Source organism: Triticum aestivum, chromosome 7B, assembly GCF_018294505.1.
Source record: "Triticum aestivum cultivar Chinese Spring chromosome 7B, IWGSC CS RefSeq v2.1, whole genome shotgun sequence".
Taxonomy (NCBI): domain Eukaryota; kingdom Viridiplantae; phylum Streptophyta; class Magnoliopsida; order Poales; family Poaceae; genus Triticum; species Triticum aestivum.
The window spans coordinates 528,174,410-528,318,588 of NC_057813.1; the positions used below are offsets into that span (position 1 = coordinate 528,174,410).

General features: G+C 45.4%; 1 protein-coding gene across 1 annotated transcript; it reads right to left on the reverse strand.

Annotated features, from left to right (window-relative positions):
* Positions 1-7,841: 7,841 nt before the first annotated feature.
* On the reverse strand, positions 7,842-11,282 carry LOC123161975 (CASP-like protein 1E1). The gene is made up of 2 exons (XM_044579778.1): positions 10,878-11,282; positions 7,842-8,458 (listed from the first exon to the last, which is right to left on the reverse strand). Exons 1-2 carry the CDS (start codon positions 11,144-11,146, stop codon positions 8,131-8,133), a joined length of 597 nt encoding a protein of 198 aa, XP_044435713.1. The 5' UTR covers positions 11,147-11,282; the 3' UTR covers positions 7,842-8,130.
* Positions 11,283-144,179: the final 132,897 nt, after the last annotated feature.

The following is a 144,179-nucleotide window of genomic DNA, read 5'->3' on the forward strand; positions in this document are numbered from 1 at the left end:
CCATGTACTCCTACATGGCCTCTCACCGCTACCTTTACCAAATCGTGTTCACACACTTAGCTCACACACAGTAGGACATGTTCACACGCCTCTGATTCATCCCCGATGAATCAGACCTGACTCAACTCTAAGCAGTAGCAGGCATGACAAACAAGCATGAATGAGTAGGCACATCAGGGCTCAAACAACTCCTACTCATGCTAGTGGGTTTCATCTATTTACTGTGGCAATGACAGGTCATGCAAAGGATAAAGGGTTCAGCTACCGCAGCAAGTAACAGATGAATCGTTGTTGTCCTAATGCAGTAAAAGAGAGCAGGAGCGAGAGAGTGGGATTTTATCGGAATGAACAAGGGGGTTTTGCTTGCCTGGCACTTCTGAAGATAACATTGAGTCTTCATCAGTGTCAACGATCACATCATCGGTATCACGTCTATCGGGAGGGGACAAATACCGGCAACAAAGAAGAACACAATCAATGCAATGCACAAAATGATGCATGCTATGACATGGCAATATGAATGTGTTTTGAGCTAATGCAACTAGCAACAGATTAAATGAAGTTGGTTTGAATACAAGATTCAAATTCAAACTCCATATGTGATTATTCAAATGCCATTTAATTCATTTGTCCTAAACAGTAGTGATAAGTTGTTCTAACATGCATGAAAATGGTACAGATGGATTCCTTGAATTTTTCTGATAATTTTTCATATATAATTTATTTAATTTGGAGTTACGGTTGAATTTCTATGATTTATTGAAGTTTTAGCTATTTTCTGGAATTTCCTGAATATTTTTAAATCCAGAAAATACTTATTGCGTCAGCCCCACGTCACTGTGACGTCAGCAGAGTCAACTGGGCGCCCCAGGTCAAACCTGACCAGTGGGGCCCACTGGTCAGTGACTAGTGCTGGTTAGTGACAATGACAGGTGGGACCAGGTCAACAGCCACGTCAGCTTGGTCAAAGCTGACGTGTGGGCCCATGGTGGTTAGATTAAAACTTAACAGAAAAAGATAAGGATTAAATAAGGGCGTGGGGCCCATACGTCAGCGGCTCTGGGGAGGTTATCTGGCCGTGATTAGTGCTAATCACGCGGCCACGTCGGCTAGTGACGCCGGCGACCATGGCGACGGCGGGACCTCGCCGGAGTTTCTCGGGATGGCGCTACAGCCCGCGGCTGGTCGCGCTGAGGGCACCAAGAGGGAGCCCGTGCTCCCGCGCATCTAGTGGCGCATGCAGCTGGGCACAGGGAGGCCGGGGTTCGCCGGAAACGGGCTCCTGGCGGCGGCCGGAGTTCGGCCATGTGCGGGGTTGGGGCTGCGGCGCGCTAGGGGAGAAGCTGATGGTCCAGACGGCATCCGCGGGCCACCAGAAGCGCGCTGGTGCCACGGGTTCGAGCAGAGGGGCTCAGGTCAGGAGAGCTACGCGGCCATGGCGGACGGCGGTGCTCGGGAATGTGGGCGGGGGTGCTACGGCACGGAAACGAGCAAAACGAAGGAGGGGAAACGGAGTGGAGCTCACAGCGAGTTCGTCGGCGGTCTCGTTGGGCTCGGGGACGGGTTGTGGACGACATATCGGCGACGGAGATCGGCGGTGCCCGAGGTTGAAGATGATGTCGATGGCGGCGATACGGCGCGTCCCCGGTTGCTTGGCTCGTCGAGGAGGCGTAGAAGGCGAAGGTGGGGCTCTCGGGCACGTCAGAGGGGTGAGGGGAAGGCGGTGGCCGCGGCAGCAGCAAGCGGCGGCGACGGCTCCGCTCGGTGAGGAGAACAGAGGAGGGGGGGAGTGTTCCGGGGAGAGGATGGAGACGCGGGAGAGTGAGGAAGAGAGGCAGGGAGGTGCGTGGCGTCTCCGGGCGTCGAGGAGGAAGCAGGAGGTGGCCAGGGGGAAGCAGGAGGTGGCCGAGGCCTCTCGGGCGCGCGCCACGCCTCGCCTCTGTTCGTCCTCCTGGCAGAGGAGGAAGATGACAAGGGGGAGGAGGTGGGCTGGGCCGGCCAGATGGAGCTGGGCCAGGTAAGTGGCGCCAGGTAAGTGGCCCAGGTGGCCTTCTCTCCCTCTCTCTGTTTTTCCTATTTCTGTTCTGTTTTATTTAATTGGCACTGAATTTTAATTCAAACAGAATTTGAAAACAGTGCCAAAACTCCCCTGGATATTTTTAAGTCACTTAATGGACTTCTCCACACATAACAAAAATATCTCAGGTCATTTGAAAATATATTCATTATATATTATGAATATAACTCCAAATTCAAATAAAATATTGATTTAAAATCAGAGTCCAATAATTCCTTAGAAATGTCCCAAAATTTTGGTTTGATTTATAACTCTTGCCAAAATTGTCAGAGCTATTTCTAGGGCATTTTGGATTTACTGATTGCAATTTTAGGGTTTCTTGCCCCTCTTTATTTAGAGTTTTTGAGGCTTCCAAAATTCCTCAGTTCAAGTTTCAGAAATTTAAATATGATGCCTGGATGAAGATGCAACTATTTACAAACAATATTCTAGGGCTGTGACATATATTTATAAAAAGTATTCGCGAAATTGAAAAGGTGTGTTTCCATTTTTTAAATAATCATAAAATTCTAAAAAAATGAGTTTTCTAAATGTCTCTAAATTGCTTAAAAGTGCTAATGTGTTTTCAAGAGAAATATTCATGAATTTTATAAAACCCATAAATAGAAAAAAGATGCAAACTAAAAATCCAAATAAAAAATAAATAATAAAGACGTGAATAAAATAAAATAATTGAAACCGGGAGAAAACAATTAACACCAACACAGAAAACAAAAAAACGTGTGAAACGAAGGGCCGAAGGGAACCATGCCCAAAAGCGGAAAGTGGTGCGTTCTCGGGCGAGACCTCTTATACGACAATTTTTAAAAAATATTCATAAATTTTCTAAAAGAACAAAAAGTTGGCCAACTGGCGCTCACGTGAGTGAATGCGTGGGCACGCCCAATAAAACATGTGCGGATGAGTGTGCCACTGACTCCTTGACCCACTCCCAGTAACAAGTGCGGTACTCCCTCCGTCCGTATGTATAAGTCATTCGCGTAGTTCTAGGTCATCGATTTGAGGAATTAAATATGTGTTATATGTCATGAAAAGTATACCACTAGATGTCCACGCGGATGTAGTTTCTAAATATATATTTTTTGTCACATATAATACATATTTAGATAGTTAAATTATCGACCTAGAACTATGCGAATGACTTATACACCGGGACGGAGGTAGTATTCTTTTAGATGAACAAGTGCAGTAATTGATCGTTGACTGGTGACCTCGTTCACTGTTGACTTGAAAATAGTTCATAAAAAATGAAAAGATGTTCCACAATTTGAAATATTTTACAAAATGATTTTTGTAGATTTGAAATATTATCAAAAATTTGAAAAATCTCATGAAAATAAAAAAGATCACTTTTTTAAATCATGAATTTGAAAACGTGAACAAAAAATTGATGAATTTGGTAATTATTCACAAATTTAAAAAGAAATGATATTTGAAAGAAAATCATAAAGTTGGAAAAAGTTTCACAAATTTGAATTCATTCGTGATTTTCCAAAAAGTTGAAGAAAGTTTTTGTACAATAAACAAATAAATGAAGAAAATGAAAATAGAATGATAAATGAAAAACTAAATTTAAAATAAAAAAGACAAAAACCATGAAAAGATTCTCGTAAACTCACACCAGAAAAACCGGCGAGAACCTTCTAGAAAGTTCTCAAAACCAGTCGAGGGGAGATAATGGGGCGACGATCCACCTAGACTTGCGAACGAGCGGGGGATTTGCCCGTCGTACCATTTGCACTCTATTTACTGTCTTAAGTGCCGAATAGAATCTGGGCGTTCCGGCGCCTATGCATGAGAATAGCATTCGCGAGAACAGCACACGCGTGAGTCAAGGATCCTATTTATCACGTGGGCCAATACATGGCGAGCAAATGCACACCACTCCACTCCCACCCAACCGCTCTCATATGGGCCGGTCCATATTTAGTTCTTTAACGCCCTTTTCTCCCACCAGTTTTGAGAAGGTTCTAGACCCTTCCTTCAACACATTTTTCTATGTTTTTTCATTTGGTTTTCCTTTTTACTATTTTTTTATTTTCTTATTTTCTTTTTGAAACATATTTGTTGAAATTTGTGTATAAATTTTCAAATCCAGGAACAAATTTTTTAACTCATGAACTTTTTATGATTTTTGGAAACGTTGTTTTTGCATTTTTCAAATAATTTTTTGAATTCATGATTTTTTTTGAATCGATAAACTGTTTTTGAAAATCATGAATACGTTTTAATCAACAAAGCGATTTTTTGAAATTTACAAAAATTTGTTTTGAACCAACGAACAATATCTAAAATTTGAGAACACTTTTTGAAATTCATGAATATTAATTAATATTCGTGAACACTTTTACAATTCAGGATCATTTTAAAAATATGAGTTGGGCGATTGCTTGTCGGCTGCCGAGCGCAACGAGAGGACTGAAGCGGGTTAGCCAGCAGCACGCTAAAATGATGGAGACGTGGACTGATGCACCGTAGGCAAAGCTGAGGAGATCGATTCAAGGGTGTGTTGAACATCAACCATGGTAGAAGCGAGCGCAGGTTAGTCTCCTACATCATATTCTGCGGGTCCCAATCCCCATCCGTGACCTTTTGTACGCAAGTACCACTAGCCATGGGAAGCGTGCACGCACGCACAGAGAGAGAGGGAAGGGAAAGTGTTTGAATTTTTTTTTGCAAAATTAAAAAAATGGTTATAAAATCCGAAAAATATTCACGAATTTAGATAAAAATAATTAATTCAAAGACATTTGCCAATTTCAAAAAATTATCATCGATTCAAAAAATCTTCACAATTGCTAAATATTTCAGGAATTTCAAAAATTGTCCCCCATTTAAAAAATTAGCAATTCAAAAAAAATTAACGGATTGAAAAAATGTTTGGTTATTTAGAAAGTTGTTCCCAAATTTCAATAAATGTTCATCGAGGTCAAAAATATTCACAAATTTCATAAATTCTTCTAAAACTATGAAAAATGTTGGCATTTTTCTTATTTTTTTCCTGAAATTCAAATTATGTTCATGGATCCAAAATATGTTTGAGAGTTTTGAAAATTGTTCTCAGTTTTTAAAAAATAATTCTTAAAATAATGAAAGAAAAGATAACAAAAAAATCAAAAGTAAAGAAAACATAGAAGAAGAAAAATTGATTCAAGGAAGGTTCTAGAAACCGCCCCAATACGGGTGGGGGAAAAGCCCATGGAAAAACTAAATATGGGCAGGCCCATGTGCAAGCGATCGAGAGGAAGGGTGAGTGTTTGCTCACTACTCTTTGACCCACCTGATAAATTGGATCCCTGCGCTGTCACCACTTATCTAACCTATCGTAAAGCAGCCGATATTGAACAAATCGAGGCAACGATTTCAGGTGACTAGCCCTTTTATCTTCTTCTGGTTAATGAGTTTTGTATTGTGATTCGCTGTTGCCTCAGCCCAAGAATTGTCGTGGGCTTCTTGTAGTTTGTGTTCAAATGGTTGGCTTGTGCTTGTTGTACAAATCGACTGAAACAAGTTCAACAAATTGACGGACCCAAAAATAAAAGCCAGACAACTTCACATAGTTTTGTTAATTACAAGCATAGTGTTACGAACTTATGATCGGAGCAACAATTTAAGATAGTAAAACTAAAGCACTTTCCAGCCCTCGCAACCAATAAGGAGGGGTTTGGTAGCCTGCCCGACTTCCTCATTTTGGGAAAATGGCTGAGTTGGGCCTGGCTAAGTGGATACAACATACAGGGTAAAAGTCGTGTTGTGCAACTCGTTTAGTCTCCTGCATTCTCCCAGACCCGCCGAGAAAAACACTCACATGACTGTTTAGTAACAAGCAGTTGTTCACCAAATGTAATGTGATGTTGTTTGGTTCCATGTGCACAGATGATTAATCTTACCTCTTATTCACGTGGTGATCTTACCTCACCCGGGAGAAGGTGTGCTGAAGGAAGAAGAGAAGGCATGCTTGAGGTACTCAAAATTCCAAATGGTTGATCGGGTGCTCAAAATTTGCCGGCATTCCTCTATAAAACCTCCAAACATTACCATGAAATTGAAGATTTACAGTCCATGGAATTAGGAACCAATCTTCTGTATGGAACAATAACACCGAATTGCATCTTTTTCGTCTAGATCTTATTTCGAATCGAAGCACCGTTTTGTAGACTAGAAGGCATCATGTAACGGGGATTAAGGGAGGTGACTGAAACAGAACATGTGCATATCCACTTATAGGCTCGCACCACCAGAGCCACCACGTGCGCTTGAGTTGCATCGCTCGGGCTTGGCTCTTGAAAAACTATTGATTCAAGTGTTCCTCTAGAGCCAGGCCTAGAGGTGATTTAAGCATCATGCCATATATACCCAACAATGTTTAGACGCAACTAAACAACCCATAAATCAGCAAAAATCGCATCCAGGTGGCCTAGTTGGGTTTGATGTAGGCTACCAAATGACTCCCAAGCGATTTTGGTCATCGAATCTCGTCGCTTGTTGTTTTTTGCCATCAGAACACCATGCAATCTCATTTTACCCGATAATTGGGCCTACTCTCCTAGAGAGGAGTTATTCAGATGGGAAAAATAGAGTATTTCGGTTTACTGGGCCATTGTGTGCCCGTATGTAGCCCGTCTTAGCATCAGATAAGCATGGAGGCTTTCTCTGCCAAGTGCCCGTGCAAGAAACGGCCATCTTGCGATGAATTGAGAGTTTTGCCCTCTACTCTGTGGGCCCGCTAGGGTTGGAGCACAAGCGAGTTGCATTGTTGCTACAGTTACGGGATGAAAGTCATGGATTATAGTTATAGGCTGATGGTGGCCTTATCATATTGGGTCACGTTGGGCCCCTCCGCTGGAAATCAGGGGGGCGAGTTTAGCCTGGGGTGGACATGCATGTCCGTAAGAGCAGTATGTAGCTTGTAGTCCGTAAGTTTAGGATTTTTGCCCTTTGCTCCGCTTCCTTGCCTCCTCGCACAAGAGATCACCTGCAGCCTTCTCCCCAACTCGTGCTTCCTCAATGACCCTACCGCCCCGTCCTACATGACCCCATTCGCCAAAGACATTCAACTTGAGGGCGCGGCGGGAGGAGGCCGGATGAAGTGAACTGCAAGGAGTGTCGCGCGCCTCACTCTATCACCCTGGCTTGCGTATTTTCTCACTCTCGTGTCGTCATCTTCTCCCATCACCCCATTCCTGGTGTCATGGGTGGTTATGGTGCTGATCATGCCAAACAATTGAGGTCTACTAGTATCACTGCGGTCCGTCCTGGAGTAGAAACCATGAAACCCGATGAGCTACAAAAAGCCCAATGCCAAGACTTGCACAAGCACAAAATCTCCGGTTCTCCTTTTCTATAATGGAATTTGTAGTGTTGTTCTTAGGGTTAAAGCAGGCAAAACAATCTTAAAATTGTAATGTGATATGTTGCCGTGAAATTTGAGTAATTCGTTGAAATTGTAGGGCGATGCAGTTTTATGATATAGAGTGGCTTATTGATAGTGTTTAGTTTGCTATAAATTTATACACTGTATAAACATAGAATGTATGATTTCCATAGAATGTGATATAAAACTCGTCGTTCAATATATATATACTTGTGGTGTTTTACTTGGTGTGAACTTTACTGGATGAGTTTTGGTTGAGTTGGGGAAGAAATCAGCCACAAAAATATGTAAACATATATTTACATAAATATACCTATCATCCTATTGGAGAAATGGATGGGTGCAACAACGTGCCATTCTCATACCACAGGTGCAATGGACCAAATCAGCTCAAAAAGTTACCAATCCATCCATATTAGTTCATGCCAAATCAGCTGAAAAGATGACCAATACGTCGATATTAGTACATAACAAGTAAAATCCTCCATACATTTGTATCAATAGCTAACATTACAGTGCCAAAATGCATCGACACAACAATGCGCGCCGTTAAATCAAACCAACGCGTCTAAAGCCGAGACCGTTAGTTCACACGGAAATCAGGTATACCATCTGCATGCATCGATCGGGCATCTCCGATGCGTGCACGATGGATCAGCAGCGGCTGAGCTAGTTACTACTAGTAGGAGGAGTTTTTGTGGACGTCTAGGATGGCGAACATGAGGTGCACGAGGTTGGCGAAGGCGGCGATGAGGGAGACGATGACGGCGGCCATGGCGCGCTCGCAAAAGCTGCTGTAGACGTGGCACACCTTGCCCCAGCGCACGTGGGAGTTGCCGCGCTCGCCCAGGATGCCGAACTCCGCCGACGCGCCCACCGCCGAGAACAGGAGCGCCTGCACCACCAGGTCGCCGACCATCAGCGGCACCACCGCGCTCCGGCTGCGGCACGCCGCCAGCGCCACCGCCGAGAAGACGCACGCCATCGCGTTCGCCACCACGAAGTACCTGCACGCATGTAATGTTTGCTGGTTAGTAAACATTGGATCAATGGGTCATCACAGTAACAATATTATTACAAAGTTTAAGGAGAATATATCGAATTTCGCTGCCCAAGTGTTAGCGCCGTGCATACAGTTGGAACGCTGCCGATGTACACAGGCGTAGAGCGGTTCAGGTGATGACACGTATTGAATGTGCCTGTCCGGTCCGGACGTCTAGCTGTTCATGATGTTGAATGTGCGTACTGTATCAGGGATCTACGTCATTTTCGTGCTTAAATTCCTTTGTAGTAGTCCTTAATAGCTATGTATGTTTCCCCTAAATTAGTTGCACACAATGTGTACGAACAACATCTCTAACAATTAGCAGGAAAGATGAACTTCCCGGAATTAATCCATGAGTACTAACTACTAATTAAGCAACGTCAACCTAGCCTATTAAGCAATCCTTTTATCGACAAAAGAACACAACATATGTATACTGCTGCTGTTTCATTTTCATGAACTCTGATGAAACAAGCGGACACGTCTCTGGCCGAAAAGAATCGATCTCAACAAGCATGATCTCGACAATCCTTTCGGAAATCTCTATCTGTATCCCATATATCTCCGCCTTTTGTAAAAGGCCAAATCGCTTGGTGGCTGCTGGCTTGGGCCGGAGCACATCCATCAGGATGAGCACGTCTGCCCCACCGTGGATGTGACGGATGAGCTGGGACTTAATGCATGCACCCATCTGATTATCCATCCATCTCTTTCCGCAATAAATGCCGCGCGGATCGGCCGATCGGTCGGGCCAGCCAGCCACGTACGCGGTCCACTGAAGATTCATGCGTTTCTGGGCGTGGACGAAGAGGAAATCGTTTTGCAGTTTCTTCCCGACCACCACCAGAAAGATCGACGTGCCCATTACTTGCACCGTGTTCTTGATGGGCACAAAAGCTATCGGCCCTTAGGCCTCGAGCGAATTGGTCTTGTTACCCATTAATTAGTTCATAGTTACTCTAGTTTGTTGCGGCATCCTTGTCTATGGTGCACTGCAAAGGTTCTTTCTAGGTAGGAGAAAGAGAATGTCTTGTTTGCACGTGGAAACTAAAGGTTCGATCGAGCAGTGAGCGGTAGGAATCAGCTGGACGGACACGCACGACACTGCATTTCTTGCGGACCATCGATCCTTCTCACCGGAGAATCCGTACGGAAATATGGAGGAGATGGTGAAAGTGCGTGCAAGCACATTTGCCTAAGTAATGAAAAGGAAATTGCTGTGTCTGGAGCGGCAAACGCTGCTAGCTATAGAGGTGCTTTCGGCAGAAATGGCATGTATTTGTTGGCCTTGACTGGACTACAGTAATACTCCAGTGCAGCAAACTTTCCTAATTAATGAAAATGACAATATATAATTGGTTGGTTGCATGTGCTTGGCTGGCCCATTTCGCAAACGTACGCGGCATCGATCTTGTATCTTTGTGCCAGATAGATACAATGCAGACGTACTACTGCTGCAGACGTACTTGCATCATGAACGTCTGATCGATATCCACCGAACATGACTCCTTCTCGCCGGCGGACCCTTCGGGCACATACACTGCTAAATCCACCTACTTCAGGCTATGCATGGGTAGCGCGAGGGCTCCGTTCGGTGCTTGCATTTGGAAGAGCTGGGACTTGCTCAAATGCAAAATCTTCGTGTGGTTGATAGTTCAGCATCGGATCTGGACTTCGGATAGAAGTGCTAGGCACGGCCTGCAGGACTCTTCCTCCGCCTGCTACACGTGCCTCCAAGAGGAGGACAATGCGGAACATATCCTTATCCAATGTGTCTACGCTAGAGAGGTCTGGCACTACATCTTCGATGCTCTTAGGGTGCATGGCGTCATCCCGGAGCCGAGCGATTGTCTGCTGGACTGGTGGTTGGCAAGGAGAGCTCCTTTTTCGAAGGGCGCCAAGCGTGGTTTCGACACGATCGTCATTGCCACCACCTGGGCTCTCTGGAAGCAACGCAACGCTCGTGTATTTCACCGGACCCAGCAGCAGAAGACGGCGCTGGACCTGGCCCTTGCCATTTTAGGGGAACTCAAAGAGTGGAGGTCGGCGGGATTGGGAGGTAGAGGTTTTGCTACGTTTTGTGAGAGTGTAGGCATAGGGTAATTCCGAGAGTGCGTTAGGGTGTGCGTCCTTGATGGATCTTCCATCATCAACTCCTTGTACTTGACTCTTTCTTCTCTTCTATAAAAGCATGGTACGCCTTTAGCGTACTCTCGAAAAAAAAAATCCACCGAACAAACAGATTAAAGGAAGCAGAAAGAAATCAACAAATCCAGGAGAGCTGTTCACCGGAGAACGATAGCGTCGTGTGAATGTGTAATTAATTGTAGTGCTGGTGGCCAGGAAGAGGAAAGAACCAAAGTACGGGGGCGAGCGCTTACACGAAGGCGGAGGAGTAGGACCACTTGGCCGTGACGGGGACCTGCAGCGGCGGCAGCGTGTCGGCGATGGTGACCTGCACGGTGGCCGTCTGCCGGTCCAGGCCCATCACCACGGCGGCGACCAGCGTCGCCGCCAGGATGAACACGCGCAGTGCCACGCCGCACCCGTCCACCGCCGGCTTGCTAGGCGCCGCCGCCCCCATGTAGCTCCTCCGGCTGCCGGACAGGCTGCCCGCGCCGCTGAACCCGGGCTTCACCCGCGACTCCATTGCCGGACGCCGGTCTCTTGGGTAGCTAAGCGGGTAGAACGGTGCGGTCGTGGTGTGGCACGGAGAGCGTGCGTCACTGACTCGCTACCTGAGAGAAGGAGCAGGCTAGGCGTGGTTGGCTCTATGCAAGAATGCGTTGGACGGGGATCGGTACTTATGGTTGGGAGTAGGTTGGGGTCACCGCGATGAGCATGGCTACCGCTCACCGTCTTAACGGGTAACGAACTGAAGTCGACTGGGATTTTTGCCGCCCAATAAGTGGAGTCAGCTCAAATTTTCGCAAAAAATAATAATGATAATAATAAGTGGAGTCAGCTCAAATTTTCTCAAGTCTCGGTTAATTCAAACAGTATTTGATATTTTACATCTAGATGCAATATATTACTACTTCACATCTAAATTTCTAGCCGGTGGATTCAAGCACCAGGACTTGTGTTTTTGCTTTGAGATTTGCTAATTAACATCTACATGAACTCTAAGTTGTCTACCACATGATTTATTTGTCAAGATTCATGTGTGTTGCATGTGTACCTGTTTCAACGTGCTTGCTGGGCCGTTGTTTGGGTAAGAGGAATATAGAGATCGCAATCTACGTAAGCCAAGGAAACTGCCTAACCGTAAATAATCTTGTTTGGCTCGTCCAACAACCCCGTGGATAGGGGAAACTCGTTTCCCAAAAACCCATAATTCCGGGTTTGTGGGAAAACTAGTATTACTCGTTTTTCCACAAACGCGATTAGCATATACAGATGCAACTGCCTTTCTCCGCCCCCGCCTATTCCTCAACAACCTCAGATGGCGCCAATTCTGCTTTTTGCGTCTCAACTCACGCCCTTTTCACTGCCTATAAAAGACAGACTTTGTTTCCCGCATGTTATACACCCAGATCGCAAAGGGCTGGCTGTGATCCCCGTGACAGGCACTGGATGGGAGACGTTGACCTTGGATCTGAAGTTGGTCATCTTCAATAAGGCTCCACATCTCCTTCAGGCTTTCCGTGCATCGTCTTCCCACCTTCAATCAGTCTTCCCATCTTCAATCAGGTTCCATGGCTTCACCATCCTACACAGCAGTACGAATTTGTGTTTGTAAATATTTCATGGTACTGTTGATTGAATTAATCTATTTGGTAGTGAACCCTATTTTGCATAAAACCTCTGATAATTTCATATGGGCAATTCCTAGGACATAGTAGATCCAACAACCTAGTAATCTGTTAATCTAAATGATAACACGCACTGTTGAAGGAAAAATTAGAGGCAACTCTGATTAGGGAGTACCGTAAATATGAACATGTGGCACATAAGAGAATCAGATTGCACTATGAATGCCTATATACATACTAAAATGATCTAACACCGAACCACAATTAGATTATCGATGACTATATATATCACGTGCAGTAGTTAATTTTTCATGACAAGGATGCAGTTTAAAGCACACTGTAAGGATAATTTTCCATAAGTATCAATCATATTTATCCAGAATATATAGTGTGCAGTAAGAGCTAAGCAGTAAGCAGATGAAGATTAGAATACCTTGTGATGTCATCTGATGTTGATAGCAGTACGTGGGGCAAGCGAGACCAGATTTAATAGAAAATTAAAGATCTTGGCAGCAACCTAGGAAAATAACCGATAAGGGATGTGAACATCCCGTTAGACAAACAAGCGACAAAAATTCAAGTGTCCAGTCATAGCATGAACAAAGGATTAGTGGCATGCTCATTTTCTTCCACTTCGTAGATTTATTCCTTTTGAATCAAATGACTCATCTTCCATTATTGCTTCTTGTATCCTCTCTGTAGAAAAATATGGATGATGAGAAGGAAAAGAAAATTAAGAAGGAAAACACAGATAAAGCTAAGCGCCATGTATGGAAATCTTCAGAGGACAAAATACTGCTGAATATATTAAAAGATCAAAGCCTACATGGAGGAAAAGAAGGAACAGGTTACACAAAGAAAGCATGGCGTGATATCTTAGAACAATTCAATGATTCAAGGGTAGAAAAACTTGAATTACAACAACTGAAAAATCGTCATAAGTACTACAGGAGTTGCTAGAGCACCATGGACAGACTTCTAAAACTCACGGGATTTGGTTGGGATGACGATGACAAAATGATAAAAGCTCCAGAAGATATTTGGGTAGAACTAATTAAGGTAAGTTTGTTCGAGTAGAATTCATATAAAGTTTCCATATCCTATTATTAACAAAAACATTAAACAACTTGCAGAAGGATAAGGCTATCCAAGAATATCGAGATAAGGTGTGGCCTAGTTGGATAGATCTTCAAGCCATATGTGCTAGTTCAACAGCATCTGGAGCTGGTGTTGTATCTAGCAAAGGAAATGATGGTACATGTACGACCAAATCTTCACAAATTGATCTCAATACGGAAGTTGAAGTACATGACATCGATTCTGATGAAATCAATGCTTCCCCTGGTGTCTTCACCAAGAAGTCAACTACCATTGAGCCAGAAAAAAAGAAGTCCCCTGGAAGTGGATCCAAGGAAACTGCAAGAGGACAAAAACGGACAGCCGATGATGCCATAATAGCAATTGATCGCCTTGCAGATGCATCACTTAGCATTGCTGAAGCAAAGAAAACAGTAGCACAACAAACTAAAGCTTACTCGGTTAAATCTTGTATGGCAATACTAAATAGCATGAGTAATCTAGATCCCAAAGAGAAACTAAAAGCGGTAAAGGCATTTACAGATGGTGATAAACGGGCCATTTTCATTGAGATGGATGAAGAGACGCGGAAGCTCTGGATTCTTGATCCTTAGAATTTTTGTAATAAACCTTTGAGCATAGTATTTTATTTCAGTTGTTGTTGCACTTTACAAGATTCAGAAAACAATTTCACTTATATTTTGTCAGTTTGTGTGAAGTAATAAATATTGTTTTCAGTTTGGTATTGTTCATTGTCCGGTTCAGCACTATTACATTTTAAAACAATTATCCAGAGATGATATGGTCAACTGTGCAAATCGTGCAGGGATCTATGAACATTTCGGATGTGCCAGATGATGAACTTTCTGATTCCGAGCAAGTGCTTATTAATAACATTTCTGCAGTGTCCTTGTTTCGTGATGTGTTGTTCACAAGGTTATTCAGAACGCCCCACAACACTTCTATATTAACTGGTGCTCAGAAAACGATAGAGTTTTTAGAGGGACATCCAGTTAGATTTTATGAACAATTTCGTCTTGAGAAGCACACATTCTACTTGTTGCGGGATGCTTTGTGTGAGAGGAAGTTACTCAAGGATACAAATCGAATGACAGTGGACGAACAACTACTCATGTTTCTACATACAATTGGTCACAATGTTAGAAACCGCGTCATCCAAGATAGATATCAGCATTCTGGCGAACCAATCAGCCGACACTTCAACAAAGTTTTAGACGCCATAAATGGTTTGTGTGATGTTTGCATAACAGATTCAAGCAATCAAGTCTCATCAAAAATATTGGGTGACGCAAGATTCTACCCATATTTCAAGGTATGTTTGCTATTAGAAGCAGATACTCTTTTACATATGATTTTCATAAATAGAAGGACAACACCATTTAAACTTTATTTTTTGACTAACAAAAAATCCCAACAGAACTGCCTAGGAGCAATTGATGGGACACATATTGAGGCAAAAGTCAGGCTTGATAAGCAAACTCCTTATAGAAATAGACATGGTTATCCGTCTCAAAATGTAATGGCAGTAGTGTCATTTGACATGACATTCTCTTATGTCGCTGCTGGATGGGAGGGTTCTGCATCGGATCAAGCTGTTCTAAGATGGGCTGTGACTAGTGGGGGTTTAGTTGTTCCTGAAGGTGAATTACAATTATTTGTGTATCTACAATATATATAAAGATGCTGAGTTTGATATGAAATTAATGTGCAGGTAAATTTTACCTTGTTGATTCAGGCTACGCAAATACTCCAAGATTTATTGCCCCGTATCATGGAGATCGCTATCATATTGCTTCTTTTCGTGGAAGTAATCGGCGATATACTGGTGAGAAGGACTTGTTCAACCATCTACATGCACAGTTGCGGAATGTTGTTGAATGAACTTTTGGTGTTCTAAAAGCTCGTTTTCCAATTCTAAGTAGGAAAGGAGGAATTCCTTATCAACTCAAGTGAAAATTGTTATGGCTTGTTGCATTATCCACAACTTCATAAGGAAGGTTAATCATCCTGATGAGTTATTCGAGCTTTATGAGCATGGGGAAACAGAACAAAATACTGACCATGGTGATCAACAAGTTCATGGGCAAGCAAGAGAAGATGATAGAGTTGCTGGTGAGAGAGTTCGTGCTGCCATCGCCCGAGAGTTGTGGACTAAACATCAACAACATAGTGCTCAACCAGAAGATGATTAAATACTGTAATATTTGTTTTCCATCTTCAATTGCAGATATATCTGCATAATTATTGTTGCAACTTTTAATTCTTTATATGGACACGAACTTCCCATTCTTTTATAGGCTCATATGCTCTATCTCTCTCTCTCACCCTCTGCCTCTCCCTCTCTCTATCTGGAGCTACAAGATGAAATGTTATTGTCTACCAATCTTTTCAGCAAGCAACTAATAAACTACTTCAAATTGGTGCATTTTTATGTGACATTCAAGTGTTCCCCTTGTACCTACGCACCAGATTCTTTGATGGACCAAGTAGATATGTAGCTAATTGCTAAGTCATGTCAGTTATGAAGTAGTATACTCTCTGCAAGTGCGTGATGTAGACCATGAAAACATGCTAAGAAACCAAAAAGGGAGATAACTGTAGCTTATCTCGTCAAGTGCATGATGTAGTTCATGTTAATTTACTAGTACAAAACTTGAAAATAATACTCAAACATACCTGCTCCTCTGAATCCCCATCCGCTACAGCTGCCTGCTGCCCCCGGCGCCGCCGATACAGGCTGATGTCGGTGTAGCCTGCAGGGCCGGCGTTGAGGGGAGGCAGGCCTATGCGTTGACCTGAAGCAGGACCGCTCGCTAGGTAGAGCTTGTGCGGGGTCGACGGCCGACAAAACGGAGTACGCCTGGGGACCTACCCGTCCAGGGGAGGGGAGGCGAGCAGCAACCAACACCCAGGGGGCGGAGGCGCGCAGTAGTAGGCGTCCGTGCACGGTGGCGTGTACCTGGCGACCTGGGAGTCCAGCAGCAACCGGTGTCCAGGACGGCGGAGGCGCGCCGTACCCGGCGTCCGCACGCGGATTCTTCCACGGGCGAGACGAGGGAGCAGCGGTGTGAGCCAGCGGAGGAGGAATCGGAGGGCAGCAGCAGCTCAACGAGCTTGGATGGATGAGGCCATGGTGTGCGATTTGGGGAAAGTGAGTCACTCACGGGAGGAGAATAGAATAGGAGCAGCTAGTGGTTGTGGGCATCCAAACAAGGAACTGGGCCGACCAGTTTTCCAAATTTCCATACCAAACGTAGTTATTTATAAACCGGTTATTCGTAAAAACTGACGTAAAACGGGTTTTCCTAGAAATCGGCTAAAAACTCATTTTCTATAATCCTATCGCTAATCTTCACTATCCGGTCCACGAAGAAGCAACCTTGTCTATCCCACCGTGGCCGTTGCCCACAAAGGACTTGCCTCACTAGGGGTAGATCTTCACGAAGTAGGCGATCTCCTTGCCCTTATAAACTCCTTGGTTGAACTCCACAATTTTGTCGGAGGCTCCCAAGTGACACCTAGCCAATCTAGAAGACACCACTCTTCAAGAAGTAACAAATGGTGTGTTGATGATGAACTCCTTGCTCTTCTGCTTCAAATGATAGTCTCTCCAACACTCAACTCTCTCTCACAGGATTTGGATTTGGTGGAAAGAAGATTTGAGTGGAAAGAAACTTGGGGAAGGCTAGAGATCAAGATTTATGTGGTAGGAATGGAAGATCTTGACCTCAACACAAGTGTAGGTGGTTCTCTCTCAGAAAATGTATGCTGGAAGTGTAGGTACGTTCTGATGGCTCTCTCCACGAGTGAAGAGTGGGTGGAGGGGTATATATAGCCTCCACACAAAATCTAACCGTTACAGACAACTTACCAAACTTGGTGGGACTGAATCCTGAAACTCGATCGGACCGATTTAGGAAATAATGTGACCGTTAGGATTTTCGGTGGGGCCAACATGTCATCTCGGTGGGACCGATATGGTTAGGGTTAGGGCATAACATAATCTCGGTGAGACCGATTACACAAACTCGGTGAGACCGATTTGGTAATAGACACACAGAGGGTTGGTCAGGCAAACTCGGTGGGACCGATTCGCTCATCTCGGTTAGACCAAGACGTTACGAAGGGGAAATAGGGAGTTTGCATTGCAATCTTGGTGGGACTGATCGCTCATCTTGGTTTGACCAAAACATTACGAAGGGAAGCAGAGAGATTGCAATCCCATCTCGGTGAGACCGAGATCCCTATCGGTGAGACCGAAAAGACTAGGGTTTGTGGCTATGGCTATGACATCTGAACTCGGGGGCGTTGGATAGATGGTTTCGGTGGGGCCGAGTTTGACTTTTGATTTGGGTCATATGTGGATGTGAGAAAGTAGTTGAGGGCTTTGGAGCATATCACTAAGCATTTTGAGCAAGAAACTCATTAAGCAACACCTCATCCCTCCTTGATAGTATTGGCTTTTCCTATAGACTCAATGTGATCTTGGATCACTAAAATATAAAATTTAAAGTCTTGTGCTTTGAGCTTGAGCCAATCCTTTTGTTCTTAGCATTTTGAGGGATCCACTTTTCTCATCCATGCCATGCCAATCATTGAGCTTTCCTGAAATATTTATCTTGAAATAGCATTAGCTCAATGAGCTATATGTTGTTAGGAATTACCAAAACCACCCAGGGATAGTTGCACTTTCAATCTCCCCCTTTTTGGTAATTGATGACAACATATAGATCAAAGCTTCGACAAATGATAATAAGATTTGAAAGACATCATCGCTTTGAGAAGTATGTGATAAGTAAGAGCTCCCCCTAAAGTTGCGCACTATTTTAAAAATTTGCTTTGGACTGCAAATGCACAATGAGTTAGGATCATGGGTCACTCTTCCATGTCACATACATCTTGGTGGAGCGCTCAAAATGAGAATAATTAAACACATGCACTCATCACCAAGCAAAGTAAATGATCATATAAGGATATATAGGATAATGTCATCCAACAAGCATAAAGGTAGCATATGATCAAACACATGATCATCCAAGTATCTCACGAAGGCATAATGTATCAAGCAAACACACATATAAAGAAGTTCAACCACCAAAAGCAAGAGAGATAAAAGGCAACACTCTCTCTCGAAGCCTATGATCTATACATTATTCTCCCCCTTTGGCAACAAGTTACCAAAAAAGTTCAAAAATGCATAGTACTAATCGATTCTCAGGCTTGATCTTCATGTGGTGGTGTAGAGATGACTCCAAGGACAAAAGCATCAGCTGATGTAGCTGGAGCTGGTGGAGTGGGTGCTGGAGCTGGGGGCACTGAGGCTGTGGCAGCTGGCGCAGATGATGTGGCTCTGGTGTCTGGAACAGGAACTGCAGTAGATCTCTGACCTCTGAGCACTCTAGCAAATGCATCTGTGGTAGACTTGCCCTTCTTCTCCTCCACTTCCTCCCGAAGTTGCTCAACTGCAGTTTGGATTTCTGTGACCTTCACATCAAGTGCATAAAACTTCTGCTCTATGATTCTCTCCAAGCTCTCCTGGTTTTGAGTCAGGGTGGCCAAGCCCTTCTCAATCCTCAAGGTGGAGGCAATCAAGTAGCCAAGTTGGTCTTGCTTGTTCTTCAGAAACACTTGAGATGCCTCTTCTGCAGTTGGCATCTTTGCAGCTTTCTCCGCCCTTGCTTTCTCTCTCTTTTCATGTGCTTGCACAGATGATGGTTCCTCCTCATTCATCTCAACAGTGTTGTCTTCAAATTCAGGATATAGGGGTAGATGCTCCTTGTCCAAAAGATATGTGCCTGTGCCCATCTTTGAGTTGATGAGCTCCTGAATGTGTGGAGCATACCCACAACTCCTCTCCTGATCAGCTGCAGTTCTCTTGATTGTTTCCACAATCAGGCTCATGACTTTGAGTTTCTGAGGTATATCAAACAAGTGCAGCAAGTTGATAGCATGACCTCTGATCATTTTGTGATCTCCTGACTTGGGAAGCAATGTGTGCCTAAGAATCCAATTGATAGTAGGCAGACCAGACAACAAGAAATGCACAGATCCAAGATTGTGAGTTTCCAAAGCCTTTTCTGGGATCTCTCTGTACATGTGAGCCATAGAGTTGTGGTCTTTCTTATTCTCTACATATACATCCAAGTCATCTTCAGATTCCTTAGGGGCATTGATCAGCTCAGCCCATTCCTCAACTGTGGATTGGTACCTAGTACCCTCAGACATCCAGACAATCCTCCCATCTGGGAAGAAATGAGCTGTGGAGTAAAACTGCATGATGAGCTCATCATTCCACTTGGTGAGCTTCTGGGCAACAAAGTCATCTACTCCACAAGACTTGAAGCTATCATACACTCCTGGATAGTGAGCTTCATTCTTCTTGATGTATTCCCAGTTGATCCATCTCATGTCACACACAATGGACTTTTTGTCAAGCAAAATGGTTTCATAGAAATCATGTTGCTCATTTGTGTGGAATCTGTAGTCAACTGATGTCCTTCTCCTCACAGCATAAGGGTCTGATTATCTCCACAATCTCAGTCCAGCATCCTTTCTGATATGCATTTCCTCAGCAACTGGATGAGCATCATTGTGATCAGGAATCTTGGGCTTCGATTTTCTCAAAACAAGAGAATCATCATCTTCTTGAGCAGCTTCAGGCACTGGGGCCTTGTTCTTCTCAGATGCATGAATATTTCTGGTGTTCCTCTTGGGTTTAGGCTTTGGTGCTGGAGCAGCAGCCTTGGGAGCAGCTTTGGGCTTAGATGGAGCAGCCCCTGACTTGATTGCATCTCCCATTAGCTTCTGAGCTTTAGGAGATGGTGCAACATCCTCTTCCTCTTCTTCTTTCTCATCAGAAGAGTGCTTCTCAAATTCTGCCATTGGATCAACTTTGTTGCACCATCTCCCTCTCTTTCTTTCCTTCTTCTTTCCTTCTGCAGCAACCCTTTTGGGTTCAGATCCCAAAGTCTCTTGAGTGGATGCTCTGACCTTCGACATAGGAACTCTCTTGGCAGGAACCTTTGTTTTCATTCCTGGCTTAGTGGTTGCAGCTGTGCCATACTCCTTTTTCAGCACCTTCTTCTTAGAAGTGGCCTCATCCTCAATAGCCACATAGTCCTCATCTTCAGAATATGAGGTTTTCTTCTTCCTTGCCCTGGTGGCAGCTTTTGACAAATTGTTGGGTGTGCTCCTGCTGCCATCATCATAACTGCTTCAGGGACTAGTGCCCTCACTCATCTGAACTTGCTCCTCTGTCTTGTTTTGACTGTCACTTTGATCAGACATATTGCAAACTCTGACAGCAGACCCTGTGAATAGATGTAGATGAGGTAGAGTGGATGAGAATCACAAAGCACAAAGGTTTTTTTTGCAAAATAATTGAATCAAAAACTTAGTTTTAGTTTTTCACAGAAAGCATTTTGGAGCTACCGATTTGTAAACTCGGTGATACCGAAGCAGCTTCTGGAACCTAAACTAGTGAACTTGGTCAGATCGAGTCACAGTTCAGTGGCACCGAGACTGCTAGGGTTTCACAAAGAATCGATCTCGGTCAGACCGAGAATCACATGTGCAATGGCCTAAGCCAAATCGGTGAGACCGATTTCTACAACTCGGTCGGTCCGAAATGAATTCGGTGGAAACCTAACCCTAAATTTTCAATCCAAATCTAATCTATGGAGTGATTTCGCTGGATAGAAAGATTTCAAACGTGACAAGATTCATGGCAATGCAATGTGCTAGGAATCAGAGTGGGGATAGCATAAAGTTTCAAGTCCATACCCTAGTTCAGTGATGAACTTGCTACAGCAGCAACGGTGGGGCAGAATGGCGTTGACGGCGACGGAGACCAGCGGTGGGAGGTCGCTAGCAACGAGGAGGACGATCCGGAGACTCGAGAAGGCAGAGCAGGCTATGCGCGGGCGAAGGGGTTTCAGAAAAATTTCCAAACTTTGACCCGGGGGTATATATAGCCTGACCCTGTTGGTGTGACCGAGTGGAACAACTCGGTGGCACCGAGATGCAAAACTGCAAGCAGTTACTGCAACTCGGTGTGACCGAAAGGTTCTAATCGGTTGCACCGAGGTTGAAAACCTAGATCAACTTAGTGATCTCGATATGACCAAAAAGGAAGAATCGGTCAGACCGAAATGCACAAAGAGGTTTTAGAAGTTTAAGTCTATGACGAATCAGGGACTCCGAGTGCTCCTCACACAGAGTGGTTCGAATCTGACTTGATCAAACTTTGTGATGTAGCATGAATAGAGTTTGAGACAAGAAGAGCATAGATAGCTAGAGAAGGTTCTTAGGCATTCTTGTCCATCCACTTGGCAAAGAGAAAAGAAACCAAACAATCAAAACTACAAGTGGATGTCCTCGAATGAGAAAAATATGCAACCAACATGCTCACACAATAAAATGGCAAGTGAAATATGTGGCAAAGCATGCACAACCAATTCTAGCATCTATCAAGCAATTGGCGATGACTAGGTCATCTATATATGAGCATATTGACTTAGGAGTCAAATGAGAACATTTGATCATAGGTCATACTCACTGTTTAAGCACAAGTGGGGTTACCACTTTTACATAAAGCATTGTTGTGTTCACACCATTAGAGTTGCTTTAGCTCAATTCTTAGAGTAAAGCTCCCCCTAGATGTGAGATCCCCCCTAAGAGGGATGAACTAACCTTGGGTTTTGTCGATGATGACTTCATGTAGGTGTTGAAGATGTGGATGCTCATGTTGATGTAGATCATTTGGAGCAATCCATTGGAGTGAGTTGCACTTTCAATACCTACACGGGTTAGTCCCACAAGGAACAAACAAGGATATCCATAGACATAGAGTGATGCGTACACAAGATGATGTCCATGAAAGCATTAGGTTACCTTGTCCCTTGTCTTACCAACAAGAGGATTTGTGACTCCTTGAACTAGTGCAAGATGTGGAAGTTTATTGCACTTGTCCTTGCCAAAATGATAAGAGTGAAGTATGTTGGCGGAGTCACCCTCAAGAACTCTCTAGTTCTTCTTCTTTGGGATCCACATCATCTTGATGCGAATCCTTGGAGTTGTAGTTGTACTCGATGAAGTAGAACTTGATGTAGTCTTGGGAACCCACTTGACCATGGCCTTAGGAGCTTCTTCAAATGCATCAATCTCCTCTTGAAGCTTGTCCTTGCCTTTTTGCTTGTGGTCTTGTGGTGGAAGATGATCTTGAGCTTCTGTCCCTTTGAAAGAAGCAGGATCATACTTCTCTTGTTGAGGAACAAACTTCGTCTTGGGGTATTGATCTTCTTCCCACTCAAATCCATTGGCATTGAACTTTCATTCAAAACCAACACCTTGATTCTTCCGGTGCCTTCCTTGCTTGCGTACAATTTCCTTGAATTGCTTACTTCCGGTAAGACTCTTATAAACACCTTTCTCTATAATTCCCTTCAATAAGCTATTTTCTTGCTCAAGTGGAACTTGGCTAAGAGAATCATTAGTGGAATCAAGAGAACTACTAGAAGCAACAACATTGGATTTAGCATGATTATTGTTACTACTAGAAGAAGAATCTTTCTTGTTCTTGTTACAAGACTTGACTTGTGGCATGTAAGTAGATAAGAGTAAACGCTTGGCAATGTAAGAAGAACTTTTCTTGCGGAGATCATCATTGATTTGCCTTTAAAAACTCATGCTCTTGCTCAAGGTTGAGCTTTTCAAAGCGTAACTTCTCATGAGTGTTTAAAAGTTCTCGATGATCTTCCAAGATAGTTTCATGAGCTAACTTAAGAGTGTTTAGTTCTTTAGTTAGGCGCTCAATCTTTTCCTCATCATTGTCATTCGGTTTATCTTGTTTAGCATGATTAATTGACGTTTTATCATAGTATTCATCACTAGAGTTGTCAACAAGTAAATCATCATCACCTAACAAGTCATCTTCATCACTATTGAAATCAACATACTCGGGGTGTGATACATTTGGGCCTTTAGCCATGAAGCATCTTCCAAGTCCTTCATTTGGTGAATCAAATATGTCGTAGGAGTTTGTTGACACAAGTGCTAGACCGGCAACACCTTCATCTTGAGTATATTCGGAGTCGGAGTGATAGCTTCTCTCAGAGTGATTGTCGGAGTCGGAGCCGGATACCCATTCACCAACATGAGCTTGATGTCTTCGTTTTGTGTAGCTCCTTGATGACTTGTCCTTCCTTTCCGATCCTTGCTTCTCCGGGATATTCTTCGTTCATAACGATCATCTCTACTCCTTCTTTCTCTTGATGGTGATTCTTCTCTTCTACTCCTTCTTTTTGGATAGTCTTCTCTTCTTTCGTAGGGAGCCGTACACTCATTGGAATAGTGTCCGGGTCTTCCACAATTGTAGCAATTACGCTCACGACTAGAAGAACTTTTGTCATTGTAGGACCTTGCTTTGGAGCTTCTTTCATTGCTTCTATTCTTGTAGAACTTGTTGAAGTTCTTCACCATTAGGCTCAATTCTTCATTGAAGGTTTGTTTCTCACTTGATGATGTGGGAGCTTCACATGAGGCTTTGTAAGCACCACTTGACTTGTTGTGGAGCTCCTGCTTATTCTTGAGTGACATCTCATGAGCAACAATTCTTCCAATGACTTCCGTTGGCTTGAGATCTTTGTAATTGGGCATCATTTGGATCACTGTGCACATGGTATCATATTTTCCATCCAAGGCTCTTAGGATCTTCTTGATGATGAATTTGTCGGTCATCTCTTCACTTCCTAAGCCGGCAATCTCATTTGTGATGAGAGCAGGCCTAGAGTACATCTTAGTGACACCTTAAGCATCCTTCATTTTGGACTTGTCAAGTTGACTTTGAAGCACATCCAATTTGGATTCCTTGACGGAGTCGGTACCTTCGTGCATGTCAATCAAAGTATCCCAAATTTCCTTTGCATTCTCAAGACGGCTGATTTTGTTGAATTCTTCGGGGCATAATCCGTTTAAGAGGATATCACAAGCTTGAGCATTGTATTGCATCATCTTCAATTCTTCCGCGGTATCTTCACGGTTCGGTTCTCTCCCATCAAAGAATTCACCTTGCAAGTCAATACACACAATAGCCCAAACATCGGGGCTATGTCCAAGAATATGCATTTTCATCTTATGCTTCCAACTAGCAAAATTAGTACCATCAAAGTAAGGACCTCTACGGTGGTAATTTCCCTCGCTAGACTCATACTCGCCGAGGTTGTGAAACCAAGGCTATGACCACCAAAAGCTATGGAAATCAAAGCAAATGGAGACCAAAGCTCTGATACCACTTGTAGGATCAAAAGTATGTCTAGAGGGGGGGGGGGTGATTAGACTACTTGACCAAATAAAAATCTAGCCTTTTCCCAATTTTAGTTCTTGGCAGATTTTAGCAACTTAGCACAAGTCAAGCAATCAACCTACACATGCAATTCTAAGAGTATAGCAGCGGAATGTAAAACAATTGCATATGAAGGTAAAGGGAGGAGTTTAAGGGAGCAAACGCATTGTTGACATGAAGATTTTTTAGCCGTGGTTCCGATAGGTGGTGCTATCGTACATCCACGTTGATGGAGACTTCAACCCACGAAGGCAAACGGTTGCGCGACTCCATGGAGGGCTCCACCCACGAAGGGTCCACGAAGAAGCAACCTTGTCTATCCCACCATGGTCGTCACCCATGAAGGACTTGCCTCACTAGGGGTAGATCTTCACGAAGTAGGCGATCTCCTTGCCCTTAGAAACTCCTTGGTTCAACTCCACAATCTTGTCGGAGGCTCCCAAGTGACACCTAGCCAATCTAGGAGACACCACTCTCCAAGAAGTAACAAATGATGTGTTGATGATAAACTCCTTGCTCTTGTGCTTCAAATGATAGTCTCCCCAACACTCAACTCTCTCTCACAGGATTTGGATTTGGTGGAAAGAAGATTTGAGTGGAGAGCAACTTGGGGAAGGCTAGAGATCTAGATTTATGTGGTAGGAATAGAAGATCTTGACCTCAACACAAGTGTAGGTGGTTCTCTCTCAGAAAATGTATGTTGGAAGAGTAGGTATGTTCTGATGGATCTCTCCACGAGTGAAGAGTGGGTGGAGGGGTATATATAGCCTCCACACAAAATCTAACTGTTACACACAACTTACTAAACTCGGTGGGACCGAATCCTGAAACTCGGTCGGACCGATTTAGGAAATAATGTGACCGTTAGGATTTTCGGTGGGACCAACATGTCATCTCGGTGGGACCGATATGGTTAGGGTTAGGGCATAATGTAATCTCAGTGAGACCGATTACACAAACTCGGTGAGATTGATTTTGATAATAGACACACAGAGGGTTGGTCAGGCAAACTCGGTGGGACCGATTCGCTCATCTCGGTTAGACCAAAACGTTACGAAGGGGAAACAAGGAGTTTGCATTGAAATCTCGGTGGGACCGATCGCTCATCTCGGTTTGACCAAAACATTACGAAGGGAAAGAGAAAGATTGCAATCCCATCTCGGTGAGACCGAGATCCCTATCGGTAAGACCGAAAAGACTAGGGTCTGTGGCTATGGCTATGACATATGAACTCGGTGGCGCCGGATAGATGGTTTCGGTGGGGCCGAGTTTGACTTTTGATTTGGGTCATATGTGGATGTGAGAAAGTAGTTGAGGGCTTTGGAGCATATCACTAAGCATTTTGAGCAAGAAACTCATTAAGCAACACCTCATCCCTCCTTGATAGTATTGGCTTTTCCTATAGACTCAATGTGATCTTGGATCACTAAAACATAAAATGTAGAGTCTTGTGCTTTGAGCTTGAGCCAATCCTTTTGTTCTTAGCATTTTGAGGGATCCACTTTTATCATCCATGCCATGCCAATCAGTGAGCTTTCCTGAAATATTTATCTTGAAATAGCATTAGCTCAATGAGCTATATGTTGTTAGGAATTACCAAAACCACCCAGGGATAGTTGCACTTTCACATTTACAAGTAAATTCTTGACTCGAATTTGGGCCCATGGTTTGTTTCATTCTAGTTGTAAGCCCATCCTTGACTCAGAGCTGGGCCTATGCTTTTCTTCATCCCAGTTGCAAGTCCACCCTCGACTCGCAACTTGGCTCGCATTTGTAGTTGTCCCAGTTGCAAGTCTACTCATGACTCACGACTCGTATCATAGTTTTGTGTAGCTGTCCTAGTTGCAAGTCCACCCTCAATTTGCAACTTGTATTGTAATTTTGTGTAGTTGTCCTAGTTACAAGTATACACATGACTCACTACTAGGCCCGTAGTTTGTTTCATGTCAGTTTCAAGCCCGGCCTTGACTCTCGTAACTTGGCATGTGTTCTGTTTTTATCCTAGTTGCAGATCCATCCTTGACTCGCAACTGGGCCCATAGTTTATTTCATCCCATTCATAAATCAACCCTTGACTTGTAATTGGGTTCATGTTTGTAGTTGTCCCAGTTCCAAGTCCTTCCTTGACTCGCAACTCGTGTCGTAGTTTTGTGCAGTGGCCCAGTTACAAGCATACCCTCAACTCGCAACTCGGCCCCTAGAGTTTGTTCATCATGGTTGCAAGCTCACATTTGACTCGCAACTGAAGCACATGTTTTGTTTTTCATCCCGATTGCAAGTCCACCATTTACTCACAACTAGGCCCATAATTTGTTTCATCCCAGTTGCAGATCGACACTTGACTCGCAATTGGGATCATAGTTTCATAGTTGTCCCAGTTGCAAGTCCGCCCGACTCGTAAATGAGCTCGTAGTTGTCCCAGTAGAATGCTTACCCTCGAATCAGAACTTGGCATGTGTTTTATTTTTCATCCCAGTTGCAAGTCCAAGCTCGACTCACAACTGGGCTCGTAGTTTGTTATTGTCCTAATTGCAAGTTAATCCTCGACTCCTAAATGTTATAGTAGTTTTGTGTAGTTGTCCTAGTTGCAAGTCCACCCTTGACTCCCAACTCGACCCATGGTTTATTTTTATCCTAGTTGCAAGTGCACCTTCGAATCAAAATTCGGCTCATAGTTTTATAGTTTTCCTAGTTGCAAGTCCACAAAATCACAACTCGGCCTGTAGTTTGGTTGTTGTCCTAGCTGCAGGTCAACCTATGATTTGCAATTGGGACCATAGTTTGTTTTTCATCCCGGTTGCAAATCCACCCTTGACTCGCAACAAGGCTTGCAGTTGTGTCCCAGTTGCAAGTCCACCCTTGACAATTTCTTTGTGTACTTATCCCAGTTGCAACTCGATCCTCGACTCGCAACCGGGATTGTAGTTTGTTTTCATCCCAGTTTCAAGTCTACCCTCGACTTGAAACTAGTCTCATATTTTTGCGTAGTTGTACTAGTTCCAAGTCAAGTTCACCCTCGACTTGCAATTTGGACCATAGTTTGTTTCATCCTAGATGCAAGTCCACCCTCGATTTGCAACTAGGCTCGTAGTTTCGTAGTTCTCCCAGTTGCAAGTCTACCCTTGAGTCGCAATTGGGACCGTAATTTTGTGGCATCCTAGTTGCAAGTCCACCCTCCGACTCGGAACTAGGCCCGTAGTTTGCATCCCAGTTGTAAGTCCACGCTTAACTCGCAACCAGGACCATAGTTTTCATTTATGTCCTAGTTGCAAGTTCACGCTCCGACTAGCAACTATGCATTTAGTTTTTTTTCATCCCAGTTGCAAGTCCACCCTCGACTCAAAACTAGTCTCATAATTTTGTGTAGTTGTACCAGTTGCAAGTCCACCCTCGACTTGCAACTAAGGCAGTAGTTTGTTTCATCCCAATTGCAAGTTCATCCTGAACTCGCAACCAAGCTCGTAATTTCGTAGTTGTCCTAGTTGCAAGTACACACTTGACTCGCAACTCGGGCCATAGTGTTGTTGTCATCTAAGTTGCAAGTCCATCCTTCGACTCACAACTGGGTCCATGATTTTTTTTCATCCTAGTTGCAAGTCCACTCTCGACTCACAACTAGGATTGTAGTTTGTTTTTCATCCTAGTTGCAAGTTCAGCCTCGACTCGCAACTAGGTTCGTAGTTATCCTAGTTTCGAGTCCACCCTTGACTCACAACTAGTGTATAGTTTTGTGTAGGTGTCCCAGTTGCAAGTCCACCCTCGACTCGCAAGTGGAATTGTAGTTTGTTTTCCATACCAGCTCCAAGTCCACCCTCATATCGCAACTAATCGCATAGTTTTGTGTGGTTATATCGGTTGCAAGTCCATCCTCGACTTGCAATTTGGATCGTTGTTTTGTTTTCATCCCAATAGCAAGCCCCGCTATCAACTTGCAAATGGGCTCAAAGTTTTTCTTGTGGCCTCAGTTTGCAAGTCCATCTCGGCTTACAACTAGCATTGACCCCTTTTTGTTCTCCGCTCCTAGTCGCAAGTCCAGCCTCTACTTACAATCAGGCATTATTTTCATCTGTTTTGTTTGCCTTAGATACAGTCTACCTTCTACTTGCAATCATGCTTTTTTGATCTTTTTTGGTTGCCTTAGTTACAATCCCACCCTCATTTTTGCGAGTGGTTGTTTTTTTATTCTTCACGTTCAGTTGCAAGTCCACCACCGACTTGCAATTGGGATGCAACTTTTATTTTGGGCAATTACAATTCACACCAACTTGCAACTGGGTTGCCAAACAAATTTTTATCCTAGGTAAAATTCCATCTTCAGTATGCAAAATGTGAGCCCACACCCTGACAGTTACTACTTCACATTTTTTTTTGTGCTTTTAGCTACTCAACATTCTTCATTATATTTTGGGCCCAACCCATTTTTTCAAATGTCCCGGTTGTAAGCCAACTTCAATCCATTCTTGATATTTCTGAAAGATATGCAACCAAGTCGGAGGGACCCAAGTTTTTATGTGTATGTTTTTGAAAAAACCCACCATTTATATGAGTTTTAGTGGCGAGCCCATTGAGTTAGTTCCCCACCTTTTTTCTAAATATCATAGTAGTATACAATTTTCCAGAATGTCCCCATTTTCATATTTTTTTGTAGTGTTTTAAAAAACAAAATTTTAAAAAGTGTTTGGGATTTCAAAATTTGTTCATTTTTCCAAATATTGTTCACACTTTTTCATTTATTTTGCATTTTATAAAATATACGGCATTTCAAAATTGTTCACAACTTTCATTCAAATGTTCAGAAAAACAATAAATAAATAAATCTAACAGTGTAGTAAGTTATTAAATACTCACGCTCACAATTAGACAACAATAGAAATTAGTTCGAGTGGCTATTAGGATTTGTTTAGCATTGGGAGGTTGCAAGTTTGAAACCTCTTTAAGGTGCTGCTTTTTTAGAATTTTTATACGTGCACGCTGTAATTAAGTGACTACCAGTTGACCCAACTTAGATTGTAGCAACACTAAAAAAATGTGGTGGCACGGACATCATACTTAAATGTGAGGTATTATCTCACATCTAGATGTGATATAGGCGAACCCTGATTCAAAAAAGCATGGTTTAGTTTGGTATAAAATGTAACTTGCGTTTTTAGTTCAACTAGTATGCATGCGCATGTAACGCACGTCCCTGCCAAAAGCCAATCTTTCCTTGTATATTCATTCTTTACTTTAAGTAGATCTAATAATCTATTAACATTTGGGTAATCTATAATGAATTGAGTTACTCATGCGCTCTAGCGGCCTAGGAGGGCGAGTGGAACCCTAGTTCCCACACGCCAACGTGAGGCCACAATGGCTCCGTCTGTGTTGTGGCGCCATCCTCGTGTTAGATAGAGCGACATCGCGAGCGAGAATGGCAGTTCAAAAGAGCGACCCTTCAAGATTTGCCATGGCTACGCTGTTTTGTGACATCTTCGGCCTCGATCCGTCGTCTTGTGACTGGATTTGCGGCAGGGACTGCTTGACCACTTGGCTATGGTAGCCCCGGCGGTGGGTGCGGGAAGCGGGCGAGGATGCTGAAGCAGTTTACTCATGCTCACCTACTTACCTAAAATTCAGATATATCTAATGTGATTCTTTACCAGTAAAGAAGGCATGCTAAATACAAAGACGAAATTGAGTTAAGAAGTAACACCATAGAGAAATATACTTAGAGACTACAATTCCTATACTTAGGAAGTCATGACGGCATTCTGCTCACTAGATCATGTTCATAACTTTAATCCCTCTCAAAAAAGGAGAAAATAGGCCATTTTATTTTCCCAAACCTTTCGAGTAATACAAAGGAATCATCTACTGAACCGATGGTTATACATCATACCATGTCAAAGCTCACCTTGGCTCCTTGGTCGTAAGCCCATGGGTATCGCTCCACTTATTTATGAGGTGTGTATACAAGAAAAAATTGGAAAGTGGGGGAGGTTCTAAAGCACAATGCATAGATCTTCGAGATCAAACCTCCTACCATCATCACTGCCAACACGTTTGCATATTCTTCATGCTTTGGATGTTTCTCCATGAGGTGCAACTTCATGAGCAGGTTGCTGAAGATATTGTTTCGAAGCACACGACCAGTGGGCAATACTCGTCGGCCTCTGCATACAAGGCATAGTTCCCAGGACTAACTCGCTCACCTATGGAGCAATCGTGTGGAATGTTTGGGCACCGCCGAAAGTCAAGTTCTTTGCTTAGTTGGTCATGCAAGAGAGCATCTGGACCGCTGGCGGATTGGCCAAGCGGGGACAGGCGAATTGTGGCCTTTGTTTGCTTTGCAAGACGGTGCAACAATCGGGTGGCCACCTATTTTTCAAGTGTCGGATCACTATCCGGCTATGGCGCTTGGTGATGGACAAGCTTCATATTGAGAGCTTGGACACATCTTTATGACATCTGGAGAGCTCTGTCAGTGATTGGTGGATCAAACACTCCGAGGAAGGCACCACTCATAGGAAGACCATTGTCACAACCCTAGAATTTGCTTATAATTAGTGGCTTTGCATCCATGCATCATGTCTAAATTCTAAAAGTTGAACTGAGGAAATTTGAAAGCCTCAAAAATTTAATTAAAGGAAGGTCAAAGAACCCTCAAAATTGCATTCAATGAACCCAAAATGCTCTTCATTGATGTTTGATATTTTTGGCAATGGTCTTGATCCAAACCAAAAATAATGAATGTTTTTAAAGAATAATTTTGGGCACTGATTTAAATCATATTGTATTTTGAATTTGAATTTATATTCATATAACTAGAATATATCTTCAAATGCTCCTCAAATATTTTATGGGCATGTGGCTAGGTCCATGTCTGCAACATAAAATATTTCAGAAAGTTTTGGCATCAGTTTGAATTCTATTTGAATTTAAACAGTGGCAAATAAATAAATAAAAGAAAACAAAACAGAAAAATAAATACAGCAGAAACTCACCTAACTTACCTGACCCAGTGGAGAAGGCAGCCCAGCCCACCAGGGGCATGCATGTCTTCTTCCTGTGCCAGCGCACGAAGCAGCTCAGTGGCGAGCGCCGCCGTCGCGCTTGGCCACCTCCTGCTTGGTTGGCTCCCTCCCCGATCTTCTGGACGACGCCACGCACTCCCCCTCGCCCCCCTGCACCTCTTCCCTCTCTTCCAGGACCCCCTTCCCCTCCTCTACTATCTTCCTGCAGCGCCACCGTCGCCGCCACTCGCTGCTGCCGTGGCCAGTGCCACTGCCTTGCCCCGCTGCCGTGTCTAGGAGTTCCCGCTCGACAGCCTCGACCTCTCTGTCGTCTGGCGCAACGCCAGATGCCTCAAAGCACCATCCCCGACCCTTCTTCCTCGTCGGGTCGCCGGAGATCCCCTTCGCCGCGCCGCCTGCTCCGGACCGTCTCCGAGCTCGCCGACCTGCTCGTCCGACTCGCCATGAGCCTCTGACCCCAGCCATCCTCTCTTCTTCCTCGTACGCCGCCGTAGCTACCAGACCGCCTATGCCCGAATTTGCCGCCACCTGAGCTCGTCGCCGACGCAGCTCCGGTGACCAAATGGTCACCCCGGCGAGTCCAATCTGCTCCTTGGAACGCGTTGCGCCCCGCTAGCCGGTGGCCTCGCTCGTTTGCGCACCACAACGCTAACCCCGCAGCTACCCGAGCTCTGGCCACCGCCCAGCTCGCTACCGTCATGGCCACCGGCCACCCCAGCTCGCCTCGCATGCTCCAGCAAATGCGCCTCACCGTGCCGCGTCCGTAGAGCCCAGTCATGCAAGCTCTCATTGCTGGAGATGGACAGACGAGGAGCGTTGCCGCGTTCACCTTAGCACCGGTGGCTAAACGCCGTTTAGGTGACGTGGCGGATTAGGTTAGCCACTAACCCCGCGGTTAGTTTAACAAAGTGACACTGACAGCCAGGCCCCACTACCTATTTAACCCTGGTCAGTTTTTGTTTAGATTAAACTAACCCCACAGGCCCCACGGGTCAGTTTGACCGGGCCATGTCACATGTTGACCAACCCCACACATCAGTGTTGACTTGCTGACGTGGCTGTTGACCCGGTCCCACCTGTCTGTGAGCCAGCACTATGACACTGGCCAGTGGGACCCACTAGTCAGGTTTGACCCTGGTCAGGCTTAGTTGACTCGCTGACATCATGCTTACTCAATGCTAACGCAGTTAATCATTTTTTGGATTAAAAATAATCCAGAAAATTCTAGAAAATAGTATAAACTTCAAAAAATTCATAGTAATTCAACCATACCTTAGAATGAAATAATTTATATATGGAAAATGATCAGAAAAATCCAATCTATCCATTTGTACCATTTTCATGCATGTTAGAATAACTCATGACCACTGTGTAGGACAAATCAAATGAATGACATTTGAATGTTAACATATGGAGTTTGAATTTGAACCTGGGGTTCGAACCAACTTCATTTAACCTGTTGCTAGTTGCGTTAGCTCAATCACAACATATTGACATGTCATGATCATGCATCATATTGTTGCATTGCATTGATGGTGTTCTTTGTTGTTTGGTGGTTTTTGTTCCCTCTCGGTAGACGTGGTTCCGATGATGAGATCGATGACACCGATGAAGAACTATACTATCTTCAGAAGTGCCAGGCAAGCAAAAACCCCTTGTTCATTCTGATACAACCCCACTCTCTCGCTCCTGCTCTCTTTTACTGCATTAGGACAACAACGATTCATCTGTTACATGTTGTGGTAGTTGAACCCCTTTTCCTCTGCATGTCCTGTCATTGCCACAGTAAATAGATGAAACCCACTAGCATGAGTAGGAGTTGTTTGAGCCCTGATGTGCCTACTCATTCATGCTTGTTTGTCATGCTTGCTACTGCTTAGAGTTGAGTTAGGTCTGATTCATCAGGATGAATTGGGATGGTGATGAATATGTCCTACTGTATGTGAGCTAAGTGTGTGAACACGATTTGGTAAAGGTACCGATGAGAGGCCATGTAGGAGTACATGGTGATTGTTTCATTGGAACCATCCTTAGGAGCTGAGATTTGCGTATGTGATTTAAGATCAGCTACTACCACGCATTGGGCCCGAAACCAATGGACCCTCTCGACTTATTAACCGCCCTTGTCCTCTGTCTGGGAGTTGCAAGTAGTTTCTGGTGTTTGTAGTATGCTGGAGGCCGTGCGCAGCGCTGACCCGAGGGTGGGCTGTGATGCGGTAGGCACGTGGCCCGGTGTATCGAGTCACCCGTTTGGTGACCCGAGAACCCTGCACACATCATTCGGGGTCGTATGTGGAAACCTCGGCTGGACTCCCTATGGATGGAACCTGAATAGGCGATAAACCTGCACTAGGGACTTGTGTGGTTTGTCAGGTCATGGCCGACACCCTCGCTGGGCTTCCGCTTGAAGGTTGCCGAGTACATGTTGTGTAAATGGCGACAAGTGGTGAGAGCATGTGTGAAGAAGTACACCCCTGCAGGGTTAACATCATCTATTCGAATAGCCGTGTCCGCGGTAAAGGACCACTTGGTTGCTTATACAGTTCATAGACAAGTGAAAGTGGATACTCTAAAATGCACAAGATAAGCGTGAGCACTATGGATGGTGTTCTCATAGGGAGATGGGAGCGGATCCATAGTGGTGTATTGATATGGTGAATATGTGGACTCGTGTGTGCCACCACAAAAGAGTTACTTGCAGCCGTAGATCAGGATAGCCACCGAGTCAAATCTGGCTTGTTGTAGTTAAACTCCACCACCCCTTTGTTGATATTGATGCATATGTAGCTAGTTCTGATGTAAGTCTTGCTAACTACATTTGTACCCATGTTTGCTTAATTTATGTTTTTGCAGAGAGACTTCAGTCTCACTAGTAGTTCTGCATGGACTTCGACATTTAGGTTGATTACCTCAGCTACGATCTTGTAACCTTGGGAGTATCTTGTAGATAGTCAGGCTTCTCAACCCTTTTCATTTGTAGTTGTTTGTACTCAGACATGTTATGCTTTCGTTGTTTGTATGCTCTGAATGTTGGGTCATGAGACCCATGTTTGTAATACTTGACTCCTCGGAGCCTATTGAATAAATGCTTTGAGTCGTAGAGTTTTGTTGTGATGCCATGTTGTATTTGCACATATCGACCATATTGTGTGTATGCTATTGAAATGCTTGGTATGTGTGAGATCCGACAACCTAGTTGTTTATTCTTGGTAGCCTCTCTTACCGGGAAATATCTCCTAGTGCTTCCACTGAGCCATGGTAGCTTGCTACTGCTCCAGAACACTTTGGCTGGCCGGCATGTGTCCTTCTTCGTTCTTGTGTCTGTCCCTTCAGGGAAATGTCACACGTTGTTCCTTTAAGTCCTTGTAGCTTGCTACGACTTGGGTTCATATGTTGCTGATCGACACGTTCGTTGTTGGGTCACATATGCATGTCCCTGTAAGTTAGCGCCACCTTGGGTTTACGACTAGTCATGTCGGCCAAGGTTGTTTGTCATATGGATGCTAGCAGCACTATCATATACGTGAGCCAAAAGGCGCAAACGGTCCCGGTCCAGGTAAGGTGGCACTCGTGGGGATACCGTGCGTGAGGCCGCAAAGTGATACGATATGTTACATGCTAGATTGGTGTGACTTAGGATCGGGGTCCTGACAGCTCCAAACACTATCAACATGAAGTAAGTAGGGTGAATCTCGGGTTCAAGAACCCAGGAATAGAATGCCTACTAACTAAAGGGCATCACGGGATGCTTTCGAGAATGACTGCCAGAATCATCACACTGGGAACATAAAACATGGCTAGATTACTAGGTGATCCTCTAAGACACCTAGGGTCATAATAATAACTCCAACATATATGTCGAGGCAATAGAATACCTCAACACACCAATTAGTGTGCTTAATCTGGCCCAAAAGGACATCGGGAACATGGAGGAAAGATTTGCAAGTGCATCGGACTATTTAGAAACCTTTGTGATGGTCCTCAAGGTTCATGGTATACGTTCTTCCAATACCATGAACCATTATGGCAGAAGTTCTTTTGAACCAAAAGATCACAACAAAAGTGCTCCCGATGAGCTCCTCATTCTATGTTGTGACTCTGCCAGTTCCACCTTTCTGCATGGGTTATCCGGAAGAAATGTTGAGCTTTGTTCGACATACTAATCTATGCATCCACAACTTAGAAAGTTATATGTTCCTTGACTTGTCCCTCATTAGTTATATTTTGACCTCCATCTATCAATTAATAGTAAGGAGTAGTTGTGCAATCGTGTTCATCGATGCCTATTATTCTTGTGGTCCGTCAAGCCATTCTATTCCAGAATGACGAGAAACAAACTCCAGAACCTCATCCATATCCAGGATTGGGTCAAAGCAGTTGTAATCCGCAAATCAAAATGCCAACCCAACTTCTGATTTTGTTCTACCCTCGAGTATTACCCCCTTTATGTCAGGATTTTCATGAGAATTGCACCAGCTCTTATGAATTCTTGACACAGTGATACTTCTTGCCATCATTATTCATTCCTTGGTTCTCGTGTTATTGTAACCGGAATGCCGACAAGTGAATCATGATGTGTGAAATCAATACTCCTAGCAACTCCGTTGCTTGGTAGTTAAGGGACAATGATTTTGTTATTAGCACATTAGTTACTGAATCATCATTCTAAGATTGATTGTGCTACCTAGTCCTTATTTCCGGTGCACTCTTCGATCAATGAGTTAGGATTGTGTCAATCCCTCGCTCTTTTGATCATATCGTCTTGCCCTGAACAGCAAGATTTTTCTCGAGCTTAGTAACATATCGGTGGTTTGTGATTTTCCGAATATCTACTCGGAAGTATCACCAGGTTGTCACCTGACCGCTATGTTGAGTTTGTGATCAAGTTGGTTTTCTTGTAAACCACCTTTTCTCCAAGAATCTGTGTCGGATACCCTAAGCTAGTTGGTTAAGCTAAACAACAATTTGGAGAGTTGGAAGATAAAAGCTTGTCCGACTCACTTCATTCCAAAGGGATATCCTTGTGTGTGTGTGTGTGTGTGTGTTGAAGAAAGATGATATCTTCATTGATTGATCCTCGCGGTCAATTGTTGGATCTATTGTCTTACCCAAATATTTGATTTGCGTATGGGCTATCGTCAAATCAAATCAGAACCAATGATGTTCGAATGTTGTCTTACTCGTGGTTGTTTCCTCGAGCATACACCATTATATATTTTGTCCTGACCAATGCTATCACCATGTTTACTTAATTGTGAAACTCCATCTATATGGAAGCCTGGATGGTTTGTTATTGAGCTCATTGACAACACTTTCATTTTTTTTCCATGATTCATGTTGAACATCTAAGTTAGTATTGGAAACTTGTGTAAGCACTTTCTTCATGTCCGGTTCATGAAGCATGTGTCTGGATGAAAGAAGTGACTTCCTCTAATACACCTGCATTTGGTGCCAGTTGCCGCCGTGAATTCGAGAAGGTTTATTTTTGCTTCCTCTGGAATCATCCCAAGTCAGCCATGCACGTGCAAAGTATTATGTGGTCTAGTAGACTGATCATCTTTGATCCATATGAATTTCGTAGCACACCAAGCCACTAATTGACTTGTTCATGGAAAAGTAGTTCCTTCATAAGAGCTAATTCGGACTTATGTTAGGACTTCGATATCCTCGTTGATGGTTCCCAACCAGAACTCGGTAGTGTTTTGTTGTAAGACTACTACGTGGTCATGCTTGTCTGGGACAGCGTGTTCACATGTTTGTAGCAGAACCCGCTCATGTTTTGGAGCTTGCTATCGTAGTTTATTCCCGAGAATCTCGCAACGTCATTTCGTCAATTTGTGTTGCAAACTTCCATTCTTCTTTCTAGACTTGATGAGTCTGGAAATCCTGACACCAACCAGATCTGAATCTCAGGCAGATATGATGGTTGGAATGTTTCCCGAGAACTATAATATTGGTCTCTCTATAACCCGGTAAAGTGGATGTCGTGGCCAACACACCCAGCCGGAAGACCTATTATTGCTGTATCTCGATTGAGGAAGTTGGCCACCTACCCATAAGGATCTCATAGGGTTTACACCAGTAGTTGTTCCCTATGGATTCTTGTGCTCCCGAAGTCCGACCTTTTACTTGATGGTCTAGATACCAAACCATATCGATAAATGGGTTACACTAGCACATCAAGGAGAACATTAGAAGCGAAGTGCTAAATTTCTATAGGTCGATCATCCAGATTTTTTTCCCTTGTCCTCGCTAAGGTGAAATCTGAGAAGGTGTTATCTTCCTTTGCATTTGCATCATCCATCACTATTCATCATGGTAGTATGTTGTGTTGCAGAAATCATCCTTTCTCGATGATAAGCAGAAATCATCCACCGTGTTATCTTCAACAAGGTAGTCCACATCATCCATTCGAGTCTGGATATGCCATTCCTTTAAACTCCGCCAAACAATTGTTGGTGAATTGCCTTAGGCTGGTACAGAGAGTTTCAATGATCTAAGTATCAAAAGTAATTGTTTTTTCAAGTTAAGGGAATAATCCTACGAGTCACCTCCTCGAAGGTGCCCCGTTATGGAATTACAACAATTTATATCCTCACTACTCCGAAAATAGTGCACCATCTTACCCAAGCGTGGAATTGTTGCCTACCAAGTGAACCTTCATCGTGTGTTTCACTCCATCCCTCTAGATGTATGTTTAGTGTCTCAACTCAAGAGATGTTCCTATGTCTCACTCCATGATTTGATCTTGAGTGTTGCTCGATCTTTGAGGAGATCGATTCCTATAGAGTTTCCTTCTGTCGACATTAGGTTGGATGGAGATCTTGAAAGCAAGGACGTCAAGATCGTTTTTAAGCAATAAGTCAACATCTTTGAGAAGGGCAATTGGATCGTGAAGTTTGTGCTAGCTTTGTGTCCCCTCTGTCCTCTTAACTCACGTCTTGAATCTCGGGACGAGATTCTTGTTTCGTGGGGGTGAGTTGTCACAACCCTAGAATTTGCTTGTAATTAGTGGCTTTGCATCCATGCATCATGTCTAAATTCTAAAAGTTGAACCGAGGAAATTTGAAAGCCTCAAAAATTTAATTAAAGGAAGGGCAAAGAACCCTAAAAATTGCATTCAATGAACCCAAAATGCTCTTCATTGATGTTTGATATTTTTGGCAATGGTCTTGATGCAAACCAAAAATAATGAACATTTTTAAAAAATATTTATGGGCACTGATTTTAAATCATATTGTATTTTGAATTTGAATTTATATTCATATAACTAGAATATATCTTCAAATGCTCCTGAAATATTTTATGGGCATGTGGCTAGGTCCATGTCTGCAACATAAAATATTTCAGATAGTTTTGGCATGAGTTTGAATTCTATTTGAATTTAAACAGTGGCAAATAAATAAATAAAAGAAAACAAAACAGAAAAAATAAAACACAGCAGAAACTCACCTGACTTACCTGACGCGATGGAGAAGGCGGCCCAGCCCACCATGTGCATGCATGTCTTCTTCCCGTGCCAGCGCACCAAGCAGCTCGGTGGCGAGCGCCGCCGTCGTTCTTGGCCACTTCCTGCCTGGTTGCCTCCCTCCCCGATCTTCTGGACGGCGTCACGCACTCCCCCTTGACCCCCTGCACTTCTCCCCTCTCTTGAAGGACCCCTTCCCCTCCTCTGCTATCTTCCCGCAGCACCACCATCGCCGCCGCTCGCTGCTGCCGCGGCCAGTGCCACTGCCTCGCCCCGCTGCCGTGTCTAGGAGTTCCCGCTCGACGGCCTCGACCTCTCCATCATCTCGCGCAACGCCGGACGCCTCGAAGCACCGTCCCCGACCCTTCTTCCTCCTTGGGTCGCTAGAGATCTCCTTCGCTGCACCGCCCGCTCCGGACCGTCTCTGAGCTTGCCGACCTGCTCGTCCGACTCGCCATGAGCCTCTAACCCCGACCATCCCTCTCTTCTTCCTCGTAGGCCGCCATAGCTATCGGACCGCCTATGCCCGAATGCGCCACCGCCTAAGCTCGTCGCCAACGCAGCTTCGGTGACCAAATGGTCAACCCGGCGAGTCCAATCTGCTCCCTGCAATGCGTTGCACCATGCTAGCCCATCGGCTTGCTCATTTGCGCACCACAATGCTAACCCTGCACCCACCCGAGCTTTGGCTGCCATCTAGCTCGTTGCCATCATTGCCATCGGCCACCCCAGCTCGACCTGCGTGCTCCACCAGATGCGCCTTGTCGCGCCGCGTCCGTAGAGTCTGATACGTCTCCAACATATCTATAATTTTTTATTGTTCCATGCTATTATATTATCTGTTTTGGATGTTTAATGGGCTTTACTATGCACTTTTATATTATTTTTTGGGACTAACCTATTAACCAGAGGCCCAATCCAAATTGCTATTTTTTGCCTCTTTTAGTGTTTCACAGAAAAGGAATATCAAACGGAGTCCAAACGGAATGAAACCTTCGGGAGAGTTACTTTTGGAACAAACGCAATACAGGAGACTTGGAGTGGACGTCAAGAAAGAAACAAGGAGGCCACGAGGCAGGAGGGCACGCTCAGGGGGGGTAGGCGCGCCCCCACCCTCGTGGGCCCCTCGTGGCTCCCATGACCGACTTCTTTCGCCTATATATACTCATATACCCTAAAAACATCCAGGAGCACCACGAAACCCTATTTCCACCACCGCAACCTTCTTTACCCGTGAGATCCCATCTTGGGACCTTTTCCGGCGCTCCATCGGAGGGGGAATCGATCACGGAGGGCTTCTACATCAACACCATAGCCTCTCCGATGAAGTGTGAGTAGTTTACAACAGACCTTCGGGTCCATAGTTATTAGCTAGATGGCTTCTTCTCTCTCTTTGTATCTCAATACAAAGTTCTCCTTGATCTTCTTGGAGATCTATTCGATGTAATTCTTTTTGCGGTGTGTTTGTCGAGATCCGATGAATTGTGGGTTTCAAGATTATCTATGAACAATATTTGAATCTCCTCTGAATTCTTTTATGTATGATTTGTTATCTGTGCAAGTCTCTTCGAATTATCAGTTTGGTTTGGCCTACTAGAATGATCTTTCTTGCAATGGGAGAAGTGCTTAGCTTTGGGTTTAATCTTGCGGTGTCCTTTCCCAGTGACAGCAGGGGCAGCAAGGCACGTATTGTATTGTTTCCATCGAGGATAAAAAGATGGGGTTTATATCATATTGCTTGAGTTTATCCCTCTACATCATGTCGTCTTGCCTAATGCGTTACTCTGTTCTTATGAACTTAATACTCTAGATGCATGCTGGATAGCGGTCGATGTGTGGAGTAATAGTACTAGATACAGAATCGTTTTGATCTACTTGTCGCGGACATGATGCCTATATACATGATCATGCCTAGATATTCTCATAATTATGTGCTTTTCTATCAATTGCTCGACAGTAATTTGTTCACCAACCATAATACTTATGCTATTTTGAGAGAAGCCACTACTGAAACCTATGGCCCCCGGGTCTATTTTCCATCATATAAGTTTCCGATCTATTTTATTTTGCAATCTTTACTTTCCAATCTATATCATAAAAATACCAAAAATATTTATCTTATTATATCTATCAGATCTTACTTTTGCAAGTGGCCGTGAAGGGATTGACAACCCCTTTATCGCGTTGGTTGCAAGGTTCTTATTTGTTTGTGCATGTACGAGGGATTTGAGTGTAGCCTCCTACTGGATTGATACCTTGGTTCTCAAAAACTGAGGGAAATACTTATGTTACTTTGCTGCATCACCCTTTCCTCTTCAAGGAAAACCAACGCATGCTCAAGAGGTAGCAAGAAGGATTTCTGGCGCCGTTGCTGGCGAGGTCTACGCATAAGTCAAGACATACCAAGTACCCATCACAAACTCTTGTCCCTCACATTACATTATTTTCCATTTGCCTCTCGTTTTCCTCTCCCCCACTTCACCCTTGCCGTTTTATTCGCCCTCTTTTCCCCGTTCGCCTCTTTTTCGCTTGCCTCTTGTGTGCTTGTGTGTTGGATTGTTTGTCACGATGGCTCAAGACAATACTAAATTGTGTGATTTTTCCAATACCAACAACAATGATTTTCTTAGCACTTCGATTGCTCCTCTTACCAATGCTGAATCTTGTGAAATTAATGCTGCTTTGTTGAATCTTGTCATGAAAGATCAATTCTTTGGCCTTCCTAGTGAAGATGCCGCTACTCATCTAAACAACTTTGTTGATTTGTGTGATATGCAAAAGAAGGAAGACATGGATAATGCTATTGTTAAATTGAAGCTATTTCTGTTTTCGCTTAGAGATCATGCTAAAACTTGGTTTCCATCTTTGCCTAAAAATAGTATTGATTCATGGAATAAGTGCAAAGATGCTTTTATCTCTAAGTATTTTCCTCCCGCTAAGATCATCTCTCTTAGAAACAATATTATGAATTTTAAGCAACTTGATCATGAGCATATTGCACAATCTTGGGAGAGGATGAAATTAATGATTCACAATTGCCCTACACATGGATTAAATTTATGGATGATCATACAAAATTGTTATGCCGGATTGAATTTTGCTTCTAGAAATCTTTTAGATTCGGCCGCGGGAGGCACTTTTATGGAAATCACTTTAGGAGAAGCTATTGAATCCTAGATAATATTATGGTTAATTATTCTCAATGGCACACTGAAAGATCTACTAGTCAAAAGGTTCATGCGATAGAAGAGATTAATGTTTTGAGTGGAAAGATGGATGAACTTATGAAATTGTTTGCTAATAAGAGTGCTCCTATTGATCCTAATGATATGCCTTTGTCTACTTTGATCGAGAATAATAATGGATCTATGGATGTGAATTTTGTTGGTAGGAATAATTTTGGTAACAATGCGTATAGAGGAAACTTTAATCCTAGGTCATTTCCTAGTAATTGCTCTAACAATTATGGTAATTCCTACAACAACTCTTATGGAAATTTTAATAATATGCCCTCTGATTTTGAGATTAGTGTTAAAGATTTTATGATTTCTCAAAAGAATTTCAATGCTTTGCTTGAAGAAAAATTGCCTAAGATTGATGCATTGGCTAGGAACATGGATAGAATTTCTCTTGATGTTGATTCTTTGAAACTTAGATCTATTCCACCTAAGCATGATATCAATGAGTCTCTCAAATCTATGAGAATTTCCATTGATGAGTGCAAGGAATGAACCACTAGAATGTGTGCTAAGAAATGTTGTTTTGTAAAAGCGTGTTCTTCTAGTTTTCATGATAATAGGGATGAAGATCTAAAAGTGATTGATGTGTCCCCTATTAAATCTTTGTTTTGCAATATTAATCTTGATAATGATGGGACTGGAGATGAGTCAACTTTAGTTAAAAGGTGTCCCAATGATTCGGAGTTTTTAGATCTTGATGCAAAAATTGGTAAAAGTAGGATTGAAGAGGTCAAAACTTTACATAGCAATGAACCCAATATTTTGGATTTCAAGGAATTTAGTTATGATAATTGTTCTTTAATAGATTGTATTTCCTTGTTGCAATCCGTGTTAAATTCTCCTCATGCTTATAGTCAAAATAAAGCTTTTACTAAACATATCGTTGATGCTCTAATGCAATCTTATGAAGAAAAGCTTGAATTAGAAGCTTCTATCCCTAGTAAACTTTATGATGTGTGGGAATCTACTATTAAAATTAAAATTAAGGATCATGAATGCTATGCTTTGTGTGATTTTGGATACTAGTGTTTCCACGATTCCAAAAACATTGTGTGATGTGTTAGGTTTCCGTGAATTTGATGATTGCTCTTTAAACTTGCACCTTGCGGATTCCACCATTAAGAAACCTATGGGAAGGATTAATGATGTTCTTATTGTAGCAAATAGGAATTATGTTCCCGTAGATTTTATTGTTCTTGATATAGATTGCAATCCTTCATGTCCTATTATTCTTGGTAGACCTTTCCTTAGAACGATTGGTGCAATTATTGATATGGAAGAAGGAAATATTAGATTCCAATTTCCATTAAGGAAAGGCATGGAACACTTTCCTAGGAAGAAAATCAAAATACCTTATTAATCTATTATGAGATCCACCTATGAATTGAATACCAAAGATGGCAATACTTAGATCTATTCTCGCTTTTATGCCTAGCTAGGAGCGTTAAACGATAGCGCTTGTTGGGAGGCAACCAAATTTTATTTTTGGTCTTTACTTTTTGTTCCTGTTTAGTAATAAATAATTCATCTAGCCTATGGTTAGATGTGGTTTTGTGTTTTAATTAGTGTTTGTGCCAAGTAAGACCTATAGGATCATCTTGGGTGATAGTTAATTTGATCTTGCTGAAAAACAGAAACTTTTGCATGCACGAGAATAATTTTAATAAATCACAGAAACGAGATTTTCAGTTGATTGTTTTTAAGAAGATTAATAAACAAAATTTCTCGGACTTACTATTTTGGTAGAATTGTTGAGGTTCCAGAAGTATTCGAGAGTTACATATTACTACAGACTGTTCTGTTTTCGACAAATTCTGTTTTTCGTGTGTTGTTTGCTTATTTTGATGAATCTATTGTCACATCCCTGGTCCTGTTATGCACTAGGCTAGACCCTCATATGAGCATCGTGTTTTAATTCAAATGAAATTTGAATTGAGGAATTTTCAAAAGCCTCAGAAGACCTCTAAAAATAACCAACATTTAAATCTTATCAAATGAGTCCAAAGAAATGTTCCTGTTACTCTGTGAAAATATTGGTAAGAGGTAAAATTCAAACCAATATTTTTGGAATCACAGAATTATTTATTTTTGGGCCTTTGACTTAAACCAATGACATATTTGAGTTGAATTTATTTCTATTATATAAGAAATAAAGTTCAAATATTTTTGTAAGTTGCCTGTGACCTTGGACTAGTTCCTGAGCTCACATACAATTTACAGAAAGTTTTAGAAAAATGATTTGATATTTTAAATCAAATCAAAACCAATTGCAGAAAATAGAAAACTGCAATAATTAGAAAAAGGAGAGAGAGAAACCTACCTGGCCCAGCTCCTATTCCGGCCCAGCCCATCTCCACTCCCCCCTGTCGCCTTCCTCCTCGCGCTAGTAGGCACAGGCGCGTGGCCGACGCACGCCGGCGCACGCCCCGGCCACCTCCTGCTTGCCGCTCCACCTCGACACCCTGGACGCCTCCATGTGTGCCATGCCACCCCCCTGGAACTCTCTCACTCTCTCCCGAACTCTTCCCCCTCCTCTGCTTCCTCTCTCTCACTCGCCCGAACGCAGCCATCGCCGCCGACGAGCTCCCCCATGGCCACAGCCACCCCCTCGCTCCCTCTCCGCATCCCTGAGCTTCGTCCCGACCCCGTGGAGCTACACACATGATGCACGCGACCCCAGGAGGCCAGCAACGTCGCCATCGCCGTCGTCTTCCACCTCGGGCTCCGGCCACCATCGTCGTCGATCCGCCGCATGCAGGACGTCCCCGAGCCCGCTAACCATCCCTACGGCACCGCTGTGAGCTCCGCCACCATTTCCCCCTCTTCCCCTCTTTGTTTGATTGCCGTAGCCGTCGCCCCCTTGATGACCGACAAGCGCCGCCGCCAAAGCTCGCCGGCGATGACGCTCCGGTGACCATTCGGTCCCGGGCATGTGTCCAACGTTCTCGCCGCACCACGTAGACACCGTAGGTGTTAACCCCGCATCACCAAGGCCGCTGTGGCCTCGACCTCGAGCTCGCCCGAGCTCCGGCCGCCGCTTCTGTGCTCGCCGCCATCATCTCCAGCGACTCCGTGGCCTTCCGATCGCTCAGCTAGACGCGGTCGAGCGCGGGCTACCCCCTGGTGGCCTTCGCGCATCCATCCGTCGCCCGCAGCTCAAGTCCGGCGAGTTGCCGCCGCAGTTTAGGTCGTCGCCGGCGAAACTCCGGCGGGAGCTGACGTGGCCTCGTCATTAGGAGCTAACCCAACCAGCTAAACACCCTACAACCGCTGACAGTGGGCCCCACGCCTGGTCAAACCCCAGTCAGCGCTGGGTTTGACCGGGATTAGTTCATGTGTCACTGACGTGTGGATCGCACACGTCAGGTTTGACCTGGACTAGCCCCGTTGACCTGCTGACGTAGTGCTGATGTCATGCTGACGCTGTTAATAATTTTCTGGATTTAAAGTAAATCAGAAAATTCTAGAAAATAGCCAAAACTTCTAAAAATCATAGAAAATCAACCGTAGCTCCAAATCAATCAAGTTATATATGAAAAATTATCAGAAAAATTCAAGGAATCCATCTGTGCCATTTCCATGCATGTTTGAACAATGTTTGTCCTCTGTTTTGGACAAAACAAATAAAGTGCATTTAAATAATCATATATGGAGTTGGAGTTTGAATCATGTATTCAAACCAACTTCATTTAAATCATAGCTAAGTGCATTAGCCCAAAACACATTCATATTGCCATGTCATGATCATGCATCATACTGTGCATTGCATTGATCGTGTTTCTTCTGTGTTTGCCGGTGTTGTTTCCCCTCGGTAGACGCTGTACCGATGATGTGATCGTTGACACCGATGAAGAGCTATATTATCTTCAGAAGTGCCAGGCAAGCAAAACCCCCTTGTTCATTCCGACTTCGACGTTAAGCTTGTTACCTCAGCTACGATCTTGTGCCCTCGGCAGGATCTGGTAGATAGTCAGGCTTCTCAGCCTTTTTCATTTCTAAATGTCTGTACTCAGACATGTTAAGCTTCCGCATGTGCTTTGACTTGTATGCTCTGATTGTTGGGTCATGAGACCCATGTTTGTAATATCTCGCTCCTCAGAGCCTATTGAATAAATACTTGAGTCGTAGAGTCATGTTGTGATGCCATGTTGTATTTGCACATATCGAGCATATTGTGTGTATGTTATTGAAATGCTTGGTATGTGTGGGATCTGACTATCTAGTTGTTTATCCTTAGTAGCCTCTCTTACCGGGAAATGTCTCCTACTGTTTCCACTGAGCCATGGTAGCTTGCTACTGCTCCGGAACACTTAGGCTGGCCGGCATGTGTCCTTCTTTGTTCCTGTGTCTGTCCCTTCGGGGAAATGTCACGCGATGAATACCGGAGTCCTGTTAGCCCGCTACAGCCCGGTTCACCAGAGTCCTGCTAGCCCAGTGCTACAGCCTGGATTCACTCGCTGATGACCGACACGTTCGATGCTGGGTCATGGATGCCTGTCCGTGTAAGTTTGTGCCACTTTGGGTTTACGACTAGCCATGTCAGCCCGGGCTCCTTATCATATGGATGCTAGCGACACTGTCATATACGTGTGCCAAAAGGCGCAAACGGTCCCGGGCAAAGGTAAGGAGACACCCGTGGGAATACCGTGCGTGAGGCCGCAAAGTGATATGAGGTGTTACATGCTAGATCGATGTGGCATTGAGTCGGGGTCCTGACAGCGTTGGTATCAGAGCTTGACTGCCTGTAGGAGTACCAAGCCAAACTGGTCGAAGTTGAGTCTAGAAATTCTTTAGTTATGTAAGGGAATTGATGGTGGGATAGAACGTAAGGCTCTTTTTACTCCTTATACCTCATGCCCTTCTGATCTGAGTCATCTTATCTTTTCTACGGGGTTAAGGAACTAGGTTTTATCTTCTTTCTATCAGTTCACGTGTTACTAATCCGTAGATCTATAGAACTGTTGGACTTAAGCCTCAGTCCAGTTCCTACGACTTCTGTATGTTAACTGTTGATCTCAAAACCTTGGTATTGTGCTTTTGAGTGGTTATGCCACCATTTTTGTGACTGTCTCAAATCTTTTTGAGCATTTACAGCCGTTATGCTGTCCGAGTCATCCCAGGTTTCTAAACAATCTGATGCACTTGCAAGTCCTTCCCCTCTGGTTTTTATGTTCCTTTGGGCCAGGTTAATCACACTAATTGCTGAGTTGAGGTATTCTATTGCCTTGACATATATGTTGGAGTTCCTATTATGACCCTAAGTGCTTAGGGGATCATCTAGTGGTCTAGCCATGATCTGTGTTTCCAGTGTGATGATTCTGGCCGTCATTATCGAAAGCATCCCGTGATGCCATTTAGTTAGTAGGCATTCTATTTCTGGGTTCTTGAACCCGAGATTCACCCTACTTACATCATGTTGATAGTGTTGCTAGTTCCTTTAGGATATTAGTAACCTTTGCGATAGTCCTCGAGGTCCGTGGTATATCGTTCTTCCAAATACCATGAACCATTCTTGGCAGGAGTTCTTCTGAACCAAAAGATGACAACAAGAGTGCTCTCGATGAGTTCTCCATGCTATATTGTGACTCTGCCAGCTCAACCTTTCTGCATGGGTTATCCGGAAGAATTATGTTGAACTTGGTTCGACATACTAATCTATGCATCCACAACTCAGAAAGTTATATGTTCCTTTGAGTTGTCCCTCTTAGTTGTCTTCTAACCCTGGTCTATCATTTGATAGTCAAGAGTATGCGTGCATTCCTATTACTCTTGTGGTCCGTCAAGCCATTCTATTCCGGAATGACTGGGAGAAACAAACTCCAGTACCTTGTCCATTTCCAGGATTGGGTCAAAGCAGTCGTACTCTGCAGATCAAATTGCTAATCTTGCTTTTGCTCTGTTCTACTTTGGAGTATTACCATCTTTATATCAAGAATGTCATGGGAATTGCACACCATCCTATGAACTCTTGGTGAAGTGATACTTCTCTCCATCATTATTCATTTCTCGGTTTCCGTGTTGTTATAACCGGAATGTCGACGAATGAATCATGGTGTGTGAAATCAATACTCCTAGCAACTCCGTTGCTTGGTAGTTAAATGGACGATAACCTCATTCTTAGCGTGTTGATTATTGAATCGTCACCCTAAGGTTGATTGTGCTACCTAGTCCTTATTTCTGGTGCACTCTCCGATCAATGAGTTAGGATTTTGTCAAGTCCTCGCTCATTTGATCATATCGTCTTGCCCTGAAAAGCAAGATTGTTCTCGATCTTAGTAACATATCGGTGGTTCGTGATTTTCTGAATATCTTCTCGAAAGTATCACCAGGTTGTCACCTGACTGCTATGTTAAGCTCATGATCAAGTTGGTTTATCCTGTAAACCACCCTTTCTCCAAGAATCCATGTTGGATACCCCTGAGCTAGTTGGTTAAGCTATGCATCAACTTGGAGAGTTGGAAGATAGAAGCTTGTCCGATATAGTTCATTATAAGGGATGTCTTGTATGTGTGTTGAAGAAAGTTGATATTTTCATCGACTGAACCTCGTGATCAGTTAATGGACCTATCATTTTTATCCAACCTTTGATTAGAGTATGGGCTATCATCCAATCAGACCAGAACCAACGATATTCGTAATGTTGTCTTACTCGTGGTTGATCCCTCGAGCATACACCATTATATCTTTTGGGTCTGACCCATGCTATCACTTGTTCACTTAACTATGGAATTCCTTTTAAAAGGAAACCCAGATGAATTGTTGTTGAGCCCATTGACAACATCCTTATCTCCTCCATGATCTTGTTGGACAACAAGTTAGTGTTGGAAACTTTTGAAAGCATTTTCTTCATGCTAGCTCATGAAGTATTTGTTTGATGAAAGGAGTGACTTCCTCTTATACACGTGCATTTGGTGAAAGTTGCCGCCGTGAATTTGAGAAAGTTAGTTTTGCTTCCTCTGGAATCATCCCAAGTCAGTCATGCATACGTGCGAAGTATTCTGTGGTCTGGAGACTTGCAACCTCCATTCTATATGTGTCCCTAGCACACCAAGCCACTGATTGATCTGTTCAAGGAGAAGAAGTTCCTTCTTAAGAGTATACCTTATGCAAGGACTTCGATATCCTCGATGATGGTTCCCCTCCTGAACTCGGTAGTGTTTTATTATAAGACTACTTTGTGGTCATGCTTGTCTGGGACAACGTGTTCACATGTTTGTAGCAGAACCAGCTCATGTTTTGGAGCTTACTATCGTAGTTCATTTCCTGAGAATCTCGCAACATCATCTCGTCGATTTGTGTTGCAAACTTTCGTTTTTCTTCCTAGACTCGATGAGTCTGGAATATCCTGACACCAACCAGATCTGAATCTCAGGCAGATGTGATGGTTGGAACATTTCCCAAGAACTATAATATTGGTCTCTCGATAACCGGTAAGGTGGATGTCGTGGCCAACACACCCATCCGGTAGACCTATTATTATAGTATCTTGTTTGAGGAAGTTGGCCACCTCCCCATAAGGACTTCGTAGGATTTACCCCCTAGCTATGCCTTATGATTTTAGTGTTTCCGAAGTACGACCTTTACCTGATGTTCTAGATACCAGACCATTTCAAGGAATGGGATACGCTAGTACATCAAGGAGAACATTAGAAGCGGAGTGCTAAATGTCTCTCGGTCGATCATCCAGATTTCGTCCCCTTGGCCTCGCTAAGGTGAAATATGAGAAAGTGTTATCCTCCTTTGCATCTACGTCGTCCATCGCTAGTCATCATGGTAGTATGTTGTGTTGTCAGCACCCTTGACACAGATATTGGTAAAATCTTGATGATTATGGAAATGCTCAAGTTCTTGAGAGCACGCACAAGCGCTAGGTGTTATCATCGACACTAACTGGGATGCTCTCAGTTTCCTCGGTTATGCTATAACTTTTCAAACAGTGGACTCACTCTCTACTGTTGAGCTTCTCCCCAATTTCTAAAATCATCCCTTGTGTGGGTTTCAACAAGGTAATCCACATCATCCAAGTCCGAGTATGCCATTCTACCGACCCCCTCCAAACGATCGCTTGAGAATTGCCTTAGGCTGGTTTAAAGAGTTTCAATGATCTCTGAATCAAAGGTATATCTTTTTGCCACTTAAGGGGATATATCTACGAGTCACCATCCCTAAGGTGCCTCGTTGTGGTATCATGGCAACTCAGCTCCTCGCTACGTTGACAATCGTTTACCACCTTTTTAAGTGTGGAATTGTAGTCTACCTGGTAAACCTCCGTCATTTGTTCCACTCCTTTCCGCTAGAGGTGTGCTTCGTCTCTCAGCTCAAGAGATGTTGCTATGTCTCATTCCGTGAGTTAATCCTGAGTTGTTCGACCTTCGAGAAGAACGATTCTTTTAGGGTCTTTCCTTCCTCTCGTTGTCATGATAGTTGGAGTTCTCAGAGCAAGACTTCGAGACAATGATGGTGAACGAATCAACGTTCATTTGAAGTGCAACCTGGATTGTGAAGATTGTGCTAGTTTGCGTTCCCCCTTCACCTTACCCTACGCTTGAATCTCGGGACGAGATTTTTGTTTAGTGGGGGTGAGTTGTCACATCCCTGGTCCTGTTATGCATTAGGCTAGACCCTCATGTGAGCATCATGTTTTAATTCAAATGAAATTTGAATTGAGGAATTTTCAAAAGCCTCAGAAGACCTCTAAAAATAACCAACATTTAAATCTTATCAAATGAGTCCAAAGAAATGTTCCTGTTACTCTGTGAAAATATTGGTAAGAGGTAAAATTCAAACCAATATTTTTGGAATCACAGAATTATTTATTTTTGGGCCTTTGACTTAAACCAATGACATATTTGAGTTGAATTTATTTCTATTATATAAGAAATAAAGTTCAAATATTTTTGTAAGTTGCCTGTGACCTTGGACTAGTTCCTGAGCTCACATACAATTTACAGAAAGTTTTAGAAAAATGATTTGATATTTTAAATCAAATCAAAACCAATTGCAGAAAATAGAAAACTGCAATAATTAGAAAAAGGAGAGAGAGAAACCTACCTGGCCCAGCTCCTATTCCGGCCCAGCCCATCTCCACTCCCCCCTGTCGCCTTCCTCCTCGCGCCAGTAGGCACAGGCGCGTGGCCGACGCACGCCGGCGCACGCCCCGGCCACCTCCTGCTTGCCGCTCCACCTCGACACCCTGGACGCCTCCATGTGTGCCACGCCACCCCCTGGAACTCTCTCACTCTCTCCCAAACTCTTCCCCCTCCTCTGCTTCCTCTCTCTCACTCGCCCGAACGCAACCGTCGCCGCCGACGAGCTCCCCCACGGCCACAGCCACCCCCTCGCTCCCTCTCCGCATCCCTGAGCTCCGTCCCGACCCCGTGGAGCTACACACACGACGCACGCGACCCCGGGAGGCCAGCAATGTCGCCATCGCCGTCGTCTTCCACCTCGGGCTCCGGCCACCATCGTCGTCGATCCGCCGCACGCAGGACGTCCCCGAGCCCGCTAACCATCCCTACGGCACCGCTGTGAGCTCCGCCACCATTTCCCCCTCTTCCCCTCTTCGTTTGATTGCCGTAGCCGTCGCCCCCTTGATGACCGACAAGCGCCGCCGCCAAAGCTCGTCGGCGATGACGCTCCGGTGACCATTCGGTCCTGGGCATGCGTCCAACGTTCTCGCCGCACCACGTAGACACCGTAGGTGTTAACCCCGCATCACCAAGGCCGCTGTGGCCTCGACCTCGAGCTCGCCCGAGCTCCGGCCGCCGCTTCTGTGCTCGCCGCCGTCATCTCCGGCGACTCCGAGGCCTTCCGATCGCTCAGCTAGACGCGGTCGAGCGCGGGCTACCCCCTGGTGGCCTTCACGCATCCATCCATCGCCCGCAGCTCAAGTCCGGCGAGTTGCCGCCGCAGTTTAGGTCGTCGCCAGCGAAACTCCGGCAGGAGCTGACGTGGCCTCGTCATTAGGAGCTAACCCAACCAGCTAAACACCCTACAACCGCTGACAGTGGGCCCCACGCCTGGTCAAACCCCAGTCAGCGCTGGGTTTGACCGGGATTAGTTCATGTGTCACTGACGTGTGGACCCCACACGTCAGGTTTGACCTGGACTAGCCCCGTTGACCTGCTGACGTAGTGCTGATGTCATGCTGACGCTGTTAATAATTTTCTGGATTTAAAGTAAATTAGAAAATTCTAGAAAATAGCCAAAACTTCTAAAAATCATAGAAAATCAACCGTAGCTCCAAATCAATCAAGTTATATATGAAAAATTATCAGAAAAATTCAAGGAATCCAGCTGTGCCATTTTCATGCATGTTTGAACAATGTTTGTCCTCTGTTTTGGACAAAACAAATAAAGTGCATTTAAATAATCATATATGGAGTTGGAGTTTGAATCATGTATTCAAACCAACTTCATTTGAATCATAGCTAAGTGCATTAGCCCAAAACACATTCATATTGCCATGTCATGATCATGCATCATACTGTGCATTGCATTGATCATGTTTCTTCTGTGTTTGCCGGTGTTGTTTCCCCTCGGTAGACGCTGTACCGATGATGTGATCGTTGACACCGATGAAGAGCTATATTATCTTCAGAAGTGCTAGGCAAGCAAAACCCCCTTGTTCATTCTGATACAATCCTACTCTCTCACCCTGCTCTCTTTTACTGCATTAGGACAACAACGAGTCATTTGTTACTTGCTGCGGTAGCTGAACCCCTTTATCCTCTGCATGACCTGTCATTGCCACAGTAAATAGATGAAACCCACTAGTATGAGTAGGAGTTGTTTGAGCCATGTTGTGCCTACTCATTCATGTTTGTTTGTCATGCCTGCTATTGCTTAGAGTTGAGTCATGTCTGATTCATCGGGGATGAATCAGAGGAGTGTGAACATGTCCTACTGTGTGTGAGCTAAGTGTGTGAACACGATTTGGTAAAAGGTATCGGTGAGAGGCCATGTAGGAGTACATGGTGGGTTGTCTCATTGAAGCCGTCCTTAGGAACTGAGTTCTGTGTTTGTGATCCATGATTCAGCTACTACCATGCATTGGGCCCTGAAATATGACCCCGCTCGACTTATTATTCACCCTAGTCCTCTGTCCAGGAGTTGCAAGTAGTTTCTGGTGTTTGTAGCTTACTGGAGGCCGTGGACAGTGCTGACCGTAGGGGTGGGCTGTGATGCGGTAGGTACGTGGCACGGTGTACCGGATACCCGTTAGGTATCTCGGGAACCCTGCACACATCGTTTGGGGCTGTGAGCGAAACTCCGGCCGGATCTCCTCATGGATGGAACCCGAATAGGCGATAAACCTGGACTAGAGACTTGAGTGTTTAGGTAGGTCGTGGTCTACACCCACGTCGGCTTTCGCTTGAAGTCTGCCGAGCACATGTCGTGTGCAGACGCTAAGTGGTGGAAACATGTATGAAGAAGTACACCCCTGCAGGGTTAACATCATCTATTCGAATAGCCGTGTCCGCGGAAAAGGACTTCTGGATTGCCTATATCAGTTCATAGACAAGTGAAAGTGGATACTCTAAAATACGCAAGATAAGCGTGAGTGCTATGGATGGCGTTCTCGTAGGGAGACGGGAGCGGTTCCATAGTGGTGTATTGGTTGGTGAATATGTGGACTCGTGTGCGCCACCTCAAAAGAGTTACTTGCAGTCGTAGTTTAGGTTAGCCACCGAGTCAAAGCTGGCTTGCTGCAGTTAAACTCCACCATACCCTTTGTTGATAATGATGCATATGTAGTTAGTTCTGATGTAAGTCTTGCTGGGTACATTTGTACTCACGTTTGCCTATTTTATGTTTTTGTAGAGAGACTTCGGTCTCGCTAGTAGTTCCACGTGGACTTCGACGTTTAGCTTGTTACCTCAGCTACGATCTTGTGCCCTCGGCAGGATCTGGTAGATAGTCAGGCTTCTCAGCCTTTTTCATTTCTAAATGTCTGTACTCAGACATGTTAAGCTTCCGCATGTGCTTTGACTTGTATGCTCTGATTGTTGGGTCATGAGACCCATGTTTGTAATATCTCGCTCCTCAGAGCCTATTGAATAAATACTTGAGTCGTAGAGTCATGTTGTGATGCCATGTTGTATTTGCACATATCGAGCATATTGTGTGTATGTTATTGAAATGCTTGGTATGTGTGGGATCTGACTATCTAGTTGTTTATCCTTAGTAGCCTCTCTTACCGGGAAATGTCTCCTACTGTTTCCACTGAGCCATGGTAGCTTGCTACTGCTCCGGAACACTTAGGCTGGCCGGCATGTGTCCTTCTTTGTTCCTGTGTCTGTCCCTTCGGGGAAATGTCACGCGATGAATACCGGAGTCCTGTTAGCCCGCTACAGCCCGGTTCACCGGAGTCCTGCTAGCCCAGTGCTACAGCCTGGATTCACTCGCTGATGACCGACACGTTCGATGCTGGGTCATGGATGCCTGTCTGTGTAAGTTTGTGCCACTTTGGGTTTACGACTAGCCATGTCAGCCCGGGCTCCTTATCATATGGATGCTAGCGACACTGTCATATACGTGTGCCAAAAGGCGCAAACGGTCCCGGGCAAAGGTAAGGCGACACCCGTGGGAATACCGTGCGTGAGGCCGCAAAGTGATATGAGGTGTTACATGCTAGATCGATGTGGCATTGAGTCGGGGTCCTGACATCTATGGCTAGTATCGGGGGTATGAACCATAGACAAGTCTGAATACAGTAGGTTTAACACCAATATAAATAAAGAATGAGTTCATTACAGTATCTTAAAGTGGTGGTTTGTTTTATTTCGCTAACGAAGCTCATGAGATTTTTTGTTGAGTTTTGTGTTGTGAAGTTTTCAAGTTTTTGGGTAAAGATTTGATGGATTATGGAATAAGGAGTGGCAAGAGCCTAAGCTTGGGGATTCCCAAGGAAACCCAAGGTAATATTCAAGGACAACCAAAAGCCTAAGCTTGGGGATGCCCCGGAAGGCATCCCCTCTTTCGTCTTCGTCCATCGGTAACTTTACTTGATGCTATATTTTTATTCACCACATGATATGTGTTTTGCTTGGAGCGTCTTGTATGATTTGAGTCTTTGCTTTTTAGTTTACCACAATCATCCTTTATGTACACACTTTTTGGGAGAGACACACATGAATCGGAATTTATTAGAATACTCTATGTGCTTCACTTATATTTGAGCTAGATAATTTTGCTCTAGTACTTCACGTATATCTTTTTAGAGCACAGTGGTGGTTTTATTTTGTAGAACTTATTGATCTCTCATGCTTCACTTATATTATTTTGAGAGTCTTTTAGAACAGCATGGTAATTTGCTTTGGTTATAAAATTAGTCCTAATATGATGGGCATCCAAGTTGGGTATAATAAAAACTTTCATATAGAGTGCATTAAGTACTATGATAAGTTTGATACTTCATAATTGTTTTGAGATATAAAGGTGGTAATGTTAGAGTCATGCTAGTTGGGTAATTATGAAATTGAGAAATACTTGTGTTAAAGTTGGCAAGTCTCGTAGCATGCACGTATGGTGAACGTGAAGGAATATGCCCTAGAGGCAATAATAAAGTTATTATTTATTTCCTTATTTCATGATAAATGTTTATTATTCATGCTAGAATTGTATTAACCGGAAACATGATACATGTGTGAATACATAGACAAACATATAGTCACTAGTATGCCTCTACTTGACTAGCTCATTAATCAAAGATGGTTATGTTTCCTAACCATAGACATGTGTTGTCATTTGATTAATGGGATCACATCATTAGGAGAATGATGTGATTGACATGACCCATTCCGTTAGCCTAGCACTTGATCGTTTAGTATATTGCTATTGCTTTCTTCATGACTTATACATGTTCCTGTAACTATGAGATTATGCAACTCCCGTTTACCGGAGGAACACTTTGGGTACTACCAAACGTCACAACGTAACTGGGTGATTATAAAGGAGTACTACAGGTGTCTCCGAAGGTACATGTTGAGTTGGCGTATTTCGAGATTAGGTTTTGTCACTCCGATTGTCGGAGAGGTATCTCTGGGCCCTCTCGGTAATGCACATCACTATAAGCCTTGCAAGCAATGTGACCAATGAGTTGGTTACGAGATGATGCATTACGTAACGAGTAAAGAGACTTGCCGGTAACGAGATTGAACTAGGTATTGGATACCAACGATCAAATCTCGGGCAAGTAAACATACCGATGACAAAGGGAACAACGTATGTTGTTATGCGGTCTAACCGATAAAGATCTTCGTAGAATATGTGGGAGCCAATATGAGCATCCAGGTTCCGCTATTGGTTATTGACCGGAAATGTGTTTCGGTCATGTCTACATTGTTCTCGAACCCGTAGGGTCCGAACGCTTAAGGTTTCGATGACAGTTATATTATGAGTTTACATGTTTTGATGTACCGAAGGAGTTCGGAGTCCCGGATGAGATCGGGGACATGACGAGGAGTCTCAAAATGGTCGAGACGTAAAGATTCATATATTAGATGATATGGTTAGGCCAAGGGGTCAAGCCCATGAGGCTTTAGGTCGGTGCAAAAGGAGTTTTGCGGAGGCCAGGGGGCCAAACGCCGGAGACCCTGGCGTCTGGCCCTGGGCCAGACGCTGAGGCCCATGGCGTCTGGGCCAGACGCCATGGATTGTGGCGTTTGGTCCTGGAGTCCGAGTGGGACTCTTGCCTTTCGGGCAAAACCGACTTTGAGGAGGCTTTTGCTCCAAGTTTCGACCCCGGGGCTCAACATATAAATAGAGGGGCAGGGCTAGCACCAAAGACACAACAATTGATCCCTTGGATCTCTTAGCCGTGTGCGGTGCCCCCCTCCACCATAGTCCACCTCGATAATATTGTAGTGATGCTTAGGTGAAGCCCTGCGATGGTAGAACATCAAGATCACACCACGCCGTTGTGCTGACGGAACTCTCCCTCGACACTCAGCTGGATCGGAGTTCGAGGGACGTCATCGAGCTGAACGTGTGCAAGAACTCGGAGGTGCCGTAGTTTTGGTGCTTGATCGGTCGGGCCGTGAAGACGTACAACTACATCAACCGCGTTGTGCTAACGCTTCCGCTTACGGTCTACAAGGGTATGTAGACAACACTATCCCCTCTCGTTGCTACACGTCACCATGATCTTGCGTGTGCGTAGGAAATTTTTGAAATTACTACGTTCTCTAACAGTGGCATCCGAGCCTAGGTTTTATGTGTTGATGTTATATGCACGAGTAGAACACAAGTGAGTTGTGGGCGATACAAGTCATACTGCTTACCAGCATGTCATACTTTGGTTCGACGGTATTGTGAGATGAAGCGGCCCGGACCGACATTACGCGTACACTTACGCGAGACTGGTTTCACCATTGCGAGCACTCGTGCTTAAAGGTGGCTGGCGGGTGTCTGTCTCTCTCACTTTAGCTGAATCGAGTGTGGCTACTCCCGGTCCTTGCGAAGGTTAAAACAGCACTAACTTGACGAACTATCGTTGTGGTTTGGATGCGTAGGTAAGAACGGTTCTTGCTAAGCCCGTAGCAGCCACATAAAATTTGCAACAACAAAGTAGAGGACGTCTAACTTGTTTTTGCAGGGCATGTTGTGATGTGATATGGTCAAGACATGATGCTATGTTTTATTGTATGAGATGATCATGCTTTGTAACCGAAGTTATCGGCAACTGGCAGGAGCCATATGGTTGTCGCTTTATTGTATGAAATGCAAACGCCTTGTAATTGCTTTACTTTATCACTAAGCGGTAGCGATAGTCGTAGAAGCAATAGATGGCGTAACGACAACGATGCTACGATGGAGATCAAGGTGTTGCGCCGGTGACGATGGTGATCACGACGGTGCTTCGAAGATGGAGATCACAAGCACAAGATGATGATGGCCATATCATATCACTTATATTGATTGCATGTGATGTTTATCCTTTATGCATCTTATCTTGCTTTGATTGACGGTACCATTATAAGATGATCTCTCACTAATTATCAAGAAGTGTTCTCCCTGAGTATGCACCATTGCGAAAGTTCTTCGTGCTGAGACACCACGTGATGATCGGGTGTGATAGGCTGTACGTTCAAATACAACGGGTGCAAAACAGTTGCACACGCGGAATACTCAGGTTAAACTTGACGAGCCTAGCATATACAGATATGGCCTCGGAACACGGAGACCGAAAGGTCGAACGTGAATCATATAGTAGATATGATCAACATAGTGATGTTCTCCATTGAAACTACTCCATCTCACGTGATGATCGGACATGGTTTAGTTGATTTGGATCACGTAATCACTTAGATGACTAGAGAGATGTCTATCTAAGTGGGAGTTCTTTAGTAATATGATTAATTGAACTTTAATTTATCATGAACTTAGTCCTGGTAGTATTTTGCATATTATGTTGTAGATCAATAGCTTGCGTTGTTGCTTTCATATGTTTATTTTGATATGTTCCTAGAGAAAATTGTGTTGAAACATGTTAGTAGCAATGATGCGGATTGGATCCGTGATCTGAGGTTTATCCTCATTGCTGCACAGAAGAATTATGTCCTTAATGCACCGCTAGGTGACAGACCTATTGCAGGAGCAGACGCATACGTTATGAACGTTTGACTAGCTCAATATGATGACTACTTGATAGTTTAGTGCACCATGCTTAACGGCTTAGAATCGGGACTTCAAAGACGTTTTGAACGTCATGGACCATATGAGATGTTCCAGGAGTTGAAGTTAATATTTCAAGCAAATACCCGAGTTGAGAGATATGAAGTCTCCAACAATTTCTATGGCTAAAAGATGGAGGAGAATCGCTCAACTAGTAAGCATGTGCTCAGATTGTCTGGGTACTTCAATCACTTGAATCAAGTGGGAGTTAATCTTCCAGATAAGATAGTGATTGACAGAATTCTCTAGTCACCATCACTAAGTTACTAGAACTTCGTGATGAACTATAGTATGCAAGGGATGACGAAAACAATTCCCGAGCTCTTCGTGATGTTGAAACCGATGAAGGTAGAAATCAAGAAAGAGCATCAAGTGTTGATGATTGACAAGACCACTAGTTTCAAGAAAAGGGCAAAGGGATAGAAAGGGAACTTCAAGTAGAATGCCAAGCAAGTTGTCACTCCCACGAAGAAGCCCAAAGCTGAACCAAAGCCTGAAACTGAGTGCTTCTACTGCAAAGGAAATGGTCACTGGAAGTGGAACTACTCCAAATATTTGGTGGATAAGAAGGATGGCAAAGTGAACAAGGGTATATTTGATATACAGGTTATTGATGTGTGTCTTACTAGTGTTTATAGTAGCCCATGAGTATTTGATACTTGTTCGGTTACTAAGATTAATAACTCGAAACAGGAGTTACAGAATAAACAGAAACTAGTTGAGGGTGAAGTGACGATGTATGTTGGAAGTGGTTCCAAGATTGATATGATCATCATCGCACACTCCCTATACTTTCGAGATTAGTGTTGAACCTAAATAAATGTTATTTGGTGTTTGCGTTGAGCATGAATATGATTTGATCATGTTTATTGCAATATGGTTATTCATTTAAAATCAGAGAAGAATTGTTGTTCTGTTTAAATGAATAAAACCTTTGATGGTCATACACCCAATGAAAATAGTTTGTTGGATCTCGGTCGTAGTGATACACATATTCATAATATTGATGCCAAAAGATGCAAAGTTGATAATGATAGTGCAACTTATTTGTGGCACTGCCGTTTGGGTCATATCGGTATAAAGTGCATGAAGAAACTCCATAAAGATGGATTTTCGGAATCACTTGGTTATGAATCATTTGATGCTTGCGAACCGTACCTTTTGGGCAAGATGACTAGAAACTCCGTTCTCCGGAACAATGGAACAAGCTACTGACTTATTGGAAATAATACATACCGATGTATGCGATCCAATGAGTGTTGATGCTCGTGGCAAGTATCGTTATTTTCTGACCTTCACAAAATGATTTGAGCAGATATGGGTATATCTACTTGATGAAACATAAGTCTGAAATAATTGAAAGATTCAAAGAATTTCAGAGTGAAGTGGAAAAATCATCGTAACAAGAAAATAAAATTTCTACGATCTGATCGCGGAGACGAATATTTGAGTTACGAGTTTGGTCTTCAATTAAAACAATGTGGAATAGTTTCACAGCTCACGCCACCTGGAACACCACAATGTTATGGTGTGTCCGAACATCGTAACCGCACTTTATTGGATATGGTGCGATCTATGATGTCTCTTATCGGTTTTACCACTATCGTTTTGGGGTTGTGCATTAGAGACAGCCGCATTCACGTTTAAAAAGGGCACCATCTAAATTTGTTGAGACGACACCGTATGAACTATGGTTTAGCAGTAAACCTAAGCTGTCGTTTCTTAAAGTTTGGAGTTGTGATGCTTATATGAAAAAGGTTTTCAACCTGATAAGCTCGAACCCAAATCGGAGAAGTGCGTCTTCATAGAATACCCAAAGGAAACTGTTGGGTACACCTTCTATCACAGATCCGAAGGCAAAACATTCGTTGCTAAGAATGGATCCTTTCTAGAGAAGGAGTTTCTCTCGAAAGAAGTGAGTGGGAGGAAAGTAGAACTTGATGAGGTAACTGTACCTGCTCCCTTATTGGAAAGTAGTTCATCACAGAAATTTGTTCCTGTGACTACTACACCAATTAGTGAGGAAGTTAATGATGATGATCATGAAACTTCAGATTAAGTTACTACAGAACCTCGTAGGTCTTCCAGAGTAAGATCCGCACCAGAGTGGTACGGTAATCCTGTTCTGGAAGTTATGTTACTAGACCATGACGAACCTACGAACTATGAAGAAGCGATGGTGAGCCAGATTCCGCAAAATGGCTTGAGGCCATGAGATCTGAGATAAGATCCATGTATGAAAACAAAGTATGGACTTTGATTGACTTGCCCAATGATCGGCGAGACATTGAGATTAAATGGATCTTCAAGAGGAAGACGGACGCTGATAGTGTTACTATCTACAAAGCTAGAATTGTTGCAAAAGGTTTTCGACAAGTTCAAGGTGTTGACTACGATGAGAGTTTTTCACTCGTATCTATGCTTAAGTCTGTCTGAATCATGTTAGCAATTGTCGCATTTTATGAAATCTGGCAAATGGATAAACAAAACTGCATTCCTTAATGGTTTTCTTAAAGAAGAGTTGTATATGATGCAACCAGAAAATTTTTGTCAATCCTAAAGATGCTAACAAAGTGTGCAAGCTCCAGCAATCCATCGATGGACTGGTGCAAGCATCTCGGAGTTGGAATATATGCTTTGATGAGTTGATCAAAGCATATGGTTTTATACAGACTTTTTGAAGAAGCCTGTATTTACAAGAAAGTGAGTGGGAGCTCTGTAGCATTTCTAATATTATATGTGGATGACATATTGTTAATTGGAAATGATATGGAAATTCTAGATAGCATGAAAGGATACTTGAATAAGAGTTTTTCAAAGCAAGACCTCGGTGAAGCTGCTTACACATTGAGCATCAAGATCTATATAGATAGATCAAGACGCTTGATAAGATTTTTCAATGAGTACATACCTGGATAAATTTTTGAAATAGTTCAAAATGGAATAGCCGAAGAAGGAGTTCTTGCCTGTGTTACAAGGTGTGAAGTTGAGTAAGACTCAAGACCCGACCATTGCAGAAAATAGAAAGAGAATGAAAAGTCATTCCCTATGCCTCAGTCATAGGTTCTATAAAGTATGCTATGCTGTGAACCAGACCTATTGTATACCTTGCTCTGTGTTTGGCAAAGGAATACAATTTTGATCTAATAAGTAGATCACTGGACATGGGTCAAGAATATCCTTAGTGAGGACTAAGGAGATGTTTCTCGATTGTGGATGTGATAAAAGAGCTCGTCGTTAAAGTTACAACGATGCAAGCTTTTACACCAATCCAGATGACTCTAAGTCTCAATCTGGATACATATTGAAAGTGGGAGCAATTAGCTAGAGTAGCTCCATGCAGAGCATTGTGGACATAGAATATTTGCGAAATACATACGGCTCTAAATATGACAGACCCATTGACTAAGCTTCTCTCACAAGCAAAACATGATCATACCTTAGTACTCTTTTGGGTGTTGATCACATAGCGATGTGAACTAGATTATTGACTCTAGTAAACCCTTTGGGTGTTGATCACATGATGATGTGAACTATGGGTATTAATCACATGCAGATGTGAATATTGGTGTTAAATCACATAGCGATGTGAACTAGATTATTGACTCTAGTGCAAGTGGGAGACTGAAGGAAATATGCCCTAGAGGCAACAATAAACTTATTATTTATTTCCTTATTTCATGATAAATGTTTATTATTCATGCTAGAATTGTATTAACCGGAAACATGATACATGTGTGAATACATAGACAAACATATAGTCACTAGTATGCCTCTACTTGACTAGCTCATTAATCAAAGATGGTTATGTTTCCTAACCATAGACATGTGTTGTCATTTGATTAATGGGATCACATCATTAGGAGAATGATGTGATTGACATGACCCATTCCATTAGCCTAGCACTTGATCGTTTAGTATATTGCTATTGCTTTCTTCATGACTTATACATGTTCCTGTAACTATGAGATTATGCAACTCCCGTTTACCGGAGGAACACTTTGGGTACTACCAAACGTCACAACGTAACTGGGTGATTATAAAGGAGTACTACAGGTGTCTCCGAAGGTACATGTTGAGTTGGCGTATTTCGAGATTAGGTTTTGTCACTCCGATTGTCGGAGAGGTATCTCTGGGCCCTCTCGGTAATGCACATCACTATAAGCCTTGCAAGCAATGTGACCAATGAGTTGGTTACGGGATGACGCATTACATAACGAGTAAAGAGACTTGCCGGTAACGAGATTGAACTAGGTATTGGATACCAACGATCAAATCTCGGGCAAGTAAACATACCGATGACAAAGGGAACAACGTATGTTGTTATGCGGTCTGACTGATAAAGATCTTCGTAGAATATGTGGGAGCCAATATGAGCATCCAGGTTCCGCTATTGGTTATTGACCGGAAACGTGTTTCGGTCATGTCTACATTGTTCTCGAACCCGTAGGGTCCGCACTCTTAAGGTTTCGATGACAGTTATATTATGAGTTTACATGTTTTGATGTACCGAAGGAGTTCGGAGTCCCGGATGAGATCGGGGACATGACGAGGAGTCTCGAAATGGTCGAGACGTAAAGATTCATATATTTGATGATATAGTTAGGCCAAGGGGTCAAGCCCATGAGGCTTTAGGTCGGTGTAAAAGGAGTTTTGCGGAGGCCAGGGGGCAAAACGCCGGAGACCCTGGCGTCTGGCCCTGGGCCAGACGCCGAGGCCCATGGCGTCTGGGCCAGACGCCATGGATTTTGGCATTTGGTCCTGCAGTCCGAGTGGGACTCTTGCCTTTCGGGCAAAACCGACTTTGAGGAGGCTTTTGCTCCAAGTTTCGACCCCGGGGCTCAACATATAAATAGAGGGGCAGGGCTAGCACCAAAGACACAACAATTGATCCCTTGGATCTCTTAGCCGTGTGCGGTGCCCCCCTCCACCATAGTCCACCTCGATAATATTGTAGCGGTGCTTAGGCGAAGCCCTGCGATGGTAGAACATCAAGATCGTCACCACACCGTCGCGCTAATGGAACTCTCCCTCGACACTCGGCTGGATCGAAGTTCGAGGGACGTCATCGAGCTAAACGTGTGCAAGAACTCGGAGGTGCCGTAGTTTCGGTGCTTGACCGGTCGGGCCGTGAAGACATACAACTACATCAACTGCGTTGTGCTAACGCTTCCGCTTACGGTCTACAAGGGTATGTAGATAACACTCTCCCCTCTTGTTTCTACACATCACCATGATCTTGCGTGTGCGTAGGAAATTTTTGAAATTACTACGTTCCCCAACAGAACGTTGTGTGACAAATTTGACGCATGGGTTGTTCTTTGATTGCCTTCCTTATGAGTGGAGGTCGGGTTCGCGCGATGGTTAACTCCTACCAACCCTTCCCCTAGGAGCATGTGTAGTAGTACTTTGCTTCGAGGGCTAATAAAATTTTGCAATAAATGTATGAGTTCTTTATGACTAATGCGAGTCCATGGACTATACACACTCTTACCCTTCTGCAATTCGCTAGCCTCTACGGTACCGTGCATTGCACTTTCTCACTTTGAGAGTTGGTGCAAACTTCACAGGTGCATCCAAACCCCGTGATACGATACGCTCTATCACACATAAACATTCTTATATCTTCCTCAAAACATCCACCATACCTACCTATTATGGCATTTCCATAGCCATTCCGAGATATATTTCCATGCAACTTTCCACCATTCCGTTTATTATGACACACTCCATCATTGTCATATTGCCTTGCATGATCATGTAGTTGACATCGTATTTGTGGAAAAGCCACCTTTATAATTCTTTCATACATGTCGCTCTTGATTCATTCCCGGTACACCGCCGGAGGCATTAACATAGAGTCATATTTTGTCCTAAGTATTGAGTTGTAACTCTTGAGTTGTAAATAAATAGAAGTGTGATGATTTCCATTATTAGAGCATTGTCCCATGTGAGGAAAGGATGATGGAGACTATGATTCCCCCACAAGTCAGGATGAGTCTCCGGACTTTATAAAAAATAAAAGAGGCCAAAGAAGCCCAAATAAAAAAAGAGGCCAAAGAAGCCCAAATAAAAAATGAGATAAAAAGAGAGAAGGGACAATGTTACTATCCTTTTACCACACTTGTGCTTCAAAGTAGCACCATGATCTTCATGATAGAGAGTCTCCTATGTTGTCACTTTCATATACTAGTGAGAATTTTTCATTATAGAACTGGGCTTGTATATTACAATGATGGGCTTCCTCAAATTGCCCTAGGTCTTCGTGAGCAAGCAAGTTAGATGCACACCCACTTAGTTTCTTTTGATGAGCTTTCATACATTTATAGCTCTAGTGCATCCGTTGCATGGCAATCCCTACTCCTCGTATTGACATCAATTGATGGGCATCTCCATAGCCCATTGATTGGCCGAGTCAATGTGAGACTTTCTCCTTTTTTGTTTTCTCACATAATCCCTATCATCATACTCTACTTCACCCATAGTGCTATGTCCAAGGCTTACGCTCATGTATTGCGTGAGGGTTGAAAAGGCTGAAGCGCGTTAAAAAGTACTCCCTCCGTTCGGAATTACTTGTCGCAGAAATGGATGTATCTAGACGTATTTTAGTTCTAGATACATCCATTTCCGAGACAAGTAATTCCGAACGGAGGGAGTATGAACCAATTTCTTGGGTGAAACCGGGGTTGTGCATGATGGGAGCATTTTGTGTGACGAAAATGAAGCATGGCCAAACTATATGATTTTGTAGGGTTAAGCTTTCTTTGGCTATGTTATTTTGATAAGACATAAACTGCATGGTTAGCAAGCTTGAAGTATTAATATTTTTATGTCAATATCAAACGTTTATCTTGAATCTTTTGGATCTGAATATTCATGCCACAATAAAGAAAATTACATTGAGAAATATGCTAGGTAGCATTCCACATCAAAATTTCTGTTTTTATCATTTACCTACTCGAGGACGAGCAGGAATTAAGCTTGGGGTTGCTTGATACGTCTCCAACGTATCTATAATTTTTGATTATTCCATGCTATTATATTATCTATTTTGAATGTTTAATGGGCTTTACTATGCACTTTTATATTATTTTTGGGACTAACCTATTAGCCGGAGGCCCAGTCCAAATTGCTGTTTTTTGCCTATTTTAGTGTTTCGTAGAGAAGGAATAGCAAACGGAGTCCAAACTAAATGAAACCTTCGGGAGAGTTATTTTTGGAACAAACGCAATCCAGGAGACTTGGACTGGACGTCAATAAAGAAACGAGGAGGCCACGAGGCAGGAGGGCGTGCCCAGGGGGTAGGGGCGCCCCCCACCCTCGTGGGCCCCTCGTGGCTCCCCTGACCGACTTCTTTCGCCTATATATACTCATATACCCTGAAAACATCCAGGAGCACCACGAAACCCTATTTCCACCGCCGCAACCTTCTGTACCCGTGAGATCCCATCTTGAGGCCTTTTCCGGCGCTCTGCCGAGGGGGAATCGATCATGAATGGCTGCTACATCAACACCATAGCCTCTCCGATGAAGTGTGAGTAGTTTATCACAGACCTTCGGGTCCATAGTTATTAGCTAGATGGCTTCTTCTCTCTCTTTGGATCTCAATACAAAGTTCTCCTCGATCTTCTTGGAGATCTATTCGATGTAATTCTTTTTGCGGTGTGTTTGTCGAGATCCGATGAATTGTGGGTTTATGATCAAGATTATCTATGAACAATATTTGAATCTCCTCTGAATTCTTTTATGTATGATTTGTTATCTTTGCAAGTCTTTTCGAATTATCAGTTTGGTTTGGCCTACTAGATTGATATTTCTTGCAATGGGAGAAGTGCTTAGCTTTGGGTTCAATCTTGCGGTGTCCTTTCCCAGTGACAGCAAGGGCAGCAAGGCACGTATTGTATTGTTGCCATCGAGGATAAAAAGATGGGGTTTATATCATATTGCTTGAGTTTATCCCTCTACATCTGGTCATCTTGCCTAATGTGTTACTCTGTTATTATGAACTTAATACTCTAGATGCATGCTGGATAGCGGTCGATGTGTGGAGTAATAGTACTAGATGCAGAATCGTTTCGATCTACTTGTCGCGGACGTGATGCCTATATACATGATCATGCCTAGATATTCTCATAATTATGCACTTTTCTATCAATTGCTCTACAGTAATTTCTTCACCCACCGTAATACTTATGCTATCTTGAGAGAAGCCACTAGTGAAACATATGGCCCCCGGGTCTATTTTCCATCATATAAGTTTCCGATCTATTTTATTTTGCAATCTTTACTTTCCAATCTATATCATAAAAATACCAAAAATATTTATCTTATTATCTCTATCAGATCTCACATTTGCAAGTGGCCATGAAGGGATTGACAACCCCTTTATCGCGTTGGTTGCAAGGTTCTTATTTGTTTGTGCATGTACGAGGGATTTGAGTGTAGCCTCCTACTGGATTGATACCTTAGTTCTCAAAAACTGATGAAAATACTTACGCTACTTTGCTGCATCACCCTTTCCTCTTCAAGGGAAAACCAAGGCATGCTCAAGAGGTAGCAGAGCCCAGCCACACAAGCTCTCGTCGCCGGAGATGGCCGGACGAGGAGCGTCGCCGCGTTCTGCTTAGCACCGGCGGCTAGACGCCGGTTAGGTGACGTGGCGGATTAGGTTAGCCACTAACCCTGCGGTTAGTTTAACCAAGTGACACTGATAGCCGGGCCCCACTACCTATTTAACCCTAGTTAGTTTTTGTTTAGATTAAACTAACCACACAGGCCCCACGGGTTAGTTTGACCGGGCCACGTCACCTGTTGACCGACCCCACACGTTTGTGTTGACTTGCTGACGTGGCTGCTGACCCAGTCCCACCTGTCTATGACTCGAGCTAGCACTGTGAGACTGACCAGTGGGACCCACTGGTCAGGTTTGACCCTGGTCAGCCTCAGTTGACTCGCTGATGTCATGCTTACTCAATGCTGACGCAGTTAATCAATTTCTGGATTAAAAATAATCCAGAAAATAGTATATACTTCAAAAATTCATAGTAATTCAACCATACCTTAGAATGAAACAATTTATATATGAAAAATGATCAGAAAAATCCAATCTATCCATATGTACCATTTTCATGCATGTTAGAACAACTTATGACCACTGTTTAGGACAAATCAAATGAATGACATTTGAATATTAACATATGGAGTTTGAATCTGAATCTAGGGTTCAAACCAACTTCATTTAACCTGTTGCTAGTAGCATTAGCTCAATCACAGCATATTAACATGTCATGATCATGCATCATATTGTTGCATTGCATTGATGGTGTTGTTCCTTGTTTGCCAATTTTTGTTCCCTCTCAGTAGACGTGGTTCCGACGATGAGATCGATGACACCGATGAAGAACTATACTATCTTTAGAAGTGCCAGGCAAGCAAAACCCCCTTGTTCATTCCAATACCATCCCACTCTCTCTCCTACTCTCTTTTACAGCATTAGGACAACAGTGATTCATCTGTTACATGTTGTGGTAGTTGAACCCCTTTTCCTCTGCATGACATGTCATTGCCACAGTAAATAGATGAAACCCACTAGCATGAGTAGGAGTTGTTTGAGCCCTGATGTGCCTACTCATTCATGCTTGTTTGTCATGCCTGCTACTGCTTAGAGTTGAGTCAGGTCTGATTCATCAGGGATGAATTGGGATGGTGATGAACATGTCCTACTGTGTGTGAGCTAAGTGTGTGAAAATGATTTGGTAAAGGTATCGATGAGATGCCATGCAGGAGTACATGGTGGTTGTTTCATTGGAACCATCCTTAGGAGCTGAGATCTGTGTATGTGATTTAAGATCGGCTACTACCACGCGTTGGGCCCAAAACCTATGGACCCTCTCGACTTATTAACCGCCCCTGTCCTCTGTCCGGGAGTTGCAAGTAGTTTCTGGTGTTTGTAGTATTCTGGAGGTCATGCACAGCGCTGAACCGATGGGTGGGCTATGATGCGGTAGGCACGTGGACAGGTGTACTAAGTCACCCGTTTGGTGACCCGGGAACCCTTCACACATCGTTCGGGGCCGTATGTGGAAACCTCGGCCGGACTCCCTGCGGATGGAACCTGAATAGGGGATAAACCTGGACTAGGGACTTGTGTGGTTTGTCAGGTTGTGGACGACACCCTCGCGGGGCTTCCGCTTGAAGGTTGCCGAGTACATGTCGTGTAAACGAAGATAACTGGTGAGAGCGTGTCTGAAGAAGTACACCCTTGCAGGGTTAACATCATCTATTCGAATAGCCACATCCACGGTAAAGGACCACTTGGTTACTTATACAGTTCATACACAAGTGAAAGTGGATACTCTAAAATGTGCAAGATAAGCGTGAGCGCTATGGATGGCGTTCTCGTAGGGAGATGGGAGTGGATCCATAGTGGTGTATTGATATGGTGAATATGTGGACTCGTGTGCGCCACCACAAAAGAGTTACTTGCAGTCGTAGATCAGGATAGCCACTGAGTAAAATCTGGGTTGCTGCAGTTAAACTCCACCACCCCTTTGTTGATACTAATGCATAAGTAGCTAGTTCTGATGTAAGTCTTGGTGAGTACATTTGTACCCACGTTTGCTTAATTTATGCTTTTGCAGAGAGACTTCAGTCTCACTAGTAGTTCCGCATGGACTTCGACATTTAGCTTGATTACCTCAGCTACGATCTTGTAACCTTGGGAGGATCTTGTAGATAGTCAGGCTTCTCATCCCTTTTCATTTGTAGTTGTCTGTACTCAGACATGTTATGCTTCCGTTGTTTGTATGCTCTGAATGTTGGGTTATGAGACCCATGTTTGTAATACTTGACTCCTCGGAGCCTCTTGAATAAATACTTTGAGTCGTAGAGTTTTGTTGTGATGCCATGTTGTATTTGCACATATCGAGCATATTGTGTGTATGTTATTGAAATGCTTGGGATGTGTGGTATCCGACAACCTAGTTGTTTATTCTTGGTAGGCTCTCTTACCGGGAAATGTCTCCTAGTGCTTCCACTGAGCCATGGTAGCTTGCTACTACTCCGGAACACTTAGGTTGGCCGGCATGTGTCCTTCTTCGTTCTTGTGTCTGTCCCTTCGAGGAAATGTCACATGTTGTTCCTTTAAGTCCTTGTAGCTTGCTACGACTTGGGTTCATATGTTGTTGATCGACACGTTCATTGCTGGGTCACGTATGTCTATCCCTGTAAGTTAGCGCCACCTTGGGTTTACGACTAGTCATGTCGGCCCAGGTTCTTTGCCATATGGATGCTAGCGGCACTATCATATATGTGAGCCAGAAGGCGCAAACGGTCCCGAGCCAGGTAAGGTGGCACCCATGGGGATACCGTGCCTGAGGCCGCAAAATGATATGATGTGTTACATGCTAGATTGGTGTGACTTATGATCGGGGTCCTGACAACCATGGTCTACCTCACTATGCTTATGTCATGGAAAATTTGGAATGAGAGGAATGCTTGGGTCTTCCGTCACAAAAGCACCCCTCCCACAATCTTAGTCAACATGGTATTAGAAGAAATGGAGCTCTCAGTAACCATAGGTGCGAAATATTTAGGGGCTATTATGTTCGGAGAGTAACCGTATTTGTGATTGTGGGTCTATTGAAATGCAAACTCCTTTTATCCTCTTAATGAATATATGGAGCAAATCTTTTGCCTCCGTTTCAAAAAAATCCTATAATCTGGCTTCCAATAACACCATCCGCTGTATCTATATTTTACTAACCCAAATAATATAAGTAAAGATAGAAGGAAAATTGTTATTTATGAATTTAAACATGAGATGGCATATAAAGAGACAAAATATACAACCTAAGATGGAGTAATGGAGCGGAGCGATGGCATCGGCGATCATTATATGGTAGGCAAGCGAATGATGCAGGTCACGTCTGTTGTTCAGTTATGGTGAAGGGAAGCGGCGTCCAAACAAAGGAGATGCCCCTTATGTTGTGCCTTGCTGGGAGCCTTCTATTCGATGCTTGTTGTGTTAAACCGTAAAGGAATCTGAAAGTGCAACTATCCCTGGGTGGTTTTGGTAATTCCTAACAACATATATCTCATTGAGCTAATGCTATTTCAAGATAAGTATTTCAGGAAAGCTCAATGATTGTCATGGCATGGATGAGAAAAGTTGATCCCTCAAAATGCTAAGGACAAAAGGATTGGCTCAAGCTCAAAGCTCAAGACTCTGCATTTTCTATTTTAGTGATCCAAGATGACATTGAGTCTATAGGAAAAGCCAATACCATCAAGGAGGGATGAGGTGTTGCTTAATGGCTTTCTTACTCCAGATGCTTAGTGATATGCTCCAAAGCCTTCAACTACTTTCTCACATCCACATATGACCCAAACCAAAAGTCAAACTCGGCCCCACCGATTCTTTCTATCTGGCGCCACCGAGTTTAGATGTCATAGCCACTGCCACAAACCCTAGTCTTTCCGGTCTCACCAATAGGGATCTCGGTCTCACCGAGATGGGATTGTAATCTCTTTGTTTCCCTTCATAACATTTCGGTCCAACCGAGATGAGTGATCGGTCCCACCGAGATTGCAATGCAAACTCTCTGTTTCCCTTTCGTAACGTTTCGGTCTCACCGAGATGAGCGAATCGGTCCCATCGAGTTTGCCTGACCAACTATCTGGTTAGCTTATTACCAAAATCAGTCCCACCGAGTTTGTGTAATCGGTCTCACCGAGATTACGTTATGCCCTAACCCTAACGATATCGGTCCCACCGAGTTGACATGTCGGTCCCACCAAAAATCCTAACGGTCACATTATTTGCTAAATCGGTCCGACTGAGTTTCACGATTCGGTCCCACCGAGATTGGTAAGTTGTGTGTAACGGCTAGATTTTGTGTGGAGGCTATATATACCCCTCCACCCACTCTTCATTCGTGGAGAGAGCCATCAGAACATGCCTACACTTCTAACATACATTTTCTGAGAGAGAACCACCTACACTTGTGTTGAGGTCAAGATATTCCATTCCTACCATATGAATCTTGATCTCTAGCCTTCCCCAAGTTGCTTTCCACTCAAATCTTCTTTCCACCAAATCCAAATCCTGTGAGAGAGAGTTGAGTGTTGGGGAGACTATCATTTGAAGCACAAGAGCAAGGAGTTCATCATCAACACACCATTTGTTACTTCTTGGAGAGTGGTGTCTCCTAGATTGGCTAGGTGTCACTTGGGAGCCTCCGACAAGATTGTGGAGTTGAACCAAGGAGTTTGTAAGGGCAAGGAGATCTCCTACTTCGTGAAGATCTACCCTAGTGAGGCAAGTCCTTCATGGGCGACGGCCATGGTGGGATAGACAAGGTTGCTTCTTCGTGGACCCTTCGTGGGTGGATCCCTCTGTGGACTCACGCAGCCGTTACCCTTCGTGGGTTGAAGTCTCCATCAATGTGGATGTATGATAGCACCACTTATCGGAACCATGACAAAAATATTCGTGTCTCCAATTGCGTTTGCCTTCTCAAACTCCTCCCCTTTACCTTCATATGCAATAGTTTTACATTCCACTGTTATACTCTTAGAATTGCATGTGTAGGTTGATTACTTGACTTGTGCTAAGTTGTTAAAATCTGCCAAGAACTAAAACTGGGAAAAGGCTAGATTTTTATTTGGTCAAGTAGTCTAATCACCCCCCTCTAGACATACTTTCGATCCTACAAGTGGTATCAGAGCTTTGGTCTCCATTTGCTTTGATTTCCATAGCTTTTGTAGTCATAGCCTTGGTTTCACAACCTAGGAGAGTATGGCGTCTAGCGAGGGAAATTACCACCGTAGAGGTCCTTACTTTGATGGTACTAATTTTGCTAGTTGGAAGCATAAGATGAAAATGCATATTCTTGGACATAACCCCGCCGTTTGGGCTATTGTGTGTATTGGCTTGCAAGGTGAATTCTTTGATGGGAGAGAATCGAACCATGAAGCTACCGCGGAAGAGTTGAAGATGTTGCAATACAATGCTCAAGCTTGTGATATCCTCTTCAACGGATTGTACCCCGAAGAATTCAACAAAATCAGTTGTCTTTAGAATGCAAAGGAAATTTGGGATACTTTGATTGACATGCACGAAGGTACCGACTCCGTCAAGGAATCCAAATTGGATGTGCTTCAAAGTCAACTTGAGAAGTTCAAAATGAAGGATGGTGAAGGTGTCACTGAAATGTATTCTAGGCTTGCTCTTATCACAAATGAGATTGCCGGCTTAGGAAGTGAAGACATGACCGACAAATTCATCATCAAGAAGATCCTAAGAGCTTTGGAAGGAAAATATGATACTGTGTGCACATTAATCCAAATGATGCCCAATTACAAAGATCTCAAGCTAACAAAAGTCATTGGAAGAATTGTTGCTCATGAGATGTCACTCAAGGATAAGGAGGAGCTCCACAACAAGTCAAGTGGTGCTTACAAAGCCCCATGTGAATCTTCCACATTATCAAGTGAGAAACAAAACTTCAATGAAGAATTGAGCCTAATGGTGAAGAACTTCAACAAGTTCTACAAGAGTAGGAGTAAGGAAAGAAGTTCCAAGTCAAGGTCCTACAATGACAAAAGATCTTCTAGTCGTGAGTGTAATTGCTACAATTGTGGAAGACCCGGACACTATTCCAATGAGTGTACGACACCCTACAAAAGAAGAGAAGATTCTCCAAAAAGAAGAAGTAGAAGAGAAGAATCACCATCAAGTACTACAAAAAATATACACTTCCGTGATGATATGTGTTTGTCACAGTAGGTCGCGTTTTCTATCATGCATGTACATACATGACGATTTTATGACAGAATCAAGATAGTCATACATGTGCTGTTGTAGAAGTGTTCCATGACATTACCAAAATTATCATGTCCACTTCCATGACGGTAAATCGCGCGTCACAGAAGTGCTTTCGTCAAGGGTGACCGACACGTGGCATCCACCGTAACGGCACCGTTAAGCTATCGGGTCGGGTTTTGGATCCGATAACCCGTGAACAACCCTGACCAATGGGGATTTTCCACGTGTAAAATCATCATTGGCTGGAGGAAACACATGTCGGCTCATCGTTGGGACAGATGTCATCCACTCATTGGACAGAAGGCGCCTATGATACGTCGACACGTGGCACGGCCCAACAGAGGCCCATTTCTGTGAAAAGACCAGCCCGCTTGACTTGGTCAAAAGGTGGCGAGCCAGCCCATGGAAAGCCTGTTAACGGCATGTTCGCATATAGCATTTACAGCCCGCTAACCCAAGGCCCGTTACGCCCTATCCGAATTATGCCCAGTAGCGTCATCTGGGCCATCCAATATGATTCCAGCTCGTTTTCACTTCTGGCCCATGTATGGCCCATGACGTCTTTCAGCCCATATGAGGCCCTTTGTAACTCTTGGCCTGTTAACGGCCCATGGTGAAATTGGCCCGTAATGAACAGTGTATCACTTTACACCCATTAACGGCCCGTGGTGAAACTAGCCCGTAATGAACAGTGTATCACTTTATACCCACTAATGGCCCGTTATTCCGTTGGGCCGTTTCCAGCCCATGTTATCTTTCGGCCTTCTCAGAGCCCATTTATTCTTGGGCTTATTTCCAGCATTCGTTACTTAAGGCCCGTTACTGTCATTTTCCGCTTGTGGGCCAAATTCATCCTGTGGTTACAGTCGGCCCGTTTGTGGTCCGTTAATACATTGGGCCGTTTTCATAGCGTCATCAAATACAACCTATTAACAACGACCCGTTATGGTCGGCCCATGAACGGACGATTCCATCTCTAGCCCGTTTACGGCAATAATGCGGTCTGTTTGGCCCATGTTTGGCCAATCGATCATACGGCCCGTATAAGGCCCATTGATGATACGGCCTGTAGAAGGCCCATTGTTTCTACGGCCCGTAGAAAGCCCATTGTTTCTATGGCCCGTAGAAGGCCCACTGTTTCTACGGCCCATAGAAGGCCCACTATTTTTACATCCCGTAGGAGGCGCAGTGTCACTACAGTAAATATTAGCCCATGGTTATTGTGGCCTAGTTTTAAAAAATAGATTATTGCAGCCACTAGCAAACCGCGGAAAAATAACCGCACTGACTACAAGCAAACAAATAAACAAGACAACAAGGAAGTAAATAAGCAAGAAACTTATGCTAGGCTATCACGGCTATTACACATATTACATCCACTAGGCATCAAAGTTCGCCACTAGTGCAAATATAGGGAACAAAGCAGCATATAAATGCCGCAGCAAAACAAGTCCCGAACTGAAACCACTTCAGAAGAGTTCAAGAAACAATATCCTGGGTACCCATAATGCTGGCAAGATGCTTAGCAAGCTTATTAGCTTTCTCTTGTTTGGCGCTTAAATCCTCCACCGCTTGCTGTTGCACAAGAAAGTATGCATCTGAATTCTGCAGGGACTTCCTCAGTCCTTCGGCTTCTTGTCGTAGCACAGCTGACTGATGCCTTTCAGCTTGTAGCTGAGACTGAAGATGCCAAAGTGATTCAGGCAACGAGTTCGAAGAGCTTGTGCCAGCGGTACTAGCCAGTAACTCGAACACTACATCAACGCAGGACTATGGGGTTTTCTCACTGTCTACAAGATCGTTTTTATCACCTTTCTTGGAGACCAACAGGGTTGTCTCACTATCTTGAACCTTATCTGCATTACTTTCTCTACCATTGCATAGTGCGGTGCTCTTCTCCAATATTCTGTTTGCATACTACAAGAGAAACAAGCAGACACATCACAGTTTAGCTTGTAGTGTACGAAACTCATTTTGGTAAACCGGTTCAGTAGTAAGGTGGACAGGATAACAGCATGAAACAAACATATATCTATGTACTATGGTCACTGTATTGTCCATATCATTCTAGTTTATGTACCCTAATCAAGATAGAGACACAGTTCGACTCATATATTTTTAAGACACAGCAGCATAGACAGAATATAAGTGTGAGAAACTGCGCAGCATTGGCAGCACTTGTAATGTACATCACATGAGAACATAATTGTTTATACAACTTAAACTGAAATAAACATAGAGCAAGAAGTTAGAACAGCAATCCAGTTAAAGAAATAGGTTTAAAACATACCTGTTGCGCCATTGGAGTTTCAATTGGATCCTTCAAATTCGAAAGTAGTTGGTATGAGTAAATACAGTGATGCAACAGTAAAGGAGTATGGACCATGGCTATGGAATCTGACCTGAGAACAGTTGCTCTTCTGCTTTAAACATGGAGTTTGGGTTAGCTGTGGTGGTCTGCGTGCTTTGGGCACTGCAGCAGCTTTACAAACTGCTCGTGTGGGGGTACTCTGTGGTGGACATGGTACTTTGTCAACTAGAAGTGGATTACTATCCGCTGGGGTTGCGGTTAGATGGGTTGTAGCTGGTTCTCTGCCCAACGATGTAAGTGTGCAATCTGGAAGAGTCTTGATTATGTGTGGTGGGGCTAGTTTGTGGGCCAGTACAACGATGGTTCTATCTGCATCGACGGGTAGCACTGTCTTTTGTGAAGAGCGGTTTTTTGCTCCCTTAGAAACTGCCATCACCCCCTCCAATTCAAATGGCTGATAAACAAGAAAAGAAATTGAATGTACAGACATTGTATGATAGACAGATGTGGTAATTCACATATATGTTGTCTAACCAAACAGGACAGCATGACACAATTTCACATATATGATGCCTAACTAAACAGGATAGCATGACACAGTTTCGAATATATGATGGATAACTTAATAGGATATAATGGCATAATTCAACATATGATGAGTACCTAAATAGGATGACATGACAAAACTATATGATGTCTTTCTAAAATAGGTTGGGATGAAATAATTCACATACATGTTGTCTAAGTATACAGGATGGCATGATATAATTGACATAATTGATTCATATACGAAGCAGCTGGCACTCGCATGTATGATCTCTAAACTAAGCAGATGGAATTCAATATTGTGAATATGATGTCTAAACTAAGCAATGCAAGACACCATATGAATCATATGAGAAATATAAACATTGGAACTTAGAGCATACACCTCAGGTGGGATATAGGACTGGTCATCTGTCTTTGAATCCTCCTCTGAGGAGCTCCCTGTAACCATCGAGATATATGCTTCAACAGGTACCGTTTCCTGCTCTGAAGACCTTGTTTTCACTCTAGATTTTTCCATAACCGGCTCAAATGGCTGATACACATGAAGAGTAGTTCGATATACATAGATTGTCGACAAATGGAATACCTAATGAAAAAAAGATGGCATGAGATAATTCACATATATGATGCCTGGCTCCATGGCGGTGCATAATTCATATATATGATAACTGGCTGAACAACATGGCATTGCATAATTCACATATCTGATATAGAAAGAAAACAGGAGGCATTCACATAAAGCATGTCTAATCTAAGCAGATGGCATGGCAATGCAAGACACCATATGCATGATATGAGCAATATAACCCAGCCAAGTTAGAGCATGCACCTCGGGGGGGGACACGACTGGCATCTGTCTCTGAATCCTCCGCTGAGGAGCTATCTGTAACCAGCAAGAAATCTGCATCGACAGGTAGCATTGACTGCTCAGAAGACCTTGTTTTCACTCCAGATTTTCCCATGACCAACTCAAATGGCTGATGCACAGGAAGAGTAGATGAATATATAAACATTGTTGACAAATGGAATACATTATGGAAAAAAATATGGCATGATATAATTCACATATACGATGACTGGCTAAACAGGATGGCATTGCATGATTCACGTATATGATGCCTAGCTAAAGAAGATGGCATTGCATAATTCCCATATACTCCCTCAAGTTTGAACGATAAAGTAGCAGGTAATAATAACCGATGTATAACGTAAGCAAACACGAAAGACTGCGAACTCTCTTCCGGAACTATGTAGTCCTTAGGTTCATCTGCTCAGTCGATGATGGTAATGCAGTTGGCGTGGCTACCGGCAACGGGGAAGATGATCTGAGGCGGCGAAAGAAAGTTTGCAGGGGGATCTCTGCTGCAGTGAACACTTTTGTCGATGGTGCACCTCAGGTGGGGTGGATGATGGCACGGCAGGAGCAGGACATAACACACAGAGTTTTCTTTGGCGCCTATCTGAAAATGAAGTAAATCTGTAAGGGCTCCTTAGAATTGGAGGATTCTATAAACGCAGGGACAGGAAAAACACAGGAATAGGATAGGAATGCACGTGCAAAACAGAGTGTTTGGAAACATAGGATTTCAGTCAACCTGGGTGTTTGGTTCACATGAATTGGAAGAACACAGGAATAGAGAAACATGGTCAAATTAAAGTCAAACCACGTGAAAATGAAAAAATAAGAATCTTATTATGCCAGTAATGCAATTAGTTCTGTTCTTCATGCATATTAATTTGAAAAGGACGTCCAAGTGAATAAAATTCCTACGTTTTTTCTTCAAAAGAGACACCAAAGGAAAAAAATCCTCCAGTTTTGTTGTGCTCCACTCCTTCTAACAGATTTGCACGAATAGTAGTTCCATAGCAAAGGATCCCTGAGGGATCGACATGAATGCAGAGTAACAAAGTGATGTGACGAGTGTACAACCTCTTTGGCATAGCCTTGTGGACCTCGGCATCATTGGGTTGGACATGGAGGATGGTGATGATGCTGGTGTGACTATCGGAGGCGGGGAAGAAGATCTGAGGCCTCTGGAAACGGCGCCGAGGGTACTGCTCCGCTGTGATGGACGGTTCCGTCGTTGGAGCAGCTCCGCTAAGGTGTACGGCGACGATGCTGAAGCAGGACAAGACAGACAATGTTAATCTGAAGTGGGACCCTAATATCATCTGCAATAGATGATGTAAAATACATCACCAAAAAGTGCTAGATGTAAAACGCATCAGCCGCTCTATGGCCGCTCCGACAGATGTTGTAAGTATTGTTCACTCTGAACTTAACTGAAGAAAATGAACTTTACAATCGAAACTGATTGAACTAGTACCAGAGCATTGCAATAGATGTTTAGGGCGTTCGAGCACTAGTAGCAGAGAAGCAGTGATCTAAATCAGCAAACGCTCAAGCGGGGAACACACTAGCAGAGAGCAAGTCGAGCAGTAGCACCGCGAGCGAGTGCTAAAGCAGAAACTCCTGTAGCTACCGGAGGTCGTGCAGCAGCAGCAGCAGCAGCAGCGCAAGCGAGAGCAAGAGCAGAGCAGCAGCACAAACGAAAGCAAGAGCAGTGCAGCAGCGCGACCGACAGCAAGAATAGAGGCGCAGCGCGACCGAGAGCCAGAGCAGCTGCATCTAGTGTCATTGTGGAAGTCGCCGCCGAGGAAGCAACGACATGGGGGAGAGACGATGTGGATGATGTGGCCGGCGACAGCACCGTCGATGGAGACCCGCCATGTCTGCTTGGTATCGAGCTCTGGCAGTCCCGTGAGATCGAATAAAAGATAAAATGCAGCGGTGAGTGCAGAACCTCCTTGGTGGTGTCGAGTTGGCCTCGGCTTCATCGGAGGAATTGGTGAGGGTGCTGCGGTTCCGGTGGGGCAGGTCAAGACGGTGTTGTGGGGATTGAGGTGGCGCGATAGATGAGGCGAACATCAGGGCAGCTCTTTGGAGGTGGAGGACTGCTACGTCTTGAGCTTGCGTTGGTTTTCCTCGAAGAGGAGAGGGTCATGCAGCAATAGTAGCGTAAGTATTTCCCTCAGTTTTTGAGAACCAAGGTATCAATCCAGTAGGAGACTTCTCAACAAGTCCCACGAACCTACACAAACAAACAAAGAACTCGCAACCAACGCGACAAAGGGGTTGTCAATCCCTTCACGGCCACTTGCGAAAGTGAGATCTGATAGAGAAAGTATGATAAGATAAATATATTTTTGGTATTTTGTAATATAGATGCAGAAAATAAAGATGCAAATAAAAGTAGATTGGAAGCAAATACGATAAGAGATAGACCCAGGGGGCATAGGTTTCACTAGAGGCTTCTCTCGAGAGCATACGTATTACGGTGGGTGAACAAATTATTGTCGAGCAATTGATAGAAAAGTGCATAATTATGAGATTATCTAGGCATGATCATGTATATAAGCATCACGTCCATAACAAGTAGACCGACTCCTGCCTACATCTACTACTATTACTCCACACATCGACCGCTATCCAGCATGCATCTAGAGTATTAAGTTCATAAGAACAGAGTAACGCATTAAGCAAGATGACATGATGTAGAGGGATAAACTCAAGCAATATGATATAAACCCCATCTTTTTATCCTTGATGGCAACAATACAATACATGTCTTGCAACCCTTTCTGTCACTGGGTAAGAACACCGCAAGATTGAACCCAAAGCTAAGCACTTCTCCCATGGCAAGAAAGATCAATCTAGTAGGCCAAACCAAACCGATAATTCAAAGAGACTTGCAAGATAACTCAATCATATAAAAGAATTCAGAGAAGATTCAATTAATATCCATAGATAAATCTGATCATAAACCCACAATTCATCGGATCTCGACAAACACACTGCAAAAAGAGATTACATCGAATAGATCTCCACAAGAGAGCGGGAGAACATTGTATTGAGATCCAAAAAGAGAGAAGAAGCCATCTAGCTAATAACTATGGACCCGTAGGTCTGTGGTAAACAACTCACAACTCATCGGAGGGGCAAGGATGTTGATGTAGAAGCCCTCCATGGTGGATTCCCCATCCGGCAGAACACCGACGACGGCTCCAAGATGGGATCACGCGGATACAGAAGGTTACGGTGGTGGAAATTGTGTTTCTGGTGCCCCCTGGATGTTTTCGGGGTACGTAGGCTTATATAGGAGGAAGCAGTACGTCGGTGGACGCCCGAGGGGCCCACGAGACAGGGGGCGCGCCCTATAGGGGGGGCCTGTCGGTGTCAAAACCGGCGGATCTCGGGTAGGGGGTCCCGATCTCGGGTAGGCTGATGGTAACAGGAAGCAAGGGACACAATGCTTACCCAGGTTCGGGCCCTCTCGATGGAGGTAAAACCCTACTTCGTGCTTGATTAATATTGAAGATATGAGTAGTACAAGAGTAGATCTACCACGAGATCATAGAGGCTAAACCCTAAGAGCTAGCCTATGATGGTATGATTGTAATTGTGATCGGCCTTCTAAGGGCCATCCTCCCCGGTTTATATAGACACCGGAGAGGGCTAGGGTTTACATGGAGTCGGTTAGAAGGAAGGAAATATAATTTCCGGATCACCAAGCTTGTCTTCCACGCAAAGGAGAGTCCCATCCGGACACGGGCCGGAGTCTTGAGTCTTGTATCTTCACGCTTCAATAGTCCAGATGATGTACATAGTCCGGTTGTCCGGATACCCCCTAATCCAGGACTCCCTTAGTAGCCCCTGAACCAGGCTTCAATGACGATGAGTCCGGCGCGTAGTTTTGTCTTCGGCATTGCAAGGCGGGTTCCTCCTTCCGAATACTCCAAGGTTATTATCGAACACGTAGACCGTGTCCGGATCTGCAAGATGATCTTCACAGCATTGTAGGGAACATAGCATAAATCTGTTCTGCTGGCAATCTTTGTACGTCGTGCCCTTGCATCATGGTCTGGTCCAACACGAACTGGCGTTTCCTCCTCCACCTCGACTCGCGTTGCGAGGCGGTTTTATTGGCACGTCCTGCCAAAGAAGAGATCGTGTTCCTCTTATTACGGGATCTTCCATCAATATGGGTGCGTGCGACCCCATGGCGACCGTTGGTATGACTCCGTGTATTTTAGATAAGTCTCAAGCGGTTGCGCTGAGGACTCTTGATATTCATCCCTTTTATAAAGGGGTCAAGGCCTACGCCTTCTTTCTACCTCCCTTGCTCCTTCTCGCACCTCGAGTTCTGACACCCAAGACCCAAGCTCCAACACCCCGGATCCTCCAACATGTCCGGATCCGACGCAAAAGGCCGATGGGTGGCCTCCTCGATCCAAGAGGAGGACATTATGAAGCTTAGGAAGGTCGGATACCTGACCGCTGACATTCAGCACAGGCTCCCTGCTCCAGGGCATGTTATCCCTACGCCGGAACCCAACGAGAGCGTCGTGTTTGTCCCACACTTCCTCCGAGGCCTGGGCCTCACCCTCGACCCCTTTGTGAGGGGGCTCATGTTCTACTATGGGTTGGATTTTCATGACCTGGCTCCAGACGCCATCCTCCATATCTTGTCGTTCATTATTGTGTGCGAGGCTTTTCTCCACGTCACCCCACACTTCGGCTTATGGCTCAAGACCTTCAACGTGGAGCCGAAGATGATCGAGGGGCGACATGCAGAGTGCGGAGGTGCCATAATAAGCAGGAACGCTAATGCCCCATGGCCAGAGGGTTCTTTCCCGGAATTATCCGATATATGGCAACGCAGGTGGTTTTATGCTACAGCTCCCAGAGGTACAAAGTGGGTAGCCGCCCCCGAGTTCCGCTCGGGCCCTCCGCCACAGTTGGCGTCTTGGACTGACGTAGGACGGAATTGGGGGCCTGCTGGTGAAGTACCAGAACTGCAGAATCGCATCCGGGAGCTTATTGAGAGGGACATAAATCTTGTCAGCATAATTCAAGTGATGCTAATCCGACGGATGTTGCCGTGCAAATGTCGGCCTCTCCGGATGTGGGATTTTAATCCGGAGGATCCGCGGACTATTAAGCACTTCTTCGGCCTGAAGCTCGAAGGGATGTGTAAATTATTCTTTGGACCATAAGTAAAGTGTCTGGACACCACCGAGGATGCGGGCCTAAGCTGCAATCGCCTAGATGCCCAAGTAAGTAACCTTAAAGCTGGACACTTCGTTTATATTTATCATAACCATTATTCTGAAAAACCCTCCGTGGCCAGGAATGGCTCACCAAGGCGGAGAGAATCAGGTGTCCGGCACCACTTCCTGAAGGTTCGACTGGGCCAATCGTCGCCAAGATGCTTGGCCGGGTGCTTAGCAAAATCCCCTCATGGAAAGGCGAAGGAAAGGCAGTGAAGCCGAACTTCACACACTACGCATCTAGACCGGGGGAATCGCTACCTCCCCTACGGAGGATAGTCGGGAAGGGGAGGTTAAGGCCTCCTCCCCGCGCAGGAGGAAGAGGGCCGCCTCCGAAGACTTGGAGGCGGAGAGGCCCAAACAAGGGAAGAAGGTATCACCAGGGGGGGCTCTACCGCGACGGGCACCCTCACCGCACTGTGCCCACCAACGGGCCAGCCCTCCATCAAGCTGTAAGTCAATCATTAATTCGAAGGTATGGTGTTTCTCCGAGATACATAACCGGGACTTCGTCTTTTGCAGTTCGGCGAGAAGCTCCTCTCGACAGAGTTCGTCTTCGGGGGATCTTCCTCCGGAGATGATGGAGAGTGAGACCCCACCCACCTCTCCGCCTCATGAAGCGGGCGACACTAAGGTGTCGTCACGGAGGAGTCCGGATCTGCCGAAGCCGGAAGCGAACATGTCAGTCGCCCTGAGCCCGGAGCGTTTGGCTCCCACGGGGGGCGATGAGAAGGGTTCGACACAGTTCGATGTCCGGCCGGACATACTGACAGGCCTTTTGGAGCAAGCCGCGCTCTCGGAGGAGCACCGCTCTTTAATGAGTACGGTGCTCATGAAGATTTCATCCACTGCCAGCGGTTTGATTGAGGCATTTACAAGCCTGCTCAAAGGCTTTGAGGTATGTAGTGAAAAATGCACTATTTTTTGGTTGTGAAGCACGCGCTAGGTGTGCTCCCTATGGATAGTAGCCCCTGAGACTATGGTTGCCCGCCATAGGTGGCAAACAGGGGATCATATATTAATGACTGCACCATACATGTGCGCAGGCATATAAGGATCCGGCAGCCGACCAGTCTGTTGAAGTTGCTGAACTGAGGAGGCAGATCGATTCTATTGATGCCGATATCACGCTGGTGAACAAATGGCTGGAAGAATCCCAGGGTATGTGCTCAGCTTCCCTTATTATGTTGTATAGGAAAATGCGAGAGTGGCATAATGTTAATGCCATGTGTATGCACTGCAGATGGTGCTGCTGCCATGGAGGCCCTAAGGGCAGAACTTGCTCAGGCCAAGGAACAAGCTTGGGCTAGCAATGCATCTGCCCTAAAGGCGGCCGAAGAGTTGAGAGACGAATAGGCTGCTCATCGCCGAAGCGAGGAAAAGATAGCCGAAATGGCTGAAGAGTTGAAAAATGTCGTCGGCCGGTATGTACTCCTTGAAAAGGAGAATAAGGCTAGTTCGGCCGAGCTGGACAAGGCACTTAATGCCGCCAAAGAGATGCGGACCAAAATCCGGGGTATGCGGGAGGTGCTCCAACAGGCCGACAAAATCATGACTGGGGGCTCCTACTTACTGCGGACGAGGTTTTTGGATCCGAAGTACGCTCCTCTGGCTGGGCGCTGGAGTCTTGCAGACGCATATGCAGACTTGGTGAATAGTACAACTGACGCTCCTAAGTTCTTCGAGGGTCAAGGTGATAAAGAAGTGGAGAAGCTTTTCTGGTCGCAGTTCAATGCTCCCACTCGCCCGCTGCCGCTAAATGAGAAGATGGCTGCTATTGCGGAGCTCCACAGGTTGTCCAGGCTTGCAATGCGGTCTATAATAGACCATCTTTGGCCGAACGGGCCTAAGCCGGACAGCTACTTTGGTTTGGTGCAGCAATTCCTTGGGGCCGTATCTCGGATTGACGCCATGAGGAGGTCAGCGTGCATAGAGGGTGCGTGGATGGCTCTTGCCCGCGTTAAAGCCTATTGGATGGATATGTAGGCCACCATTATAGCGACCCAGGATCCGGCGGGAGGCCAATATCCGGCCGAGCACTACTTGGCGCAGGTCACAGAAGGTGCCCGCCTAATAGAGGCGTAGTGCTCGAAGAATATCTTGTTCGAATGACAAGTCGAATCATTGTAAAAAACAATTTTTATTTTGATTATGAGGCTATATTTATACTTTTTGCCCGGAAGTATGATTGTGTCCCCTTTGCGGCCGTTTGTATATAGATATGAGTAGTCCGAAAGTTAGCAGTCGTTGGCTTCAGCCCCCACGCATACAATGCGGGGGTGTTCGCGAGAAATATGCTTAATCACACTTGATCCAACGTCTTGGTCCATTACGGAGGTGATCACACATCGAACTAGGCAACCAGACTATATAGCTGTAACACTTTCGCTTAGCCATGGGGGTCTAATAGTGGGGCTACTATGTAGCCCCTGGTACATTCGCATGCACCCGAATACGGGTGCATATGTACATGGACGAGAAACGGCCCTTCGTTAATGCGGAGGAATCCTTAAAGATTCTGGTGAGTCTTCGAGTGGTTGAACAGTCTCTCACTGTATCATGACAGTCAGTTTTCGGCTTTCCCCACTCAGGCGCTCATCCGGAATAACCAGGGCACAATCGCAGTAGTTCTCCTTTGGCCTGCCTTAGCCGATAATAACGAAACATAAGGCGGCAAACCCAGGAGCCGGGCAAACCCAACATTGGACCAAAGACATGATTCGGAGCTGATGCATATACGGCCAAACTCGTGACGCCGAACACTCCCGAGGGTATTCGGTCTTTTTAAAAGAAAATAGGCTGATGAGAGCCTATTATAAGCCCTAAATTTCCAGGTATGAGCGTTTTAATCTGTCGTGGCAAAATGCCAATAATGGCAGTATCCTCTGTGGGTATGGAACCCATGGGATGGTTAAACAACAAGAGGCAGTAGAAAAGGTTTACACAGGGGCTTAATCTAAAAAGAAACCTGCTGCACGGCGCCCTGCTCCACGTCTGTGCCTTTGTCTCCGTCGTGCCGTATCCTGCAGGGGTATCGCGCGAACGTTGTTTGTGAAGAAGAAAAAAACTCGTAGGAGAGTACAACGTAAGTATGCGATTAATAATAACGGTGTAATATGTTGGCCTGCCAGTAAGGTTGAGCCAGTCGTGGGGCTGTGTTAAATATTTACAGCCCCTGGTATCCGCTATGGGATTGCATAAACGGTGCCCTGGTTCAGTTTTATTCGGGCTACCGGACTCGTCTAACCGTGTCTATGGTCGTAATGACCAGTCATGTTTTTGATATTTGGAGGCCGCTTACAGTCCGGCCACCAGGGTCATCGCGTGTTCCTCTGCGCATGAGGAGCGCTCTGTGATTCCGCTAACGGTGTTGACGCCACGTGGACCGGGCATCTTTAGTATAAGGTAGCCATAGTGCGGCAATGCGTTGAAGCGGGCGAAGGCCGCTTCCAAGCAATGCGTGATAGCCGCTTTGGAAGGGTGCGATGGTGAAGAGTAGTTCTTCGCTTCTGGAATTGCTTGGGGAGCCGAATGTTACTTCTAGCACGACTGAGCCCCTGCCGTAGGCTTCCACGCCTGGTATCACCCCTTCAAAGGTGGTGTTGCTTTGGCTAATTCTCGATGGGTTTATCCCCATACCGCGGATAGTGTCCTCGTATATTAAATTGAGATTACTACCGCCGTCCATGAGGACGCAGGTGAGACGGTATCCGTCGTTTATTGGGTCAAGCACCAAGGCATGTGATCCTCTGCGCCGAATACTAGTTCAGCCGTCCATGTGATCGAAAGTGATCGGACGAGACATCCAGCAGTCAGATGTGGGTACGATAGGCTCTACATCATGCGCGTCTCTGAGCGCGCGTTCGTGCCTTCTCGTGAATGTGTGAGACGTGTGGATCATGTTTACTGTTTTAACCTCTGGCGGGAATTTTTTCTTTCCCCCAGTGTTCGGCTGGTGAGGTTCGTCCTCGTCTTCACTTGGTGTTTCCCTCCCCTTGTGTTCGGCATTTAATTTGTTGGTCTGCTTGAAGACCCAACATTCTCTATGTGTGTGGTTCGCAGGTTTCTCCGGGGTGCCATGAATTTGGCATAGTTTGTCCAAGATTCTGTTTAGACCGGACAGTCCCTCTTTATTGCCTGTAAATGGCTTCTTTTGCTAATCAGGTCGAGAGCTCCTGAATCCGGCATTGACTGTTGTGTTATCCGGGCTCTCTTCCTTGTTTTGGCGTTTATGTTTATTACGCCGTGGCTTCCCATTGCCATCCCTTATTTCGGATATGTTGGGGTCGCTGGTGCCTTTACGGGCTAACCAGCTATCTTCACCCGTGCAAAAGCGGGTCATAAGGCCTGTTAAGGCTGCCATTGTCCTTGGCTTTTCCTGTCCGAGGTGCCGGGCGAGCCACTCGTCGCGGATGCTGTGTTTGAATGCTACTAAGGCTTCAGCATCCGGACAATCGACTATTTGATTCTTTTTAGTGAGGAATATGTTCCAACGCTTGCGGGCAGACTCTCCGGGTTGCTGGATTATGTGACTTAAATCGTCTGCATCCGGAGGCCGGACATAAGTCCCTTGAAAGTTGGCCCTGAAAGCATCATCGAGTTCCTCCCAACTCCCGATTGAATTTTCGGGGAGGCTTTTCAACCAGGGTCGAGCTGGTCCCTTCAACTTGAGGGGAAGGTATTTGATGGCGTGGAGGTCATCCCCACGAGCCATGTGAATATGCAGGATAAAATCCTCAATCTAGACCCCTGGGTCTGTCGTACTGTCGTATGCCTCTATGTTCACAGGTTTAAAGCCTTGTGGGAATTCATGGTCCAGTACTTCTTTGGTGAAGCACAGGGGGTGAGCAGCCCCTCTGTATCTGGGCACGTTATGGCATGTAGTCGGCTGTTGTTGTGTCCGGTAATTATTCCGAACTGGTATTTGGTTTGTATGAGCGTTTGGGTGACCATAGTCCCTTGCCGGGGTGTGTCCTTTAGATCCGTAGATGGACCTGGCTGCACTGGCCTTCTTATCCAAATGCTCACGTAGATCATGCGCGGTGTCAGTAGCCGCTCTATTGTGGTTGTGAAGCGGTACGTCTTGTCTCCTGGTCGTATTATTCTTTGGTGGAACGGCCTCGTCGTCAAATTCTGGCAATAGCTTGCGTTTTGGATAGTTTTTTGTATGGCGATCGTCGCCATATCTTTCTTCAGTGTCTAGCACTTTGTTCCATCTGCAACTGAGCTTTTCCTATGCTGCTTTAAGCCATGGTTTCTGCTTCTTTAGACTTCTTGTTGTGGCCATAAGCTTCCGGTGGAGGTTGTCTCGTTCCACTCGTTCGTCCGGAATGGTGAATGCATCATCGTCCGGACTGTGTTCATGTTCTGGGGCGGCTTCATGAGCTCGTCCCTCTGGATCATTGTGATCGGGTATTTGCTCTGAACTCGGTTTGGCGTGACCTGGCTCGTCCTGCTCCATCGCTGGGTCCATGTGGTCGTTACTGCCTTCGGGGTTTACTAGTATATCGATCCTTCTTGCGCTCTTGTTGCTATTTTTACTGTTGCTGGACTTTGAGCGGCGTCTGCGCCGCCGTTTTGGCTTTTGCTCGGGTGTTTTATCGTCCGGATCATCGCCGCCGTCCTTCTTGGGCGTATCCACCATGTATATATCATGTGACAAGGTAGTAGTCCCGCGCCCCAGAGATTCTGAAGCTTCTCCTGCATCGTCGTCCATACGTCGATGTCTTCGGAGTCGAAGTCAAGAATGTCGGTTAAATCATCGATCGTGGCAATGAAGTGGGTGGTGGGTGGGCAACGAATTCCTTCGTCGCCTGCTTCCCACTCAGGCCGGACATGGTTCGGCCCAGAGTCTCCTAACAAAGAGAGAGACTTTAATGAGTTTAGCATGTCGCCAAAGAGCGAGTGCTGGAAGACGTCCGCAATGGTAAACTCCATTACCGGAGCCCAACCTGGCCCGACTAGCTCGAGGGTATGCGGACCGGGACCAACAACCGGATACGAGTCCGAGGGCCCAAGGTTACAGGCCTTAATAGAGGTGAGACCTGTGTTCGGCTCCACCGCCGATGAGTATACGTCCCGTGGGGTGGGGTCCACCCCTCCGTCCTTAGGCAACGCAACCTGTTCCGGATTTAGATCCGGGGCTACTGCAGGGATGGTATCCCGAGCATTATTCGACAGCAGGTCTAGGCCATGCTTGTCGTGATTGTCCGGTGCTTCTGGCACAGGCCCGAATCTATCGAAGATCAAGTCCCCACGAATATCTGCCGTGTAGTTCAAGTTTCCGAACCTGATCTGGTGGCCAGGGTCGTAGCTGTCGATCTGCTCTAGATGACCAAGCGAATTGGCCCGCAGTGCAAAGCGGCCGAACACAAAGATATGTCCGGGGAGAAAAGTCTCGCCCTGGACCGTGTTGTTTGCGATTGAAGACGCCATCAAGCCTCAAAGCGACAACACAGAGGAACTCTCAATGAAAGCACCAATGTCAGTGTCAAAACCGGCGGATCTCGGGTAGGGGGTCCCGATCTGTACGTCTTAGGCTGATGGTGACAGGAAGCAAGGGACACAATGTTTACCTAGGTTCGGGCCCTCTCGATGGAAGTAAAACCCTACTTCGTGCTTGATTAATATAGAAGATATGAGTAGTACAAGAGTAGATCTACCACGAGATCGTAGAGGCTAAACCCTAAGAGCTAGCCTATGATGGTATGATTGTAATTGTGATCGGCCTTCTAAGGGCCATCCTCCCCGGTTTATATAGACACGGGAGAGGGCTAGGGTTTACATGGAGTCGGTTACAAGGCGGGAAATATAATATCCGGGTCGCCAAGCTTGTCTTCCACGCAAAGGAGAGTCCCATCCGGACACGGGCCAGAGTCTTGAGTCTTGTATCTTCACGCTTCAATAGTCCGGATGATGTACATAGTCCGGCTGTCCGGATACCCCCTAATTCAGGACTCCCTCAGCGCCCTCCTATCTCGTGGAGGCCTCGGCTGCTTCTTGACTTGCACTCCAAGTCCTCTGGATCACGTTCGTTCCAAAAATCATGCTCCTAAAGGTTTCATTCCGTTTGGACTCTGTTTGATATTCCTTTTCTTCGAAACACTAAAATAGGCAAAAAAACAGCAATACGGGCTGGGCCTCTGGTTAGAAGGTTAGTCCCAAAAATGATATAAATGTGTAAAATAAAGCCCATAAACATCCAAAATAGGTAATATAATAGCATGGAACAATCAAAAATTATAGATACGTTGGAGACGTATCAAGGACGGGGCGGCTGATCCGGTGGGACAACGAGATCGACAACAGATCCTCATCTGGTGCGGTGGATGAGGGACGGCGAGCTATTGCAGTGGACGACGTAGTCGGGGAAGAGTCTCCGGCTGGGTGGCGGTCGGGAGGCTGACGGAGGAGCGTGGGGTTTCGTGGGTTTTGGCGGCATCGGTGTACGAATGGGGGGCGAAGGGGGGAGGGGGGAGCCAAGCTTAGGGACGCGCTTGTCCAAAATGTAGGGTAAGTTACCAGCGTACCCCCACCGGTTTTGACACAGCGACATGGAGCTTCATTTCCGGCTGAGGGGTAGAAGAAGGATTTCGCGTGTCTGGGCTGCGGGACCAATTTCGGATGAGGAGGGAGCTCTTGTGCACATCAAAATTCCGGGATAACAAGGCGCGGCGCGGGTTGAAGAGGTGGGAGTTTCAAAGCAGGTGAGACAAAAGATACTCGAGCTTGAAAAATTCGGGATAACAAGGTGCGGATTCCTTGTTCGGCAGAACAAACGTAACGTGTAAAAAAACAATTCATACAAGACACAAGAGAGTCATGTCCCCTTTTACTATATTGCTATAGATGCCATTGAAAAAACTACAAGAAAAATGTAAAAAAATCGGGAGAACAAGATTACCCTGCACAGTACCAAATCGACTCGCACTTCCCTCAACAACAACAAAAACAAATCAATTCCCACCAAAAGAAAGAGTAATGTCCATTTTTATATGATTACAAATGCCAGGATCTCGAATTTCAATTTTTGAATCCACGTTATGTTGAATTCGAATATATCGTTAGGTGACCTTGCGGTTTATAATTGATGTAGTCATACATTTTGATCTTCCATCACATATGAACATTTTACTCCACCATGTGAACATATATATTGTCGTCTACCATATGGACTAAATTTGAATCAATTTTCCTTATTTGAATACGATTGTTGTCAAGTTATACAAAAATTTAAATATTATCTTGATAACAAAAAACATGCATATAGCAGTAATCATATTTCACTATGAACTACATGTACCATACGCTCTCCAATTCAAATATTTGTATCCATTTTATGTTGAATTCAAATCATAGTACATTATTGGTCTAGGTAGCGAGATGTTCGGGATAATCTAAACCATGTTTTCATATGTATAATTTTTGGCTGAATTGGGACAAGTTTTGGTATAAGCTTCTTGCAAAACCGGAGATTCTCTCAACAAGCCTCGTGGTTCTGAGAGGGAACGTGTCACCTTTGTGTGTGAAAGATATACGCTGCCTCCCCCCTGATTTTCTTTACAGAGGCAACATAGAACTATATGAGTGCCCTGTTAAATTTTGGAATTATTTCGGGTTCATATGGCCTTTTTATACATTAATTGAGTTTCTGGACTTTTAATGTGCATAATCTAAATATGAACTGCATGCACATGCTCCGGTGCACCAAAGTGGGTTGAAAAATCACATGTGTGTCCTTGGTTGAATTTCTAGGCCCCGTGGAAGAAATGAGAATGAAATTCAAACATCTGGGCGTCATGACTTGGCCGAGAACATCGAGAAACTTAGATTTTAAATTCATGTAAATCCAAAACTCGCCTGGAAATCATGAAACTTGGCATGGTGTCATGTCATGGCACTAACATGTTGTGGTAAAAAAATTGGGCTGATTTGGAAGCTCGTGGTTCTAGAGGGAACGTGCCACCTTTGAATGTGGAATGATATACGCTGCCCCCCTTGAGTTTCTTAACAAAGGCAACATAGAACTACATGAGTGCCCTGTTAAATTTTGGAATTATTCCGGGTTCGTTTGTCGTTTTTTATACATTAATTGAGTTTCTGGTCATTTAATGTGCATAAGTCAAATTTGAACTACAAGCACATGCTCTCGTGCACCAAAGTTGGTTGAAAAATCACATTTGTGTCCTCGGGTGAATTTCTAGGTCCCATGCAAGAAATGAGAATAAAATTAAAACATCTGGGCATCGTGGCTCGGCCGAGAACATTGAGAAACTTGGTTTTAAAATTCTTGTAAATCCAAAACACGTCTGAAAATCATGAAACTTGACATGGATGTCATGTCATGGTACTACCATGTTGTGGTAAAAAAAATTGGCCGAATAGGAACAGATTTTGGTATAAGCTTCTTGCAAACCGAAGCTTCTCTCAAGAAGGCTCGTGGTTCTGAGAGGGAACGTGCCACCTTTGAGTGCGAAATGATATATGTTGTCCCCCTTGAGTTTATTTACAAAGGCAACATAGAACTACATGAGTGCCCTGTTAAATTTTGGAATTATTACGGCTTTGTTTGGCCTTATTTACACATTAATTGAGTTTTTGGTCATTTAATGTGCATAATTCAAATTTGAACTACAAGCATATGCTCCCATGCACCAAAGTTGGTTGAAAATCACATTTGTGTCCTCGGGTGAATTTCTAGGTCCCATGCAAAAAATGAGAATAAAATTCAAACATCTGGGCGTCGTGGCTCGGTCGAGAACATTGAGAAACTTGGTTTTAAAATCATGAAACTTGGCATGGTTTCATGTCATGGTAGTACCATGCCGTGGTAAAAAAATGACCGAATAGGAACAAATTTTGGTATAAGCTTCTTGCAAATCGGAGCTTCTCTCAAGAAGGCTCGTGGTTCTGGGAGGGAACGTGTCACCTTTGTGTGCATAATTCAAATTTGAAATACAAGCACATGTTGCAGTGCACCAAAGTTGGTTGAAAAATCACATGTGTGTCCTCGGGTAAATTTCTAGGTTCCATGCAAGAAATGGGAATGAAATTCAAAATTCTGGGCGTCGTGGCTGGGTTGGAAACATTGAGAAACTTAGTTTTTGAATTCCTGTAAATCCAAAACACGCATGAAAATAATGAAACTTGTCTTGGTGCCATGACATGGCACCAACATGTTGTGGTAATTTTGTAGTCCGATTTGCAAAGGCGCACACATTAACAATCAACAAAGTCATTTTGGAACAAGTGTTGTCACGTTACAATCGGAAACACAAGTATTACTGAAACCGTGGGCGTTCTATTTACTAGTACCATTTACGTGCCACCACGCGTCCCCATTTTTTATTAGCTAGGAGGCGCCGTGCAAGGTAGCTATTTGAGTACGAGAGGCGTGCGATCAGACCCCTCCGCGTGCTTATCGGGAGGAGAGCCCTTTGACCTCCATCTGCCATCCACCTCTCTCCCAAGGTCTCCATTAATGGCGCCCGAGCCTCTGTTTAATGGCGTGGCTATGTCTCACTCGACTGAGATTTAAGAGAGAAAAAAGAAAATCTAAAAGCACAGATCTTGATGTAAGATCCGACGGACCTATATAGCATCTACTGCGACTTATAGCAAGACTGATGAATATATAAGGACAATTAATTGTCTTACATAATTAGAAAGATAATTAAAAAAGCCACATGCGGCTACGCCCAAAATACACAAGGGAAAAAGAAGAAGGAAGACAAGGATCTGGCTCGCTGATCTCTACTTTCTTGATGCGTTGCTGCAGGCCGCGGGAACTAGTCTCTGCGGCGAGCGGCGATGAGCTCTTTCGTGTCCTCAAGACGCTGCTTGAGAACATCCACGGATTCCTCCACCAGCCTATGGCGCTCATTGCAGAGCATGTCATTCTCGTCCATAAGTTTCTTGACGATGACGCCGGTCTTCTTCAACAAGGCACTAGTCTCCTCCTGCTGGTCTGCACTTCGGACGATCTTCGTGCTCAGCAGGTCGCGCTCGGCCCGGAGCCTCTCATTGCCCTCCCTTAGTTGCCGGATGACACCGGTAGCCTGTTCAAACGAGGCTTTCATGTCGTCCTGCAACCTCGCCCAACCGGAGATCTGATCCATCTAGCTATGGACGATCGCATGCATGCGCCTGTAACAGTCGTCGCCTTCCCGCGAGAAATTTTCCCAGGTCGTCGCGGCATGGCGGGACATCTCTGCTGCTTCCGTGGTGCGGTCGGACCAGTCTGCTGCATCAACGGCGCGGCGGGACCTCTGTGCTACTACTTCCGTGCGGCGGGACATGTCGGCTGCTCTCGCAGCGAGGCGGACATCTCTCGTGCTTCTGCTTCCATGCTCGCCTCTCCCTGGTGGCAATCTCTTGACCCAGAACTCACGCTGGCCATGGCAGACGCAAGGGAAGGATGCTGAATGACTTGTTTGTTTTTGTGGATGAGGAGTTGAGGAGGAATGTACAGTCATCTTGGCATACTAGTATTTATAACCGAGTACTAATACACTCCTAAGTGGGAAACCAATTAGGTTGTGATCGGTGTGAACAGGTTTGCAATTCAATATAACGTGGTACTAATACGCTCCTAAGTGGGAAACCGTTTAGGTCGTGATCGATGTGAACAGGTTTGCAATTCAATATAGCGTGGAGTAATTTGGAATGTGACGAGACGCAAGCTCAAAATTTATTGACGGTTCTAGTTTCGAACTGCGGCACTATTCCCGGATGGAGTAGTTCTTTTTCTACTCCCTGCTTTCCGGTTTATAGGGCTTATCTCAAAATTTTAGTTTTTCCATTTTATAAGGCTCAATTTGGTTGGTCCCCATCACATGTTCAGATTCCAAGGTGCACTAAATCATTGCATGCAAGTATTAAGAGAAATTTGACCAATGCATGTACTTTATGCATGCATGCATTGCAATTAATGCATTGATAAACATAATTTTTTGAGAAAAACAAGAGCATTAATTAGGTGCTTTTGCAAACTACAAAAAATATTCCACCACTCACCATCTTGGTTGGTGAGATTTTTGAATTAAGCCCTATAAACCGGAAAGGAGGGAGTACTGCTGTGTACGTGCAATAACTGGCACCGTCGTATACATATCTTACGGTTAATGGGGCGTTCGACAGGAATAGCCGCATGGCGAGCTCTAGGCTAGTCTTTTTTCAGACGCATTAAACCTATCTCTCGGGACTTCTCGCACGCACCATCGTGCCACCCACAAAAACTTGTACTCTGGGTTTAGTACATTATACAGGAAAAGAAGAGGTGCAAGCACGCACTCGTCCTCTCACACACGCGTCTGTTTTTTTCTCGAAAAGGAGGATGATGACCCCCGGCCTCTGCATCTGGGAGTCACACACGCATCTGTAGCTATGAATTGTAGTGTTCTCAACCATCCGATTGGCTCTATCATGGATGTACCTATATACTAAAACATGTCTAGATACATCTATGTTTTGACAAATGGAAGGCATGTATTGTGGAACGGAGGGAGTGCTTGTCATCAAAATGGATAAAAAGGGACGTATCTAGAACTAAAATACGTCTACATACATCTCCTTTTATCCATTTTGATGACAAGTAGTACTTCTTACCCAAAGGAACTTCATATCCAACAGACACAAAATACCCATTCGACTGTTGGAAATTACTGATCTGATGTCAAAGTAATTGCTGCATCGCCGCCAAAACCCACCATTTCTTAAGCTAAAGTAGACCGAGGTAATCCCTATATTAGAATAATACTAAGATAAACAGAAGGCACTATAGAAACATTTAAGACGTGAGCTTGTCAATCTGAATGTGGAGGGACACCCGCTTAGCCCTGGCCAGCAGCTTGGGTGGAACTGTGAAGAAGGTCAGCTCCTACACGTCTACGTCGCCGGGATCCTTGCTGCTTGTCACCTCCATTTCCACCTTGACGGTGTCAGTCGTGCCTTTGGGCTCCCCCGGTGGGCCGTTCGCCCACAGCTTGGCCACGTAGTGCGGCAGTCGAGACGCCCCCGCTCTGATGTAGACGACCGACACGGCGATAGGCGCGCCGATGTCGAGCACGCCGCCGACCAAGAAAAACGTGCGGCCGTCCTCCTCCACGAACAGCAAGAGTCGTGGCTCTAATAGTGGCACTTGCAGCTGGAGCAGCTTGCCGTACTGGATCCTGTGCATGGGCATGGGATGCACGGTGCTGATGTGGCGGTAGAGCACCGGCGGCGGGCCTTCGTAGCTGCAGATGGGCACTGGGCATTTGCAGGGCGTGAGCGGACACATGCTCTTGTGATCGGCGAGCTTGTGGTAAGTGACGTAGAGCCCACGGCCTTCGTGCGGGCACTCCACCCTCACCGACGAAAGGACGGAGTCCACCGCCGTGTTCCGCACATCGAAGCCACAGCCGTGCTCGCACTTCTGGCACTGCCGCTGGTTCCCGGGGAGCTCGACGCGGCAGTCCGTGCAGGCCAGGTGCCATCCCTTGCACTTCAGAAATCAATCGAACAGCACATCAATCAAGAAACCTGCACCTTGCTCAATCAGCCGAACGGACGAGGTGTATTCGAACCTCATACACTGGAGGCGTCAAGGGGCGAAGGCACAAGGGGCATTGGAGCACGGTGAGGTCCATCGAGACCTTAGAGGGCTCCATCGTCGGGTCCTGTTCGGTCTGCATGATCTTGCCCTTCTCATGCACAACCATCTCTCGACTTGGGCCGGGGCATTACAAAGCTTTACCGTCACATATTTTATACTACTTCAAGGTGCATTAAATCAACGCATGCAAGTATCAAAAGGAGAGTCACAACATGCATGCATGCGTTGTAATTAATGCATCGGTAAATGCAAATTATTGAAATATATCGAGTGCAGTGCTTTGATGTGTCGCGTCAACTCGTACATCAACGAGAAGTTTGATTATCCTCTCCCTCGCGGACTTAACTACACCTGCCTTTGGTTGTATGATAGGTTAGCCACCCACCTGTCGGGCCCACCTGTCATACACGCAAAGGCAGGAGCATCCCTCCCTCGCCCATGAGCGTGGTGGCTGGCAAGACTAGGAAAAGCTTTCGCTACACGCTCTCCCTCCCGCACGCGATGGACATGCAGCAGTTCAATCGGTGTTAGATGGCTAGAAGCGTACTGTAGTACTCCTCCAGTGCAGTAGTACTCCATCATTGTTCGACTTCCTGAAGAGGCGAAGAGCCAAGCGCAGCCCGGACGCTCGTCTGGCAGTTTCATGTGTAGAGTAGTCTAGGATATCGTGTACCGTGCCTGTAAGCTTAAAATCGTTGGGGTCGGCTCCATGCTATGTGGTCGTCTTGAAGTTTTTTAAAAAAAATAAAATAGTCTTCTAGCCCTACTTGTCACCCTGGTGATTGTAGTTTGCACGCTCATCTGGTCAAGACAGGAATATATTTTTAACTTTTTTTAAAGGGGGGACTCCCCGGCCTCTGCATCAGAACGATGCATACGGCCACATATATTTTAATTTGTGGTGGGTAAATGTTAGAGGTTGCAGCAAATATATTGTACACTGTGGGTCTTTCAGCCAAGTTTAGAGGCAAGCATGTGGGGCCAGTGCTATGATGTGTTGCGTCAACTCGTACAACGAGGAGAAGCTTGATTTTACTACTACACGCCTTCTCCCTCGCCCATGCACGCGGTTGCTCGCAAACGAGGACAGGCTTTTGCTTAGTAGTACTTCTACAACAAGCTATCCGTCCTGCTCATGGTGGACGGACATGCAGCAGTGGATTCGACACTGTAGAAGCAGTAGTAGTAACAACATTCTCGAAGAAGCAGTAGTAGCAGCAGTGGACGGCCAAGCAAACCGAATGTTGCAGTTGCGCACGCATATAGCCAGGATCTTGTATGAGACCAAATTGCTATGTGAGCCCACTATTGTACTAATACGTACAACTACTTGCTAGTATAGCCCTGTAAACCAGAAAGGAGTATTTGCCCTTCTAGAGATTTCAACAAGTGACTAGACGACACCGAGACGGAGTACATATGGAGCAAAATGAGTGAATTTGCACCGTAAATAAATACGTACTAGTTCTATCGTTTTCCTCTCTGAGGTGCACAATATTGAGTATACTGACTAGTCTCTTTTTGACATGCATTTACGGTTTTTTTTGACACAGTACAGACGCAAGCGCTCATATACACGTGCATACACTCACCTCTATGAACGCACACACGCACGGCACTATCATCTTGAAATTTATGAAGTCATCATAGGCACCTCGTCGTCGACGGGTCCATAGGTGCTTGAATACCAAGGAGGGAGAGGGTAGCGGTTCCCGAGATGTTGAACAGACAATGATGCATCCTCAATTACATGCAGAGGAAATTAATTGGAGAAGCAGAATAGAGCCAGACAGAGTTTGGACTCTCATATAATAAAGGCGCCCCACCACTCCAATCCATCTACTCCCAAGTCTCTGCGCAACACTGCTCACTCCAATCCAAGACCAAGTGATCAGAAGCCACAAGAACCTATGGAGGCGATGGACGCGAGCGGCAGTCGGCTGTGCCAAATCATCCAAGGCGCCGGCCTGCGGCCCCGGACCGCACAGCATTTCCAGACGGTGCTGGCAACCGCCGGCATCATATCCCTCGCTGATGTTGGCTTCGCCTCTCGCATGGACGACATGATGGTCAACTCCATCCACAAGTTCACCGCCGTCAAGAAGCGCACGGAGGATCTTGCCGTACTGCTCCAGCCCGCGTGCCCAAGCTCCTCATTGCCTGCCACCCTCATCGGCCTCCATGGTGACAAACTCTTTCAAGCCCTGGTGGCCCTGCAGGTGCCGCAGGTCGCGACGAAGAATGTGCACCTCGAGGCCGCGCTCGCCGCGCAGCGCCTCACCATGCAAGAAACCGTCGACCGCACATCCACGTCTATGAGGAAATCGTCTACATAGGCCACTACAAGGCAAGCAAGGACAGAAAGACGTTGGCCTTCTTCCAGCGGCTGGAATCTTTGGACGCCATTGTTCAGAAGCACGTCGACCTGGCCACGAAAGCAGCAGCTACTTAGGCGTCGTTCGGTGGGCCGGCGCCTTGAGTCGAGGAGGTGGACGTCGTTGATGGATGCATCTCTTCTTGCCTCCTGTAACCAGCACTGCATCGCCTCGTGGCATTAATGTTTTATTAGTATAGTACTCCCTTCGTTCCCAAATATAAGTCTTTCTAAAGATTCAAGCAAGTGACTACTACATACGGAGCAAAATGAGTGAATCTACACTCTAAACTATGTGTACATACATCTGTATGTTCTATTCCATTTGAAATAGTACCTAAAAAGGCTTATATTTAGGAACGGAGGGAGTATATGGCATTTTATTCCAGTCGTAACGTTTTCACTGTGAGGTGGGGCCGCAGTTGAGCAAACCCATCCCGCCCACCGGGCGCCGGCCGAGTTTAGAATTTGAAGAGAGAAACGAGGGAGGAGAGCTAGTTGTAGCACAGACACTATTGTCATATGGGACTCGTGTATATAGAATAGGAGTACTGAGCACTCGTGCCTCTTTTTTTAGGGAAAAAATAGTCGTATGTCTAGTACCACTAGTTGGGTAAGTGCAACCTATAGCTGTCATCACTTTAGGTCTCCTTTTCGAACCGCAGCTACTCTTCACAGTACATATTTTTTCACACATTTATCCTCCTATATGTACTCCTAGGCTATTTCCATGTGCTCCCATTCGCCGACATGTGGGACATAGAGCATCTGGGTCGTAGTGTATGCACAACTCAGAGCATATGCCGGGGTACTTTACATTTCAGACCTCACGAATTACTTGCAAACCCCCCCCCCCCCCGCAGAAGAATAAATGAATGAATGAATTACTACATGAAACCGGATTATTTTCGTAGAAACCGGAGCACGTTCACTAAATTTTGGACATAACACGTTTATAAAAAATGACCGGACCTAAACCAGTCTAAGGGCCTCTTTGATTTTTCCCGCAAAAAAGGGCCTCTTTGATTCGCAGGATACTAAAAACACAAGAATGGGGAAAGTATGATGGTGATGAATCGAGACGAGGAGAATTCTAACTCAGTTAGAGGTTAGAGTTAGATTCTAACCCTGAACCAACTCTAAACCAAAGAGGTGTATGCATGGCAGCGTTAGATTGACAATAAATGCTCTTTCTCAATCATTTGACTACTTTGGACCCTATTTCCTGCCGGATTTGGTGTGGCCGGCTCTTCTGTGGCCTCCTCCCACTCACAATTGACATAAACGAACCATCTTTACAAATCAAGCTTGCAAAACATGATAATTTTTACTTTGTCCATACAAATGAGATATCCCACTTAAACATACAAGTCATCAATCAAGCTTCACAAAAAAACACTTCATGAAACAAAGCATGAGCTAACTCATCACGGAAGTCATTCACAATAGAGAGGGAGCCCGGAACCCCTCACGCACCGAGGGAGGAGCTCGCCATCGTCGCTCTGGAGGAAGGCTCTATAGAGCCCAAGCCACGGGAACCCCTCCGACGCCGGCCCTTGCAAGTTGAGGTCGACACCAGCATGGGTAGCAGGGCCGCTTGCCGCCGACTGGGAACTTAATCTTTGGGCCTCTAGAAATAATGCAAGCCTGTAACTAAAATACCTAGAAAGGTGAACTGAATCTTTGGGCCTCTAGAAATAATGCAAGCCTGAAACTGAAATACCTAGAAAGGTGAACTGAATCTTTGGGCCTCTAGAAATAATGCAAGCCTGAAATTGAAATACCTAGAAAGGTGAACTGAATCTTTGGGCCTCTAGAAAGATTTATTACTTCCTCAAGCAGCATCAAACAATTCCATGCGTGCACCACAAATCTATACCAAGTTTGATCAGGATCTACTTTTCCAAATCAGAATTAGCGCTAGAGCAAACAAGATCAATGTTATGGCCATGAGACAGAGAAGGAACGAACAAACTCACCCCTCTCGCGACCTCCCTAGTAGATGTGCCGCCGCCGCGCACGACAGGAGGAGAAAAATGACTAGTGAAGGGGGAGCGGGGCGACCTTCGAAGGCCAGAGGGAGAGGGCGGCCGGAGTAGGGCGGCGGAGGCCGGAAGGAGAGGGCGGCTGGAGGAGAGAGAGGGCGAGCGGCGTTTGGGCGGGCGGCCCTATGGGGAACAGAGAGGAGTCATGAAAGAGGGAGGGAGTGATCTGTGCGGGCACGGGAGATTTTTTTTAGTTCTCTTTTAGTGGGCCCGAGGATAACTAACCCAATTAGAACCTCTCCACCGGGCTAGTTTTTTTAGCTGGGTTAGAGCAAACTAGCTCAAACTAACCCCTCTTGTTTCGATAATTTGAGGCTATTTCAACCCAAACTGGCTCTAACTCAGGGATCCAAACAAAGAGGAGTGTTACTGTACATGCTATAGTGTGGACCGTAGCACATTGTTTTTTATGGCCATATCACCACATTGTTTTCTACTGCTAGTTCACTGGGCTACCGTGGTTCGCACTGCTGGTTCACTGGGTTGTCGTTGTTCGCACTCCTCCGACCTGAGTAGTAGTAGTAGTACTAGTATATACTGCATCATTCTTTGCTCCTTCTTACTACTCCGACATGTGGGAGAGCCAGCATCTGGGTCGACGTGTCATGCACCAGATTAGAGCGCGGAATGGAAGGGGGGCATCACCCCGATCGGAGCGCCAGTAATTCATGACTATAGTGAGTGGTCATATCACAAGTCTTTCCAGCAGTAACGCGCCATCAAATCGCACAGCCCGACCTTTCTAGCAGTATGTTTGAGAATCCGCCACTTGCTCACCCTCCTCGCCTCTTTGTCAAACCGCCTACCCGAAAACTGTCGCGCGTACTGCCCGGGAAAAGCTCCGCCTTCAAATTTTAACTACGCAAAAATAGTTCAAGCTTGTTCGTTCTATATAAATACAATACTTACTGTATGTTTATTCACCCGCGGGGTTGTTCAATGAATGGAGGGGCGGGGAGCACAAGTGAACAATACTGTAGTACTACTAGTAGTAAGTAGGATTCGTACAGTAGTCACCTTAAATAGAGAGTTTCTTTTCTTTAATGCCACGTACACAAATTGAAACGCTTGTTGTGGAGAGAAAAAAGATAATCACTCCACTATATATGTATGCAGGAGCCTGAGCGCTTGCTTTACTAGGGTTGCTCTCTTCATTCTCTCATCCTCTCCAGATATAAACAAGACAGCGGTAGCGACATTTTCTCTCTGCTCACCGCTGGTCACAGATCCGGCCGGATCCCTTCGGACGGTGTGTGTAGAGGACTAAAAGGTGCATCGTTCACGCGGTCATCGTCGCCGAGGGAGGAAACCCACAGCTATCGGAGGGGCCCGATCCTCTGCCCGTGTCGTTCTCTCTGACACAGTGCCGGCTCGGGAGGTCCTCCGACCCTTCTTCCTCCCTGCCATATTGTCCGCAGATCCGACCTGCCGCTGCCAACATCCCGGCGACCCTTAGGTATAAGTTCTTCGAAAGCGGCCTTGCTCTACTGCCCCAGCTCCCCACGTGTCTGCATGTGCATCTTTTTCTACTCCCATCAGCTCTTCCAAAGCCACCTAAATTTTTAGTATTATTAGTGGTAAAGCTACTTCATGCATTCGAATCTAGGGCTTTGTTCAAACAACAAAGAAAGGGGGGAGTTGTAGCATGAATCTAGGACTTCATTCAAAGAGGAAATAATATGGTGAAAGTAGTAGAGACCGGATACCCAACCACTCTCTTGGTTGAAAAGGGAAATAATGGGAAAAGGCAGTACAAACTGGATAAGGAACAGATCTATTATTGGTTGAAAAAAGGATAGAAAGTGGCGGCTGGTGGACAAGTCAACAGAGTATGTCCAGGATTAGATTTGCTGCCATCACATAGTAAAAGGTCTCCAGGATTAGATTTGCTGCCCTCACATAGTAAAAGGTCTCAGGATTAGATTTGCTGCCCTCACATAGTAAAAGGTTTCCAGGATTAGATTTGCTGCCCTCACATAGTAAAAGGTCTCCAGGATTAGATTTGCTACCCTCACATAGTAAAAGGTCTCCAGGATTAGATTGCTACCCTCACATAGTACAAGGTCTCCAGGATTAGGTTTGCTGCCCTCACATAGCATGAACAAACTCGGTATCGTCACTTTATGCCTCCTTGTAGTTACATTGTGCTGATGCGTCCACTTTCGCATGTCCTTATACCAACCGTTTGCTGTTGTTAATGTAATGGCGCATGTAAAATGAAGCGATCACATTGTTACCTTAGGGACATGTCTAACCAGTGTTATTGTTAATCTAATGCCTCCAGTGATAAGATGCAATTAAACTATGTTACAAATGGCACTCCTGCTGTTTTCCACAGTATGATAAGTAAGTTGCTCCTTTACGCTGCTGAGTGTCCTGGTGTCCCCACGGTCCCATGCCCTTAAACCAACTCTTTAGTTGCTGTTGATTTACTGTGTCTGGTAAACAAGCAATGCCACCATTAAGTAATCCCATATTTGAGGAATCTCATTGTTGATCATAATGATTCTGGTAACATGAAGCATTGCTGACGTTTTAAAATTTCTACTGTCCTTGCGTGATTGCCATGAACATAATTAAGATGCTTCTTTTCATTTTGTATATGTTTCGTATATTCTTATTGACCAGCAACTGTTTACTTTCTATCTTTTTGTGCAGATAGGGATATCCATTTCACCTTGTTGCTATTGTGACCTTTTGGTGAACTGCACAAAACACTTTTTTTGGAATGAGTGTCTTGTGCAGTTCAACTAAAATGTCACGTGGGCAACATCTCTCAATTTTGGTGGAACTGCACAAAATGGTGATTGGAGTTTCCAAAATCTCCGTCAAGTTCTGCTGGTAATCTCGTGCAACATTTTATTAGCCTTTGCAAGATGGAGCCATCACTATCACCACAATGGCACTTTATTTTAGTGGAACTGCACAAAAGGATAAGAAAATTATAGTTGCACCTTACATGAGCCGGACAGCCAACCTTAATGTTCCTCAATTTTAGTGCAACTACTAAAGAAGAACCTGCCAGCTCACGAGAGCAAGTACTTCTTGCTAGCTGAATGATGCAATCTTTGCTTCATTTCAGGTGAACTACAGAAAAAGGCGCATGAATTGAATCATGGAACTCCAGGCAGACCTCATCCTAGTGGAGCTGCAGGTTGAGTTCAAGGAGGCCACTATTAAAGCGAAATCATGCTCTCCTTGTTTGTGTTGTGCAAACAGGAATACTCAACTACAGATGTTGTGACGGTCAAGAGCATTCGCCAAGTTCTTCGATTGTATGACATGGCTAGCCAAGATGGATTTAATCCCGATATTCACTTTATCAAAAGGCTCTAATGGGTTGGTTCTGAATCTTGCAAGCTAAGAATCAATGAGATGTGTAGGCATCTTTGTTGTACTTATTATTTGAATCTTATTTGTTGGTTCTGAATCTTGCAAGCTGGGAATCAATGAGATGTGTAGGCATCTTTGTTGTACTTATTATTTGGATCTTATTTGTTGGTTCTGAATCTTGCAAGCTGGGAATCAATGAGATGTGTAGGCATCTTTGTTGTACTTATTATTTGGATCTTATTTGTTGGTTCTAAATCTTGCAAGCTGGGAAACACGGCATGATGATGCAGAGGACAACAACCATAACAAACAGTTCAAACTTGGTAGTATTATCTTTGTGAGAGTGCGACAAATGTGCTGATCGTGTGCGCCCTGAGAATAATAATTCTAATTGTTGTGCATGTTGATCCTGTGGCACTGATAGAACGAGCCAATACATTGCTTGTTTTAAGTATAAATTTCTATTAAAGCTAATTAAATTTAAGTAAAGTGACCACTAAGTCCTGTTATTACAGTACCAATACAGACCCGCTCATGAACCAACGTGTGGACGGAGTAGGTTTCTTAATGGAGGCGTTTGAATGCGCCGAGGGTGCATCTTCTGCTGGGCGTGCAGCAGACGAGGGAGGGGTAGTAACTATTGTCGCCTGTACACACTCAGCTTACTGTTGAATCCAGTTCCCCAAGAGCTGAAAAACGAACTGCTGTCGCCGCCTGCACACTTGTTCACTCGAAGAGACTCCAATGGCGATCTGAGGGGTGAGCCTGCTGGATATGGACTTCAGCTAGGAGTTCCCCTTTGAGTTCGCCGTTCAGTCCTATGGCTGCACCAAGTTGAATGTGATGTACACCAACGATTCGGACTCGGTCAATCAAGCAGTACCCACAGGACGAGAAAGCACAAGGTTGCAGGACTAGACCTTATGCCCATCCATTCATCTCCTTACAGGGACCATCGGATCACCATCACCCAGGTATGTGTGCTGGACGAGGTTCTCATCTACCACTTCTGTAGGGCCATCAGAGGTTCTGGAGCATTCGCCCGTTTCATTGGCAGCGCCGACTGCACCTTTGCTACGGTGGAGAGAAGGAAGAACGTGATGATTAGGCCATCTGGTGCAACAAGCTTGTCGACATCCAGAAGCAATACAAGATCATCAGCAACGGGCAGGAGAAGGACTCCATGGTTGACCTCCCCGAGACCATCATCGACCCCTGATACGCCAACATGAAAGAAGACAACGATACCAAGGACCTGAACACGTGGGAGGTACCTCTGAATCTAGCCTACATAACCTACGCGGCCAAGGACGCATACGCATGCTACGACATGTACAGGCAGATCTTGGACATGAGGGTGTGTCTGTTTCCCGTAACCGATGAGTACACGGACAGCCGCAACGGCATGATCAAGCATGCCAGGAAGGTCTAGATGTTGTACTTTATCTGTTTATAAGCACCTTTATCATCTGAGTGTTTCATGCATTAGCCTATGTGTCGTAATTATCTGTTTTGTTCGAAATATTTCTTTTAAGAACCCATTAACCTGATTGCTTTTTTAGTGGCTATTTGCTTATGTATGTAACTAGTTCACTTGTCCGTTAAAAAAACTAGTTCACTCGGCTGTCGTGCTTTGAATCTCCTTCCCCCCAACATATTTCCCTCCTCAGGTGGACCCAGCAGGTCTCTGAATTTTCTCCCACTTTCTTTTTCGATGTAAACTGAGTTTTCTCCCAGTACTTTTCCCTAGAACCAAGTCAACTGTCCCACGCCTAGCCTAAAAAATAATAATACCCCACGTACTATTATCTCATCAAATTTAAATGATATTTTATTTCGTAAGTTGAAAGTTCTAACAAAATAATAATAATAATTGTTTATATATAACTTGGCAAGTTAACTCCTAGTGATTGCGTACATAAGCTTGCAAAGATTTTACTGACCAATGCAGTAATAGACGTGCAATCATGTGTTTATGTTTTTATAACATTTCTCCGTCTAGCCCAACATGATGTTTTCACCCAGCCCAGCAAGTCTGTGGATTTCGAGAAAAATGCAAATGGGATTTAAACGGGTTGCATAGATGCTACATCATTGTTTCACCCAGCCTACCAAATAGACTAAAAAACAAATGGACTGGCTGACATGTGGGCCAGTAGGTCGAAGCCTAAGAAGGCGTTGGATTTACATCCAATGGCCGGCATTCTTCTTCAATCTCTTGTCTTCTTCCCCCAGCGTTGTCGGGACCGCCTGCTCCAGCCTTCGGCGTCCAGCGGCATTGTTTTGCGCTCCTCAGCAAAATGCTACCCCGCCGACGGCCAGGCCATCCCTCCACTCCGCACCTCCTGTTATTCTCTGTCGAGTGTAGGCCCACCCCGCACCCGAACCAGTCAAGTTTCTCACTCCTCTCCATCTGCGACTCCACTGCCGCGTCTTCCCCATCTACGGGTCGTTCCAGTCTGGGGCCTCACCGTCGTCCACCGCCTCGGTGCGCTCGGTGCGGCGTGGTTAACATACGAGAGTCATCAGAAGAGGATTGTACATGGAGAGCCTGGCGGCTGGGACCCACGAGGTCCATGGTCGCACGCAAGGAAAGTTCCTCCTTATTATGCACTGTACGTGGACTGTACGTGGCAAGGGCTTCTATATTTCGCGAAAAAAAATGTTCCCCCCGCTGACATGTCACACCCACTAGCTATATCTTCGCATGCAAGGAAGTGCCTCCTTATTATGCACACAAAAATGAATACCCCCTGCGAGCTGGGACCCACCATAGTGGGTGGCTGACTTGTGGGCCTACTAAGTTGACGAGGACGGAGGGCTTTGTCAACTTAGTCAATATGAACGATTCTAGCTCCAGTGACCGTGCGATGTCCATCCAATGGCCACAGTGCTTCTTCAACCTCTGGTCTTCTTGCTCCAGCCGCCCGAAGCAGCGCCGGTCGTGCTGCGTGCTCCTGCCTCTCATGGTCGGCTGTGATGCCGCGGAGGCCTCACCGCCCCCTACTACTCCCACCGCTGGCCTAGGGCATCCCTCTACTCACCCACACACCCTGTTATTCTGCGGCGACGGCAGGCTCACACCGCAGCTGAACCAGTGAACCCTCGTACTCCTCCCCGCGTGGGCATCCACTATCGCGTCTTCCCCAGCTCCGCGTCGTCCCCTTCCTAGGCCTCGCCGTCATCCACCGCCTTGGTGCTCTCGTCGCGGCATGGTTAATGTGGTCAACGACCGACTTCCATCAGAAGAGTACTGTATGTGGAGAGACTGACAGCTGGGTCCACGGCCGCAGCTAGGTCCATGGCCACAGCCCAGCTTTGTTGTGATTTGCCAAGTAAGTCGCTTTGTCAGGACTGTTGGGCTGCAAATCTTTCAAGACGGGGAGAGCTTCATTCGGTTGGCCGAGAAAATGGCCTATCAGTAATGAGAAATGGGCTATACATCTTTAAAACACATCAAACCGGCAATTAGTTTCAAATATCTTTTTCATTTTGAGATTTTAAATTGCTTTTGTTTTTATGCGTGGACAATTTGTTGGATTTTATATTGATATACATTTATTTCTAAAATCATTTTGAATGTGACTTGAAATTTCGGGATTAAAAACAGTTCGGACCACACCGAAATATGCAAAAATTCATATAATTTTTTAACCGTGGCCACAATATGGGCTGTAATGCTAACAAAAAGAATATGGACACCAAAAAAACCTTAAGAATTAGAAAATGGGCTGTAAATTATTAGAAATAATGGCAGATGTGTTGTATGCTGTTTTCCACAGATTTGAGGCTTTCCTAAAAAAAGGTTGACGCACAAGCAGTGACTGTTGGATTTCCATCCAACGGCCGTCGTGCTTCTTCAATCTCTGCTCTTCCTGCTCCAGCCGCTCAAACAAGCGCCAGCGAGACTGCCTGCTCCCTCCTCCCCGCGGCCGGCTGTGCTCGCAGGCCTCACCGCCCCATCGTACTCCCATCGCTGGCCTAGCCATCCCTCTACTCACCCACACCTGCTGTTATTCTCCGGCGACGACAGACGAACCAGTAAACCCTTGTATAGTCGTACTCCCCTCCGCGTGTGAAGAAACTCCCGAGTCTTCCCTGCCTCCGCGTCGTTCCCTTCCAAGGCCTCGCCGTCGTCCACTGCCCTGGTGCTCTCGGCACGGCCTGGTCAACATGGTCAACGACCGACATGCATCTGAACTGGACTGTACGTGGAGAGGCTGACAGCTGTGTCCATGGCCGCACGCAAGGAAATGCCTCCTTATTATGTGCAAAATAATGATTCCTCCACCTGACATCTGGGACCCACCGAAAGGGCCTCTGTATTTCGTGAATAAAACATTACCGCCGCTGACAGCTTGGACCCACCAGCTATATCTTCGCACGCAAGGAAGTGCCTCCTTATTATGCACAAAAAAATGAATACTCCCCCTGCTAGCTGGGACCCAGTATAGTGGCAGGCTGACTTGTGGGCCTACTAAGTTGACGGGGACAGAGGGCTTTGTCAACTTAGTCAATACTCCAGTGACCATACAATGTCCATCCAACGGCCGTAGTGCTTCTTCAACCTCTGGTCTTCGTGCTCCAGCCGCCCAAAGTAGTGCCGGTCATGTCGCATGCTCCTGCCTCCCATGGTCGGCTGTGATACCGCAGAGGCCTCACCGCCCCCTACTACTCCCACCGCTAGCCAGGACATCCCTCTACTCACCCACACCCCCTGTTATTCTGCGGCGACGGCAGCCTCACACCACAGCCGAACCACTAAACCCTCGTACTCCTCTTCGCGCGGGCATCCACTGCTGCGTCTTCCCCGGCTCCGCGTCATCCCCTTCCTAGGCCTCGCCGTCGTCCACCGCCGTGGTGCTCTCGGCGTGGCATGGTCAATGTGGTCAACGACCGACTTCCATCGGAAGAGTATTGTGCATGGAGAGGCTGACAGCTGGGTCCACGGCGGCCACAAGGAAGTGCCTCCTTATTACGCGCAAAATAATTATTCCTCCACCTGACAGCAGGGACCCACCGAACGGGCCACCGTATTTCGTGAAAAAAACGTTTCCCCCTGACTGCTGGGACCCACAAGCTACACCTTTGCACGCAAGGAAGTGCGTCCGGGCAAAAAAAAATGATTCGCCCCCTTGACTGCTGGGACCCACCAACTACATCTTCACAGGCAAGGAAGTGCCTGACAGTCGGGACCCACCTAGTCGAAGCGTATGTAGCGTTGTCATTCTGGTCCCGAACGTGTACGTACATGGTGGATATAGAGGCGCGCACGTGTCGTAGTAGAGGCGCGCACGTGTCGTAGTAGAGGCATGTACGTGTCGTAGTAGAGGCGCGCACGTAGCATGTACACGTACGTAAAGCGGCCAGTGTGCAAGAAAGAAAATACAACCACGTATGTGTACATATGGGCGGGGTCTCGAACGCCTACTCGCGCATACGTACGGCCAGGGCTCGGTACATGGCTGGGTCGGAACGGAGAAACTGCATCGTCGTCGTGTTCATGGGGAGGAAACGGAATGCGTCGTGTTCATCGGGAGGCAACGGAACGCGTGGGAGCCAACCGGCTTGGACGGAACAGGCGATGGAAACGAGGCCTGGCGTACCGCAGAACGGAGGAAACAGCCTTGCATTCGACCAGCCACGTTCGAAACGGGATCCTGTTCATCGGGAGGGGTCTGGCGTACCGCAAAACGGAGGAAATGGACCTCCTACGGTCGAAACTGGGGTCCTATTGATCGGGAGGGGTGTGGCGTACCGCAAAACGGACGAAACGGACTTGTGTTGTCGTGCTACGGTCGAAACAGGGGTCCTGTTCATCGAGAGGGGTGTGGCGTACCGCAAAACGGGACTCCACGAGATATTGTTCATCTCCACCGTCGACCTCCTCCAGCCTCCACGGGCTACCGTCGACCTCCTCCAGCCTCCACTGCGCGCTACTCCACCGGCTACTGTTCAACCACCCCTCCACGGGCACCCTCCATCGTCTACTGTTCATCCAACCCTCCATGGGGTCGTCCTATTCATCCAGCCCTCCATGAGGTCCTGTTCATCCAGCCCCAACCAGCTCGGTCAATCGGGGTCCTGTTCATCCAGAGGCAACACCACGGGGTCCTGTTCATCCACCCCCACCGCTCACTGTTCATCCAACCCCCCTCCCCCTGGCAATGCTCACTGTTCATCCAATCGATCGGCTTCAGTCAGCAGCAGTAGCGAAGGAATCGCTCGATCGGGTTCAATTAACAGCCATCAATCGATCGCTCGGGTTCAGTAACGCGTAGCCTACAGTGCAATCGATCGGGTTCAGTTAGAGCCCAATGCCTCGCTCGGGTTCAGTTAGAGCCAATGCCTCGCACACACGTGCGTACGTGTACAAGAGAAACGCGCATCGCTCGGCCCCCGACCACCCACCGTAACTGGGAACTCCCCGAAATTTTCCTTGCCCTCGCTTCTACCATGGTTTTTTTTGTCATGGACGGCCCAAAGAATGTCATGCAGCTGCGTCTCCGGCCCACCCAGGATGAAAAACTCATTTTCTGTCATGATTTTTTGTCATAGAAGTAGGATCCCACTACATCTATGATGATACCGGGTTTTGTCACAATTATCGTCATAGAAGTGTCATATGTATGACAGGAAAAAAATTCGTTCGGCCCAAAATGTCACGGATGTGTCTTTTTTGTAGTGAAGAGAAAGAAGGAGTAGAGATGATCATTATGAACGAAGAACATCCCGGAGAAGCAAGGATTCGGAAAGGAAGGACAAGTCATCAAGGAGCTACACAAAACAAAGACATCAAGCTCACGTTGGTGAATGGGTATCTGGCTCCGACTCCGACAATCACTCCGAGAGAAGCTATCACTCAAACTCCGAATATACTCAAGATGAAGGTGTTGCCGGTCTAGCACTTGTGTCAACCAACTCCTACGACATATTTGATTCACCAAATGAAGGACTTGGAAGATGATTCACGGCTAAAGGCCCAAAGGTAACACACCCCGAGTATGTTGATTTCAATAGTGATGAAGATGACTTGTTAGGTGATGATGATTTATTTGTTGACAACTCTAGTGATGAATACTATGATGAAACGTCAAATAATCATGCTAATCAAGATAAAACGAATGACAATGATAAGGAGAAGATTGAGTTCCTAACTAAAGAACTAAACACTCTTAAGTTAGCTCATGAAACTATCTTAGGAGATCATTGAGAACTTTTAAGGACTCATGAGAAGTTACGCCTTGAAAAGCTGAACCTCGAGCAAGAACATGAGTTTTTAAAAGCAATCAATGATGATCTTCACAAGAAAAATTCTTCTTACATTGCCAAGCGTTTACTCTTATCTACTTACATGCCTCAAGTCAAGTCTAGTAACAAGAACAAGAAAGATTATTCCTCTAGTAGTAACAATAATCATGCTAAATCCAATGTTGTTGCTTCTAGTAGTTCTCTTGACTCCACTAATGATTCTCTTAGCCAAGTTACACTTGAGCAAGAAAATAGCTTATTGAAGGGAATTATAGAGAAAGGTGTTTACAAGAGCCTTGCCGGGAGTAAGCAATTCGAGGAAATTGTACGCAAGCAAGGAAGGCACCGGAAGAACCAAGGTGTTGGTTTTGAACGAAAGTTCAATGCCAATGGAGTTGAGTGGGAAGAAGATCAATACCCCAAGACAAAGTTTGTTCCTCAACAAGAGAAGTATGATCCTACTTCTTTCAAAGGGACACAAGCTCAAGATGATCTTCCACCACAAGACCACAAGCAAAAAGGCAAGGACAAGCTTCAAGAGGAGATTGATGCATTTGAAGAAGCTCCTAAGGCCTTGGTCAAGTGGGTCCCCAAGACTACATCAAGTTCTACTTCATCGAGTACAACTACAACTCCAAGGATTCCCATCAAGATGATGTGTACCCCGAAGAAGAAGAACTAGAGAGTTCTTGGGGGTTACTCCGCCAACATACTTCACTCTTATCATTTTGGCAAGAACAAGTGCAATCATCTTCCACATCTTGCACTAGTTCAAGGAGTCACAAACCCTCTTGTTGGTAAGACAAGGGACAAGGTAACCTAATGCTTTCATAGACATCATATTGTGTGTGTGCATCACTCTATGTCTATGGATATCCTTGTTTGTTCCTTGTGGGACTAACCCTTGTAGGTATTGAAAGTGCAACTCACTCCAATGGATTGCTCCAAATGATCTACATCAACATTGAGCATCCACATCTTCAACACCAACATGAAGTCATCATCGACAAAACCCAAGGTTAGTTCATCCCTCTTAGGGGGGATCTCACATCTATGGGGAGCTTTACTCTAAGAATTGAGCTAAAGCAACTCTAATGGTGTGAATACAATAATGCTTTATGTAAAAGTGGTAACCCCACTTGTGCTTAAATGATGAGTATGACATATGATCAAATGTTCTCATTTGACTCCTAAGTCAATATACTCATATATAGATGACCTAGTCATCGCCAATTGCTTGATAGATGCTAGAATTGTGTGTGCATGCTTTGTCACATATTTCATTTGCCATTTTATTGTGTGAGCATGTTGGTTGCATAATTTACTCATTCGAGGACATCCACTTGTAGCTTTGATTGTTTGGTTTCTTTTCTTTTGCCAAGTGGATGGACAAGAATGCCTAAGAACCTTCTCTAGCTATCTATGCTTTTCTTGTCTCAAACTCTATTCATGCTATATCACAAAGTTTGATCAAGTCAGATTCGAACCACTCTGTGTGAGGAGCACTCGGAGTCCCCTATTCGTCATAGACTTAAACTTCCAAAACCTCTCTGTGCGCTTCGGTCTGACCGATTCATCCATTTCGCTCATACCGAGATCACTAAGTTGATCTAGGTTTTCAATCTTGGTGCAACCGATTTGAAATTTTCGGTCACACCGAGTTGCAGTAACTGCTTGCAGTAATGCATCTCGGTGCCACCGAGTTGTTCCACTCGGTCACACCGACAGGGTCAGGCTATATATACTCACGGGTCAAATTTTGGAAAATTTTCCAAAACCCCTTCGATCGTGCATAGCCTGCTCTGCCTCCTCGGGTCTTCGGATCATCCTCCTCATCGCCAGGGACCTCCCGCCGCTAGTCTCCGCCATCGTCAACGGGATTCTGCCCCGCCGTTGTCGCCGTAGCAAGTCCATCACCGCATTAGGGTATGGATTTGAATCTTTGTGCTATTCTTAACTCCGATTCCTAGCACATTGCATTTCCATGAATCTTGCCACATTTGAAATCACTCTATCCAGCGAAATCACTCTGTAGATTAGTTTTGGATTGAAAATTTAGGGTTAGTTTTCCGCCGAATTCATCTCAGACCAACCGAGTTATAGAAATTGTTCTCACCGATTTGGCTTAGGCCATTGCATATGTGATTCTCGGTCTGACCGAGAATTGCAAATCGGTGTGACCGAGATCGATTCTCTGTGAAACCCTAGCAGTCTCGGTGCCACCGAACTGTGACTCGGTCTGACAAAGTTCACTAGTTTAGGTTCCAAAAGCTGCTTCGGTATCACCGAGTTTACAAATTGGTAGCTCCAAAATGCTTTCTGTGGAAACTAAAACTAAGTTTTTGACTCAATTTTTTGCAAAACCTCTGTGCTTTGTGATGCTCATCTACTCTACCTCATCTACATCTATTCATAGGGTCTGCTGTCAGATCCGAGTGACAGTCAGAACAAGTCTGAGGAGCAAGTTCATATGAGTGAGGGCACTAGTCCCTCCAGTACTTCAGATGATGGCAGCAGGAGCACACCTAGCAATTTGCCAAAGGCAGCCACCAGGACCAGGAAGAAGAGAACCTCAGATTCTAAAGATGAGGACTATGTGGCTATTGAGGATGAGGCCACTTCTAAGAAGAAGGTGATGAAGAAAGAGTATGGCACAGCTGCTTCCAGAAAGCCAGGAATGAAAACAAAGGTTCCTGCCAAGAGAGTTCCTATGTCAAAGGCCAGAGCATCCACTCAAGTAACTTTGGGGTCTGAACCCAAAAAGGCAGCTGTAGAAGGAAAGAAGAAGGGAAGGAAGAGAGGAAGATGGTGCAAGAAAGTTGACCCAATGGCAGAATTTGAGAAGCACTCTTCTGATGAGGAAGAAGAAGAGGAACAGGTTGCTACACCAGCACCTAAAGCTCAGAAGCCGATGGGAGATGCTATAAGATCAGGGGCTGCTCCATCTAAGCCCAAAGATGCTCCCAAGGCTACTGCTCCTAAGCCCAAGTATGCACCTAAGAGGAACACTAGGAGTATTCCAGCAGAAGAGAAGAACAAGGCCCCAGTGCCCGAGGCTGCTGATGATGAAGAAGATGAATATTCACTTGTCTTGGGAAAGTTGAAGCCCAAGATCCCTTATCATAATGATGCTCATCCATTTGCAGAGGATATGAAGCTCAGGAAGGATGCAGGACTGGGACTCTGGAGATAGACTGATCCCTATGCTGTCAGAAGAAGAACTGCAATGGACTACAGGTTCCACACTAAGGAACAGCAAGATTTCTATGAGACAGAGCCCATAGTATGTGACATGGGATGGATTGATTGGGAGTACATCAGGAAGAATGAAGAGCATTATCCAGGAGTGTATGACAGTTTCAATGCTTGTGGAGTAGATGACTTTGTTGGCCAGAAGGTCACCAAGTGGAATGATGAGCTCATCATGCAGTTTTACTCCACAACTCACTTCTACCCAGATGGGAAGATAGTCTGGATGTCTGAGGGTACTAGGTACCAATCCACAGTTGAGGAATGGTCTGAGTTGATAAATGCTCCAAAAGAGAATGAGGATGACTTGGATGTCTATGCCAAGAAGAAGAAAGACCACAACTCTATGGCTCACATGTACAGAGAGATCCCAGATGCTGCACTAGAGACACATAAGTTTGGATATGTACATTACTTGTCAGGATTGCCTACTATCAATTGAATCTTAAGGCACACTTTGTTGCCCAAGTTAGGTGATCACCAGATGATCAGAGGCCATGCAATCAACTTGCTGCATATATTTGATGTGCCTCAGAAATTCAAAGCCATGAGTTTGATTGTGGAAACAATCAAAGGGACTGTTGCTGATCAGAAGAGGTCTTGTGGATATGCCCCACACATTCAGGAGCTCATAAACTCCAAGATGGGCACAGGCACATATCTTTTAGACAAGGAGCACTTGCCCATCTACCCTGATTTTGAGGACAACGCCATTGTGATGGATGAAAATGAACCATCATCTGTGCAAGCACAAGAGAAGAAAGAGAAAGCAAGGGCTGAGAAAGCTGCTAAGATGCCAACTGCTGAAGAGGCATCTCAAATTTTCCTGAAGAGCAAGCAAGATCAGCTTGGCTACTTTATTGCCTCCACCTTGAGGATTGAGAAGGGCTTGGCCACCCTGACTCAAAACCAGGAGACTTTGGAGAGAATCATAGAGCAGAAGTTTTATGCTCTTGATGTCAAAGTTACTGAGATCCAAACTGCAGTTGAGCAACTTCAGGAGGATGTGGAGGAGAAGAAGGGCAAGTCTACCATAGATGCTTTTACTAGAGTGCCAACAGGACAGAGATCTGCTGCAGTGTCTGTTCCAGACACCAGAGCTACATCATCTGCACCAGCTACAGCTTCAGTGCCACCAGCTCCAGCAGCCACTCCACCAGCTCCAGCTACATCAATAGAAGCCTTCGCCCTTGGAGACATCTCTACACCAACACATGAAGACCAAGCCTGAGAGTCGTTTAGCACTATGCTTTTTTGTGAACTTTTTGGTAACTTGTTGCCAAAGGGGGAGAAAAATGTACAGATCATAGGCTTCAAGAGAGAGTGTTGCTTTTGTTCTCTCTTGTCTTTTTGGTGGTTGAACTTCGTTATTTGTGTGTTTGCTTGATACATTATGCCTTTTGTGAGATTCTTGGATGATCATGTGGATCATATGCTATGCGACATTAATGCTTGGTGGATGATATTATCTCCTATATCCTCATATGATCATTCACTTTGCTTGGTGATGAGTGCATGTGTTTAATTATTATCATTTTGAGCTCTCCACCAAGATGTATGTGACATGGAAGAGTAACTCATGATCCTAACTCATTGTGCATTTGCAGTCCAAAGCAAATTTTAAATAATGCACAAATTTAGGGGGGGAGCTCTTGCTTTTCAAATACTTCTCAAAGCTACAATGTTTTTCAATCTAATTATCATTTGTCGAAGCTTTGATCTATATGTTGTCATCAATTACGAAAAAGGGGGATATTGAAAGTGCAACTATCCCTAGGTGGTTTTGGTAATTCCTAACAACATATATCTCATTGAGCTAATGTTATTTCAAGATAAGTATTTCAGGAAAGCTCAATGATTGGCATGGCATGGATGAGAAAAGTGGATCCCTCAAAATGGTAAGGACAAAAGGATTGTCTCAAGCTCAAAGCTCAAGACTCTACATTTTCTATTTTAGTGATCCAAGATCACATTGAGTCTATAGGAAAAGCCAATATTATCAAGGGGGGTGAGGTGTTGCTTAATGAATTTCTTGCTCAAGATTCTTAGTGATATGCTCCAAAGCCCTCAACTACTTTCTCACATCCACATACGACCCAAACCAAAAGTCAAACTCGGCCCCACCGATTCTTTCTATCCGGCGCCACCGAGTTCAAATGTCATAGCCACTGCCACAAACCCTAGTCTTTTCGGTCTCACTGATAGGGATCTCGGTCTCACCGAGATGGGATTGTAATCTCTTTGTTTCCCTTTGTAACGTTTTGGTCAAACCGATATGAGCGATCGGTCCTACCGAGATTGCAATGCAAACTCTCTGTTTTCCTTTCGTAACATTTCGGTCTCACCGAGATGAGCGAATCGGTCCCACCGAGTTTGCCTGACCAACTCTCTGGTTAGCTTATTACCAAAATCGGTCCCACCGAGTTTGTGTAATGGGTCTTGCCGAGATTACGTTATGCCCTAACCCTAACCATATCGGTCCCACTGAGTTGACATGTCGGTCCCATCGAAAATCCTAACGGTCACATTATTTGCTAAATCGGTCTGATCGAGTTTCACGATTCGGTCCCACCGAGATTGGTAAGTTGTGTGTAACGGTTAGATTTTGTGTGGAGGCTATATATACCCCTCCACCCACTCTTCATTCGTGGAGAGAGCCATCAGAACATGCCTACACTTCCAACATACATTTTCTGAGAGAGAACCACCTATACTTGTGTTGAGGTCAAGATATTCCATTCCTACCATATGAATCTTGATCTCTAGCCTTCCCCAAGTTGCTTTCCACTCAAATCTTCTTTCCACCAAATCCAAATCCTGTGAGAGAGAGTTGAGTGTTGGGGAGACTATCATTTGAAGCACAAGAGCAAGGAGTTCATCATCAACACACCATTTGTTACTTCTTGGAGAGTGATGTCTCCTAGATTGGCTAGGTGTCACTTGGGAGCCTTCGACAAGATTGTGGAGTTGAACCAAGGAGTTTGTAAGGGCAAGGAGATCGCCTACTTCGTGAAGATCTACCCTAGTGAGGCAAGTCCTTCGTGGGCGACGGCCATGGTGGGATAGACAAGGTTGCTTCTTCATGGACCCTTCGTGGGTGGAGCCCTCTGTGGACTCGCACAGCCGTTACCCTTCGTGGGTTGAAGTCTCCATCAACGTGGATGTACGATAGCACCACCTATCGGAACCACGACAAAATCATCCGTGTCTCCAATTGCGTTTGCCTTCTCAAACTCCTCCCCTTTACCTTCATGTGCAATTGTTTTACATTTCGCTGCTAGACACTTAGAATTGCATGTGTAGGTTGATTGCTTGACTTGTGCTAAGTTGCTAAAATCTGCCAAGAACTAAAATTGGGAAAAGGCTAGATTTTTATTTGGTCAAGTAGTCTAATCACCCCCCCCCCCTCTATACATACTTTCGATCCTAGAGAATCACATGCGCTCCTACTAAATAAGGTCCTAGTAATCTTGCACGCGAACAAGGCCTGAAACAGTCAAGGAATCGCATAGGGTAACTTGTTAGTAAATAAAGAAAGAAACTAGTGATGCTACACCAACACTGCCCTGCCGTAGGAAACATTTACTTACAATGAAATACATACAGCAGTGCAAACGTTATTATTACTCTATGATTCACACTAATAAATGTATAAAGAGACAAGGCACTAAACATGTATGACAGAGACGTTCAGTAAGTAAGAAAATTAGCTCCATCCCTCAAACTCGGACGATTTAAAGGTGAGACATCACCTTCTTATGCAAACCTTGTGGAGACCTTTGTATATTTAAATGCTTTCTTCGATTCATGCCTCTCCATTTTGCAATATGCTAATGATACGATTCCCTTTATGGAACATGATCTGGATAAGGCTAGAAACCTAAAGCTTTTGCTTTCAGCGTTTGAGCAAATGTCTGGTTTTAAATTAACTTTTATAAAAGTGAATTATACTGCTTTGGGGAAGCCAGTGAGGCGTCACATGATTATGTTGGCATGTTTCATTATGCGCAAGGCCAGTTCCCTATTAAATATTTGGGAATTCCGGTTCATTATCGATGTCTCACTAACGCAGAGTGGAAACATGTAGTGGAACGCTTAGAGAAATGGTTGAGCAATTGACAAGCAAGTTACTCTCCATTGGAGGACGACTAGTCTTGATAAATTATGTACTCACAAATATTGTTCTCTATATGCTTTCCTTTTTCCAACTCCCTAAAGGGATCTAACAAAGGTCGGATTAATACAGGCTAGTCAAATGGAGTGTGGTTTCTAGGCCTAAAGACCAAGGTGGTCTTGGTATGGATGACCTTCAAGTCAAGTATGATGCCTTACTTAGTAAATGGTTGTTAAAACTTCTCAGAAAGGATGGCGGTTGGGTAAACCTGTTGCGTAATAAGTATCTAGGCCAAAAAGTTGTGTCATGGGCCTATCGGAAACCTGGTGCGGGCTGGTCTAATGGCGGCAAGGAAACATCTTTTTCGCTTTGGATCCTTCACGATAAAAGACAGGTCAGAGATTGGTTTCTGGAGGAGAACTAGTTAGGCAATGCCAGCCTCCGGGAACAATATCCATCTTTGTACCGCATTGTTCGTGATAAGAATGATACTCGTGCGTTGGTGCTCAGTTCTATCCCACCAGATATTTCTTCGACAGGATTTAACTGTCCCCCATCTTATGTCATGGCAAAATCTTCTATCCTGATTGGTTTCGATTAACCTAACTCAAGGGTGGCATGGTTTCCGTTGGAACCTCACTACATTTTGGTCCTTCATAGTCGACTCTATGTACCAGGCGCTCATGCACTCAGAGGTCCCAGTGGATAATAACATGAAATTTGGAAGTCCAAGATTCCACTAAAAGTTAAAATTTCCATGTGGTATCTTCGAAGGGGAGTTGTGCTAACGAAAGACAACCTCTCCCGTCGCAACTGGCAAGGAAGCAAGTGTAGTTTTTGTACTCACACGAGACAATCAAACACCTCTTTTTTCGGTGCAAGTTTGCACGCTCTACATGGTCAGTCATCCAAATAGCGTCCAATTTGTATGCTCCCACAAGTGTTGCCAATATTTTTGGTCATTGATTGAACGGTATTCCAAATAGGTTCAAAATGCTAATAAGGGTGAGAGCGTGTGCCTTATTATGGTTGTTGTGGCTATGTAGAAATGATTTGATTTTCAATGGCAAAAACTCTACTCCTTTGCAGGTAATTTCCGTTGTACACACTGGCTTCGTACATGGTCTATGCTACACCGATCGGGGTACCAACCATTATTCAAGGTGGTGTGTCGGCTGGAACGGGTGGCGAGGGAGGTTTTCACCCAACATGGGTGGCATCATATGTCCACCACCTCCTTAGACATAGACATGGGTGCCAATATTTTTTTTTCTTTCTTGTGTCAGACTATCCACGATTGGTTGTATGCATCCTAGTTGTGCAGAGGCCGGGTGTTACTCATTACGTTTTTATCCGCTTGATGCTATATTTTGAGTTAATAAAAGCGCCCCTTATTGAGAAAATATGATTAATCATTGTTCGTGCGATGCATTCTTCCGTTTTTATTCTCAAACTGATCAGGTGAAAATTGTCAAACCTGCTTCTGCTTTCATTCTAAATCTCTGCTTCTTATTTAGCAACTATAACCTTCAAGGTGGACGATCACGATTCAGATCAGTGAACTGTTGTAACTTCCACATAATTGGCAAAACGAACAACATAAGTGAAGTAAAATAGCCGCAGTCACACACACACACAGAGAGAGAGATGAGAGATGAGCCATTAGGTGAAAGCCCTACAGTCAAGGGGAAAGGCACGGGAACACCATCCATAGCCTTCAAAATTCAGAATTTGGATAGTATGCTGAGAAGTTCCTGCTTGGAATCTGAGAGGATCGAATCAAACCGGACAAGCCTTGAATTTACCTTTGCTAGAATGGCAAGTAAGAGCAACTCTAGCAGACCATGCATCCATCCGGCCCACAAAACGTGTTTGCAGTTCACGGAAAAACGCCTTTGCGGGCCGGCGCGCACGGCCGCGGATGCAGACCCCGCATAACGGACCCGTAAAAAAGCATATTTGCAGAATATGTTTTTTTACGGGTCGACTTTGCGGGGTCTGATCTGGCGCAGTTCCTCCCGGCCTGGAAAACCTAAATTTGCACCTTAATTTGATCCAACATAATGCATTTCTTTTGCTTTTTCGAAAACATTGGATACATAAGACATCACCAAATCTTTGCTAGAATAGCAAGACCAAAGAAAACAAGAACCACAAGTATGCATTTTAGAAGATTTCCAACTTCCATAACTCCTCCCACTAGTTGAACTAATGTATTCTCCATACACTCATTGTTGATCTACGGGTTCTTGATCTTGCATTCTTCATTCTTCATCTTTGGTTCGGAAGTAGACATTGCTTCCACTCTAGTTGCACATGCAGCCGCATCATTGTTTTCTATTCAACTAAGGAGTGCATCAGCATCTATTAACTTTCTTTCTATCAATAAATCAATGTATTGGCCTTCCCAAAAACAAAATGAGCATCCATCTTCCTACACAAAAGAATGACCATGTTCGGAATGAGGATCCACAATTGAACCAAAGAATGAGCTATTGAAATGAGCTACTGCAAGTGCACGTACCCCGTCGTTTTCGCATTTGAAGAACACCCATCCGGGGTGCTTCGGTGTGGCCGAAGTAAGCCGCAGCACTGTCTGCATGCAGTCGTCGCACTGTATGAGCGGCAACGGCGAGCCACAGAGCCGTTGCGCGAGCGCCGAACCCAGTGGACAGCCGGACGAATCCATGCCCGCAAATCATCGGCGGCGCAGGGAGGACGAACTCGTCCCTGCATGCGATGATGCGCTGTTGTCGAGGCTGTGGGAGATGCTCCGCGACTACTCCATCGCTTGGCGCAGCCACCGGCGGCCGGCAAAGCCAAATCCGGCGGCCCCGAGATGAAGGTCCGCAGATCCGCTAATCCGGCGGCCCGACGGCGCAGGGGGGAGGAGAGGGGAGGCCTCGTGCATGTGGCGGCCTTTCGGCGAGCTCCTGCAGGCTGCTTTTGCTGGAATTTTGGGCGGCGCGAGGGAGGAGAGGGGAGGTGGTTGGTGTGGGAAAGCGCGGGCTAAAATGTCCCCCCACCAACCGCTTCCGCTTATATGCAGGGCACCGCAGTAGCGAGGGGGAAACCCACGAATACGCGGGTTGGGGCCGAGATTTTGTCGCGCTTCTCAATTTTTTTTTGCGGGCCGAGGCGGGATGCGGGGTCTGATCGGGCAGGTTTTTCCGCCCCGATCCGTATTTTGGCGGTTATTTTCCGGGTCAGGGCGGGATGCGGGGTCTGCTAGAGTTGCTCTAAGGAAGCAGATGAAGTAAGCAAAGAAATTAGTAAAATAAGGAGAGGAACCTATGAGCACATGAAGAAAGTGGCAGGCAAAAAATTATCATTGTCTGCGAGCCTGCAAGGGTTCTCAAAACTCGGGCAGGCCTAGCATTGTAATATCATAGTAAACCTTGAGTATTTACATAAAGCTATCATTTTCAAACTCATAATCCAATGCCTGCATTCTTGTTGGAGGGCGAAACTGCATATTACCTTAAGACCATCCACTCTTGTTGCCTGGCTCAAGGATTGGAGAGAAAGGACGAGGAGAAGGTTGAGGGGGAAACTGCACACTATAAGGACTTGTTATGGCGCACAACTATTCATTATCTGATTCCATTGAGTTAAGCAAGGATACTCAAACCTGCAAAAATGTGGACAACATGTAGGCTTGTTATGGACTTATGGCTAGTATCAACTTTATATGTTTTCTGGATTATCAGCTCTGAATTTCCTGGGCTCTGTAGCAGGTAATCGTTGTCAGAAGATGGACTCTTGATGTCGCAGTTAATTACCCCTTACAACTTATCAAAATTCAGCATCATATAATGTGCTCTTTATGGATTTCCCCAATCCCATCTTTTGATGATTGCACTATAGTATGTCAAGTGCTTGGGAAGGTTCAAATTAAAAAGTTAATAATTTATTTTCAATTTTTTTCCACCATAATTTTTCTTAAGATGTTTGACACAAATAGTTGTGTGAGGAACTAAGGATACAGATCCGGTCATAATTTATCTCACGAAAATACAGATTCCCCAACCTTTTGGAATGTGATAGTATCGCATAAGAACTAAGAGCATCTACAATCGGATACATCAAATCTGATCCCTCAAATGCCCGCAAACGTGTCCAGGCGCGTCCGCGGATAGTGGTTGGTCAGTCCTCAAATAATCTCTTTCATAACCGGATACCTCAATTAAGAAACCTCAAATTTATACTATTACATGCAACGTAAAACCTAATGTAAGCGAAGCTCGTCCGACTGCAAAAAGCACAAATGTACTTCACCGGGAAGCACAATTGTGCTTTTGTACACGGTGTGCTTCACGCTAGAAAAACAAAAAAAAATCATGAAATCCTAGGAAAATGCAAGTAAATTCAGAAACCCAAAAAAATAAAAATAAAACTGAAAACACGGGCGCAAAAAAAGTATTCACGCGGGTGCACTAGCGCGCGATAGGTGGTGGTGCTGGGGCACACCACGTGGCGCGTAGGATTGCCCCCAAGAGCGTTCGCTGGGTTGGGCCCCGAAGAGGTACCCACTAAATAATCACTCCGTATCTTTTCCATATCTGGCATGCATGCAAGGTAGACAAAATAAAATTTTGCATGCAAAATTTAAATCCTAGAAATTAATGGGCCGGTGTGCGAGGGATTATGTCTTCAACTATTCTAAAAACAAAATCAATGGATAAAGTAGTAAAATCTTTCTTGCTTTGATTCGTTCATATTTGGTATTAAAACCCCCCGTCGATTTTCCATTCCTGCGATCATGGTCTGTATGTATTCTTGTTCATGCGTTTAGATTAGCACAATCCACGTTTCAGGGTTTCCTTTACCATTAGACTAGCCAGAGTGGATAGTAACTTACACTAGTAACATACACATATCTCTAAACTATATTACTATCTTCATAGTGGGTAGTAACATAAGTGTGGTGTCATGCAAAGCTTCATTTATTAGGCTATAGACTCATATTGTATTGGGACATGTGATGTTACAGTAATGTGACGCCCGGATACTTAAGCTACAGTGAACCTTTGCTAATGATGCCACGTCTCCTCGATTACTGTTGCTAATCTCGTGTTATTTCGAAACCGATTCAGATTCAAATTGAAAATCAGGCAAACAACAAAAGTTTTCAAACTTTAAAACTAAAATGTTCAAGTTGTGCCAAAAGATTGCAAAGGTAATTGTGGTGCAAAAACCCCACTTTTGTAAAATGTTTTACTACACTAAAAATGATTAAAACAATAGTTAAAATGATTAAATAAGTGCCTTTGATATTTTAAGAAATGCTAAACTATTTTTATTTTGAGGTAAAACTTCTTAGACCAGTGGATTATTTTGAGACATTATTTTTGGAGCTATTGTCATATTTTACTAAACTAAAAAAATAAAGTGTAACTAAAATAAAACAGAAAAGAATAATAAAAAACAATAGAAGAAAATAAAAGCCCTCCCTCGCTGGGCCTTGGCCCAGCTGGCCATTGGGCTTGCCAGGCCAGCCCAGTCGGCGCCCCACTCCCCTCCTCCATATCCCCCACCCCGATCGAACCCTAGGGCAACCACCCCCCACTTCCCCCATCGATCCAGATCTGGATCGGGATCATCCCCGTTGCCCCGCACGAACCCCCCACTCCTCTCGCACGAACACCCCACTCCTCCTGACCGAGACACCCACCCTCTCCCGTTCTCCAGCGTCGCCAAGCACCCCGCGCCCGACCCCCTTGCCGCGATGGAGCTCCACCTCGCCGGCGTGCCCGTTGCCTGAGATCTCCGCTGACGGCGCCATCGCCCCGCGTGCCTCGGCCTCCTCCTCGCCCCGTGCTGAGGCCGCCGTTCCTGCGTCGCGCCCTCGACCCCGTCGCCCTGCTGCACTCGTCGCCGGCAACCCGGACGTCGCCCCTTCCTCGTCCTCCTCCTCGAGCATGCCTCGCTCAACTACAGGGCTATGTGAGCCTCCCCCCTCGATCTCCTTATTTCCCCCCTTTTCTGTTTCTTCGTCGCCGGAGTTCGCCGGACAGCCGCAACGAGAGCTCGCTAGGCACTCGTGCTCACCACCACCGGTCGTGCACACGCACGCTCGCGCCAGGGCGCGCCCCCTGGCCGTGGCCTTCACACGCACGTCCCGCCGTGCCCGTCAGCTCCGACCACCGCTGCACGTCGTCACGCACGCACGACACTGCCGCTCGACTGCACCACCAACCCCTGCCGTCGTGCGCCGCCCGTTTCCAAGGCCGCCCTTTGCCGTACTCCGACATCTTCCCCGCCTCCGGCCACCCCTCTGCCGCCCCTGGACTCGCTGCAGTGTGACCTCCCCAACACGCCCGCCTGCGCCCCTCGACGCCCGCGCCTCGCCTCTCCTCACCGGGTCGGTCCGAGTTCTGCCGCTCCGCTCGTCGCGGCCACCTGCACGCACGCGTGCACCTCCGCTGGGGCCCCTCGATGGCTGTCGCACCGCGGCCATCCACCGGTGGCCTCGCCCCGCTCCCCCCTGGTGGGGCTCGCCCCCTCCCACTCGGGCGACGCCCATGACCCAACACCCGACGCCCGTTAAGGCCCCTGGCCAATGACAAACGGGGCCCAGCCCCAGAATGTTTTATTAAAAAAAGTAGTAATAAGGATATAAATAAAATATTTATTAAATAATCAATTATAATTAACTTCATTAATCATAATTAGATTAATCTAATCACTAATTAACCTAATTAACTGTTAGTTAATTAATTAGCCAATGACACGCGGGACCCACACGTCAGTTTGACCAGTCAACACCTCTGTTGACTGCTGACGTCATGATGACGCCAGCAAACACTATTCTGGATAATGTTGGATTAAATTAATTAGATAAATTCCAACAATGATTTTAAAACTTTGGAAAATCATATAAAATAAACCGTAGCTCGGATCAAAAAACTTTGTACATGAAAGTTGCTCAGAACGACGAGACGAATCCGGATACGTAGCCCGTTCATCCGCCACACATCCCTAGCATAGCAAACACGTAACTTTTCCCCTCCAGTTCATCTGCCCGAAAATGCGAAACACCGGGGATACTTTCCCGGATGTTTCCCCCTCATCGATATCACCTACTACCGCGTTAGGGCACACCGAACACCGCGTATTGTCTTGTTACGCTTTGTGATGCTTTGATTGCTCTGTTATTTATTGTGTCCCCCCCCCCCCCGTTACTTCTTTCCGGTAGACCCCGAGACTGCCGGCGACCCCCAGTTTGACTACGGAGTTGACGACCCCTCCTTGCCAGAGCAACTAGGCAAGCTCACCCTTGATCACCAGATATCGCCTATTCTTCTCTATATTGGTTGCATTAGAGTAGTGTAGCATGTTACTGTTCGGTTACTCCTATTCTGTTGCATAGCATGTCATTGTTGCTACAGTCGTTGATACCTTACTCGCAATCCTAAATGCTTAGTACAGGATGCTAGTTTATCATCATTGGCCCTACATTCTTGTGAGTCTGCCTTGCTATACTATCGGGCCGTGATCACTTGGGAGGTGATCATGGGTATATATTATACATATATAGATACTATACAGATGGTGACTAAAGTCGGGTCAGCTCGTTGAGTACCCGCAAGTGATTCCGATGTGGGGGCTGGAAGGACAGGTGGCTCCATCCCGGTAGAGGTGGGCCTGGGTTCCCGACGGCCCCCAACTATTACTTTGTGGCCGAGCGACAGGGCGGGTTGAGACCACCTAGGAGAGAGGTGGGCCTGGCCCTGGTCGGCGTCCGCGGTTACTTCATAATAACACGCTTAACGAGATCTTGGTATTTGATCTGAGTCTGGCCACTAGCCTATACGCACTAACCAACTACGTGGGAAAGATACGGTCACTCGACGTCGTGGTATCAGCCGAAGCCTTCGTGACGTCAGCGACTGAGCGGCGCGCGCCCGGTTGGACTGCGTTAATGCAACTTCCTTTGTAATGGAGGTTGCTAGGTCTGCTTCCGGCCGCGTACGCAACGTGCAGGTGTGCAATGGGCGATGGGCCCAGACCCCTGCGCACATAGGATTTAGACCGGCATGCTGACCTCTCTGTTGTGCCTAGGTGGGGCTGCGACGTGTTGATCTTCTGAGGCCGGGCATGACCCAGGAAAGTGTGTTCGGCCAAATGGGATCGAGCGTGTTGGGTTATGTTGTGCACCCCTGCAGGGAAGTTTATCTATTCGAATAGTCGTGTCCCTCGGTAAAAGGACGACCTAGAGTTGTACCTTGACCTTATGACAACTAGAACCGAATACTTAATAAAACACACCCAGACAAGTTCCACAGACAACACGGTGATCGCTTTTCCACAGGGCGACGAGGGGAGGATCGTCGGGTAGGATTATGCTATGCGATGCTACTTGGAGGACTTCAATCTACTCTCTTCTACATGCTGCAAGATGGAGGTGGCCAGAAGCGTAGTCTTCGACAGGATTAGCTATCCCCCTCTTATTCTGGCATTCTGCAGTTCAGTCCACCGATATGGCCCTTTACACATATACCCATGCATATGTAGTGTAGCTCCTTGCTTGCGAGTACTTTGGATGAGTACTCACGATTGCTTTTCTCCCTCTTTTCCCCTTTCCCTTCTACCTGGTTGTCGCAACCAGATGCTGGAGCCCTGGAGCCAGACGCCACCGTCGATGATGATTCCTACTACACTGGAGGTGCCTACTACTACGTGCAGGCCGCTGACGATGACCAGGAGTAGTTTAGGAGGATCCCAGGCAGGAGGCATGCGCCTCTTTCGATCTGTATCCCAGTTTGTGCTAGCCTTCTTAAGGCAAACTTGTTTAACTAATGTCTGTACTCAGATATTGTTGCTTCCGCTGACTTGTTTATGTCGAGCACTTGTATTCGAGCCCTCGAGGCCCCTGGCTTGTAATATGATGCTTATATGACTTATTTATTTTTAGAGTTGTGTTGTGATATCTTCCCGTGAGTCCCTGATCTTGATCGTACACATTTGCGTGCATGATTAGTGTACGATTGAATCGGGGGCGTCACAAGTTGGTATCAGAGCCGACTGCCTGTAGGAATCCCCTTCCACACTCCTTGGCCGAAGTCGCGTCTAGATATTACAAAACGGTTTTACTAACATGGCTATGCGGCCCATGGGCCCACGTCGCCATTTGGATGGTATTAGGATCTTTTGTTCCTCAACCTATACTCTGGGACTCTAATCTCTCCTCTATTAGGGTTAAATGATTTTGCTAAAAAGACTAACTTTAGGTTCTCGAAAATACTTTCTCCCGGAGAGCCCCTCCCTCCAGATGATCGCTTGCTGCACTAGAAGATTCCGAAGATAATTTTTGAGGTTTTTCCGAGACCCTTGTGCCCATCGACTTTACAATCCCCTACCACCGATATACGATAACTACCTACAATTGTCGTTCATACCTTCATCCTCAGTTGCTCTTGTTATTACAAGATGCCTTAAATTGCTCTCTGTTGTTCCGAAAATCCTTTAAGCTTACTGCGTTGCAGTTCTTTACCACATGAATACCCCTATTGAAAATTCCTCGCACTTACTGAGTATCCATCCATCCCGAGTTGTTCATATGTTTCAACTGATACTTTGAAATTCTATCTGATCATTCGAGAATCCTCTTTAAAACTATTGCTCTACATATACTTGTCTGCTTGCATTATGGATGCTTCCCATAGATCTAGTAACATTCATTAGTCTCCTTTGACATCGTCATTTTGATCCTATTGATTCAACATGAGTGCAAATGCACGCAATCATCGGTTGATTCTTTTAAAATTATCTTTCCGGCTGAGATGTCATTTTGAAAATGATTTGTTTATCGACCAATCAGATGGTAGTCGAATGTACCCCTAAGACTCTTCAACTTATCCATCCCTAATCAGAGCGTTGCTTCTGATCCCTTGACTGGGAATTCATAATTCTTGTGCAATTGAACTTTGAGTTAGTCAGTTGTTTCTATAATTTGATCCCCTTGCATTCTTTCTTCTTCTGGTTGAGTACCGATGCTCACATCAGATCCCTTGTGGACCACCAGATCCTTTATGGATTTCATCCGACAACGTCCTTCATGTCCAATAACTTTGTGAGTCTTTTCTTGGGTACATATTGCCTTTGGTAAATTGTATCCTCTGCCTTGTTGAACATGCTCTGCTTTCGAGCTTGTGTTATCTACTTCTGAAGTTTGTGGTATATGTTCCTAAGAGGCCCTGATGGGTTGAACCTATGCCTTTTCTAATCTTGTGAACCCGGAAACTACTACGGGTCATAATCTACTGATGTTATACCAGATAAAATTTCAACACTACAACTTCATCGAAGGCGAGAAGTGAGTGAAAGGTTATGCATTAGAGAAGTGGGAGTCGACCTTGAACTTTGTGTTCATGCCCATGGACACGATGTAGATCCTATCATGGAAGCTTCTTGTAATAATAACTATTTCCTTGATATAATATCTTCTGGTATCGGTGGATTGATCATTTGCAATCGTGGTTCTGACCATGTTCTCCTTTAAATACCATTTCTCGTGCATGTTTAAGCACTTGTCTTATGCAGAGTAATACCCCAGTCCAACCTCTACTTTGATTTGTCGTTGAGTATTACCCCCTGGTATCTCAAGATTATCACAAAACTGCATAACTTCTTACGAGGTCTTCATCAAGTGCTACATTCTCATTGATTCCAATTTTTCACGGGCTCTGAGTTATTACACCCTCAAGGACACCGATAACTGAATCGAGTTCGCACCACGACTAAACAGCTCTTAGTATTCTTCTTTGCTTACGAGTTTGTACTCGATCCGTCATTCCTAGCCTGCTCGGCTATATCAGTATCGTGCTGATCTTAACTGTGCTACCTGGTCCTTCTTCTCGAAGCACAATTTTCGATGATGAGCTAAGCTTATGTCAACTTTCCTCGTCATATCATTTTGCCTTGAACAAAAAGCTTGATTCTGAGTGTGTGCCGTACCCGTTGTTTCAATAACTTTTCGCTCCATCCTTCCTTTTGCTTGATGTCGTCGATGAGCGATAATATCTTCATGAAACCTCTCAATAAATGTGTCATGATCATCATCAACATTCTGAGCTCTTCAAGGATATCGATCGAATTCATGTTGAGAAATACCATCCTTGCCCCTCGATGATTTGTGTTATCATCGATAACATCCTTGTCTTCCTTCGACACAAATGTGTTCTTGTTTTGGATTGAATCTTGAGTTCCTTGCTATCCAGCATTTGTTCTTCTTTACCTTGGAGTATTACCATCTTTTATGTCAAGAATGTCATGAGGATTACTCCACCTCTTAAGAATTCTTGGTATAGTGATACTTCTCACCATCACCATTCTTTCTTGGTTCATTTGTTGATTCTAACCGGGGTACCAACAAGTGAACGGTGTTGTTTGGATTCTGTACTTCTGGCAACCCTAATTGAAAGGATCGATACGGTTGATTAGAGGGGAGTGAATAGGCAACTAACAATTTTTAGACTTTTCTTTAACAATTAAAAACTTGCAATGAATAGGTTGTCTAGATGTGCAACTACGTGGACAACATATATGATGCAAAGACAATAAGCACACAAGCAAGCAATGGATATAACTCAAGTAAGCTTGCAAAAGTAAAGGGATAAGATAACCAAGAGTGGAGCCGGTGGAGACGAGGATGTGTTACTGAAGTTCCTTCCTTTTAAGGGGAAGTACGTCTCCGTTAGAGCGGTGTGGAGGCACAATGCTCCCCAAGAAGCCACTAGGGCCACCGTAATCTCCTCACACCCTCACACAATGCGAGATGCCGTGATTCCACTATTGGAGCCCTTGAAGGCGGCAACCGGACCTTTACAAACAAGATTGGGGCAATCTCCACAACACTTGGAGGCTCCCAACAACACCATGAAGCTTCACCACAATGGAGTATGGCTTCGAGGTGACCTCAACCGTCTAGGGTGCTCAACACCCAAGAGTAACAAGATCCGCTAGGGATAAGTGGGGGGAAGCAAATATCCTGTGGTGGAAGTGTAGATCGGGCCCTTGTCACCCAATCCGAGCAAATCAACAAGTTTGATTGGCTAGGGAGAGAGATCGAGCGAAAATGGAGCTTGGAGCAACAATGGAGCTTAGAGGTGGAAGAGGTAGTCAACTAGAGGTAGAAGACGCCCCTTATATAGCCATGGGAAAAATCCAACCGTTATCCACAAGTTCAGCCCGCGACACGCGGTACTACCGCTCCAGGGGCGCGGTACTACCGCGAGGCCGCGCGGTACTACCGTGGTGGACCATGGTACTTCCGTGACAGCAGCAGAGGCCGGGACTTGCCTAACTAGGGTGCAGTACTACCGCTTGCGCGGTACTACCGCTCCCCCTTGCGGTACTACCGCAAGGCAGGGAAGTCATAGCCTGCAAAGAGCGCGGATGAAATAAATTACATCCGTGCCTACTTCCGCTGAAATTGAGGTGGTACAAAAATCCGACGCGGTACTACCGCTCGCGAGGCGCGGTACTACCATTGCGGGCGCGGATGTAAAAAATTACATCTGCGCCTACTGCCGTGACGCTGCGGTACTAGGTAGGAGGGCTACGGTACTACGACTCCTGGGGAGCGGTACTACCGTGGGTCCCCGCAGTACTACCGCGCTGGACGAGCGGTACTACCATGGGTGGCGCGGATGTAAAAAATTACATCCGCCCCTACTACCGTACCGAAGCGGCACTAGGCCTGGGAGCCGCGGTACTACGGCTCAAGAGGAGCGGTACTACCGTGACCCACAGCGGTACTACCGCTGGTACTTGCGGTACTACCGCAAGTACATCAGTAGACGTCAGATTTCAGCACAACCAAGATAACGTAGGGAAGCTCCAAAGTGCAGGGAAAGGTAGGACAAGTGTACGTGTTGATTCCACCCAAACCTTTCCGACGCGGACCCCCTCTTAATAGTACGGCTCTCCTACGACTCAAATCCACCAAAGAGAAACGTAGAACAACGCCGACTTCAATAGTCTCCGAGGGGCACCGAATCGTCTTGTGCCTAGTGATGAAGTATCTGAGAAACTCAAGGCACACGATTAGTCCGCAAAAGCATTGTCATCAATCACCAAAACACCTAAGGGATAAAAATGCCCTTACAATCTCCCCCTTTTTGGTGGATTGATGACAACACGGGATTTGCACAAAGATAAGATGATTTAGAGCAAGGGCAAACCCCACCTCTCTAAAATATAGACGGGCTCCCCCTAGATGTGTGCACTCTAGATGAATGCTTTGGACTGCATAGCACACAGACTAGGATCAACACTCCCCCTATATTTTAGAGACCAAGGCACGATAAATAACATAGCATAGCATAAAGATAGCACAATATAACACAAGCTCGCTAGGATAGATAGAGTGCAAACGTCTTACACCAGACGAAGTAAAGCCACCGAGGTTCAAACGAGAAAGCAGCAAATAGTTCAACCGAGAAAGCAGCAAACACACGACACACTCGCAAATCCCTACACTCTCTCCCCCTTTGGCATCGAGACGCCAAAAAGGCAGAGAGGACACCTACACACAAGAGGTGGCTCAAGCAGGGAACTCGTCCCAACCCTCTCCGTCGGTCTCCTCGGCAGCAGGGATGGTCTCCTCGACATCCTCCTCAGAATCAGTCCACCTGTAGCCATGCTTCTCCATCCACTCGGCCTCTGGAGTGATGCGCTCCTCAGACCCGCCAGACACTGCCTCACCATAGAGCTGCATGATCTTGTTGTCCCGGCGACGACTCTCCTTGGACGCCACGTGAGTCCTGTACTGCCCCTTGGCTTGCATGCAGAAAAGAGTCTTCATCTTGTCCTTCAGCTTCTTGGCCCATGATGGCATAGTGGCACTCTGGGAAGGCCTAGCAGCACGGCCCTCAGCAACATCCTCGGCGCCAGCATCCTCCTCATCAACAGCAGCCCTAGCAGCAGTCGCCTCGGCACGAGTAGTGGTGTTGGCCCAGTTGGATTTGATACGCAGACAGATGGGCTCATGGCGAATCCAGTCTGGAGCAAGGAACTCCTCATCAGGGAACATCTTCTCCCAAGTCTTCGAAATCAGCAGAAACAGATAGGGCCCATAGATAGGCACCTTGCGATTGAACACTCCAAACCGGAGCTCACACCACATGATGTGTGAGACATCAAGTGGCTGAGACTGAGTCGAACGAGCCTCCTTGCAAATGAGCATCATATCCACCATATAGGCATGAACCTTGTCTTTGTCACCGATGCGAGGGAACAAAGAGTTGCGGAAGATGCGATACATGATATCCAAAAAAGAGTTGAGCACCAAAGTTGTCTTGCCATTGGCGAGCACCTTATCAACCATGAATGGTGCAAGCTTGTCCTTGTTGGCAGACTCAGCATTGGCATGGGGGCGAACACCCACTGGAGTGTTGAGCCCATCATCAGGAACCTGGAGAAGGTCCATGAACTCCTTCCAGGTAGCAGACAGTTGACGCCCATTGGTCATCCAGGTCATCCTCTGTTCCTCATTGGAGTGAAAGTAAACTAAGGCGAAGAACTGACAGATAAGCTCAGGGTCATAGTCAAGGTGGAAGGATAACACATGCTCAATGCCAAACTGCTCCACTAAGTCCAGAGCCTCTCCAAAGTAGTCACGGAACTTGTCCTTCCTCATGTGATGCATATCAATCCACTTCACCTCCACGTAGGTATTCTGCTTGTTCTTGATGACATCCAGATAGATGTTGGTCTGTTGCTTGTTCCAGAACAGCTCACAGCCTCTGATAGTGGAACGCGGGTGCACATAAGGGTGAAGCTGCCTGAGACGGACATAATTAGCTGGGGCTATCTCATCCATGCCCTTAGCGGGCTCCTTGTGCTTGCTAGCTGAGGTCTTGACATTGCGCTTGGAGGCAGACGAGCCCTCTGGTACTTCACCTGGGTTGCGCAGACGTTTGGAGCCAGTGTCACGACTGGGATTGGACCGGCGAGAGCCACCACCTGAGACACACACGCAAAACACCAAAGACGCGAAGAAGATCAATGCAAAGGCCACGAAAAAGCACAAGAAACGCATAGAAGGCATACGAGAAAGTTGGCATGCGATAGATGTGAGCCACGGTAGAACTGCCACTGCCTGCGGTACTAAAATATTAGTACCGCTCCAAACGCGGTAGTACCGCGCGAGGTCACGGTAGTACCGTGGTTGGAGCGGAAGTAAAATTTTAGTACCGCATAGAGCGTGGTAGTACCGCTCCCGAAGGGCGGTAGTACCGTGCAAGCGGTAGTACCGCGCCAGACGGGCGGTAGTATCGCGTCGCGTCAGATCCAACCGGCGGTTTGAATCTAAAAAGAACCGCGAAACAACGGCGGTGCTACGGTGATCAAATCTAGAGCAAGACAACAATACAAGCATAAATCCTACGCAATACCACGCTCCTTCATCCTACTCTTGCAGAGATTAAGCCTAAGAATCTCAAGAACACACAAGCCTCCCCAAAACCTAGAAACACCAAACCCAAAGAGCAAGGAGAGGGAGTTGGGGAAAACCTTGGTCCATAGCAAGAGCACGTGGTGGGGAACGATCCCACCGGACGGAATCACGGGAGGGTAGCCGGTGGAAGAGATCCGACAATGAACGCCGGCTCCGTTCTTGAGCGAGGGAGAGAAAGAGGCGATGTGGGGGAAGAACTACGAATGGGTATGGGGAGTTAGAACTCCCCCTGCCCGTCCTTATCCCCACGGGCCCAAACCGGCACGGTAGTACCGCGTATCATCGCGGTAGTACCGCTCGGGCGGAAGTAACGCACCGAGGCGGTAATACCGCTCAACCAGGCGGCAGTAAAAATTTACTGTCGCGTGGTGACGGTAGTACCGTACTCCCGCGAGTGGTAGTACCGTGGCAGGCTGCGGTAGAACCGTAGCTGGCCGCGGTAGTACCGTGAACTCAAGTAACCGCAAGTTTCAACATGAGGAAAAAGCCTTTGCACGGAAACTTTTCACACACAAGAAACCTCAAGAACAAGCACAAACCAGAGGCAGAGAGACAACAAGAAACCACCAAGTGACAAAGCCTCTCGAGGAGAGAGGGTGGTGACCGAAGCCACCTATGTTTGAGTTGGATGGTATGGCACCACAAAGAATTATCCTTGGGCCCATGACCAAAACTCGTCTTTGAAGCACAAGTACCATCAAATATGGCTAATGTGAAAGAGGTGATCGATTTATGCATGATGGGGGGAGGGAGAGTTCATTGAGAGAACAACACTTCCCCTATGTACATGCCTACACCTAAACTAGACAACACGTTGAGTGTGGTGGGGGTGTACGGGTTCAAGTCACATTGCTCAAATCAATGATATTTAGCTCATGCCTTAACTCGCGAAATCTTGCTTCATCCAAGGGCTTCGTGAAAATATCTGCAAGGTTATCATGAGTGTTGACATACTTGAGCTCGATCTCCCCTCGCCTAATGTGATCCCGGATGAAGTGATACCAAATCTCAATGTGCTTCGTCTTGAAGTGTTGTACCGGGTTGAGAGAAATCTTGATGGCACTTTCATTATCACACCAAAGAGGTACTTTGTCACAAATGACACCGTACTCCTTTAGAGTTTGCCTCATCCATAGGAGTTGAGCACAACAACTACCGGCCGCCACATACTCCGCTTCGGTGGATGAGAGAGACACACAACTTTGCTTCTTGGAAGACCAACTTACCAAAGAGCAACCAAGAAATTGGCACCCTCCGGAAGTGGACTTCCTATCCACTTTGTCCCCCGCCCAATCGGAATCCGTGAAACCTTCAAGCTTGAAATGTGCTCCTCTTGGGTACCATAAGCCAAAGTTTGGGGTATGAGCCAAATATCGAAAGATTCGCTTGACCGCCACATGGTGACTTTCCTTTGGTGCGGCTTGAAACCGTGCACACATCCCCACACTCAACATGATATCTGGTCTAGATGCACAAAGGTAAAGCAAGGAGCCAATCATGGAGCGATATACCTTTTGATCCATCGCTTTACCATTGGGATCGATGTCAAGTTCGCACTTGGTAGGCATTGGTGTAGTAGCCGGCTTGACATCACTTAGCTTGAATCTTTTAAGCATGTCTTGAGTGTATTTGGCTTGGTTGATGAAGGTTCCTTCTCTTCTTTGTTTGATGTCAAAACCAAGGAAGAACTTCAACTCTCCCATCGAAGACATCTTGAACTTGGAGGTCATGAGAGTGGCAAATTCCTCATTGAAAGCTTTGTTAGGAGAACCAAAGATAATATCATCAACATATAGTTGGCATACAAACAACTCCCTTTGACCTTCTTAGTAAAAAGAGTGGGATCGATTTGTCCTACTTCAAATCCACGATCTTGTAGCAACTCGGTAAGGTGGTCATACCACGCACGTGGGGCTTGTTTAAGGCCATAGAGTGCCTTATCGAGTTGATACACATGATCCGGGAAGTAGGGGTCCTCGAACCCGGGGGGTTGCTTGACATAGACCAACTCATTAATAGGACCATTAAGAAAGCACTTTTCACATCCATTTGTTGCAACTTAAAGTTGTGATGGGAAGCATAGCAATCAACAAACGAATGGATTCAAGACGAGCAACGGGAGCAAAGGTTTCACCGTAGTCGATACCCTCGACTTGGGAGTAGCCTTGTGCTACCAATCTTGCCTTGTTGCGAATGATGTTCCCATGAGCATCTTGCTTGTTCTTGAAGATCCACTTGGTTCCAATGACGTTGTGGTTCCCCGAAGGTCTTGGCACCAATCTCCACACCTTGTTGTACTCGAAGTTGTTGAGTTCTTCATGCATGGCATTGAGCCAATCCGAGTCTTCGAGCGCCTCATAGACCTTTTGGGGTTCAACACAAGAGACAAACGCGTGATGTTCACAATAGTTAGCTAATTGTCTACGAGTGCTTACCCCCTTTCTTAGGCTTCCAACCACGTTTTCCATGAGATGGCCTTGGGTGGTGAGCTTGGAAGCAATCTTCGCGGCACGACGCTCTAATTCCTCCTCGAGTGTGGAAGGAGGAAGGTTAACTTGATCATCTTGAGCGCCGTCTTGAGCTTGCTCATGATCTTGAACTTGCTCGAGGGGGAGAACTTGACCTTGGGCATCATTTAGAGGTTCACCACCATCTTGAGGTTGATCTTGCCCTTGGTCTTGTTCATGAGGGTGAGGGCCTTCACTTTGTTCTTCGGAAGCGTGTGGGTCTTGGGGAGGTGATGGATCCACTTGAGTGGAGCATTGTCCTTCTCCTTCGGCCACAAGGGGTTCCTTAATGGGTAGGATATGACCAATACCCATTCTTCTTATGGCTTGGGGAGGAATTTCATCACCTACATCACAAGTACCACGTTGCTCCACTTGGGAGCCGTTATTTTCATCAAAGTCTACGTTACACGTCTCCTCAATGAGTTTGTTGGACTTATTGAGAACACGGTAAGCATGAGAGTTTGTAGCATAACCAACAAATATGCCCTCATGAGCTCTAGCCTCGAATTTAGACAAACGAACACCTTTCTTGAGAATGAAACACTTACACCCGAACACCCGGAAGTACTTGAGATTGGGCTTGTTCCCGGTGAGTATCTCATACGGAGTCTTGTTCAAGCCTTTGCGGAGATAGAGCCGATTGGATGCATGACAAGCTGTGTTGATGGCTTCGGCCCAAAAGTTGTATGGAGACTTGAACTCCGCCATCATGGTCCTTGCCGCATCCATCAACGTCCGGTTCTTCCTCTCCGCAACACCATTTTGTTGAGGGGTATATGGTGCAGAATATTGATGCTTGATCCCTTCATCACTAAGAAACTCATCCAAGGTGTAGTTCTTGAACTCGGTGCCGTTGTCACTTCTTATTGTCAGAATCTTTGCATTATGTTGACGTTGAGCTTCATTTGCAAAGTCGATGATGGTTTGTTGAGTCTCACTCTTCCTCTTGAAGAATTATACCCAAGTGTATCTTGAATAATCATCCACAATCACCAAGCAATACTTTCTACCCCCAAGACTATCAAAGGATGGAGGCCCAAAGAGGTCCATGTGCAGGAGCTCCAAGGGTCTCTTCGAGTAGATGATAGTCGTGGGAGGGTGAGCCGTCTCATGAAGCTTTCCTTCGATACAAGCACTACAAGCACGATCTTTGGCAAAACTAACATTCGTTAGTCCATGAACATGGTCCCCCTTGAGAAGACTTTGCAAAGATCTCATATTGACGTGGGCTAAACGGCGATGCCAAATCCATCGCACATCAACTTTAGCCATTAGGCATGTCGCGGTCTTAGTGGGTTGCTCCGAAAAGTTAACCACATAGAGACCATTCTCAACATGCCCAACAAAGGCTACTTTAAGAGTCTTGCTCCACAAGAGGGCCACGGTATCAATATCAAAGAAGGTGGCAAAACCCATGAGTGCGAGTTGACGAACGGAAAGTAAATTGAACGCAAGGGACTCAACAAGCATGACTTTCTCGATCGTTAGATCATGAGAAATGACAACCTTGCCAAGACCCAATACCTTAGAATGTGAGGCATCACCCCACTCGACATTGGTGGGAATAGATGGGATCTTGTGCACGTCCACCACCAAGTCCTTGCTCCCGGTCATATGATTTGTTGCTCCACTATCGAGCAACCATGATCCCCCACCGGAAGCAAACACCTACAAGAGATCAATGCTTGGTTTTAGGTACCCATTGAGTAATGGGTCCTTTGATGTTAGTAACAAGGGTCTTAGGAACCCAAATAGACCATTCAATGTACTCATAAGGAGAACCAACAAATTTAGCATAAACATGCCCATCACTAGCATGGCACAACACATAAGATGGGTTAAAGTCGCCGGCTTTGTTGGGAGAGATGGCTTTGCGCTTTTTGGCATCACCACTCTTCCCATTGTTCTTCTTCTCCTTAGGAGCACCTTCTCCCTCCTTCACAAAGGTTTGCGTGAGCGAAGGAGGTCGATTGGTCTTGCTCTTCTTCTCCTTGTTCTTATTCTTGTTCTTGGACTTGGGTGAGAACCCAACTCCCTCCTTGCCCACAACTTCCTTTTGATTGCTCAAAAGGTCATTTAGGTTCTTCTCGCCTTGTATGCATGACACAAGACCTTTATCGAGTTGTTCCTTCAACTTGGCATTCTCCTCCACAAGATGCACATGCTCACAACATGGGTTAGTAGCATTTGCATTATCAATTAAGACCATGTGAGGAAATGTGGCCTTTTCCTTGGTTAGCTTAACTTGGAGTTGAGCATGAGACTCCTTGAGGGTAGCATGAGCACCATTCAAGACCTTGTGGGCCTTGTCAAGTACATCAAACTCCTCCGTGAGTCTAACATGATCAACCCCAAGTTTAGCCTTCTCGAAAGCTAGAACACGAGACACAACAAGAGCATGATCAAGATCTTTCTTTAGTTTAGCATGACCATCGTTGTGTGACTCCTCAAGAGCCAAACGATGCTCACGCTCTTCCTCAAGAGCATTAGAGAGATCTGATATCTCATCGGCATAGTCACGACTATGACTTTCCATCTTAGAGATGGTTTCTTCGTGAGCCTCGATCATGTCATTGGCTTCACCAAGTTGTTCCAAGAGAGCAACAAAGTGCTTCTTGGATTTGCCCTTGAGCTTACTCATGAAGGACTCAAATTCATTGATCTCCTCATTAGACCCCTTACCATTATCAAAGTCATCCGTTGAAGGAGGGTTAGGAATAATGGTGGTTTTGATGTTGGAGGCTACCTTGTTGGTGGCCTTAGCCATGAGGCACTTGGCGGTGATGTTCTCGTTAGGTGCATCGAAGAGAGACACCCGGGGAGTTGTGACAATGGCAACGGATGCCATGGCCATTGTTTCACCATCTTCATCATCATCGTCATCCTCACGGTATTCTTCTTGAACCACCAACCCGCGAGAAGGAGTCTTCTTGGTGAAGTTGTTCTTGTTGGGGAAGGACTTGGCTTTGTCTTTTCGGATGAACTTGCCACCATTGTCTTCCCGCTTCTCGTAGGGACAATCTGCAACAAAATGGCTAACATTGCCACAGTTGAAACAAGTTCTAACTCGTTGCTTCCCCTTGAGGCCACTTGAGTTGTTCTTGTTGAAGTTGGGTCTTGTATTCTTCTTACTCCAAAACTGTCTTGAGGCAAGAGCCATGTGCTCATGATAATCATACTTCGTGTCCTCGGGGTTGCTCTCCTCATATTCCTCTTCTTCTTCTTCTTCTTCCACACTAACCTTGGCCTTCAAGGCAAGATTGGGATTCTTTGCCCTTTGGGAACGGAGCACCGCATTGTCGGCGGTCTTGTCCAAGATGCTCATTGCAACAAACTCATCCAACACTTCACCAGAGGTCATGGAGTGGAAGTCCGGTCTTTGGCGAATGACGGAGGACATGGCCTTGTTGTAGGGCATCATGGCCTTGAGGAACTTGCGCTTGATCTAGTTGTCATCCGTGTCCTTGCTCCCATGATCTCGGAGTGCGACCGCGAGTTTGGTCACTCTTCGAAAGATCTCACAAGGTTCTTCATCCTCTTTCATTGCAAACTCATCGGCTTCATCTTGCACCACTTCATAGTTGGAGCGTTGAATGCTAGCACTTCCTTGATAGAGACGCTCGACACATTTCCATGCTTCTTTAGCCATGGCATGAGGTCGAAGATGAGGGAGATCTTCGGGAAGGATTGCATCTTGGATGATGAAGAGAGCACTCTCATTGAATTGATTGTCCACTTCTTCTCGAGGGGTGAAGTTGCTTGGATCATGAGGATAGAAACCTTCTTCAATAATTCTCCAAAGGTTAGTGTTCACATGTTTTAAGTGACGCTTGAAGCGATAAAGCCAAGCGTCAAAATCTTCATTTTTCACATATTTAGGAGGAGGACCGACATGATTCAAATGAGTAGAGGGGATCGGTCCTCTATACACTGGGGGTTCCACATTGGCAAAGATGTCGGTGCCATTTCAACCACTAGTAGACGGACTCTTTTCACTGTTAGCTTCCCCCTTGTTGGAGGTAGCATCCGTCACCTTGTTAGTGGGATCACCCACTTTCATCGGCGAGGTAGATAGTTTAAGTCCGTCTAATAAATCAAATAACATGCTTTTAACCTCGGCCGTCATGGAGGTTTTCAATGTGTCTAAAGCCACATTGAATTCCTCACGAGAGACCGAGGCTCCCCCTTCGACCGTGGACGAGATGGGATTCACACCGGAGTGCTCCTCCGCACCGTCGTGGGTGTCAACCATACTCTTCGGACGGCAAAGTCCTTAATAAAGAGACGAGGCTCTGATACCAACTGAAAGGATCGATACGGTTGACTAGAGGGGGGGTGAATAGGCAACTAAAAATTTTTAGACTTTTCTTTAACAATTAAAAACTTGCAATGAAATAGGTTGTCTAGATGTGCAACTACGTGGACAACATATATGACGCAAAGACAATAAGCACACAAGCAAGCAATGGATATAACTCAAGTAAGCTTGCAAAAGTAAAGGGATAAGATAACCAAGAGTGGAGCCGGTGGAGATGAGGATGTGTTACCAAAGTTCCTTCCTTTTAAGGGGAAGTACGTCTTCGTTAGAGCGGTGTGGATGCACAATGCTCCCCAAGAAGCCACTAGGGCCACCGTAATCTCCTCACGCCCTCACACAATGCGAGATGTCGTGATTCCACTATTGGAGCCCTTGAAGGCGGCAACTGGACCTTTACAAACAAGATTGGGGCAATCTCCACAACACTTGGAGGCTCCCAACAACACCACGAAGCTTCACCACAATGGAGTATGGCTTCGAGGTGACCTCAACCGTCTAGGGTGCTCAACACCCAAGAGTAACAAGATCTGATAGGGATAAGTGGGGGGAATCAAATATCCTGTGGTGGAAGTGTAGATCGGGCCCTTGTCACCCAATCCCGAGCAAATCAACAAGTTTGATTAGCTAGGGAGAGAGATCGAGCGAAAATGGAGCTTGGAGCAACAATGGAGCTTAGAGGTGGAAGAGGTAGTCAACTAGAGGTAGAAGACGCCCCTTATATAGCCATGGGAAAAATCCAACTGTTATCCACAAGTTCATCCCGCGACACGCGGTACTACCACTCCAGGGGCGCGGTACTACCGCGAGGCCACGCGGTACTACCGCGAGGCCACGCGGTACTACCGTGGCGGACCACGGTACTTCCGTGACAGCAGCAGAGGCCGGGACTTGCCTGACTAGGGTGAAGTACTACCGCTTGCGCAGTACTACCGCAAGGCAGGGAAGTCATAGCCTGCGAAGAGCGCGGATGAAATAAATTACATCCGTGCCTACTTCCGCTGAAATTGAGGTGGTACAAAAATCCGACGTGGTACTACCGTTGCGGGCGCGGATGTAAAAAATTACATCCGCGCCTACTGCCGTGATGCTGCGGTACTAGGTAGGAGGGCCACGGTACTATGACTCCTGGGGAGCGGTACTACCGTGGGTCCCCGCGGTACTACCGCGCTGGACAAGCGGTACTATCATGGGTGGCGCGGATGTAAAAAATTACATCCGCCCCTACTACCGTACCAAAGCGGCACTAGGCCTGGGAGCCGCGGTACTACGGCTCAAGAGGAGTGGTACTACCGTGACCCACAGCGGTACTACCGCTGGTACTTGCGGTACTACCGCAAGTACATCAGTAGACGTCAGATTTCAGCACAACCAAGATAACGTAGGGAAGCTCCAAAGTGCAGGGAAAGGTAGGACAAGTGTACGTGTTGATTCCACCCAAACCTTTACGACGCGGACCCCCTCTTAATAGTACGGCTCTCCTACGACTCAAATCCACCAAAGAGAATCGTCTCGTGCCTAGTGATAAAAATAGTCTCCGAGGGGCACCGAATCGTCTCGTGCCTAGTGATGAAGTATCTGAGAAACTCAAGGCACATGATTAGTCCGCAAAAGCATTGTCATCAATCACCAAAACACCTAAGGGATAAAAATGCCCTTACACTAATGCTTCGAAGTTAATGATCGACAGTTCATCCTTAGACCAATGGTTATCGAATTACCATTCTAACCTTGATCGTGCTATCGAGCCCATATTTCGGGTGCAACTTTCAACCAATTATTAAATATGTATGTTTTGCTCGAGCATAAATCATTATATCATTTGATTTGACAAATGATATCTCCTTGTTCACATAATTGTGGAAATACATCTTTTTGGAAATCTCGATGAGTTGTCGCTGAGTCCATCAGCCACCTCCTCTTCCTCTCCTTAGTTTAATGATGAACTCTCGTTTCGGAACTCACTCTTCATTCCCCGAGTCTGAGATATCCTGACACCAACCAGATCTGAATCTCGGTCAGATATGATGATTGGAACATATTTCCAAGAGTTATAACAATGGTCTTTATGTGACCCGGTAAGGTGCTGTCGTGCCTAGCGCACCTGGCCGGAGGCCTATTGTTATAGATTCATTTTCAGCAAGGTTATCCATCCATGAGGAAACTGTAAGACTTATTCTATAAGTTTATCCTGATGGATCCTTTGTGTATCCAAAGTCTGACCTTTGCTTGAAGACCTTGTCAATGCTATCTCGAAGCATGACTGTGCTACTCCGATCATCAATAAAAGCACTTGAAGCACAAAGCTAAATTCTCTTTATCAATTATCCAAGCACTGTTGTATGGGTAATGTCATGAAAGTTCTCTCCCCTACCTAAGGAGTTTTCTACATTATATCCTGTCATGGATATCATGCTCTGCTTGTCCTTGGGAAGGATATACCCTTGAAATATGTGTTTAAACACATTTTCCTTTCCCTTGTCCTGTTTAATCTGATAATCATATTTTCTTTTCCATTGGTTGGTTTAACGTTGCTTGTGATCTATATGATCTAAGCAGTAATATTCTCCTGCTTATGTAAACACCTTGTTGTACCACTCTGTTTGTAAGGCCTTGTTACTATTGTGGATGACATTCCGGTAGCCACCAATGGATGAGAACTTTGCCAATTGGTTCGCCTCGTTCAACAAGCAGGAAAATTGCTCTCTTTGTTCCCCGTCCTTGGTACCGACATTGTTGCCAGCATAGCTGACAAGCTATTCACTCACATGCCTCCCTGTCGTGGCTGTGCAAGATGTCACCACCCTTCCTACTTTCAACCCACATGGTGGGCCCATAACCCACAGGTCCACTGGACCGAGACCTGACTCTTCTTTACAACCCGGATTCTAATGTATCCTTTGCACCTGGCTTCGTATGTGATTCACGAGCTAAATTCTATACCATTAATCATTCTAGAATCAAACACCATGTTATTCTCGTTGTTCAAACCCCCATTCCAGCTTCTGTCTAGTCATCGAATGATTGCCTACCCGTTTGAAACTTT

Bases quoted from the DNA above. Each gene is read 5' to 3' on its own strand.
- LOC123161975 (XM_044579778.1), bottom strand. From the start codon at position 11,146: ATGGAGTCGCGGGTGAAGCCCGGGTTCAGCGGCGCGGGCAGCCTGTCC. The intron at 8,459-10,877 runs GTAAGCGCTCGC...ACATGCGTGCAG, and splicing joins TCCTACTCCTCCGCCTTCGT to GTACTTCGTGGTGGCGAACG.